Source organism: Ischnura elegans, chromosome 13 (assembly GCF_921293095.1).
Source record: "Ischnura elegans chromosome 13, ioIscEleg1.1, whole genome shotgun sequence".
NCBI lineage: Eukaryota > Metazoa > Arthropoda > Insecta > Odonata > Coenagrionidae > Ischnura > Ischnura elegans.
In genome coordinates, this window is record NC_060258.1 from 7760560 (window position 1) to 7904738 (window position 144179).

At 38.8% G+C, this 144179-nt stretch overlaps 3 protein-coding genes and 1 non-coding gene across 9 annotated transcripts in view; 3 read left to right on the forward strand and 1 right to left on the reverse strand.

The window, feature by feature from the left end:
* Positions 1-17316: 17316 nt before the first annotated feature.
* On the reverse strand, positions 17317-55583 carry LOC124170280 (zinc finger protein 391-like). 3 transcript variants are annotated; one of them, XM_046548992.1, is made up of 4 exons: positions 55473-55583; positions 54072-54236; positions 53831-53955; positions 17317-20557 (listed from the first exon to the last, which is right to left on the reverse strand). In XM_046548992.1, the coding sequence occupies exon 4, from the start codon at positions 20427-20429 to the stop codon at positions 18969-18971; it is 1461 nt and encodes a 486-aa protein (XP_046404948.1). In that variant the 5' UTR covers positions 20430-20557; positions 53831-53955; positions 54072-54236; positions 55473-55583; the 3' UTR covers positions 17317-18968. The 3 variants fall into 3 exon arrangements, with proteins under 3 accessions (XP_046404948.1, XP_046404947.1, XP_046404949.1); XM_046548991.1 differs by lacking the exon at positions 54072-54236; XM_046548993.1 differs by lacking the exons at positions 53831-53955; positions 54072-54236; positions 55473-55583 and adding exons at positions 46444-46480; positions 46660-46716.
* An 8084-nt stretch (positions 55584-63667) lies between these two features.
* LOC124170437 lies at positions 63668-86124 on the forward strand. 2 transcript variants are annotated; one of them, XM_046549158.1, is made up of 4 exons: positions 63668-64813; positions 68216-68295; positions 82291-83743; positions 85408-86124. In XM_046549158.1, the coding sequence occupies exons 3-4, from the start codon at positions 82415-82417 to the stop codon at positions 85411-85413; spliced, it is 1335 nt and encodes a 444-aa protein (XP_046405114.1). In that variant the 5' UTR covers positions 63668-64813; positions 68216-68295; positions 82291-82414; the 3' UTR covers positions 85414-86124. The 2 variants fall into 2 exon arrangements, 1 of the variants encoding a protein (XP_046405114.1); XR_006867452.1 differs by lacking the exons at positions 68216-68295; positions 82291-83743; positions 85408-86124 and adding an exon at positions 65874-66145.
* A 3857-nt stretch (positions 86125-89981) lies between these two features.
* Positions 89982-90053, forward strand: Trnad-guc. Its single transcript has one exon. It is a non-coding gene; the product is annotated as a tRNA-Asp (tRNA).
* A 52262-nt stretch (positions 90054-142315) lies between these two features.
* The window catches only part of LOC124170210 (zinc finger protein 551-like), a 23525-nt gene continuing 21661 nt past the window's right edge, over positions 142316-144179 (forward strand). For all 3 annotated transcript variants that reach the window (XM_046548908.1, XM_046548909.1, XM_046548910.1), the window contains exons 1-2: positions 142316-142750; positions 142877-143014. In XM_046548908.1, the coding sequence (XP_046404864.1) occupies positions 142562-142750; positions 142877-143014 (327 nt within the window). In that variant the 5' untranslated portion in view covers positions 142316-142561. The remainder of the gene's footprint in view (positions 142751-142876; positions 143015-144179) is intronic.

Here is a 144179-nt window from a genome sequence, read left to right on the forward strand (position 1 = left end):
AATACGGTCCGAAGTTTCTTGCTTTACTTTGTGGAACCTCGCTATTAGAAAATAAAATTCATTTTAATGACATTCGAACATATTTATTATTTTCATTGACTATAATCGCCTCAATTCGCTTTTAAAACCATTTCTTCGATTTCATAATCCCAGTTTCCCCGCTTTCGTTCATTTTCGCCATTTTGACTTCGCTTCTGAGCGGTCCGAAAAGAAATTCTCGTAGCGAACGTAGCGCCTATGGACCGGTGCTCCGGAACACTTCCGTCTGTAGCGTCTGGTAGCAAAAGTAGCATTCATTGGACCTCACCCCATACGAGTAGATAGGAGTTTTACGTCCACTGAGATTACGAAAGCATGCATGAGGAACAGAGCTCAGGGAACTATGTCACCTATATATGTTAATAATCACCTATTAAAACTGCCTAAGGTCGGAAAGTTTCCTTCGTTTGATAGGGTATTAATAATACTTATTTAAGCCGAGCGCTACCTGCTAGCAGCCTGCATCTCAGCAGCGCACATATTCTCACCCCAGGGTCACCTCACACGGCAACAGCGGGAACCAGAATGACGTCACGCGGAGTTTTCCCAGCATTCATAGTTAGCCGTCGCGTTTTCGCGCACTTTAACCCTAGAACGACGGACTGGGTCCATTGGACCCAGTTGGTAGTTTTGAAAGTTTATAATTATGTCAAAAATGCACGAAACTGATTTTGACGCCGTGACTTTTCCTAAATGCATGTCCTCTATAAAATAGCAAGAAATAACGAGAATGGGCTAATTACATTTTACGCTATACTACAAAGTTACATAGTGGACGGACTGGGTCCATTGGACCCAGTTGACTATTTTCAATGCCCTGGGTAATTCATTTCAACTTTTCAGCAATTTTCTTATTTACTTTGTATTTCTGGGAGATCCAATGCGATGTGGGCGATTTTTATGGATGGGCTGGAAGCCTTTCATATTCTCTTACAACGTCACATTTAGAGTGATACGGTCAGAAACATGTATCCACACCGTTTCGTAATGAGTAGTTTTTGCCACTTTCTCTGGTTTGACGCATACACAGTGTGAATTATCTACATTCAGTCCCATGATCTATTAGTTTGGTATGTGAGACCGTTCATCTAACGTCTGCAGTGCTTTCGTGGTGGTCAGTCAGAAGTTACGTTCGCAAACTGGAGTATTCTTGCTGCCTGCCGACATTTGTTTTTATTCCAACTATCTAACTGAAGACATTGAAGAATTTGACTTCCATCATTACATTTTGATACCGTACAAGGTAAGTACAAACCTTTATGGATTATATAAAAGACTCGCTGCGCTCCGCGCGCTCGTTAAGGGGCTCCGCCCCTTAAAAACCCCGGGTCCGGCTTCGCCGTCTACATTTGTGGTTCTTCGAAAAATTTTATTTCGAATAATCTCACCTCAGCTAGGGGCCGGCTTCGCCGGCCAGGGGGTAGGGAAGCGCCCCACTCATTCCTCGGAACGGCTACGCCGTTCCTCGTTGAGAGGCGGCTTCGCCGCCCAGGGTTTGAGTGTGCCCCCCCGGGGCTACCCCGCTTAATACTCGGAATGGCTTCGCCGTTCCTCGTCAGGGGTCGGCATAGCCGCCCAGAGGGCAAGGGCATTTTGGAACTATTTCACCGTTTTTCGTTTAAGGGGCGGCTTCGCCGCCCAGGGGCGTAGGGAGCCCACAGCGGCTACGCCGCTTTAACGTTGGGGCGGCTTCGCCGCCCAAGGGTTACTGAAGCTCCCCCTCGCCTACGCCAGTTACTCCTCGGAACGGCTTCACCGTTCCTCGTTGTGGGGCGGCTTCGCCGCCTTGGGGATGATGAGCCCCCCGCGGCTGCTCCGCTTAGTCCTCATAAATGTTCCTCTCCACCGAGAGGGGTGCCCAGGGGGATTAGGGGGTTTTCATGTGTTATACATGCGGTCATCAATCGTCCACATTTATCATGTGGCGATGATTTTAAAGGGTAGTGCAATACGGCGTAATAGTGGGGACAAGTACCCATAAAAGAAGACTTAATGGCAAGTTTTCATTTTTTGCGGGGGGTTCCAACGGAATACCGGGGGTTTTATACGTGTGAAAACCAGTGTTCACAAATCGTTCTCATAAATTCCGTGCCGATAAGTCCTAGGGGTCCCGAACAGTGGCGGAATTCTGATGATTCTTTTACCCGGTGAGGCGATTTATTACAAAACTTTTCTGGGAGGTTTCACGGGGATATCGGGGGTTTTTATAATTAGTAGAGGCACCGGCTAAATTGTGACGAAAACTACTCGGAAAAGCGACTTTAAACTTTTTTTATTTTTTTTTCGGCGAGGTTTCAGGAGTTGATCGGGGGTTTTCTGGTATACTTTCCCGTATGGTTTACGGTGGCCCGCCCTCCACAAATATTCCGGATCTAGAGCTCAGAGGGGACGGGTAGTGCGGCATAATGTTTGCGAGAAGTTCCCAAACAGGAGACTTAATGGCACATTTAACATTTGGGGGGGATTTCAGGGGGATACCGGGGGTTTATATGTGTGTACTGTTGGCGGTCACCATCCGTTCACTTAAATTCCGTAGGGATGAGTCGTTGGGGTAAGAACCAGCGGTGGAATAGTCACGAAAAGTACCGAAAAAGTAGACTTATTGGCAAAACTTTATTTTTTGGGGGGTGTATGTGGGTTTACCGGGGGTTTATAGGTTTTATGACTACCAAGGGTCATCAATTGTCCACATCAATTCCGTAGCGATGAGTGGTAAGGCTTGGAAAAGCGGCGGAATTGTGATGAAAAGTACCCGAAAAGGCTACTTACATGCAAATTTTAATTTTTAGGGGGTTTCAGGGGGTTTAAGGATGACCTTATCATATGGCCACATGCATTTACTATCATATCTAAGAGAAGTGTGCCCTATGACATCCATATTTCGATAGTAGTACAATAAAAAGTAAACTTCTCCCCGGAAAAAAATAGTAGTGTCCGCCATTTTTATTTTGTCGCTGTTATATCGACTGCAACATTTATTAAATTCTTACATTTTCGGAAACCATATGCATAGATGTATGTAATTGTGGAGTTTAAAAGACATCGGTCGGGAAAACATTGAAGAAATCTTGTGTCAATCTTTTGAAAATCGCAATTTTCGGTGATTTTGGGAACGTTTTTATTTTTTTCTGGAAAACCATGGACGACGAAAGAAAATTGTTACCTACATATCGTAGACGATGTTATAGGCATATATAATATTCATTTTCAGTATCCTACAACAGCTATTACGACGAGGGGAGAGGGAGTTATGAAATTTGTTTGGAAAAAAAAAAATTTCGGACGCCATTTGTGCGGCAATTTATATTAAAATTATATAAGACCATTACATATTTACGTGACTACATTAATCAGATTTGAAAACGTAGATAAACTATCCGCGTGGCACACACCGTTCACGCGCAGTAAAATAAAAACCGAAATACCGTCCCCGGGAAAGGCGCGATTTCGGCCATTTTGTCGTCCTAGCCACGACACGTGGCGGAAACTTCCGGTTTTCGAATTTTTCCTTCGGAGGTTTCCTGGTATATTTTCCCGTATGGTTTACGGTGGCCCGCCCTCATCAAATATTCCGGATCTAAATCTCAGAGGGTACGGGTAGTGCGGCGTATTGCTTGCGAGAAGTTACCAAATAGGAGACATAATGGTACATTTTACACTTAGGGGGGATTTCAGGGGGATACCGGGGGTTTATATGCGTGTACTTCTGGCGGTTACCAGCCGTTCACATAAATTCCGTGGGGATGAGTCGTTGGGGGCGGTTGTTTAGTCACGAAAAGTACCCAAAAAGTAGACTTTTATGAAATTTTTTATTTTTTTGGGGGGTGTATGTGGGTTTACCGGGGGTTTATAGGTTTGCACTACCAGGGGTCATCAATTGTCCACATCAATTCCGTAGCGATGAGTGTTAAGGCTTGGAAAAGCGGCGGAATTGCGACGTGAAGTACCCGAAAAAGCTACTTATGTGCAAATTTTTATTTTTTAGGGGGTTTCGGGGGGTTTAAAGATGACGAAATTATATGGTCACATTCATTTACTGTCATATCTAGCAGAAGTGTACCCTATGACATCCATATTTCGAGATTAATACAATACAAACCAAACCAGTCCCCGAAAAAAGTGAGTAGTGTCCGCCATTTTTATTTTTTCGCGGTGAAATCCATTGAATCATTTATTAAAAGTTCATGTTTTCTAAAAGACAATGCATAGCAGCATGTAACTACAAAGTTTGAAAGAAATCGGTCAGGTTAAAATTGGCAAAATCTTGTGTTAATCTTTTGGAAATCGTAATTTTCGGTGATTTTCGGAATATTTTAATTTTTTTCTGAGTAACCAAGGACGACAAAAGAAAATTGTTACCTATGTTATGTAGACAATATTATGAGCATATATAATAATCATTTTCGTTATTCAACACCTTAAATTAAGTCGAGGGGAGGGGAATGTATGAAATGTTTTTCGAAAAATCAATTTTTGGACGCCATTTTGGCAGCAATTTTCTTAAAAAGAAAACTAGAAAATTACGTTATTACGTGCCCACACTTATTAGCTTTCAAACAATGCATTAACAATCCGTGTGGCATAAACGGTTAGCCCGCAGTAAAATAAAAACCGAAAAAACTGTTCCCGGGAAATGCGCGATTTCGGCCATTTTGTCGACCTAGCGACCGACACGTGGCGGAAACTTCCGGTTTTCGGATTTTTCCTCGGATCATTTCGGGATCCCCGCATGCCTGCCAAATTTCAGCTCTCCAGCACTTCTAGAAGTGGTCGGGAATTTGTATCCATCAGTCAGTCACCACAAGGGCTGTATATAGATGGGATTATAGTCTTTCATTCTAATGTACTACTTCAGCATTTACTTCATATACCAAATCGTTTACTCCTCCGATGGATTAGTTAGATGAAGTGGTGTATTGATTTTCATCTATTATGATATACAGCAATTTTATTATTTCTAACTTTACAGGATGCTTAGTGGTACCAAATTTTTTGTTGTGAGGTATTGATGTGACTGAATTCATAAAGTGATTATTGATATACTGTATAGTTGAGGAACTAAGAAATCGGCGTCGCCCATTGGATATTACAGTCAAAATAACTATCAAGATATTTTTGAGGTAATAAAAAAAAGCATTGTTTGTAGTTCTGGTAAACATTGGTTGTTCTACTATGACTATTGAGCTCTTTGAATTGCTTGATGATATCAGAAACATAATATGAGACAGTGCTTTGCTAATTTTTACCTCAATTCACAACAAAGGGGTAGCACGAACAATGTTATCTTCCATTTATATCTAAGTAAAGTTTGGAATGAAAAATTGATAAATTTCATTGTCACTTTATTCACAGGCTTGCTAATAGTGACACATTAGAGTGCATTCATCTAAAGATTGCAGAAGGACGTGTTCAGCATCTAAACATACAGCGCTGACAGGAGGAGGGTAGTCGTGACTCCCAGTGGTGATGGAGCCTAAAGTGTTGAATAAGGATGGAGTATAACTAAACCTTGGGCGATTTTTCTTCATCTTGCTGAGAAAATGATAGAAATACGAAAATGGGGAATTCTTATCGAGAGAAAATTTTCATTTCACGAAATCTGAAAGAGTGTTAAACAAAACCTCATGCCACTAAAAGGGTAGAACGCAAAGGCGTAATATTTTGCGTCATATCATGTACGGCGTGCGGAATTTTTATTCTGTCTTCTGCTCTTTTGCTAATTTTGCGTCCTAAGATTTTTGATTTTGTTAGAAAATGGACCATTGCTTCAAGCTTAGTAGAATGAAGAAAATGACTGGAATAAATAAGGTTCTGGAATTGCTAGTATTTATAATTTTTACAAGTCAAATATGAAAATGTTTCACAACTTTGGAGTAAACTAGACGGGCGACCAATATTCAACATTATTATAGAGACAAAATAATACTGCATGTTATTCGCTTTGATAATGCCACAGAATGAGGAAAAGCAGAGGCGAAGATAAGTTGCAAACTATTAGAGAGATATTTGATGGGCGGAATGAATATTTGAAATATGCATTCGTGCCAGGACCCTGCATGACAGTTGACATCAGTTATTGATGTTCGTCGGCACTCTACCATTAGAGAGTTTGTTTCATCAAAACCAGGAAAGTATGGTATTATAACTTTGAATAAAATTGAAATTTTGGCTACAAGTGGGTAGTAGTGATTCATACAAATGGAATACCCAAATATACACAGGTAGAGATTACAATAAGTAGATGCCAAGAGGTCAATCACGGAAAAAGATTTGTTACAGATATGGTTGAGGGACTAATCAGCCAGAAACATAATATGTGAAAGTAGACCGCCGACTACTTACCAGAGGTTTAGCGATTTTAGAGATCATGAGTAAAATAAACGAGGGATTCCACCCGAGCTCACGTCTGTAAATTCCATACAGCCTACAGGGTTTCCTAACAAAGTGGTATCTCATGAATATCATGGAATCCAAGAGAAAATCAACTATCGGAAGAATTTACATCGTGAAAAAGAAAATTATGCCAAACTCCCTCCCCAACCTTAGCAGCCTAGGAAAATAAGTGTCGTAAGTAAAACTACAAAAAGGATAGAAAGACACAAACATCATCTTCACGATGTGCGCAAAATATATTCCAAGAGCATTCAGAAATGTTATGCAATCAGTGATTGCAGTAGCATAACGGTTTATAACATTTGTAAACTCGCTGCGCTCCGCGCGCTCGTTAAGGGGCTCCGCCCCTTAAAAACCCCGGGTCCGGCTTCGCCGTCTACATTTGTGGTTCTTCGAAAAATTTTATTTCGAATAATCTCACCTCAGCTAGGGGCCGGCTTCGCCGGCCAGGGGGTAGGGAAGCGCCCCACTCATTCCTCGGAACGGCTACGCCGTTCCTCGTTGAGAGGCGGCTTCGCCGCCCAGGGTTTGAGTGTGCCCCCCCGGGGCTACCCCGCTTAATACTCGGAATGGCTTCGCCGTTCCTCGTCAGGGGTCGGCATAGCCGCCCAGAGGGCAAGGGCATTTTGGAACTATTTCACCGTTTTTCGTTTAAGGGGCGGCTTCGCCGCCCAGGGGCGTAGGGAGCCCACAGCGGCTACGCCGCTTTAACGTTGGGGCGGCTTCGCCGCCCAAGGGTTACTGAAGCTCCCCCTCGCCTACGCCAGTTACTCCTCGGAACGGCTTCACCGTTCCTCGTTGTGGGGCGGCTTCGCCGCCTTGGGGATGATGAGCCCCCCGCGGCTGCTCCGCTTAGTCCTCATAAATGTTCCTCTCCACCGAGAGGGGTGCCCAGGGGGGATTAGGGGGTTTTCATGTGTTATACATGCGGTCATCAATCGTCCACAATTATCATGTGGCGATGATTTTAAAGGGTAGTGCCAATGCGGCGTAATAGTGGCGACAAGTACCCATAAAAGAAGACTTAATGGCAAGTTTTCATTTTTTTCGGGGGGTTCCAACGGAATACCGGGGGTTTATCGTGTGAAAACCAGTGTTCACAAATCGTTCTCATAAATTCCGTGCCGATAAGTCCTAGGGGTCCCGAACAGTGGCGGAATTCTGATGATTCTTTTACCCGGTGAGGCGATTTATTACAAAACTTTTCTGGGAGGTTTCACGGGGATATCGGGGGTTTTTATAATTAGTAGAGGCACCGGCTAAATTGTGACGAAAACTACTCGGAAAAGCGACTTTAAACTTTTTTTATTTTTTTTTCGGCGAGGTTTCAGGAGTTGATCGGGGGTTTTCTGGTATACTTTCCCGTATGGTTTACGGTGGCCCGCCCTCCACAAATATTCCGGATCTAGAGCTCAGAGGGGACGGGTAGTGCGGCATAATGTTTGCGAGAAGTTCCCAAACAGGAGACTTAATGGCACATTTAACATTTGGGGGGGATTTCAGGGGGATACCGGGGGTTTATATGTGTGTACTGTTGGCGGTCACCATCCGTTCACTTAAATTCCGTAGGGATGAGTCGTTGGGGTAAGAACCAGCGGTGGAATAGTCACGAAAAGTACCGAAAAAGTAGACTTATTGGCAAAACTTTATTTTTTGGGGGGTGTATGTGGGTTTACCGGGGGTTTATAGGTTTTATGACTACCAAGGGTCATCAATTGTCCACATCAATTCCGTAGCGATGAGTGGTAAGGCTTGGAAAAGCGGCGGAATTGTGATGAAAAGTACCCGAAAAGGCTACTTACATGCAAATTTTAATTTTTAGGGGGTTTCAGGGGGTTTAAGGATGACCTTATCATATGGCCACATGCATTTACTATCATATCTAAGAGAAGTGTGCCCTATGACATCCATATTTCGATAGTAGTACAATAAAAAGTAAACTTCTCCCCGGAAAAAAATAGTAGTGTCCGCCATTTTTATTTTGTCGCTGTTATATCGACTGCAACATTTATTAAATTCTTACATTTTCGGAAACCATATGCATAGATGTATGTAATTGTGGAGTTTAAAAGACATCGGTCGGGAAAACATTGAAGAAATCTTGTGTCAATCTTTTGAAAATCGCAATTTTCGGTGATTTTGGGAACGTTTTTATTTTTTTCTGGAAAACCATGGACGACGAAAGAAAATTGTTACCTACATATCGTAGACGATGTTATAGGCATATATAATATTCATTTTCAGTATCCTACAACAGCTATTACGACGAGGGGAGAGGGAGTTATGAAATTTGTTTGGAAAAAAAAAAATTTCGGACGCCATTTGTGCGGCAATTTATATTAAAATTATATAAGACCATTACATATTTACGTGACTACATTAATCAGATTTGAAAACGTAGATAAACTATCCGCGTGGCACACACCGTTCACGCGCAGTAAAATAAAAACCGAAATACCGTCCCCGGGAAAGGCGCGATTTCGGCCATTTTGTCGTCCTAGCCACGACACGTGGCGGAAACTTCCGGTTTTCGAATTTTTCCTTCGGAGGTTTCCTGGTATATTTTCCCGTATGGTTTACGGTGGCCCGCCCTCATCAAATATTCCGGATCTAAATCTCAGAGGGTACGGGTAGTGCGGCGTATTGCTTGCGAGAAGTTACCAAATAGGAGACATAATGGTACATTTTACACTTAGGGGGGATTTCAGGGGGATACCGGGGGTTTATATGCGTGTACTTCTGGCGGTTACCAGCCGTTCACATAAATTCCGTGGGGATGAGTCGTTGGGGGCGGTTGTTTAGTCACGAAAAGTACCCAAAAAGTAGACTTTTATGAAATTTTTTATTTTTTTGGGGGGTGTATGTGGGTTTACCGGGGGTTTATAGGTTTGCACTACCAGGGGTCATCAATTGTCCACATCAATTCCGTAGCGATGAGTGTTAAGGCTTGGAAAAGCGGCGGAATTGCGACGTGAAGTACCCGAAAAAGCTACTTATGTGCAAATTTTTATTTTTTAGGGGGTTTCGGGGGGTTTAAAGATGACGAAATTATATGGTCACATTCATTTACTGTCATATCTAGCAGAAGTGTACCCTATGACATCCATATTTCGAGATTAATACAATACAAACCAAACCAGTCCCCGAAAAAAGTGAGTAGTGTCCGCCATTTTTATTTTTTCGCGGTGAAATCCATTGAATCATTTATTAAAAGTTCATGTTTTCTAAAAGACAATGCATAGCAGCATGTAACTACAAAGTTTGAAAGAAATCGGTCAGGTTAAAATTGGCAAAATCTTGTGTTAATCTTTTGGAAATCGTAATTTTCGGTGATTTTCGGAATATTTTAATTTTTTTCTGAGTAACCAAGGACGACAAAAGAAAATTGTTACCTATGTTATGTAGACAATATTATGAGCATATATAATAATCATTTTCGTTATTCAACACCTTAAATTAAGTCGAGGGGAGGGGAATGTATGAAATGTTTTTCGAAAAATCAATTTTTGGACGCCATTTTGGCAGCAATTTTCTTAAAAAGAAAACTAGAAAATTACGTTATTACGTGCCCACACTTATTAGCTTTCAAACAATGCATTAACAATCCGTGTGGCATAAACGGTTAGCCCGCAGTAAAATAAAAACCGAAAAACTGTTCCCGGGAAATGCGCGATTTCGGCCATTTTGTCGACCTAGCGACGACACGTGGCGGAAACTTCCGGTTTTCGGATTTTTCCTCCGGATCATTTCGGGATCCCCGCATGCCTGCCAAATTTCAGCTCTCCAGCACTTCTAGAAGTGGTCGGGAATTTGTATCCATCAGTCAGTCACCACAAGGGCTGTATATAGATGGGATTATAGTCTTTCATTCTAATGTACTACTTCAGCATTTACTTCATATACCAAATCGTTTACTCCTCCGATGGATTAGTTAGATGAAGTGGTGTATTGATTTTCATCTATTATGATATACAGCAATTTTATTATTTCTAACTTTACAGGATGCTTAGTGGTACCAAATTTTTTGTTGTGAGGTATTGATGTGACTGAATTCATAAAGTGATTATTGATATACTGTATAGTTGAGGAACTAAGAAATCGGCGTCGCCCATTGGATATTACAGTCAAAATAACTATCAAGATATTTTTGAGGTAATAATAAAAAAGCATTGTTTGTAGTTCTGGTAAACATTGGTTGTTCTACTATGACTATTGAGCTCTTTGAATTGCTTGATGATATCAGAAACATAATATGAGACAGTGCTTTGCTAATTTTTACCTCAATTCACAACAAAGGGGTAGCACGAACAATGTTATCTTCCATTTATATCTAAGTAAAGTTTGGAATGAAAAATTGATAAATTTCATTGTCACTTTATTCACAGGCTTGCTAATAGTGACACATTTAGAGTGCATTCATCTAAAGATTGCAGAAGGACGTGTTCAGCATCTAAACATACAGCGCTGACAGGAGGAGGGTAGTCGTGACTCCAGTGGTGATGGAGCCTAAAGTGTTGAATAAGGATGGAGTATAACTAAACCTTGGGCGATTTTTTCTTCATCTTGCTGAGAAAATGATAGAAATACGAAAATGGGGAATTCTTATCGAGAGAAAATTTTCATTTCACGAAATCTGAAAGAGTGTTAAACAAAACCTCATGCCACTAAAAAGGGTAGAACGCAAAGGCGTAATATTTTGCGTCATATCATGTACGGCGTGCGGAATTTTTATTCTGTCTTCTGCTCTTTTGCTAATTTTGCGTCCTAAGATTTTTGATTTTGTTAGAAAATGGACCATTGCTTCAAGCTTAGTAGAATGAAGAAAATGACTGGAATAAATAAGGTTCTGGAATTGCTAGTATTTATAATTTTTACAAGTCAAATATGAAAATGTTTCACAACTTTGGAGTAAACTAGACGGGCGACCAATATTCAACATTATTATAGAGACAAAATAATACTGCATGTTATTCGCTTTGATAATGCCACAGAAATGAGGAAAAGCAGAGGCGAAGATAAGTTGCAAACTATTAGAGAGATATTTGATGGGCGGAATGAATATTTGAAATATGCATTCGTGCCAGGACCCTGCATGACAGTTGACATCAGTTATTGATGTTCCGTCGGCACTCTACCATTAGAGAGTTTGTTTCATCAAAACCAGGAAAGTATGGTATTATAACTTTGAATAAAATTGAAATTTTGGCTACAAGTGGTAGTAGTGATTCATACAAATGGAATACCCAAATATACACAGGTAGAGATTACAATATGTAGATGCCAAGAGGTCAATCAAGGAAAAAGATTTGTTACAGATATGGTTGAGGGACTAATCAGCCAGAAACATAATATGTGAAAGTAGACCGCCGACTACTTTCCAGAGGTTTAGCGATTTTAGAGATCATGAGGTAAAATAAACGAGGGATTCCACCCGAGCTCACGTCTGTAAATTCCATACAGCCTACAGGGTTTCCTAACAAAGTGGTATCTCATGAATATCATGGAATCCAAGAGAAAATCAACTATCGGAAGAATTTACATCGTGAAAAAGAAAATTATGCCAAACTCCTCCCCAACCTTAGCAGCCTAGGAAAATAAGTGTCGTAAGTAAAACTACAAAAAGGATAGAAAGACACAAACATCATCTTCACGATGTGCGCAAAATATATTCCAAGAGCATTCAGAAATGTTATGCAATCAGTGATTGCAGTAGCATAACGGTTTATAACATTTGTAAACTCGCTGCGCTCCGCGCGCTCGTTAAGGGGCTCCGCCCCTTAAAAACCCCGGGTCCGGCTTCGCCGTCTACATTTGTGGTTCTTCGAAAAATTTTATTTCGAATAATCTCACCTCAGCTAGGGGCCGGCTTCGCCGGCCAGGGGGTAGGGAAGCGCCCCACTCATTCCTCGGAACGGCTACGCCGTTCCTCGTTGAGAGGCGGCTTCGCCGCCCAGGGTTTGAGTGTGCCCCCCCGGGGCTACCCCGCTTAATACTCGGAATGGCTTCGCCGTTCCTCGTCAGGGGTCGGCATAGCCGCCCAGAGGGCAAGGGCATTTTGGAACTATTTCACCGTTTTTCGTTTAAGGGGCGGCTTCGCCGCCCAGGGGCGTAGGGAGCCCACAGCGGCTACGCCGCTTTAACGTTGGGGCGGCTTCGCCGCCCAAGGGTTACTGAAGCTCCCCCTCGCCTACGCCAGTTACTCCTCGGAACGGCTTCACCGTTCCTCGTTGTGGGGCGGCTTCGCCGCCTTGGGGATGATGAGCCCCCCGCGGCTGCTCCGCTTAGTCCTCATAAATGTTCCTCTCCACCGAGAGGGGTGCCCAGGGGGATTAGGGGGTTTTCATGTGTTATACATGCGGTCATCAATCGTCCACAATTATCATGTGGCGATGATTTTAAAGGGTAGTGCAATGCGGCGTAATAGTGGCGACAAGTACCCATAAAAGAAGACTTAATGGCAAGTTTTCATTTTTTGCGGGGGGTTCCAACGGAATACCGGGGGTTTTATACGTGTGAAAACCAGTGTTCACAAATCGTTCTCATAAATTCCGTGCCGATAAGTCCTAGGGGTCCCGAACAGTGGCGGAATTCTGATGATTCTTTTACCCGGTGAGGCGATTTATTACAAAACTTTTCTGGGAGGTTTCACGGGGATATCGGGGGTTTTTATAATTAGTAGAGGCACCGGCTAAATTGTGACGAAAACTACTCGGAAAAGCGACTTTAAACTTTTTTTATTTTTTTTCGGCGAGGTTTCAGGAGTTGATCGGGGGTTTTCTGGTATACTTTCCCGTATGGTTTACGGTGGCCCGCCCTCCACAAATATTCCGGATCTAGAGCTCAGAGGGGACGGGTAGTGCGGCATAATGTTTGCGAGAAGTTCCCAAACAGGAGACTTAATGGCACATTTAACATTTGGGGGGGATTTCAGGGGGATACCGGGGGTTTATATGTGTGTACTGTTGGCGGTCACCATCCGTTCACTTAAATTCCGTAGGGATGAGTCGTTGGGGTAAGAACCAGCGGTGGAATAGTCACGAAAAGTACCGAAAAAGTAGACTTATTGGCAAAACTTTATTTTTTGGGGGGTGTATGTGGGTTAACCGGGGGTTTATAGGTTTTATGGCTACCAAGGGTCATCAATTGTCCACATCAATTCCGTAGCGATGAGTGGTAAGGCTTGGAAAAGCGGCGGAATTGTGATGAAAAGTACCCGAAAAGGCTACTTACATGCAAATTTTAATTTTTAGGGGGTTTCAGGGGGTTTAAGGATGACCTTATCATATGGCCACATGCATTTACTATCATATCTAAGAGAAGTGTGCCCTATGACATCCATATTTCGATAGTAGTACAATAAAAAGTAAACTTCTCCCCGGAAAAAAATAGTAGTGTCCGCCATTTTTATTTTGTCGCTGTTATATCGACTGCAACATTTATTAAATTCTTACATTTTCGGAAACCATATGCATAGATGTATGTAATTGTGGAGTTTAAAAGACATCGGTCGGGAAAACATTGAAGAAATCTTGTGTCAATCTTTTGAAAATCGCAATTTTCGGTGATTTTGGGAACGTTTTTATTTTTTTCTGGAAAACCATGGACGACGAAAGAAAATTGTTACCTACATATCGTAGACGATGTTATAGGCATATATAATATTCATTTTCAGTATCCTACAACAGCTATTACGACGAGGGGAGAGGGAGTTATGAAATTTGTTTGGAAAAAAAAAAATTTCGGACGCCATTTGTGCGGCAATTTATATTAAAATTATATAAGACCATTACATATTTACGTGACTACATTAATCAGATTTGAAAACGTAGATAAACTATCCGCGTGGCACACACCGTTCACGCGCAGTAAAATAAAAACCGAAATACCGTCCCCGGGAAAGGCGCGATTTCGGCCATTTTGTCGTCCTAGCCACGACACGTGGCGGAAACTTCCGGTTTTCGAATTTTTCCTTCGGAGGTTTCCTGGTATATTTTCCCATATGGTTTACGGTGGCCCGCCCGCATCAAATATTCCGGATCTAAATCTCAGAGGGTACGGGTAGTGCGGCGTATTGTTTGCGAGAAGTTACCAAATAGGAGACATAATGGTACATTTTACACTTAGGGGGGATTTCAGGGGGATACCGGGGGTTTATATGCGTGTACTTCTGGCGGTTACCAGCCGTTCACATAAATTCCGTGGGGATGAGTCGTTGGGGGCGGTTGTTTAGTCACGAAAAGTACCCAAAAAGTAGACTTTTATGAAATTTTTTATTTTTTTGGGGGGTGTATGTGGGTTTACCGGGGGTTTATAGGTTTGCACTACCAGGGGTCATCAATTGTCCACATCAATTCCGTAGCGATGAGTGTTAAGGCTTGGAAAAGCGGCGGAATTGCGACGTGAAGTACCCGAAAAAGCTACTTATGTGCAAATTTTTATTTTTTAGGGGGTTTCGGGGGGTTTAAAGATGACGAAATTATATGGTCACATTCATTTACTGTCATATCTAGCAGAAGTGTACCCTATGACATCCATATTTCGAGATTAATACAATACAAACCAAACCAGTCCCCGAAAAAAGTGAGTAGTGTCCGCCATTTTTATTTTTTCGCGGTGAAATCCATTGAATCATTTATTAAAAGTTCATGTTTTCTAAAAGACAATGCATAGCAGCATGTAACTACAAAGTTTGAAAGAAATCGGTCAGGTTAAAATTGGCAAAATCTTGTGTTAATCTTTTGGAAATCGTAATTTTCGGTGATTTTCGGAATATTTTAATTTTTTTCTGAGTAACCAAGGACGACAAAAGAAAATTGTTACCTATGTTATGTAGACAATATTATGAGCATATATAATAATCATTTTCGTTATTCAACACCTTAAATTAAGTCGAGGGGAGGGGAATGTATGAAATGTTTTTCGAAAAATCAATTTTTGGACGCCATTTTGGCAGCAATTTTCTTAAAAAGAAAACTAGAAAATTACGTTATTACGTGCCCACACTTATTAGCTTTCAAACAATGCATTAACAATCCGTGTGGCATAAACGGTTAGCCCGCAGTAAAATAAAAACCGAAAAACTGTTCCCGGGAAATGCGCGATTTCGGCCATTTTGTCGACCTAGCGACGACACGTGGCGGAAACTTCCGGTTTTCGGATTTTTCCTCCGGATCATTTCGGGATCCCCGCATGCCTGCCAAATTTCAGCTCTCCAGCACTTCTAGAAGTGGTCGGGAATTTGTATCCATCAGTCAGTCACCACAAGGGCTGTATATAGATGGGATGCATCATAATTTTGTTTCATTAAATTTGTTACATATCTTATTTAACATGGACAAATAATCCATTTTGTGATTTGTGTTCATGTAATTGTGCTAATGAACACACATAAAAATGGGAAAGGTGGAGTGATATTTCTGGTAGAGAGAATAATATTATGCTTCGCTGCAGTAATAGCTTCCAACAAAATAATTTAATAATTATAATAAATACGAGAAGAAATATGTTAAGGAGGTAAATAAGATGGAAACCATCTCTTAACTCAGCCTAAATTTATCATAAAGTGGTTATATTGTGGAAAAAATGTTTCAGGGTCCATTGGACCCAGTCAGGCTACTACACGATAATTTTTTTTCAGTCTTCCTAGGGTTAAATTTTTCACCCTTCATTTAATGGCGAAAAATAGATATTGTCATTTAAAAAACTAAAAAATGTGTGAAATACGTACTCCAGGAGTCTTTCCATTTAGGCATTAAAAAATAAAAGAAAACCACCATATTGTTTGGTTACATTATCAAAGTTTCGATGTCTTTTTCAAGAAAATGGCTAAGCACATAAACAGTTTCTGTAAAATATAGAACTTTACAACTAATGCCATATTTTTCCGGGACAATGAGAGAAAAAAAACATAGGAAATATATAATAATGGATAACAATTTTTATTTTTACAGCTAAAATAAGGAAAAAGAGTATCATACAATTGAAATAGTGGTGTTTGGTCGAACGTGTTATCTTTCCTAGTTTTTCGTCCTGATTACCAATCAATGGTGTCTTTGATTTTTATTAATTCGATAAGTGTAAAAAGGTGAACATTTCATTATGAAAGAATAATTGGCAAATCAAAACTTTATCTCAATAGTTGACTTACTAGCATCCTTTACTTCAGCCATTTGTATTTGGGATTTTAAGGTCCTATGCCAACGATGACATAAAAATTGTAGTGAATATGCCAAAAGATGAGCTATGGTTCCATCTTAACCCACTGTAACCCGATGTTGCTTCACATTGGGATACAAATATAGAATTATAACTACAAAAATCACATCAAAAACACAAACATTTTCAGCTCAGTTCAGGAAAGATTTAAACTACCCTTAATGTTGTATTGTTAAGTTTAAGGGTGAAACAAATAGCTGCCATAGATTATGAATGATTAGAAAATTTTTTAAATGAAAAGTCTAAAATATAATTATTCCCTGAAGAAGCTCTGGGTTAAAAAGGGTGAAATTGGATATCCTAAAATTCTTTGTTTATTTCATATACTTACAGTGGTTATTAAAAGACTTCTAAAGTCCATTCCTAAATATCTGTAAAAACCCTATGTAGCAGCCATACCATCATGACTTATGGAAACTGGGCAATTTAATAATTTGCAATTGAGTGTTTATAGATGACATATTATATTGAAAGTATTATACTCAAGAAAATATCACCTCTGGAGATAGTCATAGCCATACATAAGCAAAAATATGCAGTAACGAGTTTTTAAATACCACAGGGACCAATGAGACATATATACAATGGAATTGTTGGTAATTCTAATGGAAATAAAATTCCCTACATTTCTGAGTGGATTCGCTTTTAAGTACTAATACTGGCCGGCAATGTTTTGTATACAGATGCAGTTTATTGTCATTTGTTTAACACATATAGGTGCATAATTACAGTAAGAAACAGGTTACCCTAAAACACAACAATCACAAGGCTATTGGGAAGCACATGGTAGCAGCAACCATAACACAGAGCCCTAAGTCAGATGCCTTAGGTTAGACACTTTCCATGGCCATCCTAGTTTACCATCTAGTTTATCTATAAACAGAAAATTATTCTTAAGATACAGTCCACAAAAAATCAAATAATAGACCAACAAAGGATTCATTACATTAAAATAACTACGATTTGCGAAAGGAAAAAATTTCAGTTAGAAAGAATAATGACAGTTGTATGACAACATTTTACAATATAAAAAGACTATTTTACCAATGAAAAATTATCATTATTACCATTCCCTAATGTGTATTTCCTCATCATTTTTTAACAATACTTGTGTAAACGACAATGAATTATGCGCCTATATATAGATAAGTTAACGGTAAAATGAGAACAATCATGATACAAGTGTAACAATATTTTTAGGCTATTGGCACAATTTGTACTATTTCAACCCAGAAAAAATCATTGATTTCATTATTAATTCACATTGAGTCATACAAAGGAATGAGAGGAACATAACAAAAGATATTAGACCTTGAGCAGACAAATTCGAGTGAAAGTTAGTGGCATTTTGTCTTAATGCAGAGTGAGCTAAGTGGGTGCCCTTGCACTTTTTTGCTACCCAGCTCCTTTAAAATACAAATAAAAAATCCATGACTTGTTCATGCATTCACTACTACGTCGCACTATCCCTATTGGGTGTTTGCTCATCATTTTTAAACACTACTTGTGTAAACGTAATGAATTACGTGTCTCCTGAACTTTTTGCTAAAGAAAAAATGTCAACAAATGCAATCTTAATGATGTATCATTCCAGTGAGTATGCATGCCAGGTGCATTTCAGTAACCATTGTGAGTAAGCCCTTCATACCGTCTACTAGAACAATAATGCCTCTTAGATGTGGGGACGGAAATGCCTCACGAAGTTGCTCTTCCCAGAGAAAGTTTTCCCACATTCCCTGCAAGAATAGGGTCTCCCTCCTATATGGGTGATGGTCGAGGGTGGACTAGTGAGCAAAAGCCTTGCTGCAGGCATTGCATGAACAAGGTCTAACTCCTGTGTGTGTGAGCTTATGTACGGTGCATGGAGATTCTAAGAGAGGATTTCAAGCAAATGCTACATGCATAAGGTTTGTCTCCTGTGTGCGTATGTTTGTGTGTGGTTAGCTGGCTACTGTGAACGACTTTCTGCAGACACTGCAGAAATAGTGTTTCTTCCGTGTGTGTGTGTGCGTGCATACGCATGTGCTTTGTAAGGTTATAATTATGACTGAATGATTTACAGAGTATTCTACATGAAAAAGTTTTTTCTCCTGTGTGCATAAACATATGGTTGTACAAGGTGCTTTCCTGAGTTAAGGATTTCCTGCAGACACTGTAGACACTCCTGGGTGTATATGCATATGCTCGGTAAGGTGATAACTGCGACTGAATGATTTACACCATTTTTACATGAATCAGGCCTCTCTCTTGTGTGTAGCCATATGCTTGTTGAGGTTGCCTTTCAGAGAGAAAGACTTATTGCAGACAATACAGGAATAATTCTAATCCCCCGTGTGTATACGCATATGCTTGGTAAGGACATCACTGCGACTGAATGATTTACAGCATATTTTACATGAATTAGACCTGTCTCTTGTGTGTGTAGCTATATGCTTGTTGAGGATACCACTCACAGAGAAAGACTTATTGCAGATGCTGCATATATAAGGCTTATCCCCAGTGTGTATACGCATGTGGTTGGTAAGGGAATCACTACGACTGAATGATTTACAACATATTTTACATGAATTACTCTTCTCCCCCGTGTGTATATGCATGTGTTTGGTGAGGTCAGAATTGTTACAAAAAGGCTTGGTGCAAATGCTGCATGTATAAGGTTTCTCCCCTGTGTGTGTACGCTTGTGTTTGCTGAGGTGGCTACTCTGAGAGAATGACTTATTGCATACACTACAGGAATAAGGTTTATCCCCAGTGTGTATACGCATGTGCTTGGTGAGGCCAGAACTCTGAGAGAAAGACCTACTGCATACACTACAGGTATAAGGCTTATCCCCAGTGTGAGTACGGATGTGCTTGTTAAGGACATCACTACGACTGAATGATTTACAGCATATGTCACATGAATAAGACCTCTCTCCTGTGTGGGTGCGGATATGGGTTTTGAGGTTGAAACTCAAAGAGAAAGACTCATTGCAGGTGCTGCATGCATAAGGTTTCTCTCCTGTGTGTGTACGCTCGTGTGTGCTGAGGTTGCCCCTCAGAGAGAATGACTTATTGCAGACACTACAGGAATAATTCTTCTCCCCTGTGTGTACACGCATGTGATTGTTGAGAGTAGAAGATTTAGCGAAACACTTATAGCACACACTACAGGAATAAGGCCTCCCTCTTACGCTTGAACACTTTCCCTTTTTGATGTCCCTAATGCAAGAGGAGGAATTTAAGGAATCACTTTCTACACAAGTGTCAGCTCCTACAGCAAACCTTCTCCCTTTTCTATCCTTTCCTTTCTCCAGAGTCCCTCTGGATACTCCCTTTAGAGGCCCATTTCCTTCATGCCTTAGCACTTGTTTTCCACTGTTTGTCCCTTTTATATCTAGCACCATGGAGGACTCATCATCCACAACTAAATTGCTGGCACCGAAATGAGTTTCAAGGTGTTTGATGAGCTCACTTTTGGTGCTGAATCCACCTGTGCAGTGGTAGCAATTATATGAAGTTTCGTTTGACATTTGTCCCTTAACAGCATTTTTTGCCTCACAATTACTGAACTCATCTTTGTACCCCATGACTGCCTCTGCGCAACTCCTCCTCTTTTCACTGATTCTGATCATCCTGAGGGCATCAGGGATTATTGGTGCATCACAACCACTTCCACCCCTCACCTCACCCATTGTGACTCTGCCTCCACTGATTTTGGATGCCTGCTTGTCCATCATATGGAGTTCAGCAAGATGTTGACTTATCAGCAAGAACAGCTCCACATTTTTCCATGACTTCATTGATCACATTCCTTCATTCCCCTGCATGAGATGCTCCATTCGCAGAATTAATGATAGTCAGTGAGGCTGAGGAAGGAATAGTCACCACTCAGATATTTCCCTAAACTTCCTTTCACCAGCTTGAAGCCCTAGAAAAGAATTTTCATATTTTAATCACAAAAGAAAGTTATACTGGTCTAATTTATAAAAGCCCTTTAGTTGATAACTAAAGCTATTTGATAGAAAGCAATATACCGGCTTCAAAGTATCAAGATGGGCCGCCCTTTTTATTATATGTTCATTTTTCATTTGATCTAACAAATAAGGTGTTGTGTCTTTCAACTACAATAAAAATGAAATTTGGAGCCAGTACTCAATAAAATCGATAGCACAAACAAAGAAGTACATGAATAATGGTCATAGTTGAGCTTCCTTTTGAATTATCTATGTGCATAGAAGGAATGTCAAGAAGAAGTAGTAAAATTGTGCAACAAAATATACAATAAAGGTGCACAGCCAAGGGAACCTGTAAAGACAATTACGATACCGATTCTAAATTTGGGAGACAATAGAAAGTGATAGGAACACCAAAACATCAGTCTGATTTCATGTATGGCTAAGGCATTGCTGAGAGTTCTGAATCAGAAAGCCAAACACAGGGCTGCATCATTATAATGCTATTGTTATCGCTTGATGGTTGAACTGGGAATTGAAAATTGCATGGGAATTGCTGATGATAAGTTGCAGAAGCATTTTATTTGCATCCCTTATCTCAAATTTGAAGATGCAATTAAGCAAAGCAATTTAAAAGAAGAAAACTCGGAGTAGTCCACAGCAGTGATGGCTGCTCTTGGGAAAAAGGAGACAGAGGACAATTGCTATCTGCCATCTTTACCATTGATTATGCTGAATCAATGAGGGTGCTTTTTAAAGTGGACAGAGTTTAGAGTAAATTCCAGGGTAATAATAATATGGAAAAGGTAATGAGTAAAAATGTGATGATATCTATCAAAGGATATTGTAATGCACAGAAATGTATCAATCAATGGCCTGTCAGGTCAAAATTTTCAGAATATTTTTTCTGTTGATAATGTTTTTATAGTAATTACCCTGTATGCACCAGTGTTTACCTTTGTAATCAATTTATTACAATTTATACTTTCTATGTAAATGAACTTGGAAAGAGCAATCTAATACTATTATATACGATTTTCTTCTAATCATTTTAGTACTTGCTGACATTATACAAAATGAATTATTTCAGTTGGTAAGTCAATTTTAAAAGTACTAAAAATAAATTAATATCAACAATTATTTTAAAGTTAAGACTTCTCATATTATAACATATTCAAAAAAATATTCGGCTTTTTCCTCAATTCATGTTTCTTAACCATATTTATGTATTAACTGTAAATATATTACTTTGTTTGTTTAAAAACTTCCTTCTATAAAACACAATGATAACATTGAGATACATAAGTTGTAAGTGAATTTCGAACACTTCAATATTCGTGACATATTCATTTGGATTATCGATTTAATTAGTCTCAGTCCTTTTATTTTCAAAAAAATGCCATTTTTAATTTGAGTTTTTTGCATTCAAACGCTCATTTTCAGAAATGGATACTACAATCCTAGGGTTAGGGCTAACAAATGAAAAATCAGCCACATTTCGCAAGTACATCTGTTATTAATTTCATATTTATCTACAATACAAGAATATTCGATTCAAAACGATCTCTCGCCCCTTATATCACTATGGTTACTAAGATAACAGACAACAAACTTCTGTCAATTATAACCAAGGGCTTAACTATGACTGAACAGGAGTATACACATGTGGAAAAAGAATTTTTAAGTGTGGAAAACTGCATTAACAAGTTTCTCAACATGATACATAGACATCCATTTGTAATATGTACCAGGGGCACAGCCAGGAAATAGGGCTAGGGGGGTTTCAGGCGCAACTATTACTGAGGTGCCTGCGTGTATGGCATACCTGACAGGGTTATCAGCAGGTGCGAGGGCCCTCTGCCAGAAAAAATAAGATAAATGGTAAAAATTGTGAGTTTTAAGGCCTCTGAGGGATATTTTATGAATCCTTGTACTATACTATAAATAATATTAATCCAAATAAACAAAATATATTAAAATTCCAAAATTGTCTGAGCTCGGGGGGGGGGGGTGATATCCCCCAAAACACCCCTCGCTGTGCCACTGGTATGTACTGACTACATACCAGGGTAGAATATAATGATTGGGGCTATTGATAAAATAATCTCAAGCAGGCTTCAAAGTTTGAGATTAAAATCAGAGAAATATAATGCGACAATAAAGTGCAAAGCAGGTGAATACTTGGTCATGGTCAAATTTGAAAATGTCAAATATTTTTGTCCAGCGTCAAAATTGGAGATAAGATTTAATGAAATGGCTCTAACCCGCAGCAGAATATAGTGATTAAGGCAATTGATCACTTGCAGGAGAATTGTCTTAATTTTATTTAATACGTCAAGATTTTTTTAACAATTCTTAAGATATATTTACATCTTATAACCATAGATAGATTACAGGGGTTTACATTAATTACAGCTGTGGAAAACGCCACAATCACGACAAAAAAGTGAAATATTTCGGGCCGATTAATCGGCCCCTGGCAGTTTTTGCGCAACAAGCAGGGGCCGGTACATCGGTCCGATTGCAGTAAAAGGGTTTAGGATGGAAAATGATTAAGTCTATATAAGCAATAAAAAAAAAACACATTTACAGCAGAAAATAATCACGCCAAACAAAGCATTTGCCATGAATACCCCACAAATAATGAACACTTAACGAAGCATTATGAACAGATAGAAACCGATATCTCTAGAAAGGAAATTAAAAAGGGAGTCTATCAGCTTTCAAGAAGCATAATGAAGAGAAAAAAATGATCAAGCAATTCAAAGCAGTTGGCATGATCATCACCCAAAAATCAGCACTAAAAGAAGCATTAAAAAACTTGGAAAGCGGATCATCGGAAGCACAAAGTAATCACGCAGCTTCAAGGCAAATGTCACGAGCATCGCACAAGCCTCAGTATTAAAAGAAGCAATATGAAAATTTTGAAATAGGTACATCATGTGAGCAATTAAAAAGAGCATCCTCAAAAACTTGGAAAGTAAATTCACCATTCATAATATTCAGGCCTCTTCAAAGGAAATATCATGAGCATTCCTAGCAACTCAGCACTAAAAGAACTTCTTAAGAACAATTGGAAAGAGGACACTTCAGAATGACAGTTGAAAAGAGCCCCTATGAGCACTAAAAAGGCACGTTCTATTACACAAAATATTATAGCAGCTAAAAAGCAAAGAGGAATGCACTGAGGGTGGCCAATTCCATCCCATAGAATTCCATTCTATTGCCACTCCGTCACATTTTAATCGACTTTCAAAAATGTCCGCTGCGATGATTGCATAGGAATCCAATTTTTCCCAATATTTTGCTCAATGGAAATAGCAAATGCAAGGAACAGTATTGAAGATATATGAATATGATAAATAACATCATCCTGAATGCAAATTTTGGTTTACACCCCTCATTACGCCTTATTTCCCCATGTCACTAGTATGAATTCGTTCGTCACCGACGTGAGTGGAGACTTGTATACCCGTTTAAATGCATGGTGGGTGAAAACTCGTTTAAATTAGGAGATCCTCCTTTGTAAAATTCGTTTATGAAGCCATTGTAATTGGAAACCTCATACGCTTTGTACTAAATAGAGCAATAAAAACGAATACAACATTGATATTATGATGGCAATAGGGTTGTTTCCATCATCAAAGAAAACGAAAGGCATTGATTACGATTCGTTACCCACCATTAATGTATTCATAATACATAAATTATTTGGTTTTTGAAATGCCGGTTTAGACGAATGGCAAAGGTCGAATTTTATCCTCATTTGAAAAAGGCCAGATTGGCACCCATGCGATTCCACTCCACATGACGTCACAGGAACCTAGTTTCTACACGAGAGGATAGGAGTTATACATCGTCTGAGGTTACCAATGCTTGCATGAGGCACAGAGCTCAGGGAAACATGCCTTAATAATCACATATTAAAACTGGCTAAGGTCGGAAAGTTTTCTTCGTTTGATATGGTATTAACAAACCTTTTTTAAGCCAAGCGCTACCATCCAGCAAGGTACTCAGCTACCCGCTAGCAGCCTGCGACGCATCAGCGCTAAGCATTGCCTTAAGGTCACCTCACCAGGAGGGAGGTGACCTATTACTCCCTAATAATTTGCCACAAGTAAACAGGCATCCTAATCCATGAAACTTTAAATCAAGTCAGCCATAAATTGTATTTAATAAACGAACTTATGCCCTCACCAATTACGTCATCTCTGTTCGCTTGTTATTTGATATCAAGTCAGCAGATTCTTTTAAACGGGATACGCTACGGAACCCCAATGGTCTCCATTAAAAGCATCTTGATGCATTAAACCGAATATATAAAGCTTATATTTTCATGAATGATACCCAAACTTAAGCACTAAGTCGTCCTAAAACATGTCACTCATAAATCTGTCGATGTTAAAGCCAAATTTCCGGAGAAACAGATATCAACGTTCAAAACAAACTCGAATTGTATTTTATATTCTTGGATGTCACATCCCAAAACAGATCCTACGTACTTACAAACCTCTATGTTATAAAAAAAAGAATCACATTTGAAACTTCTCATAGAGAACTACCCTCTAATCAATTATATTTGCTGTAGTTAGAGGTTTCCGGTTTTGAAATCTCATATTTTCGCTACTTTTCCCAAAGACCACACAAAGCCAATATATAAAAATGTAGTAAGCTTTTAAGGCTTAAATTGCGAGGGTTTAAATATTTCTGCGACGTTGACAGAGAAGAATGCGATACTTCAAATGCCGCGAGAGGATTTTAATACACACGGTATTCCTACCAATAATGGTATTTAAGGACACAAAAGTTGATAAGACAAAACAGTATGATAACATCATATAGTACATATACCTGCGAACATTTAGAACACATAATATCATTACGACAGGGCCAAACAACTCCGAAAAGCATAATACATCACCTAGTAGACGGAATACTTGCTATCACACCTAGAGAGTAATCCTGATTAATGAGAGACCACTTGCATGATTTTACTATGAGGTGGTGATATGTAATTATGCATTTTTAATGAGAACCATACACAACAAAACACACAAGAAAGTCACGCAGTATTCTCCACCATAAATACGGATATGATCAAGAAGCCTACTTATAGGGTTCTTGGATATGATACACGAATAAAAAGTCAGTGTCGCCGGCATGAAAACAGAAGATTATATACTAACTCGCACGCTCCGCGCGCTCGTTAAGGGGCTCCGCCCCTTAAAACCCCGGTTCCGGCTTCGCCGTCTACATTTGTGGTCGTTCGAAGACTTTTGAAGTTCGAATAATCTCAACACGGCTAGGGGCCGGCTTCGCCGGCCAGGGGGTAGGGAGGTGCCCCACTCATTCCTCGGAACGGCTTCGCCGTTCCTCGCTGAAGGGCGGCTTCGCCGCCTGGGGGTTTAGTGTGCCAGAGGGCGAGGGCATTTCGGAACTGTTTCACCGTCATTCGTTTAAGGGGCGGCTTCGCCGCCCAGAGGTGGGGGGAGTCCACAGCGGTTGCGCCGCTTGAACATCGGGGCGGCTACGCCGCCCGGGGGTTCTGAAGCTCCCCCTCGCCTACGCCAGTTCCTCGTTGTGGGGCGGCTTCGCCGCCTTGGGGTTGAGGAGCCCCCCCGCGACTGCTCCGCCTAGCCCTTATAAATGGTCTTCCCCACCGAGAGGGGTGCCCAGGGGGATTCGGGGATTTTAATGTGTTATGCATGCGGTGACCAAAAGTGCAAGGTGATCATGTAGCGATGATTGTAAAAGGTAGTGCAATGCGGATTAATAGTGGCGACAAGTACCCATAAAAGAAGACTTAATGGCAAGTTTTTCATTTTTTTTTTCTGGGGGTTCCTACGGAATACCGGGGGTTTTATACTTGTGTTAAACCAGTGGTCACTAAAAGTTCTCATAAATTCCGTGCCGATAAGTCCTAGGGGACCGGAAGAGTGGTCTTACGATTCTTTTCCCTGGAGAGGCTATTTATTAGAAATTTTTTGGGAAGTTTCACGGGGTTATCTGGGGTTTTAATAAGTGGTAGGGGCATCGGTTAAATTGTGTCGAAAACTATTCGGAAAGGCGAGTTTAAATTTGTTTTATTTTTTTTTCGGCGATGTTCCAGGAGGTAATCGGGGGTGTTCTGGTATTTTTTCCCGTATGGTTTACGGTGGCTCGCCCTCACCAAATATTCCGGATCTAGAGCTCAGAGGGGACGGGTAGTGCGGCGTAATGTTTGCGAGAAGTTCCCAAATAGGAGACTAAATGACACATTTTACATTTGGGGGGGATTTCACGGGGATACCGGGGGTTTAAATGTGTGTACTCCTGGCGGTCACCATCCATTCACATAAATTTCGGGGGGATGAGTCGTTGGGGGCGGTGGAATAGTCACGAAAAGTACCGAAAAAGTAGACTTATTTGAAAATTTTTTTTTGGGGGGGGGGGGTGTATGTGGGTTTACCGGGGGTTTATAGGTTTTTACTGCCAGCGGGCATCAATCGTCCACATCAATTCCGTAGCGATGAATGGTAAGGATTGGAAAAGCGGCGGAATTGTGACGAAAGGTACCCGACAAGGCTGCTTATATGCTAATTTTAATTTTTTAGGGGATTTTGGGGGGTTAAAAGATGACGGTACTATATGGTCACATTCATTTACTGTCATGTCTAAAAGAATTGTGCCCTATGACATCCATATTTCGAAAGTAATACAATAAAAAGCAAACCAGTCCCTGAAAAATGTTAGCAGTGCCCGCCATTTTTATTTTTTCGCGGTTAAATCCATTAAACTATTATTAAAATGTTTATGTTTTCTGAAAGACAATGCATAGCTGTATGTAACTACAAAGTTTGAAAGAAATCAATTGAGTTAAAATTGACAAAACCTTGTCTTAATCTTTTGAAAATCGTAATTTTCGGTGATTTTCGGAATATTTTAATTTTATTCTCAGTAACCAAGGACGATGAAAGAAAAACGTTACCTACATTTCGTAGACTATGTTATGAGCATATATAATAATCATTTTCAATATCCTACACCTGTAATTACGACTAGGGGAGCGGAAGTTATGAAATATTTTTCGAAAACCCAATTTTTGGACGCCATTTTGGCAGCAAATTTCTTAAAAAGAAACTTATAACATAACATAATTACGTTACTACATTTACCAGCTTTCAAAAAATGCATTAACGATCCGTGTGGCATGCACAGTTCGCGCGCAGTAAAATAAAAACCGGAAGACGGTCCCCGGAAAAAGCGCGATTTCGGCCATTTTGTCGTCCTAGCGACGACACGTGGCGGAAACTTCCGGTTTTCGGATTTTTCCTCCGAATCATTTCGGGTTCCCCGCACGCGTGCCAAATTTCAGCTCTCCAGCACTTCTAGAAGTGGTCGGGAATTTGTATCCATCAGTGAGTCAGTCACCACGAGGGCTGTATATAGATAGGACTCGCTGCGCTCCGCGCGCTCGTTAAGGGGCTCCGCCCCTTAAAAACCCCGGGTCCGGCTTCGCCGTCTACATTTGTGGTTCTTCGAAAAATTTTATTTCGAATAATCTCACCTCAGCTAGGGGCCGGCTTCGCCGGCCAGGGGGTAGGGAAGCGCCCCACTCATTCCTCGGAACGGCTACGCCGTTCCTCGTTGAGAGGCGGCTTCGCCGCCCAGGGTTTGAGTGTGCCCCCCCGGGGCTACCCCGCTTAATACTCGGAATGGCTTCGCCGTTCCTCGTCAGGGGTCGGCATAGCCGCCCAGAGGGCAAGGGCATTTTGGAACTATTTCACCGTTTTTCGTTTAAGGGGCGGCTTCGCCGCCCAGGGGCGTAGGGAGCCCACAGCGGCTACGCCGCTTTAACGTTGGGGCGGCTTCGCCGCCCAAGGGTTACTGAAGCTCCCCCTCGCCTACGCCAGTTACTCCTCGGAACGGCTTCACCGTTCCTCGTTGTGGGGCGGCTTCGCCGCCTTGGGGATGATGAGCCCCCCGCGGCTGCTCCGCTTAGTCCTCATAAATGTTCCTCTCCACCGAGAGGGGTGCCCAGGGGGATTAGGGGGTTTTCATGTGTTATACATGCGGTCATCAATCGTCCACAATTATCATGTGGCGATGATTTTAAAGGGTAGTGCAATGCGGCGTAATAGTGGCGACAAGTACCCATAAAAGAAGACTTAATGGCAAGTTTTCATTTTTTGCGGGGGGTTCCAACGGAATACCGGGGGTTTTATACGTGTGAAAACCAGTGTTCACAAATCGTTCTCATAAATTCCGTGCCGATAAGTCCTAGGGGTCCCGAACAGTGGCGGAATTCTGATGATTCTTTTACCCGGTGAGGCGATTTATTACAAAACTTTTCTGGGAGGTTTCACGGGGATATCGGGGGTTTTTATAATTAGTAGAGGCACCGGCTAAATTGTGACGAAAACTACTCGGAAAAGCGACTTTAAACTTTTTTTATTTTTTTTTCGGCGAGGTTTCAGGAGTTGATCGGGGGTTTTCTGGTATACTTTCCCGTATGGTTTACGGTGGCCCGCCCTCCACAAATATTCCGGATCTAGAGCTCAGAGGGGACGGGTAGTGCGGCATAATGTTTGCGAGAAGTTCCCAAACAGGAGACTTAATGGCACATTTAACCTTTGGGGGGGATTTCAGGGGGATACCGGGGGTTTATATGTGTGTACTGTTGGCGGTCACCATCCGTTCACTTAAATTCCGTAGGGATGAGTCGTTGGGGTAAGAACCAGCGGTGGAATAGTCACGAAAAGTACCGAAAAAGTAGACTTATTGGCAAAACTTTATTTTTTGGGGGGTGTATGTGGGTTTACCGGGGGTTTATAGGTTTTATGACTACCAAGGGTCATCAATTGTCCACATCAATTCCGTAGCGATGAGTGGTAAGGCTTGGAAAAGCGGCGGAATTGTGATGAAAAGTACCCGAAAAGGCTACTTACATGCAAATTTTAATTTTTAGGGGGTTTCAGGGGGTTTAAGGATGACCTTATCATATGGCCACATGCATTTACTATCATATCTAAGAGAAGTGTGCCCTATGACATCCATATTTCGATAGTAGTACAATAAAAAGTAAACTTCTCCCCGGAAAAAAATAGTAGTGTCCGCCATTTTTATTTTGTCGCTGTTATATCGACTGCAACATTTATTAAATTCTTACATTTTCGGAAACCATATGCATAGATGTATGTAATTGTGGAGTTTAAAAGACATCGGTCGGGAAAACATTGAAGAAATCTTGTGTCAATCTTTTGAAAATCGCAATTTTCGGTGATTTTGGGAACGTTTTTATTTTTTTCTGGAAAACCATGGACGACGAAAGAAAATTGTTACCTACCATATCGTAGACGATGTTATAGGCATATATAATATTCATTTTCAGTATCCTACAACAGCTATTACGACGAGGGGAGAGGGAGTTATGAAATTTGTTTGGAAAAAAAAAAATTTCGGACGCCATTTGTGCGGCAATTTATATTAAAATTATATAAGACCATTACATATTTACGTGACTACATTAATCAGATTTGAAAACGTAGATAAACTATCCGCGTGGCACACACCGTTCACGCGCAGTAAAATAAAAACCGAAATACCGTCCCCGGGAAAGGCGCGATTTCGGCCATTTTGTCGTCCTAGCCACGACACGTGGCGGAAACTTCCGGTTTTCGAATTTTTCCTTCGGAGGTTTCCTGGTATATTTTCCCGTATGGTTTACGGTGGCCCGCCCTCATCAAATATTCCGGATCTAAATCTCAGAGGGTACGGGTAGTGCGGCGTATTGCTTGCGAGAAGTTACCAAATAGGAGACATAATGGTACATTTTACACTTAGGGGGGATTTCAGGGGGATACCGGGGGTTTATATGCGTGTACTTCTGGCGGTTACCAGCCGTTCACATAAATTCCGTGGGGGATGCGTCGTTGGGGGCGGTTGTTTAGTCACGAAAAGTACCCAAAAAGTAGACTTTTATGAAATTTTTTATTTTTTTGGGGGGTGTATGTGGGTTTACCGGGGGTTTATAGGTTTGCACTACCAGGGGTCATCAATTGTCCACATCAATTCCGTAGCGATGAGTGTTAAGGCTTGGAAAAGCGGCGGAATTGCGACGTGAAGTACCCGAAAAAGCTACTTATGTGCAAATTTTTATTTTTTTAGGGGGTTTCGGGGGGTTTAAAGATGACGAAATTATATGGTCTCATTCATTTACTGTCATATCTAGCAGAAGTGTACCCTATGACATCCATATTTCGAGATTAATACAATACAAACCAAACCAGTCCCCGAAAAAAGTGAGTAGTGTCCGCCATTTTTATTTTTTCGCGGTGAAATCCATTGAATCATTTATTAAAAGTTCATGTTTTCTAAAAGACAATGCATAGCAGCATGTAACTACAAAGTTTGAAAGAAATCGGTCAGGTTAAAAATGGCAAAATCTTGTGTTAATCTTTTGGAAATCGTAATTTTCGGTGATTTTCGGAATATTTTAATTTTTTTCTGAGTAACCAAGGACGACAAAAGAAAATTGTTACCTATGTTATGTAGACAATATTATGAGCATATATAATAATCATTTTCGTTATTCAACACCTTAAATTAAGTCGAGGGGAGGGGAATGTATGAAATGTTTTTCGAAAAATCAATTTTTGGACGCCATTTTGGCAGCAATTTTCTTAAAAAGAAAACTAGAAAATTACGTTATTACGTGCCCACACTTATTAGCTTTCAAACAATGCATTAACAATCCGTGTGGCATAAACGGTTAGCCCGCAGTAAAATAAAAACCGAAAAACTGTTCCCGGGAAATGCGCGATTTCGGCCATTTTGTCGACCTAGCGACGACACGTGGCGGAAACTTCCGGTTTTCGGATTTTTCCTCCGGATCATTTCGGGATCCCCGCATGCCTGCCAAATTTCAGCTCTCCAGCACTTCTAGAAGTGGTCGGGAATTTGTATCCATCAGTCAGTCACCACAAGGGCTGTATATAGATGGGATTATAGTCTTTCATTCTAATGTACTACTTCAGCATTTACTTCATATACCAAATCGTTTACTCCTCCGATGGATTAGTTAGATGAAGTGGTGTATTGATTTTCATCTATTATGATATACAGCAATTTTATTATTTCTAACTTTACAGGATGCTTAGTGGTACCAAATTTTTTGTTGTGAGGTATTGATGTGACTGAATTCATAAAGTGATTATTGATATACTGTATAGTTGAGGAACTAAGAAATCGGCGTCGCCCATTGGATATTACAGTCAAAATAACTATCAAGATATTTTTGAGGTAATAATAAAAAAGCATTGTTTGTAGTTCTGGTAAACATTGGTTGTTCTACTATGACTATTGAGCTCTTTGAATTGCTTGATGATATCAGAAACATAATATGAGACAGTGCTTTGCTAATTTTTACCTCAATTCACAACAAAGGGGTAGCACGAACAATGTTATCTTCCATTTATATCTAAGTAAAGTTTGGAATGAAAAATTGATAAATTTCATTGTCACTTTATTCACAGGCTTGCTAATAGTGACACATTTAGAGTGCATTCATCTAAAGATTGCAGAAGGACGTGTTCAGCATCTAAACATACAGCGCTGACAGGAGGAGGGTAGTCGTGACTCCAGTGGTGATGGAGCCTAAAGTGTTGAATAAGGATGGAGTATAACTAAACCTTGGGCGATTTTTTCTTCATCTTGCTGAGAAAATGATAGAAATACGAAAATGGGGAATTCTTATCGAGAGAAAATTTTCATTTCACGAAATCTGAAAGAGTGTTAAACAAAACCTCATGCCACTAAAAAGGGTAGAACGCAAAGGCGTAATATTTTGCGTCATATCATGTACGGCGTGCGGAATTTTTATTCTGTCTTCTGCTCTTTTGCTAATTTTGCGTCCTAAGATTTTTGATTTTGTTAGAAAATGGACCATTGCTTCAAGCTTAGTAGAATGAAAAAAATGACTGGAATAAATAAGGTTCTGGAATTGCTAGTATTTATAATTTTTACAAGTCAAATATGAAAATGTTTCACAACTTTGGAGTAAACTAGACGGGCGACCAATATTCAACATTATTATAGAGACAAAATAATACTGCATGTTATTCGCTTTGATAATGCCACAGAAATGAGGAAAAGCAGAGGCGAAGATAAGTTGCAAACTATTAGAGAGATATTTGATGGGCGGAATGAATATTTGAAATATGCATTCGTGCCAGGACCCTGCATGACAGTTGACATCAGTTATTGATGTTCCGTCGGCACTCTACCATTAGAGAGTTTGTTTCATCAAAACCAGGAAAGTATGGTATTATAACTTTGAATAAAATTGAAATTTTGGCTACAAGTGGTAGTAGTGATTCATACAAATGGAATACCCAAATATACACAGGTAGAGATTACAATATGTAGATGCCAAGAGGTCAATCAAGGAAAAAGATTTGTTACAGATATGGTTGAGGGACTAATCAGCCAGAAACATAATATGTGAAAGTAGACCGCCGACTACTTTCCAGAGGTTTAGCGATTTTAGAGATCATGAGGTAAAATAAACGAGGGATTCCACCCGAGCTCACGTCTGTAAATTCCATACAGCCTACAGGGTTTCCTAACAAAGTGGTATCTCATGAATATCATGGAATCCAAGAGAAAATCAACTATCGGAAGAATTTACATCGTGAAAAAGAAAATTATGCCAAACTCCTCCCCAACCTTAGCAGCCTAGGAAAATAAGTGTCGTAAGTAAAACTACAAAAAGGATAGAAAGACACAAACATCATCTTCACGATGTGCGCAAAATATATTCCAAGAGCATTCAGAAATGTTATGCAATCAGTGATTGCAGTAGCATAACGGTTTATAACATTTGTAAACTCGCTGCGCTCCGCGCGCTCGTTAAGGGGCTCCGCCCCTTAAAAACCCCGGGTCCGGCTTCGCCGTCTACATTTGTGGTTCTTCGAAAAATTTTATTTCGAATAATCTCACCTCAGCTAGGGGCCGGCTTCGCCGGCCAGGGGGTAGGGAAGCGCCCCACTCATTCCTCGGAACGGCTACGCCGTTCCTCGTTGAGAGGCGGCTTCGCCGCCCAGGGTTTGAGTGTGCCCCCCCGGGGCTACCCCGCTTAATACTCGGAATGGCTTCGCCGTTCCTCGTCAGGGGTCGGCATAGCCGCCCAGAGGGCAAGGGCATTTTGGAACTATTTCACCGTTTTTCGTTTAAGGGGCGGCTTCGCCGCCCAGGGGCGTAGGGAGCCCACAGCGGCTACGCCGCTTTAACGTTGGGGCGGCTTCGCCGCCCAAGGGTTACTGAAGCTCCCCCTCGCCTACGCCAGTTACTCCTCGGAACGGCTTCACCGTTCCTCGTTGTGGGGCGGCTTCGCCGCCTTGGGGATGATGAGCCCCCCGCGGCTGCTCCGCTTAGTCCTCATAAATGTTCCTCTCCACCGAGAGGGGTGCCCAGGGGGATTAGGGGGTTTTCATGTGTTATACATGCGGTCATCAATCGTCCACAATTATCATGTGGCGATGATTTTAAAGGGTAGTGCAATGCGGCGTAATAGTGGCGACAAGTACCCATAAAAGAAGACTTAATGGCAAGTTTTCATTTTTTGCGGGGGGTTCCAACGGAATACCGGGGGTTTTATACGTGTGAAAACCAGTGTTCACAAATCGTTCTCATAAATTCCGTGCCGATAAGTCCTAGGGGTCCCGAACAGTGGCGGAATTCTGATGATTCTTTTACCCGGTGAGGCGATTTATTACAAAACTTTTCTGGGAGGTTTCACGGGGATATCGGGGGTTTTTATAATTAGTAGAGGCACCGGCTAAATTGTGACGAAAACTACTCGGAAAAGCGACTTTAAACTTTTTTTATTTTTTTTCGGCGAGGTTTCAGGAGTTGATCGGGGGTTTTCTGGTATACTTTCCCGTATGGTTTACGGTGGCCCGCCCTCCACAAATATTCCGGATCTAGAGCTCAGAGGGGACGGGTAGTGCGGCATAATGTTTGCGAGAAGTTCCCAAACAGGAGACTTAATGGCACATTTAACATTTGGGGGGGATTTCAGGGGGATACCGGGGGTTTATATGTGTGTACTGTTGGCGGTCACCATCCGTTCACTTAAATTCCGTAGGGATGAGTCGTTGGGGTAAGAACCAGCGGTGGAATAGTCACGAAAAGTACCGAAAAAGTAGACTTATTGGCAAAACTTTATTTTTTGGGGGGTGTATGTGGGTTTACCGGGGGTTTATAGGTTTTATGACTACCAAGGGTCATCAATTGTCCACATCAATTCCGTAGCGATGAGTGGTAAGGCTTGGAAAAGCGGCGGAATTGTGATGAAAAGTACCCGAAAAGGCTACTTACATGCAAATTTTAATTTTTAGGGGGTTTCAGGGGGTTTAAGGATGACCTTATCATATGGCCACATGCATTTACTATCATATCTAAGAGAAGTGTGCCCTATGACATCCATATTTCGATAGTAGTACAATAAAAAGTAAACTTCTCCCCGGAAAAAAATAGTAGTGTCCGCCATTTTTATTTTGTCGCTGTTATATCGACTGCAACATTTATTAAATTCTTACATTTTCGGAAACCATATGCATAGATGTATGTAATTGTGGAGTTTAAAAGACATCGGTCGGGAAAACATTGAAGAAATCTTGTGTCAATCTTTTGAAAATCGCAATTTTCGGTGATTTTGGGAACGTTTTTATTTTTTTCTGGAAAACCATGGACGACGAAAGAAAATTGTTACCTACATATCGTAGACGATGTTATAGGCATATATAATATTCATTTTCAGTATCCTACAACAGCTATTACGACGAGGGGAGAGGGAGTTATGAAATTTGTTTGGAAAAAAAAAAATTTCGGACGCCATTTGTGCGGCAATTTATATTAAAATTATATAAGACCATTACATATTTACGTGACTACATTAATCAGATTTGAAAACGTAGATAAACTATCCGCGTGGCACACACCGTTCACGCGCAGTAAAATAAAAACCGAAATACCGTCCCCGGGAAAGGCGCGATTTCGGCCATTTTGTCGTCCTAGCCACGACACGTGGCGGAAACTTCCGGTTTTCGAATTTTTCCTTCGGAGGTTTCCTGGTATATTTTCCCGTATGGTTTACGGTGGCCCGCCCTCATCAAATATTCCGGATCTAAATCTCAGAGGGTACGGGTAGTGCGGCGTATTGCTTGCGAGAAGTTACCAAATAGGAGACATAATGGTACATTTTACACTTAGGGGGGATTTCAGGGGGATACCGGGGGTTTATATGCGTGTACTTCTGGCGGTTACCAGCCGTTCACATAAATTCCGTGGGGATGAGTCGTTGGGGGCGGTTGTTTAGTCACGAAAAGTACCCAAAAAGTAGACTTTTATGAAATTTTTTATTTTTTTGGGGGGTGTATGTGGGTTTACCGGGGGTTTATAGGTTTGCACTACCAGGGGTCATCAATTGTCCACATCAATTCCGTAGCGATGAGTGTTAAGGCTTGGAAAAGCGGCGGAATTGCGACGTGAAGTACCCGAAAAAGCTACTTATGTGCAAATTTTTATTTTTTAGGGGGTTTCGGGGGGTTTAAAGATGACGAAATTATATGGTCACATTCATTTACTGTCATATCTAGCAGAAGTGTACCCTATGACATCCATATTTCGAGATTAATACAATACAAACCAAACCAGTCCCCGAAAAAAGTGAGTAGTGTCCGCCATTTTTATTTTTTCGCGGTGAAATCCATTGAATCATTTATTAAAAGTTCATGTTTTCTAAAAGACAATGCATAGCAGCATGTAACTACAAAGTTTGAAAGAAATCGGTCAGGTTAAAATTGGCAAAATCTTGTGTTAATCTTTTGGAAATCGTAATTTTCGGTGATTTTCGGAATATTTTAATTTTTTTCTGAGTAACCAAGGACGACAAAAGAAAATTGTTACCTATGTTATGTAGACAATATTATGAGCATATATAATAATCATTTTCGTTATTCAACACCTTAAATTAAGTCGAGGGGAGGGGAATGTATGAAATGTTTTTCGAAAAATCAATTTTTGGACGCCATTTTGGCAGCAATTTTCTTAAAAAGAAAACTAGAAAATTACGTTATTACGTGCCCACACTTATTAGCTTTCAAACAATGCATTAACAATCCGTGTGGCATAAACGGTTAGCCCGCAGTAAAATAAAAACCGAAAAACTGTTCCCGGGAAATGCGCGATTTCGGCCATTTTGTCGACCTAGCGACGACACGTGGCGGAAACTTCCGGTTTTCGGATTTTTCCTCCGGATCATTTCGGGATCCCCGCATGCCTGCCAAATTTCAGCTCTCCAGCACTTCTAGAAGTGGTCGGGAATTTGTATCCATCAGTCAGTCACCACAAGGGCTGTATATAGATGGGATTATAGTCTTTCATTCTAATGTACTACTTCAGCATTTACTTCATATACCAAATCGTTTACTCCTCCGATGGATTAGTTAGATGAAGTGGTGTATTGATTTTCATCTATTATGATATACAGCAATTTTATTATTTCTAACTTTACAGGATGCTTAGTGGTACCAAATTTTTTGTTGTGAGGTATTGATGTGACTGAATTCATAAAGTGATTATTGATATACTGTATAGTTGAGGAACTAAGAAATCGGCGTCGCCCATTGGATATTACAGTCAAAATAACTATCAAGATATTTTTGAGGTAATAATAAAAAAGCATTGTTTGTAGTTCTGGTAAACATTGGTTGTTCTACTATGACTATTGAGCTCTTTGAATTGCTTGATGATATCAGAAACATAATATGAGACAGTGCTTTGCTAATTTTTACCTCAATTCACAACAAAGGGGTAGCACGAACAATGTTATCTTCCATTTATATCTAAGTAAAGTTTGGAATGAAAAATTGATAAATTTCATTGTCACTTTATTCACAGGCTTGCTAATAGTGACACATTTAGAGTGCATTCATCTAAAGATTGCAGAAGGACGTGTTCAGCATCTAAACATACAGCGCTGACAGGAGGAGGGTAGTCGTGACTCCAGTGGTGATGGAGCCTAAAGTGTTGAATAAGGATGGAGTATAACTAAACCTTGGGCGATTTTTTCTTCATCTTGCTGAGAAAATGATAGAAATACGAAAATGGGGAATTCTTATCGAGAGAAAATTTTCATTTCACGAAATCTGAAAGAGTGTTAAACAAAACCTCATGCCACTAAAAAGGGTAGAACGCAAAGGCGTAATATTTTGCGTCATATCATGTACGGCGTGCGGAATTTTTATTCTGTCTTCTGCTCTTTTGCTAATTTTGCGTCCTAAGATTTTTGATTTTGTTAGAAAATGGACCATTGCTTCAAGCTTAGTAGAATGAAGAAAATGACTGGAATAAATAAGGTTCTGGAATTGCTAGTATTTATAATTTTTACAAGTCAAATATGAAAATGTTTCACAACTTTGGAGTAAACTAGACGGGCGACCAATATTCAACATTATTATAGAGACAAAATAATACTGCATGTTATTCGCTTTGATAATGCCACAGAAATGAGGAAAAGCAGAGGCGAAGATAAGTTGCAAACTATTAGAGAGATATTTGATGGGCGGAATGAATATTTGAAATATGCATTCGTGCCAGGACCCTGCATGACAGTTGACATCAGTTATTGATGTTCCGTCGGCACTCTACCATTAGAGAGTTTGTTTCATCAAAACCAGGAAAGTATGGTATTATAACTTTGAATAAAATTGAAATTTTGGCTACAAGTGGTAGTAGTGATTCATACAAATGGAATACCCAAATATACACAGGTAGAGATTACAATATGTAGATGCCAAGAGGTCAATCAAGGAAAAAGATTTGTTACAGATATGGTTGAGGGACTAATCAGCCAGAAACATAATATGTGAAAGTAGACCGCCGACTACTTTCCAGAGGTTTAGCGATTTTAGAGATCATGAGGTAAAATAAACGAGGGATTCCACCCGAGCTCACGTCTGTAAATTCCATACAGCCTACAGGGTTTCCTAACAAAGTGGTATCTCATGAATATCATGGAATCCAAGAGAAAATCAACTATCGGAAGAATTTACATCGTGAAAAAGAAAATTATGCCAAACTCCTCCCCAACCTTAGCAGCCTAGGAAAATAAGTGTCGTAAGTAAAACTACAAAAAGGATAGAAAGACACAAACATCATCTTCACGATGTGCGCAAAATATATTCCAAGAGCATTCAGAAATGTTATGCAATCAGTGATTGCAGTAGCATAACGGTTTATAACATTTGTAAACTCGCTGCGCTCCGCGCGCTCGTTAAGGGGCTCCGCCCCTTAAAAACCCCGGGTCCGGCTTCGCCGTCTACATTTGTGGTTCTTCGAAAAATTTTATTTCGAATAATCTCACCTCAGCTAGGGGCCGGCTTCGCCGGCCAGGGGGTAGGGAAGCGCCCCACTCATTCCTCGGAACGGCTACGCCGTTCCTCGTTGAGAGGCGGCTTCGCCGCCCAGGGTTTGAGTGTGCCCCCCCGGGGCTACCCCGCTTAATACTCGGAATGGCTTCGCCGTTCCTCGTCAGGGGTCGGCATAGCCGCCCAGAGGGCAAGGGCATTTTGGAACTATTTCACCGTTTTTCGTTTAAGGGGCGGCTTCGCCGCCCAGGGGCGTAGGGAGCCCACAGCGGCTACGCCGCTTTAACGTTGGGGCGGCTTCGCCGCCCAAGGGTTACTGAAGCTCCCCCTCGCCTACGCCAGTTACTCCTCGGAACGGCTTCACCGTTCCTCGTTGTGGGGCGGCTTCGCCGCCTTGGGGATGATGAGCCCCCCGCGGCTGCTCCGCTTAGTCCTCATAAATGTTCCTCTCCACCGAGAGGGGTGCCCAGGGGGATTAGGGGGTTTTCATGTGTTATACATGCGGTCATCAATCGTCCACAATTATCATGTGGCGATGATTTTAAAGGGTAGTGCAATGCGGCGTAATAGTGGCGACAAGTACCCATAAAAGAAGACTTAATGGCAAGTTTTCATTTTTTGCGGGGGGTTCCAACGGAATACCGGGGGTTTTATACGTGTGAAAACCAGTGTTCACAAATCGTTCTCATAAATTCCGTGCCGATAAGTCCTAGGGGTCCCGAACAGTGGCGGAATTCTGATGATTCTTTTACCCGGTGAGGCGATTTATTACAAAACTTTTCTGGGAGGTTTCACGGGGATATCGGGGGTTTTTATAATTAGTAGAGGCACCGGCTAAATTGTGACGAAAACTACTCGGAAAAGCGACTTTAAACTTTTTTTATTTTTTTTCGGCGAGGTTTCAGGAGTTGATCGGGGGTTTTCTGGTATACTTTCCCGTATGGTTTACGGTGGCCCGCCCTCCACAAATATTCCGGATCTAGAGCTCAGAGGGGACGGGTAGTGCGGCATAATGTTTGCGAGAAGTTCCCAAACAGGAGACTTAATGGCACATTTAACATTTGGGGGGGATTTCAGGGGGATACCGGGGGTTTATATGTGTGTACTGTTGGCGGTCACCATCCGTTCACTTAAATTCCGTAGGGATGAGTCGTTGGGGTAAGAACCAGCGGTGGAATAGTCACGAAAAGTACCGAAAAAGTAGACTTATTGGCAAAACTTTATTTTTTGGGGGGTGTATGTGGGTTTACCGGGGGTTTATAGGTTTTATGACTACCAAGGGTCATCAATTGTCCACATCAATTCCGTAGCGATGAGTGGTAAGGCTTGGAAAAGCGGCGGAATTGTGATGAAAAGTACCCGAAAAGGCTACTTACATGCAAATTTTAATTTTTAGGGGGTTTCAGGGGGTTTAAGGATGACCTTATCATATGGCCACATGCATTTACTATCATATCTAAGAGAAGTGTGCCCTATGACATCCATATTTCGATAGTAGTACAATAAAAAGTAAACTTCTCCCCGGAAAAAAATAGTAGTGTCCGCCATTTTTATTTTGTCGCTGTTATATCGACTGCAACATTTATTAAATTCTTACATTTTCGGAAACCATATGCATAGATGTATGTAATTGTGGAGTTTAAAAGACATCGGTCGGGAAAACATTGAAGAAATCTTGTGTCAATCTTTTGAAAATCGCAATTTTCGGTGATTTTGGGAACGTTTTTATTTTTTTCTGGAAAACCATGGACGACGAAAGAAAATTGTTACCTACATATCGTAGACGATGTTATAGGCATATATAATATTCATTTTCAGTATCCTACAACAGCTATTACGACGAGGGGAGAGGGAGTTATGAAATTTGTTTGGAAAAAAAAAAATTTCGGACGCCATTTGTGCGGCAATTTATATTAAAATTATATAAGACCATTACATATTTACGTGACTACATTAATCAGATTTGAAAACGTAGATAAACTATCCGCGTGGCACACACCGTTCACGCGCAGTAAAATAAAAACCGAAATACCGTCCCCGGGAAAGGCGCGATTTCGGCCATTTTGTCGTCCTAGCCACGACACGTGGCGGAAACTTCCGGTTTTCGAATTTTTCCTTCGGAGGTTTCCTGGTATATTTTCCCGTATGGTTTACGGTGGCCCGCCCTCATCAAATATTCCGGATCTAAATCTCAGAGGGTACGGGTAGTGCGGCGTATTGCTTGCGAGAAGTTACCAAATAGGAGACATAATGGTACATTTTACACTTAGGGGGGATTTCAGGGGGATACCGGGGGTTTATATGCGTGTACTTCTGGCGGTTACCAGCCGTTCACATAAATTCCGTGGGGATGAGTCGTTGGGGGCGGTTGTTTAGTCACGAAAAGTACCCAAAAAGTAGACTTTTATGAAATTTTTTATTTTTTTGGGGGGTGTATGTGGGTTTACCGGGGGTTTATAGGTTTGCACTACCAGGGGTCATCAATTGTCCACATCAATTCCGTAGCGATGAGTGTTAAGGCTTGGAAAAGCGGCGGAATTGCGACGTGAAGTACCCGAAAAAGCTACTTATGTGCAAATTTTTATTTTTTAGGGGGTTTCGGGGGGTTTAAAGATGACGAAATTATATGGTCACATTCATTTACTGTCATATCTAGCAGAAGTGTACCCTATGACATCCATATTTCGAGATTAATACAATACAAACCAAACCAGTCCCCGAAAAAAGTGAGTAGTGTCCGCCATTTTTATTTTTTCGCGGTGAAATCCATTGAATCATTTATTAAAAGTTCATGTTTTCTAAAAGACAATGCATAGCAGCATGTAACTACAAAGTTTGAAAGAAATCGGTCAGGTTAAAATTGGCAAAATCTTGTGTTAATCTTTTGGAAATCGTAATTTTCGGTGATTTTCGGAATATTTTAATTTTTTTCTGAGTAACCAAGGACGACAAAAGAAAATTGTTACCTATGTTATGTAGACAATATTATGAGCATATATAATAATCATTTTCGTTATTCAACACCTTAAATTAAGTCGAGGGGAGGGGAATGTATGAAATGTTTTTCGAAAAATCAATTTTTGGACGCCATTTTGGCAGCAATTTTCTTAAAAAGAAAACTAGAAAATTACGTTATTACGTGCCCACACTTATTAGCTTTCAAACAATGCATTAACAATCCGTGTGGCATAAACGGTTAGCCCGCAGTAAAATAAAAACCGAAAAACTGTTCCCGGGAAATGCGCGATTTCGGCCATTTTGTCGACCTAGCGACGACACGTGGCGGAAACTTCCGGTTTTCGGATTTTTCCTCCGGATCATTTCGGGATCCCCGCATGCCTGCCAAATTTCAGCTCTCCAGCACTTCTAGAAGTGGTCGGGAATTTGTATCCATCAGTCAGTCACCACAAGGGCTGTATATAGATGGGACTCGCTGCGCTCCGCGCGCTCGTTAAGGGGCTCCGCCCCTTAAAAACCCCGGGTCCGGCTTCGCCGTCTACATTTGTGGTTCTTCGAAAAATTTTATTTCGAATAATCTCACCTCAGCTAGGGGCCGGCTTCGCCGGCCAGGGGGTAGGGAAGCGCCCCACTCATTCCTCGGAACGGCTACGCCGTTCCTCGTTGAGAGGCGGCTTCGCCGCCCAGGGTTTGAGTGTGCCCCCCCGGGGCTACCCCGCTTAATACTCGGAATGGCTTCGCCGTTCCTCGTCAGGGGTCGGCATAGCCGCCCAGAGGGCAAGGGCATTTTGGAACTATTTCACCGTTTTTCGTTTAAGGGGCGGCTTCGCCGCCCAGGGGCGTAGGGAGCCCACAGCGGCTACGCCGCTTTAACGTTGGGGCGGCTTCGCCGCCCAAGGGTTACTGAAGCTCCCCCTCGCCTACGCCAGTTACTCCTCGGAACGGCTTCACCGTTCCTCGTTGTGGGGCGGCTTCGCCGCCTTGGGGATGATGAGCCCCCCGCGGCTGCTCCGCTTAGTCCTCATAAATGTTCCTCTCCACCGAGAGGGGTGCCCAGGGGGATTAGGGGGTTTTCATGTGTTATACATGCGGTCATCAATCGTCCACAATTATCATGTGGCGATGATTTTAAAGGGTAGTGCAATGCGGCGTAATAGTGGCGACAAGTACCCATAAAAGAAGACTTAATGGCAAGTTTTCATTTTTTGCGGGGGGTTCCAACGGAATACCGGGGGTTTTATACGTGTGAAAACCAGTGTTCACAAATCGTTCTCATAAATTCCGTGCCGATAAGTCCTAGGGGTCCCGAACAGTGGCGGAATTCTGATGATTCTTTTACCCGGTGAGGCGATTTATTACAAAACTTTTCTGGGAGGTTTCACGGGGATATCGGGGGTTTTTATAATTAGTAGAGGCACCGGCTAAATTGTGACGAAAACTTCTCGGAAAAGCGACTTTAAACTTTTTTTATTTTTTTTTCGGCGAGGTTTCAGGAGTTGATCGGGGGTTTTCTGGTATACTTTCCCGTATGGTTTACGGTGGCCCGCCCTCCACAAATATTCCGGATCTAGAGCTCAGAGGGGACGGGTAGTGCGGCATAATGTTTGCGAGAAGTTCCCAAACAGGAGACTTAATGGCACATTTAACATTTGGGGGGGATTTCAGGGGGATACCGGGGGTTTATATGTGTGTACTGTTGGCGGTCACCATCCGTTCACTTAAATTCCGTAGGGATGAGTCGTTGGGGTAAGAACCAGCGGTGGAATAGTCACGAAAAGTACCGAAAAAGTAGACTTATTGGCAAAACTTTATTTTTTGGGGGGTGTATGTGGGTTTACCGGGGGTTTATAGGTTTTATGACTGCCAAGGGTCATCAATTGTCCACATCAATTCCGTAGCGATGAGTGGTAAGGCTTGGAAAAGCGGCGGAATTGTGATGAAAAGTACCCGAAAAGGCTACTTACATGCAAATTTTAATTTTTAGGGGGTTTCAGGGGGTTTAAGGATGACCTTATCATATGGCCACATGCATTTACTATCATATCTAAGAGAAGTGTGCCCTATGACATCCATATTTCGATAGTAGTACAATAAAAAGTAAACTTCTCCCCGGAAAAAAATAGTAGTGTCCGCCATTTTTATTTTGTCGCTGTTATATCGACTGCAACATTTATTAAATTCTTACATTTTCGGAAACCATATGCATAGATGTATGTAATTGTGGAGTTTAAAAGACATCGGTCGGGAAAACATTGAAGAAATCTTGTGTCAATCTTTTGAAAATCGCAATTTTCGGTGATTTTGGGAACGTTTTTATTTTTTTCTGGAAAACCATGGACGACGAAAGAAAATTGTTACCTACATATCGTAGACGATGTTATAGGCATATATAATATTCATTTTCAGTATCCTACAACAGCTATTACGACGAGGGGAGAGGGAGTTATGAAATTTGTTTGGAAAAAAAAAAATTTCGGACGCCATTTGTGCGGCAATTTATATTAAAATTATATAAGACCATTACATATTTACGTGACTACATTAATCAGATTTGAAAACGTAGATAAACTATCCGCGTGGCACACACCGTTCACGCGCAGTAAAATAAAAACCGAAATACCGTCCCCGGGAAAGGCGCGATTTCGGCCATTTTGTCGTCCTAGCCACGACACGTGGCGGAAACTTCCGGTTTTCGAATTTTTCCTTCGGAGGTTTCCTGGTATATTTTCCCGTATGGTTTACGGTGGCCCGCCCTCATCAAATATTCCGGATCTAAATCTCAGAGGGTACGGGTAGTGCGGCGTATTGCTTGCGAGAAGTTACCAAATAGGAGACATAATGGTACATTTTACACTTAGGGGGGATTTCAGGGGGATACCGGGGGTTTATATGCGTGTACTTCTGGCGGTTACCAGCCGTTCACATAAATTCCGTGGGGATGAGTCGTTGGGGGCGGTTGTTTAGTCACGAAAAGTACCCAAAAAGTAGACTTTTATGAAATTTTTTATTTTTTTGGGGGGTGTATGTGGGTTTACCGGGGGTTTATAGGTTTGCACTACCAGGGGTCATCAATTGTCCACATCAATTCCGTAGCGATGAGTGTTAAGGCTTGGAAAAGCGGCGGAATTGCGACGTGAAGTACCCGAAAAAGCTACTTATGTGCAAATTTTTATTTTTTAGGGGGTTTCGGGGGGTTTAAAGATGACGAAATTATATGGTCACATTCATTTACTGTCATATCTAGCAGAAGTGTACCCTATGACATCCATATTTCGAGATTAATACAATACAAACCAAACCAGTCCCCGAAAAAAGTGAGTAGTGTCCGCCATTTTTATTTTTTCGCGGTGAAATCCATTGAATCATTTATTAAAAGTTCATGTTTTCTAAAAGACAATGCATAGCAGCATGTAACTACAAAGTTTGAAAGAAATCGGTCAGGTTAAAAATGGCAAAATCTTGTGTTAATCTTTTGGAAATCGTAATTTTCGGTGATTTTCGGAATATTTTAATTTTTTTCTGAGTAACCAAGGACGACAAAAGAAAATTGTTACCTATGTTATGTAGACAATATTATGAGCATATATAATAATCATTTTCGTTATTCAACACCTTAAATTAAGTCGAGGGGAGGGGAATGTATGAAATGTTTTTCGAAAAATCAATTTTTGGACGCCATTTTGGCAGCAATTTTCTTAAAAAGAAAACTAGAAAATTACGTTATTACGTGCCCACACTTATTAGCTTTCAAACAATGCATTAACAATCCGTGTGGCATAAACGGTTAGCCCGCAGTAAAATAAAAACCGAAAAACTGTTCCCGGGAAATGCGCGATTTCGGCCATTTTGTCGACCTAGCGACGACACGTGGCGGAAACTTCCGGTTTTCGGATTTTTCCTCCGGATCATTTCGGGATCCCCGCATGCCTGCCAAATTTCAGCTCTCCAGCACTTCTAGAAGTGGTCGGGAATTTGTATCCATCAGTCAGTCACCACAAGGGCTGTATATAGATGGGATATCTCCATATAAAAACAAAAAAAGATGGATTCGGCACCACCTCAATATTTATTTTGCTAATAAGTCGGATATATTGAGTCCTCTTGTTTAAAGACAAAATTAACACATGCATATAATTACGTTAACATGTTTACCCACGAAAACTACTTAAATCGACTTGAAGGAAGTCCTGCACAAACAGGAATGTCTAATTATGAGAACACTATCTTCTATAACGCACACAAAAAACAGATTTTGCTCTTCTCCAACTAATTAACAATTAATTAATTAATAATACACGAAGCTACTTCAAACTCCCTTTCATTAATTAATCGAACCGTCGCTTCACATCATACCCATACATATAGGCTATATAGACTAGCTAATCACACCACGAAAATAATCTTTAAATCCAAAAATATGGATATTATACACGAATACGAATTCAGGGCGAGGGCCTAACAGTAAAAAATATCTAATAATTTTCTCAACTTACTTGACAGGAAACAAAGGATCCAGCAGCAACTTTAAACCTATTTTGCAAATAAGCAGGATAACGTTTTAGTTTAAAGTCAACAACAACACATTCATGTAGGTACTTATATAGCTTAACCACTACCATCTTTACAAGCAAAGAACTAATAACCTAGACTAAAAAGATTCCCAGCATTAAAATAAATCCAAAAGGGATGTTTAATAACAAGAGTACTACCTCTTAAAGCAAACAAAATAGGGAGTTTATTAATTTCCGTCATAAACTCAATTTCCCGACATGCTCCCTCTCACAAACTAATCGATCGGCCACTCGACACGACGCTATCGACTCAAAAGTCGAATCGAAAACGCATCGACACAACGATATTAGAATTCCCGTGGCGGTCATTTCAAAATGGATAGGAGTTTTACATCGTCTGAGGTTACCAATGCATGCATGAGGCACAGAGCTCAGGGAAACATGTCTCAATAATCTCCTATTAAAACTGGCTAAGGTCGGAAAGTTTTCTTTGTTTGATAAGGTATTAATAAACCTTTTTTAAGCCAAGCGCTACCAGCCAGCAAGGTAATCAGCTACCCGCTAGCATCCTGCGTCCTATCAGCGTTCAGAGCCTCGATCAAGGTCACCTCACAAGGCCGGAAGGGGAACCAGAAATACGTCGTACGGACTTTATCCCATCATTCCTACTTACGCGTTGCGTTTTCGCGCTTGAAATGTTACACTTTTCATTTAATCGCGAAAAATAGATATCGTCATTTAAAAATCTAAAAGCGTGAAATACGTACTCCAGGAGTAATAATCTTTCGATTTAGGCAATAAAAAATAATAGGAAACCACCCTATTTCCAGTAAGCCCTTATATCCATTTTATTTATTATTTATCATGTCTTTATAAATAATCTAGAAAAAGTGTGTCTAATTTTTCTCCATTACCCCATTTTTACTGTTCTACAGTCACACTCTTATGTTAATTGTTTTTATCAGAAATGGATGGATGCATTTGTTTTTGAAAAACCCATAGCATAAAGAAACTTCATGCCTTCATTCAAATTTACCAAGTGTTTAATGTTCTGCCAATAGGGGACCTAACCAATCTTAAGTAATGATACATCATTTGCCATGCAATTCACAGTTTTTACATTTTATACACTTCTTCAAGCCATAAAATAATGATATTAGGCAACGAATGAAAACATTTGTATTAAAAATGATTGTATAACTATAGGTATCTACTAAATAGAGTTTTATACTCGTACTTTATTTATAATAGGTGTTCAATTTTCCATCTGGAGCTTGTTGGAGAATAAATATTCTTAACTCTCTTGATGCATATGATTGGCACATGTTTCAACGGAAGTGGTTGCCAGCTTCCCCTGTTCTACTATTAGTTATAACGGTCCTTCTCTCTGAGATTGAGAATGAGATATGGATGGTAGATAAGAGTATTTTCAGTACTATTAGCAAAGAGACAACATAAAAGGGCCCAATTCCATTGCATACAAGCTTGACTGATGTTGTCATTTGAGGAGCATTGTAAACGGTTCACAGAAATGTGTGCAGCATGGAAATGAGAGCAGATAGTTCCATTCACTCATGATATTTGAAACAGAATAAACTCCAAATTACCTGTGCACAAATTTTGAGTTGTTGATGGACAGAATTTCAATAAATCTAACGAGATATTGTCATCTGCAGTGAAGCTTAATGCAACTTTAACATTTAATTAACCTAATGCTTTTTTTTCCTTCCTATAAGCAAAACAGGACATGCTCACGAAAACATTTGCATCATCAAGTTTTAGTTCCTATTACAAATGAAATACACATGAATTTCAATGAGAAGAAATTCCCTTGGACTGCTGCAAATTAAACCATTGCTGGCTGACAGTGCAGATCACAATGCAGATTGTCATGGCAATTTTTCCAAAGCTCATGGTACTAGGTGTTACGCCTCCATTGTTTATCAAGAATGACAACACACGGGAGAAAAGGCATTGATGAACCCGCAACCAGTTGAGAGCCTCATGAAATCCTTTTCTTCTTAAAAACGAAATCAATGTCACCCATAAATAAATCTTTCAATCTAATATTCGTGACTGTAACAGATATTCCCCCTGAACACTGCAGATATTGTCCCAAAAAGTGCCATGGTAAGTGAGATATGCAATATTTCAGACATTATAATTTAAATTCTGTGCACCATAGGATGAATTTACTGTGGCTATTACACAGCCATGCACATAAAATAACCTTTATCATTCTCGCAGTTCCAAAGAGGACCACCTAATGGTTTCGTTTATGACCCCCCAGTCCAGGGTCGGATCCAGGATTTCTTTCTGGGGGGCACAAGCAAGGCCGTATCCAGGATTTTCTTTCCTTCCTTATCCTAATTTATACATAGATATCTTCCATTAAAAAAAACTTGATGCTATTTTTATCATTAATTATTCAGCTTCTAAACATAAGCTATTTGTAACATGCTTGTAAATTAATGTATGCAATTCGAATACTGTCACCATCATTAGTAAAACCAATTTCACTAAAACTCCTTTGCGTAACATCTAATTAACCAGAATATGGAAAAAAACCACTTCCAATACCTTGGGGAAGTTATTGGAAGTCGTTGGGTTTATAGTCAAAATAAATGATATTAGACTGCAATTCTAAAGTTGTTTATATATACTAAGACCTAAAAGATTATTACTATTAATTGAGGCTTTGAAGGCTACTTGTTTACTTAACATAAGATCTTAATATAAATTAATTACCACAATTAGAGGAATTCCTGCTATTGAAATCAATTCTGAAATGAACATAATTGATTTATTGTTGTTCTGATTTACTCAAATTGTAGATATATTTTTATAGTACATGCAGTATAAGTTATTTCTAGATAAAAATATAATATAATTATGGTAGTTATGATAATTACTATAATCAATAAAGTCCTTTCAAGTAATAGACAAAAACTTCAATACATTGGATGAGGTATTGGAAGTGGTAATTGAATTTTTCAAGAACGGTTGAACATAAGTTGGTACCTTCAAAAGCAATGTATGGCTGAATATCTGGGCAAATCGCACTTAGCCCATGTGCCATGTAATGTGGAAATATATTGCACATCGGCCATGGAACTCACTTACCCCAAGCACGGGGAAAGTGTGATCCCTTAAGGAGGCTTTAAGAAATAAATTATAAAATTACCACTTTACAGAGAGAGGAATGTAAATCCAAAACTCTTTTTCGGTTATTAATGCATACATTTTACAATGAATCTGAGAATTTTAACAAGCCTGGAAAAATTTCCTGGAGTAGTTTAAAGTTGATGTATGCTATCTAGGGTCAGTCAACAGCCTACCTTAGCCAGTTTTAATAGGTGATTAATAAGACATGTTTCCCTGAGCTCTGTGCCTCATGCATGCATTTGTAACCTCAGCACTTACAACACCTTAATAGGGTGGTTTCCTATTATTTTTTTATTGCCTAAATCGAAAGATTATTACTGCTGGAGTACGTATTTCACGCTTTTACATTTTTAAATGACCATACCAATTTTTCGCGATTCAATGAAAAGTGAAAATTTTCAAGCGCGCGTAAACGCGATGGGTAAGGAAATCTCTCTGTGTGACGTATTCCTGGTTCCCCCTCCCGCCTTGTGAGGTGACTTTGATCGAGGGTCTGACCGCTGATAGGACGCAGGTTGCTAGAGGGTAGCTGAGTATCTTGCTGCCTGGTAGCGCTTGGCTTAAAAAAGGTTTATTAATACCTTATCAAACGAAGAAAACTTTTCGACCTCAGCCAGTATTAATAGGTGATTATTAAGACATGTTTCCCTGAGCTCTGCACCTCATGCATGCATTGGTAATCTCAGAAAATGTATAACTCCTATCTTCTCCTATAGAAACTAGGTCCCTGTGACTTCACATGGAGTGGCATTGCATGGGCGCCAATCTGGCCCTTTTCAAATGAGGATAAAAATGGACCATTACCATTCGTCTAAACCGGTATTTGTAAAACAAAATAATTTGTATATTATGAATACAGTAATTGTGGGTAACAAATCGCAATCAATGCCTTTCGGTATCTTTGATGAAGGAAACTACACTATTGAGGATAAAATTTGACCCCTGCCATTCGTCTAAACCAGTATTTCAAAAACCAAATAATTTATTTTGTAGGTGGTTTTCGGGTATTGCTGTGTACAAAACATTTTAACTCGACGTTTCACTCCTCCTACTGGGAGCGTTATCAAGAGAATGGAAGGAATTTATTCTCGTCCCGAGATTATTTATGTTTATGTTTTTTTCGCTACCTATTGTTGTGCCGGATTTGAATTTTTAGCCGCTAGCCGTTGGTCATTATGTTGTGCTAGGAACCCTCTCCATATACGGCTGAGGTTATACCCATCCTCCCTATTAAAGTTATTAGGTCTTTTCGCTATCTCGATGGACTCACGTATAAGACGCGGATGGTATTCTTCCGTCTTCGCTAATACCCGTGTAGCGTCAAACATTATTCTATGCCCAGGGCTGGAGGCAAAATGTTCAGCAACAGCTGATGCGTCCCACTGATGTAATTTTAACGCCCTTTCGTGCTCCTTAAGCCTTTGGGAGATTGAACGCTTACTCTGTCCCACGTAGCTTCTGCCGCAGCAGCAGGGAACCTCATACACTCCCATAGATTGAAGGGGAGGATGGCTATCCTTCGGTGAAGGTAGGATATTCTGAATCTTCTTCACGGTGCAGAAGCGAGTCTTAATGTTGCCTTTATGGAGGATTCTGGCGATTCTATCGGTGACCCCGGAGATGTATGGAATTTCCTTTCATCACCTGTAAGAGTTCTTAAAATTTCAGTGGAAATTTTAAGAACTCTTACAGGTGATGGACTACCAGAAGACTATCCAAACTTGGTAGATTTCTGCCTTAGAAACAATTACTTCCTTTACAACGGGCAAATATATGAACAAAAAAGTGGTGCGGCAATGGGTTCCCCACTTTCACCTGTGATTGCCAATTTATATATGGAGTTTTTCGAGAAGAAGGCACTTGAGACGAGCGAGAAGAAACCATCATGCTGGTTGAGATATGTGGATGATACCTTTGTGATCTGGCCACACGGAAAAGAAAAACTTGAGGAATTCCACGTACATCTAAATACAGTACATCCAGACATAAAATTCACAAAAGAACTCGAAGAAGGAGGTTGTCTCCCCTTCTTAGATGTACTGGTTAAAAGAAAAATAGATGGAAGCCTAGGCCATTCAGTGTACAGAAAGAAGACCCACACAGACAGGTATCTGAATTCAACATCGCATCACCACCCACAACAAAAGGCCTGCGTCATTAAAACGCTAACCCACCGAGCCAAAATCGTGTGTGATGCTGAGCATATCAGTGATGAAATGCAACACCTTATGTGGGCACTGAAAGGCAATGGTTATAGTGTCTCTTTCATTAAAAGAGCAATGAAAGAAAAACACCCTCCTCAAGATGACAGCCACAAGGGGAAGAAGCCACTTACATACGCTAAAATTCCATACATCTCCGGGGTCACCGATAGAATCGCCAGAATCCTCCATAAAGGCAACATTAAGACTCGCTTCTGCACCGTGAAGAAGATTCAGAATATCCTACCTTCACCGAAGGATAGCCATCCTCCCCTTCAATCTATGGGAGTGTATGAGGTTCCCTGCTGCTGCGGCAGAAGCTACGTGGGACAGAGTAAGCGTTCAATCTCCCAAAGGCTTAAGGAGCACGAAAGGGCGTTAAAATTACATCAGTGGGACGCATCAGCTGTTGCTGAACATTTTGCCTCCAGCCCTGGGCATAGAATAATGTTTGACGCTACACGGGTATTAGCGAAGACGGAAGAATACCATCCGCGTCTTATACGTGAGTCCATCGAGATAGCGAAAAGACCTAATAACTTTAATAGGGAGGATGGGTATAACCTCAGCCGTATATGGAGAGGGTTCCTAGCACAACATAATGACCAACGGCTAGCGGCTAAAAATTCAAATCCGGCACAACAATAGGTAGCGAAAAAAACATAAACATAAATAATCTCGGGACGAGAATAAATTCCTTCCATTCTCTTGATAACGCTCCCAGTAGGAGGAGTGAAACGTCGAGTTAAAATGTTTTGTACACAGCAATACCCGAAAACCACCTACAAAATAGATAAAAGAAGCTGTGAAAGTCTTCAGACGAAAACCAAATAATTTGTGTATTATGAATACAATTATGGTGGGTAATGAATCACAATCAATGCCTTTCGTTTTCTTTGATGAAGGAAACTACCCTATTATGTAAAAAAAATATTATTTACCATAAAATAATTTGAATAAAGGTTTTTGTAATCAAGCACATAAAAAATTTATAAACCACTGACATAGATACTTTTAGAAAATAATATTGTTATTAAATCACTTAAATATCATACAAATTAAAAAAAACCAAATATATAATATTTTAACATAACAACGGGCAAGTACACTAAATAGCCATTGTGTGTTAAATCATTTTTCTTAATATGCTTTAGAAATTTTAATCTTTTTGTTGAAATATTTTATTGGATACTTTTTGAGTAGCTAATTTACCTTTTAGTACTTGTATACTTATGCATTTCTCTCATCTCTTAATAATTAATATGACTTTAAACTGGCAAATGAACTTTGGAAACGTCCGCAAATATGATTCTATAAATGACCTAAACTTCAAAAGCTCAAATTTAAATCCAAACAGGAGGTTTAAAGTAAGAGAAAGATACCGAAAAACACATCCCAAAAAATTATTTGTATCTATTGTTATCCTTAATTCGTAGGTCATAGTGGAATTCCAATTACCCACTAATTTTTTGCTAGGATTGGATTTTAAACACATAGTTGTACGAAAAGATAAAACGTCTGCAGTCCTCACCACTGAATAACCAAAATCGGAAACACTACATGGGAAACTGGACTTATTTCACTATTCCGTCGATCATTGGCGAGGTCCTTTAATATCATTCAATATTGCTAATGAACTAATTTAATGCCCCATTAACTTTTGTATCCTAAACAAAACTCCTGATAGTAAATTTTGTATCCTATGCTTCTTAATAAATTTTGCATGTACTTATATGATTCAGACATATATCTTAATACCTTGCCCCTCAAGGCTTCGTCAAATACACGATTAAGTTACATTTTCATGTTATTATCTTAACCTGTTGAACCCACAAATACAAACATCTTACTAAAGTTTTCAATCTCATCGATATGAACGCGAAACTATTAAGGCTTGCCGACACGGTAAACTAACACGAACAAGTTAATATCTACTTACTTGAATGATTTCACATTATTTGTAAGTTACACTAGAATTCCAATGAAAAATAAGATGCACTCACCCTTAAGTAATTTATACACCAAAAATTTCTCAGTTCTGCATCCGATTTATGACAAATATTTCTGAAATCGTTGAATGCGATGAGCTTGATGGCAGGCAGGCAGGCAGGTCATCTCCCACAGCAACCTATGAAAGGAATGAAAACATTTGCAATAGACTTGGGACCTATCGTGGAAAATAAGTTCATAGAACGAAATGAAAAAAGAACTAAGGACATCAATAAAATGTAACCCGTCACTTACTTTTAATTCGACTATATCATATAAGGCATCCTCGACAGTTATCTCGCTTGAAACAATTGAGGTAAATACGTGGTAATAATAATCATATTTCTTCATGCAGAGTCTGCATGGGGTACTCTCGGAATGATTTCCTGAAGACTCCGAGAAATCATACTCGTGCTTTCACTGAAACAACTCATTCAATCACTAAACCAGTTCACTCCAACAAATCATCCACGTATCACTCAGTGATTTCAAAATTCCTAATACATTAATATCATTTCCATGACGTACACCAATGCAAAAGCATTAGACTTATCAAAGAAAAGGGTGTAATAAGCCCACACTTAAATAGGACCCCAAAAAGAAATAACATAGCAGCAGTATAAACAGCAAATATTTTACAAGAATTTCAAGCTTATTGACAAGAACCCTACATAAGGACGATTGTCTTCGTGCGCTCCGATCGTCATTTGCCCAAAATTCGTGTATTGCCGATATTTTTTGCAGCTGAATTATTCTGTTGTAAAATCAAAGAGTAGGTAAGAAGCAAAAGAAAAACATCGAGAACATATTCCTCAAAATTCTTCACGTTCATTTATATGTGTTATGAGTTGGTCATTGGTAAATTCAAAATATTCACTTTAATGACTTTTTATGATTGTAAACATTTAGTTATGCCAATATAAAAAGCGACTTCGGTCGTCACCATTGAGGTAGCAACTGCGAGTTAATTAATGCCTCATCAGGATTCGGAAACACTATGCGGGAAATTGGACTTTCACTTTTCACTGCTCCGTCGGTCATTGGCGAGGTCCTTTCATTACATTCAATATTTTTAACTAACAAATTTAATGCTACATTAAGTTTTGGTCTTTAATAAGAAGTGCTTTTCAGTTATTTTTTCATGTATCACCTTGATGCAGTCACTAAGCATTAAGGCCTGTTTACACGATGCATTAACAGGTATGAGTTAATGCACGTTTCCGTGAATGAATTTTGTGGACCAGAACGGTACATGTACGAATGCATGAACCAAATTGGAACAAGTTCTCTTTTCTGTGCATGCATTCGCACAAGTTGTGTGGTTACACGGTGTATTTTGGCGTTCATTGTCGCGTTCATAAATTTAGACATCGACTCGTACGTGTTAATGTACCGTGCAAACAAATACATTGCCCGTCGTATACTTCATAATCGTATACACAATTAATAACATTTTCAAGTTATCGCTATAATCTGTTGAAACCACAAGTACAAACATTTATCAAAAATTTCTTTCCAGTCTATATGAACTTTAAACTATTAAGGCCGGGCTACACGGTAAGTTAACACGAACAAGTCAATATCTGGTTACATGAATGATTTCACATTACTTGAAACTTACACGAGGCTTCCAATGAAAAAAAAAGATGCACTCACCCTGAGGTAATTTCTACACGAAAATTTTGTCAGTTCTGTGTCCGATTCATGACAAATATTTCTGAAATCATTGACTTCGATGAGCTTTTTCAAGCACAGTGGGCATATATATACAGCAACCTACAAAAGGAATGAAAACATATGTGCAAGAGATTACAGACTCGCCGTGGAAAACATGCCCATATAACGGAATAAAACAATAACTAAGGAGATCAATAAAATATAAACCCTCACTTACTTGTAAGTCAACAAAATCGCCTAAGGCATCCTCTCCAGTTATCTAGCTTCCTACAATTGAAAAGAATATGTTGTAACAATAATCATTTTTCTTCATGCAAAGTCTGCACGGAGTACCCTCAGAATTCCTTTCTGAAGACTTAGATAAATTCTCAGAGGTAATACTCATATTTTTACAGCAATAACTCATTCTATCTGTAAAACATGTTCACTCCTCAAACAAACCATCCACACAGCACTCAGTTATTTACAAATTTCTAAAACATTACGTTCATTTCTATGACTTGCGCCAACGCAAAAACTTCAGAATAATCAACGAAAAGTGCACATAAAAAGCTCACATTTACATTGGACCTAAAAAATAAATCGCATTACGACAGAAAAGACAGCCAAAATTTCACACGAACCTCATAACGCCCTAACTCTAGACTGACCAGGGGCCTAAGTCTGTAACTTCGTTTTCTCCCGAGTTGGGAGAAAAGAGACTCGTGAAGCTCCAGTTTCATCCAACTGAAGTCTGTAACGGTAACGGAGAAAACTTTCTCCCAGTAACGGAGACTCTGACTCTCCTGGAGAGTATCTTTCTCCCGACTGAAGTCCGTAACGCGATTTGGAGACTCTGACGCGCCCTGGACGGGAGCTTGGGAGTCACCCGCCCGGGACCCGGCGATTCATTTTCTCCATAGGAGAAACGAGGAAAATACCAATGGCGGACCGTTGTGGGCGATCGTACTGCAGTTCTAATTGTATTCTAATATGGTTTTTTACGTATTTGTGACAAAATAGAACACGAAAATGCATTCTTCAAGTTAGGCAGGCAACTTATGTAGTGTAATTTGTGACAAGAATAGAAATTTTTGTATGGCTGCATTTGCAAGGAAACTACGTGCAGTGAACTTTCATTGTGCCTCTAGTATAAGTGAACAAAATTTGTGTCCTTAGTGTACCCCTTAGTGAATTGATTGCACATAGACGATGAAGTAAAGAGTGAAGTGTGTTGTGAATGTAACATCTTCGACGAAATTATTTCGCACGTATATAATTTAGGCTACGAATCAACTGTATACATTACGATGAAAGGTATCTAACTATGTATTGCGAAGGGGATATGTTTCATATTTGAACTAGTCTTACTTTAGGGATACATCGAACGCCTGTTAATTTTCATTCGTTTGTTCGCTTCTAAGTTCTGTTTGATTTTATTACGTATTGCATCTATTTCCAATTCCCGTTGTGAGATGTGAGGTTTTGTCAATGTTTACATTTCACGCATTACGTTGTGTTGTTGTTTGTTTTTGTTTTGGACATGTTACGGTGAGAGTGATAGTGAAATTCGAAGTTTGTTGGTGTTACAATAACTGGTTTAGCAATTTGTTTCAACCTATTCATTTAATTGTCTTCGCAATGTTAATGTGAAATAACGTAATCTGATTCTAAGTCGTTAGTGATGACTAGGAAGTGAGGTGTAAAGAATCCTTTCGAACTTCAAGGAGTGCAAATTCTTTTAGTGTGTGCAAAGTGATTGGAAAACCGATTATCATGTTTTATTAGTGTTACATAATGGTGTTTTATATTTATTGTGAGCCAAGATATTTATTGAAACAGTTGATTCCGAATATAATGATTATAAGTATTAAAAAGATAGAAATGTGTGCGTTGTAGTGCTGTATGTGATATGATGAGCAATAAATATGTACAAGTAAGGGTAATTTTGCTTTGTTTTCTCTATATATACCTCTAGTAAACCATTTTCCCCATGTTTTCGCTATTCTACGCTGTCAGTCTTTGAAATTTTTAAAAGTAGCGAGGCAGGTTGTTGTGTTTCCTAAACTATAACATTTTGGGAGATTGTAACATATGTTACTAATTGCTGGCACGTAGGTATTTGCAAGAATAAATATGTACCATTCACACATTTATCTTAACGTTATTTTCTTTACGATTCTTTTCTGCATAGTAAAGTTTTTCAATTTTCTTTCTCCACTCCCACATTGTGTATTTCAGCTTTTCCAGGATAAATGCATGTAATACTGACGTTGATAGTTATGTTTTTCCATACTCATCATGCATTCACCAATGAAAGTAAGCATCCGAAGTGCAAAAAAATATGCCATATATATCATCAATGAATACAGCGGCCGTTTGTATACAAGATTACCTACATCTAAAACATAAAAATGCTTTGGTGTTACGCATTAGTCTCTCCTTTTTCAATGGTATAATATACTCTTTTGTGTGTACTAATGAACAAATATATCTGCGATGGATTTAAATCGATTTATCCACTATCAATTATAATTTCGATGCATCAATTTCTTTTATTTGAAAGTTTAACTTTAATGATGAACGAGTAGCCCTTATTACAGGTGAGAATCGTTTGATTTCCCTCTCGTTTTTTTATTTGAAACAAAGCTTTTCTATTGGTTCTTCACGGTATCGCCGGCTTCGGATTCAATATTTTTCATACCTACCTGCCGTTCCTGTCCGATACCGAGAATTAGAGTTTTCTCCGGTAGCGGCCAGGAACTGATGTTCTCTCCGCCAAGTTACGGACTACAGTCGGGAGAAAACTACGGGAGAGTACAGAGTCTCCGGAGAAAGGAGAATTCAAGTTACGGACTTAGGCCCCTGGAATTTCATTGGTGACAACACATTTATCCCGGTACCAAATCGATATTTAACATATTACATTTACACAATAATACTGACACAACACCGGCAGATATCGATAGAAATGGTAGAAATTCGTAGACACAATGATAACACGACAATACAGCAGCAATGGCAAAAGTTTAAATATGCCTAAGGCGTTCACAGTATACTTTTATCGAATACTAATTTTCGACAGATCTTCACCATGTAATGGATTCAAAACTTATGTCGCATTCTGAACAATATTACGGGCGGGAGAAAGCGCAGCGACTGCAATTGAATTAACACAATACACGCTACTTATTTTCATGTGGGAATGGCTCATAATTTAAAGTAAACTGCTACCCATATTATTACCAATAATAAAAAACCCAAATTTATCCGTTTAACTCTCAAGCACATCCTAAAAATCTGAAGATTATAAATGATGGACAAAGGACAATCAACCGTGTGGTATAAAATCCAATTAGTAGAATACAACAAAGTTACGTTGAGACAACGAATATCGACTCGCCAACACGTAGTATACGTGACCTAAATCCAGAATGTATTCGAGGGCCGCATTGCAATCATAATATAACCTGTAGTGAGGCAAGCTTTAACAACGTAGTCACATATAAATGAAACACAAACTGCAAACAATAGCAAATAAGTAGGTTATGTAACAGTAAACACGTTAGAAATGAGTAGTACCAAGTCTGACAACACAAGTCACCACGCCTTGTTACATGGCATTGATAATTAAAACTCACGAATGTGGGATCCAGATTACAAACACCTAGGATTAAGGGACGCTAAATGAACTCAAAAGCGACATAGAATGCAGAGCATCCTAAAAACAACGTACCAGACCACTTTTACTTTCTCGTTGCTGTTCTCTCTGGTTCTCTCAGCAGGAAACGAGCTATCATTCAGGGGGAGTGATCGCTCCCTGATCAGTGAGCGACCTGTGACGTCAGCGCTCACTGAGCGATCACATCCCTCCCTGGATGGTGAATGCTCAGTGAGCGCTTTGGTGGGGAACTTGAAATGCAAAACATTCAATATGGCGCCCAGCGCTTGTGTTTACTTTCGTGTAGCGGCTGCGAAATATCCTTTAATTCCTGTGATAAGTTCATACCTTGTGACTCTGTCCCGAATACATATCACTCTTAATGTACGGGCCTTAAGGATTTATCGCTAACAGTTCTTTACGAGTCCCGTGATATTTATTGAAAATGCCTTTTGTGTCAATCTTCCAAATATTTCGTTGGGAATCTGGCGCCTGACATTGAAGTCTTGAAAAAAGAGGTCTTTGCACTAAAATGGACGTCTTTCCCATGTTTAGAAAGCAATAGTTTCACATTTGCTAATTCCGTGAAATCCGCTTCGTCTTATAGTTTCTTGAATGAGATTTAATAATTGATCAAGGACAGCAGTAGACGTTATTATCACAACAAACTGTTTGTGAACATCGGGTGACTAATGATGAAGTTATATCTCAGCATTACGGGACGTAGTGTGGCGGATGTTTTGAGGAAGTGCTGGTAAACAGGTCAAATTAAAAAAATGCTGGTGTTATCGTACTAACCAAATCTGACATTACTTTTGAAGTGAGCTATGTGCCACATGAGCTTCTAATTGAGGAATGGACTTTGAATGTGCTCGAGTTAATGTTCATGTTCCTGCTGATGACAAACAAATTTTTGTTATATCTTCTTGTCGTTCGCCAGCGAGTAGTTTTAAGGGTTTTTAAAATCGCTGAACAACTTGCTTGATGCCAACTTTTTATTGACATAATAGATTTAGCCTCTAACCTTCAACATTTCTAGTTCTGTCTACTTTATGTATGCCACTCACTTTGTCAAAGGTCACATGAAAGGTTGTACTCTTAACCCTGATATCACTGCAATATATGTTTCTCTACCAGAAGACCAATATTTATAAGCCTGAAGGCAATGTTGAAGCAATTACTTAGTTAACCCGGGAGAAAAATTACTCACGCCTTATTTTTTGACGAAGCGGACAAGTAATACCCCGCGATTTACGTATATAGATATATTTCAATTTATCTGAAGCCTATAAAATATTAATAAAGAATTAAATACACATTTCAACTCGAAAATCCATTTTTCAGCGAAGGCTACATCTGAACTTTACCTGGCTTACGACAAAATTCCACCGCAGAATAATATTTTGGCTACCTAATTTAGTAAATAAATACGTAACAAAAGGCCTTCTGCCAATCGCATTTAATATGCCTACATTCCGTATAAGTCATCCAGCGTTCGATACGTTACAATGTATAATTAATACGGCTGCTCGACTCGACAGTTCTTCGGCACCATTTTGAACTCGCGCCGCCGCTCACTGGTCGGTGAGCGAGGTGATCATACCCAGAGTACGCTCACAAATATGGCGGTCGCTCACTAGTGATCGGGTGGTGAGCGGTCGCATCCAGGGGGAGAGCGGTGGTTCGCTCACCTTCCGCTCAGTGAGCGGAGCTCCCCCTGGATGCACGCACTCGAGTCTTAGAGAATGGAGAAAGAGTCAACCTCAAAGTATACCCGACGGCAGCGCCACGTACGGCTAATATTGGTACTGCTTCCACTTTCTAATTACCGTTTTTGCAATAAATAAGACGTTTTTGATGAAATTTTGTAGTCTACCAAAAAGGTTGACTCTTTCTGTGGATTAGTTGTGATTACATAAGAAGTAATGGATTAAATCTAGTAGTCTACCAAAGAGGTTGACTCTTTCTGTGGATTTGTTTTGATTAATACTGAGGAATAGATGAAATCGAGTGGTCTACCAAAAAAGTTGACTCTTTCTGTGAATTTGTTTTGATTAAATGCTGAGGAATTGATGAAAGGTAGTAGTCTACCAAAATGGTTAACTCTTTCTGTGGATTTGTTATTATTACATTCTGTGGAATTGATGAAAGCAAATAGTCTACCAAAAAGGTTGACTCTTTCTGTGGCATAAATGATTACATAAGAAGTAATGGATTAAATCTAGTAGTCTACCAAAAAGGTTGACTCTTTCTGTGGATTTGTTATTATTACATTCTGTGGAATTGATGAAAGCTAATAGTCTACCAAAAAGGTTGACTCTTTCTGTGGCATAAATGATTACATAAGAAGTAATGGATTAAATCTAGTAGTCTACCAAAAAGGTTGACTCTTTCTGTGGCATTGTAATGATTACAATTTGACGTAATGGATTAAATCTAGTAGTCTACCAAAATGGTTGACTCTTTCTGTGGATTTGTTTTGATTGCATGCTGTGGAATTGATGAAAGGTAGTAGTCTACAAAAAAGGTTAACTCTTTCTGTCGTATTGTTTTTATCACACATAAGAAGTAATTGATGAAATCTAATAGTCTACCAAAAAGGTTTACTCTTTCTGTGGCATTGTTTTGATTGCATACTGAGGAATTGATGAAATCTATTAGTCTACCAAAAAAGTTGACTCTTTCTGTCGTATTGTTTTATCATATATAAGGAGCAATTGCTGAAATCTAGTAGTCTACGAAAAAGGTTGACCCTTTCTGTGGATTTGTTTTGATTACACACTTAGGAATTGATAAAATATAGTAGTCTACGAAAAAGGTTGATTCTCTCTGTTGATTTGTTTTTATCAAATTCTGAGGAATTGATAAAATCTATGAGTCTACCGAATATGTGGACTCCGTCGATTCGTCTTCATTGAATTAATGAGGAATTACGTATTCGTTTATAGTGGAGTGAATCTAAAAATTTAACTCTTTCATTCAGATAGTAATAGAAATGTACTTTATGTCCCTACATAAAAATTCTTCATTAACATGTTTCATACTATGAAATCTTTTCTTATTCCTCTATAACCTTTCGTCCATTCCCCGCCGTTGCTTTATTATTGTTTGTGTGGTTTCCCTGCATATTTTCACGTAGTTCTTCTATCATCTGTTTTGGCGCTGTCGTCGGGTATACCGGACGGTTGACTCTTTCTCCATTCGGAACGACTCCACGCACTCGTGGCAAAATACCCACAATACCACGCAAGTCAAGACTCAAAGCATAGAGACGGCATTACCAAGATGAATGGAAACAATCGCAGTTAGCGCGGCAGTTTGTTTCTAAGCTGGCATTTATGCGGCTATTGCGACGACAACATATGATATATCACGTTTTTAAAATACATTTTAAATTAAGTTTGCTGTTAGATTAATAAGAAATATATTTCATATTTCGATAAATTTATAGCCAACCTTAAAGTAAGCCTATAAGTTTCACTGAATACGATAACACCAATGAAATTAATTTCGTAAAATAAAACATTGCAGTATTTAGCTAACATGGTGATAGACACTGAAATATTTTTTCGAAGGCAATAGACTCTTCAGTTTCGGGAAAAGTATTAAAATAATTTTTAAAAGATACCACGCAAGTCAAGACTCAAAACATAGAGACGGCATTACCATGATGATTGGAAACAATCGCAGTTAGCGCGGCAGTTTGTTTCTAAGCTGGCATGTATGCGGCTATTGCGACGACAACATATGATATATCACGTTTTTAAAATACATTTTAAATTAATTTTGCTGTTAAATTAAAAAGAAATATATTTTATATTTCGAGAAATTTATAGCCAACCTTAAAGTAAGCCTATAAGTTCCACTGAATACAATAACACCAATAAAATTAATTTCGTAAAATAAAACATTGCAGTATTTAGCTAACATGGTGATATACACTGAAATATTTTTTCGAAGGCAATAGACTCTTCAGTTTCGGGAATAGTATTAAAATAATTTTTAAAAGCTACAATTTGTTATTAAAAAGGATGTCGTTTAATAGGAGACCAAAATATATTTTACGTCACCTTTATTTTCCCTTGCGCCAGGAAATAAGCACAGGATGTAAGAAATAAGAAATAATACTGGATTTCAAGAGCCATATTTCATTTTATAATGACGTCAATAAATGTTTTACAACCTTCTTCCATGGTGTTACCATGGAAGTCATTCCTCCTTCTTCAAATAGTGTTACCTTCGGTTTGAAAACAATAGTAATTTTATTCACCTTTAGCTAAAACCAAGAGGCAAGATGCTAAAGTCATAGTATCTTAGAAGCCATTTCAGTAATTATGTATGAGTTTGCTGATCGGGAAATTGATTAGTTTTTTTACAGGGATTAAAACTTGGGAAAACACCTGGATTCCCAAAAGTGACGTCACAAGCCGAGTGATCATGCCCTATCGTCACGGAAGTCGGCCAGATCTATGTATGGTCACTAAAGATCGGTGCTTCGTGACAAGTTTATGGTCAAGGTCAAGCATTATGCCTTGTTTCCACTACGCCCTTCTTACGCGGGTTAGCGCTGACCCGGGTTACATATCGTTGTGGAAACGGCAGTTAGCGCCAACCCCGGTCAGAATTGTAACCCGGGTTGGCTGACGCGGGTTAGCAGTTAACGCGGGTTAGAAATCGTAGTGGGAACGCTAGTTTCCGGATCTAGTGAGCAATTGACGAACGTATTTCGTATAACAACCACGAGACCAGACAATTATCGAAGGCAGGAAAAACGTTGCGAGTACATATTTTTTTAAATAAGAGCGGGGATGGCCAATCCTGAGAGAAAGAATTTTTTAGACGACGAGACGGAGAACCTGCTCTCGATTTATGAAGAGGAAAATATGCAACGGAGGTTTCGGGGTACATTTAAAGGCCACAAACAGGTGTTGGCAGACTTAGCTGCTCGGGTATAAAAGGGGCCTATGTTGACATCGCAGAATACCTCCATCACTGCAAGATCTGACCCAAACTTGAGGTAGTACATTGCAATCGCTATCCTTAAGAGACGAGAATAGCTTCTCGCGTGCGCGTACTTATTTTAGCGATGCTAGTCATTATTCCATTGCACAGCATTTGAAATTATCCCGCTGGATACGATATGTTTTTTGAATGCATCGGGTCATTTGGGAACATCTCCATCCCAAAACCCCTGACTGCTAACAAACCGTCAACTTCTTCTTATGTAATGCCGGGGTTTTCTTCGTAACCTATTTATAATATAGGCCCTCAGGTTCTTCCTCCGTCGCATTTCTTCTTCCATTTGTTCCGGAGGCGGATCCAATTTCGCCACAGCATTAAATAAATGTTGATCAAAGGCAACAATCTAGCTACTTGAACCTACATTTTCATCACACGCTATTTCGTTACTCAACTATTTACCTCCCCCAAACTTCTGTTCCCGGCAGGGTATTCGAACAAACTTCCCGTTGGAACGCTGGTCAGGTTACCCATCATTCCCTAACCGCTGTAGACCCTTCGTAGTGGAAACAAGGCATTAGTCAATTTCTCAAACAGTTTATTTCATTGACTACGCAGGCTTTGATTCCACAAATGTGATGACCCCGTCGAAATTTTTTTTGTGAGAGAAAGGCATTAATATTTGCTTGGACAAATGATTTCGGTCTTGGTTCGAATTGAGGTACGTGGTTTCTTATGTTATTGTTTAATTCTGGTGTATTAAAGGTGTCAGAGTTGTTATTGGAACAAAGAAATTCCTCGAGTCTTCGAAAGAAGGGTAAATCGGATCCAATAGAAACAATTTTTGTGTGGAATTTGAAAGAGATGTAAATATAGTTGAGACTGAACATTTTTCATTAACTTGGTGAGAAGAATGGTCACTCTTTAATGCATCGTAGGTTACCTGAATTTGAGAATACTAATTTGATAAACTTCATTGATTTATCATTGTGGAATCGATGTTTGTGACGTATCCACATGATGACGGAGGATTGAGTGCTAATTGCTACTTCCCTTGAGTTTTGAAGGAACTCATTTTCATCACAGCTACTCGAACTGAACCATCCAAACAGTTTTTCAACTATTTCGATTCTCACTCTTTGCAGTTCAAACATTGTATCCAATCCACTGTATTCTTGGAACTTGAATACCACTCATTGAAAAGTTTGCAAGCCTACTCGTCTCCTTCATCACAACCATCCCTATCTGTAAAGGCCTGTTTACACGATGCATTAATACTTACAAGTTAATGTCTGTTTTCGTGAATGATTTTTGAGGACCGGAACGGAACATGTATGAATGCGTGAACCAAATTAGAACAGGTTCTATTTTCTGTGAATGCATTCGCACAAGTTGGGTGGAAATGGTGCATTTTGGCGTTCATTCTCACGTTCACACATTTAGATAATAACCAGTGCGTACTAATGCATTGCGTAAACCGGCCTTAAGATTATTCAACCTCTTTCGGTCCTGCCCCACTCTCCCGTGATGGTTTTGCCCCTCGACACACAGCACAAAAAATGTGCCAATAAAAGTAATCCATAATATCGTGTATCCATTATCAATTATTCGTCTACACGGGCTTAAAACACAACTCAAAACACTAAGTTATCATATTAACTTACTGTTGGTAAATCAAATCAGCATATAAGCTGCCAGATCCTAAACAAACTTAAATCGTTCAGAAATAATAACAAATAAAAATCCTTAATAAAACTGTCTAATATTTGAAATATTCACAGAAACTAAACGGCGGCCTCTACAAAAAGGAAAAAGAGCTCGATCTGCTGGTAATGGCAGCCACTTCAACTACTTTATATGTAATATTGCTGCTTGAAAGCAACAACTACCAGGTGATTTAAAGGGCCGGTTTGATCCGCCCTGTCAGTTTTGCTCCATTCTAACCTGCATCATTCTTCTTACGTCAATTCATGCTGATCTTTGCTTATACTTTGGCATTGTGTGAATGAATGAGGTATGACAATGTGACAAGTGTTAAAAACCTGCTGTAGCATTGATGAAAGATAACTTTGAATGATAACTGCTTCAATCATTGATTTCGTCTTGAAACAATTTTCCTAGCAAAATATTTTCAAACCCAGTCACACATACCTATATATGCTATTCTTTCAATCAGCAAAGTAGCCTTGAATTTTAAGAAATCTTTTAGCACAACTAAATTAGTGTATTCGTTCATTACGGTGACTGTTGAGATGCCATGTAGGTGAAGCCTGTCATGAGTTATTTCAATCAATGCAATTTAAATTAAAATTTTACCTCAGGGCCATTCATCTAAAATGCATGTAGGACCCTGTGAAAACTGGCATCAGCACCTTGGCTTTTATTTCAAAACTTTTTTGTGCAGTATAGCATTTAAATTATTTATAAATAGGTTGATTTTACTTTTCAAAGAACTTTTTTATCAAGTCATAAACATCTTAGAAACATCAGAAATGGCCATTGTGGAAATGGAGGGGAAGCATCGATTTTATTTTGTCTATAATGTGGTAATATTAATATTTAATTGGGAATGTTGACCATGCCTTTCTTTCTGTTGACAGTGTCAATTTTTTAATCAAGTTATAGACGTCCTAGAAACATCAAAAATGGCCATATTATGCTACCACTTAATGACCGAGTGTCATCTATAGATGACGGCAGGCTTCGCTTGACAAAATTTTCGGATCTGGGCAAAGTTAAAATTTAATTTTGGGCTAAATGTGTTAAGGGGAAACATCAATTTTATGATGTCCATAATGTGGTCATATTAATGATGAAACTGGAATGTTAAAAATTTCTTTTTGCTACATTGGTTTCTGATTTTTTTCTCTAAATTGCAAGACATTGTATATAATTGATTGGGAAGTGCATTTTAAATTTCATAATTGTTTGAAAATCCTGAAAATGTGTCAATTTTGACTAGTTTTTTCTTTCCAACTGTGATAATTGCTAAAAGTACAAATGATAAGTATTTTTTACTTTTTCGAATGGCAAAGTTACTTTAATAAACACAAATATTGTTGACTTTGATTATAAATTACTATTGAATGTGAAAGTGTTGCACATTCTAGAGGGGAAACATCTCAGTAAAGCCATTTACAAAAATCAACAGTATTTGCTTAAATATAATGTAATATCTTATCCAGGAGTCCTAAGTGGTGTTGGGCGATATGCTGGGTGCCAGTGTGGGTAAATACCGCCCAAACTCCCAATGGCAGGGGTGCTAGGTTGAGGGTAGGAATAATTAGTAGTAGTGTTTCTTTTAGAGGGTGCGTCGGCAGCTAAGGCCATTTTGCACCACTCACTGACTGGAATTGATAAAGGGGAATAGGCCCGTTCTTAAATTAACATGTCAATAATTTACAAGAGGTGTCATTTATATTTTTTATATTTTATTGAAAAGTCGATTTGAGTGTAAGAATGCTATCAGTCGGGAAATGTTTTCAGGAGTGTCTCCTAGTGCCTCTGCCAGGTTATCTCCGAGCTTGTGATTCACCCATGCAGTACGATATCTTGCACAGTCCGTCAGGATATGTCACACTGTATGTGGAAAATGGCAATTTAAGCATTGGGGCTGTATTCTCTCTTCGGTGAAGAGGTATGAATGGGTTAATAAGCAGTGGCCAATTCTTAAGCTTGCTAAAACCACTTCCTCCCTGCGGACATTTCTTATAGAGGAATAATTGAATTTTAGTTTAGTATTAAGTCTCTCAGAGTACGTGGGGACGGACAACTTACTACTTGCTGGCTCGTAAACCTGTTCATCTGCGAGTTTCAGAGGAGGATATGCAGAAAGACAGGGTGATGAATGAAAAAAAATGTAGGAAGTAGAACCAACTGATAATACTCACGCTCTCACCAACTGTGAAGATGGCAAAGCCAAATGATGAAGTCTGGCTCCCAAAAATCCCGACACTGCGTGACTACCTATCGCCTCTGGTCGGTCTACCTACTTCAGGGGCTGGAGGGGTTGCCTTCCTCCCCTCTCCTCCTGCAGAGGCCTCCACTGCAGTCTACTGAAGTAGGTAACTAAAGGAAAGAAACAGTGGGAGCACAAACAGAAGTTATTTATTTTATGTTTCAGGATTGCCTCTTATGTACTGGAGATAGGAACGTCAAGGAAGGAACAATTGCCCATCCCAACCAGATTTCGTAAACTATTTGGTAAGTAAGTATTTGCGAATGCATTTAATCTATGCTTTTCCTTGAATTATTCAGTATTGTGTGACTGCCTTGCTTGAAAAATGCATGCCTGCCAAGAACAACATTTTATCTAACAAAATTGACCAACAGAGTTTGAGGGTTGTGTATGTTAACCCGCTAACGCCTAGCGGTACCATATGGTACCAGCCGGTAGCGCAATGCTAAACGTAACTTTTTTGTCACTTATTGTAATTTATTTGGGTTTTTGAGAGCTCAAACATAATAAGAATGTTTGTATTTACATTTTCCCGAAAAATTTGCTTTTTTAAAGCTGAAATTAACGTATTTAGAGCCGTTTAAAAATTGATAATTTTCAGCTATGCGAAAAAAACGGAATTTTTAGTGCAAGCATTTCGATTTTCTTTACTTGCGTCTTATGTACTCTTAATACGAAGATGTTTTTATGTAATTATGATTGTTATAGCATGTACATTTTATATGAAGCATGGTTTTTGTATGTGAGCCTAATATTTGGGATGTTATGATGCAAAACATTTTGGTGGTACCATATGGTACCGCTAGACGCTTGCACTACCATGTTTTGGCGGAAAGCGTAAATACGAATATTTCTGTTGTTTTCGTTTTCTAACAGTTATTTATTTTACAATTATTTATTTTTCATCCTTAATACTATAAATTTTGCGTTATTTATATGTTATAACGCATATTAAATGTGTACATTAATTAATTTTTTGTTATAAGGACGTCATCCAAGTGCAAAAGGCCCTAAATTGTCCGCATTTTTTCAGAATCTCGTACCCTTACGAGGGCTCAAGGAGTGGGAGGTATACTTGCATACCTGAATACTATTTAGAAAAACATGAATAGGAAGAGTATCCGTGTACTCAATTAGGAAGGGGGTATGATGGGGAATAAGGGGGCTTGCTAAGGGGAAAATTCAATGACGGCTGGCGGCGAGAGACGACCACGCGACAGGCATCCCTTCGACAAGAGCAGCGTAATCCTAATTTTTGTCTAACGTATCTCAATCACACTCTGATACTTTTCACACTTTCATGTGCTAGTAAAACCGAAATAACTTACACATACTGCTTATAATACAGCATGTGCTGCTACAAAGAGAGGATGAATACCTTCCTTCTGAGTGAGGAAAATGGAATAACGAGTGGACGCCAATTTTGCTCGAACTTGAAGTTGTTGTTCGAAAAGGTGGACAGTCAGCTGAGTTTATCTCAAGAAATGTCTGAAAATTTTCAAAAGTGTAGTGAAACTGAACAGAGCCGTATAGCACCCAAAAGGTATAAAAATAGGGAGGAAGGACGTGTTTTTGATGATGAAGAGATCGTAAAGCACGAAAGGATTTCTCGTAATCCTGATTACCAACTCACTGTTTCAGGAGGCATCCCCAACTGGAATATTTGAACTGTTCTTTGACGAAATTGTCCTTACACACTAAGTGTTAGAGTCGAATAGGTGTGTACAATTCTGCAACTGTTATGACCCAAATATAACACATGAGGTACTGAAAATATTTGTTGCAATTCTTTTTATAAGTTGGCATAAAACGACTCCCAGTAAAAGGCACTATCGTGAGGCAGCACTAAACGCCAGAAATAATCTTGTTTATTACACAATGAGACGTAACAGATTCCTACAACTTCGTAGGTTTATTGACTGTGGTGATTACACCGCTATGGATAAATCATATAAGATATGGAAAATGCGCCCTTTTATGGGCATGGAAAAAGAAATATTCGGCGGATATTTCAGAGAAAAGCAGTCCTTGAGTTTCAAAGAGTCAATAATGTTCTCTTTTGGGAGACATGGCTGTTAGCAATTCATGCGGGGGAGGCTAATTAGGTTTGGCTAGAAAGTGTGGTGCACCAATAGCTCAGATAGCTACTTCGTAAAACTCAGGAATGTGAAAGCCTACGAAAAAGGAATTGGGAAAGATAGTGTGGGGGTCGACAAAATGTTCGTGGCCCATTTTTACTTGGATTCTGGATGCAATGACGCCTAACGCATGGATGCTGATACGGAACTCGTGAAGTTTGAGTTCCGATTGCCAGTAGTATAATCTCAGCTGGATACAAGGATCCCCTAAAATATCAAGGACGTGCTCAATTTACCAGAAGTGCGACTGGAATGGGGTACTTGGCTAAAGAAATACATTTGTAAATGATTCATGTTTCAAATATTGCATTCAACTGACAGCGGCCTATCTTCTTTCCAATGCCCCTGATAGGTTCGACGGGCAAAAACAACAAATAAACTCCAAGCCCAAGCGGGGACGGTGTGCCATTGAAAACTGAACCAGTAGAATAAGAACAGAATGCTTGAAATGCAATGCAGTGACTGCTTTGTTAATTTCCATGTGCGGCAACACGAAAATCATGTTATTCTTGATTTCTACGTCAATTATACATACCTTCTATTTTATATACAATAATATTTAATAATTAATTGAATATTATCGATATTTGAGCGTAATTTTGGATGAAAATGAATGTATTTTCTGGAAAATAATAAATATTTAACGTTTTTGGCTTAAAAATTTGATTTCCGAAAAGTTTTTCAAATTTCGATTTTTTGTCCCCTTAAACGCCTAGCGGTACCATATGGTACCAGGCTGTATCTCGGTAACTATTAGAGATAAAAGAATAAAATTTGCACTGAATGACTCAGAATTTAATTCGTATTAAAACATATGATTACCACAAAAATCGCAGAAACTTTTTAATTCAGGCGTTACCGGGTTAAGAATGGATGGCAAATATTTCCTGTTTGACATGCACAAAATGTTATTTGCCATGGTACACTTCGTACTTGTACCAAAGTTTACAGACCTAATATGCTATTCGGAAACTGTAGTTTAAATGGAATCTTCATTTTTCTTTTCATGGAAAAATTTTCATATCGCCATGTTAGTGTATACAAAATGGCTTTTGGGTGCTCCAGACTGTCTCAATCAGAGGCTGATAATAGTAAGTTCTTTTGAGTTGTTTTTTTTTTGCTTTTGTTTCCGATGGGTTGTTAACACAGTGGTGTGTAGTCCGTGAGACTGCTGCATTTTTTAAATTATGAATGCTGCCAAAATTACTGATATATATGTCAATAATTCCTGTTATCTTCATATTTTACCCATTGTTCTTTTCCATGAATTATTCATTATTGTGTGACTGCCTTGCTTTAACCCTCAAATGGATTTGCTGTGCCTAGGCGGTGCTCTTGGTTTTTAAAGTGGTGTAAAAGTTTTCCATTCCAATGGTTCATTTTGAAATTTTCAGTAGTTTATTTTTTCTTCTTTCTTCATATTCAAATACAATTTTGCGTAAGATCCACAGAGAAAAAATCATTCGCCTTGACCGGGATTTGAACCAGGATCCCCCGATTTCCGATCGAGTGCTTTAGCCAGTTATGCTACCAAGGTGTCATTCTTCCCTGTGGATATTTTCGGACACTACCGGACAAGGTGTTCCCGGTCCCGGTATACTTTAAACAAATACAATTTTGTTTGCATATTGTTGATAGTTTACATTTCTTTGGCCTTCAATGCAAAAAATTACATCATTGGATTTACGGTGCCGAGAATTTCCTGGTCGCTATGTCGGGTACTGCACTCTCAATGTTAATGTCAAGGCAATTATGTTCCATATGAGCTGCTTTGATGTATTTATTATCGTATTATTTGATTTTTTCACTTTATAAACAAAATGAAATTATTTAACAATATGAAACTATTCCTATACCAATTTTCCTTTCCCTTTTAGCTAAGAATCATAATGTATGCGTCATCTTAACTTTTGTTGACAAAACTTCATATTTTGACCAGAATCATTTGTGGAAACTCATGGCTAGCCAAGGTTGTTTTTCCAGGGCCTCCGACTTAGTTTTGCTTGGGCCGAGAATTTCCTCATCACTACTTCAGGGACTCCACTCTCAAAGCTAATTTCAAAGGAATTATGTTTCATTTGAAATGCTTTAATCTACTTATAATCAAATTATTTAAATTTTTAAACCTTATAAACAATATGAAATTGTTTAATAAAAAGAAAATATTACAATATCAATTTTGCTCTCCCTTATAGCTAAGAATCATTATGTTTGTCTCGTTATAATGTTCGTTGACAGAACTTGATCTTTTTGCAAGAATTATTCATAGAAACTTTTGGCTAGCCAAGGTTTTTTTTCCATTGCTTCTGACTTAGTTTTGCTTGGGTACCTTCTCTTCTCTGCATCCACATACCTGCCATGGTGATGGTCACTTTTGGGCAAATCCCAGGTTTGCTGTGTTTAGATTTACACCCAGCGGCAATTCTAAGTAAATTTTGACACAATGTGTTATCTGAATTCGTAGAATAATGCTTCCTCACTGTCGTGTGAATATTTCTCGTTGAATGAGTAACTAAAACTTGCCAGGAGATTCAGAGGTTTCACCGAATACCGTGAAGAACATATCGCACGGTTATTGTTATATGTCTTGTACTTCTTATTTGAAATATTCCTTTGTGGCTGCGATAGTCTACACAAATTGCTTATGTTTATATAATTACCAATGGCGTTACAGTTTACCATTGGGATGAAATCAAGATAACAGCCTAATTGCATGATAGAAAATAATTTTGTTCTGTTAAGTTAAAATTTGGAAATATATATGTCGTTTCTTTGTGTATTCAAATGCACAGAGATTACATTCATCAGGGTTTTTACTAAAATGATGGGGGTGAGTGAGGAGGAGAAAGGAGAAGGAATGCCAGGTAGGTTGTATACACTGCAAAGATATGAGATGGACGGAGTGAAGCCAAAATATATCATGTGGGCGTAAACAAATCTTATTCTGTCCTCAGTTTTAGTATTAAGACACATAAAAATATAGACAATTAAAGCATTAAAAAGCGGAGTTTGTCCAGAACTGCATATCAGAAAAAATATTGAAAAGAACCATTAGATGCGAAGTTAAAACTTTCATTTAAAAATAACAGACAAAAGGAACGGAAATAGAGAGTATTGCGGCAACAAATGGAGAAGAATGCAGCGTTCAAGTTTTATTAGTTATAACTTTGACAATAATGGGTTAAATGTCGCAAAGCGCGATGAGAAATAAAGATAATGGATGTCTTTACCACTATCAGTTAGATAACTTGTAAATAAAGGCTAACTTTGAAAGATAATAACAAAATTATAATGCAGCACCGCTATGGCTCCAAAAATACAACCACTTGAGTAAATTAGTTAATCCATATGAGGGTTAAAGAAGCATGCTTGTCAAGAATGTTATTTTATCTAATAAAATTGACAAACTGAGTTTGAACATAATTTATGGTAAGATTGAATAGCAAATATTTCTTGTGTTATATCCATAAAAAGTTGTGTGTCAATAATTCCTCTTACCTTTATATTTCTGTACGCTACAGATATCACAGCCTTGAAAGCTAACTTATTCTTTATTTATTGAATATCGGTCTACATGTGATAAATGGTCTTTCAGGCCACATGCCAACCTGACGAATGCATCAAGAAAAGGAGTAAATGAAATGAGTCAATTGTTTCCAATCAATTAGCCGTTTTAATTAAATACATATGGCCATACAGTATACTCTCGTTATTACGAACAACGTTATTACAAAGTTCTCGTTTTTACGAAGAAAATCGTTGGTCCCGACGGAAACGCCTATACAAGCTATAGGAAAAGAAACGTTATTACGAAAATTTCGTTTTTACAAAATTACGCACCTCCGTACCGGTCCCGGCGGTTACAAAATGAACTTGATTACGAAGTTCCACGCATAAGCTGTGGATTTTTTACGTATGGATTACACATTTAGATGGATATTCACTACGCTAAGTTTCAATAAGCACGCCACGTTTAAGTTCTCTTCGTGTACTGCGACAAAGAGCGTCATTTATGGTTCTTTCTTCACCATACGCACAAAGTCATATTATAAGCTTCATTCCTGGGGAATCATGGTGACAGACTCATCACAGCTAGTAAATTTGATGCACAGTTAGTTCTCTTCCTACGCACATTCGATTTACGAACTTTCAGAGATGCCAGCATTCAAAAATTTCAAATTTCGAATTGACCTCTTTTGATTCGGCCGTTGCTACGCACTACGGCGTAGAGGAAATCGTACTCTGGGCATTATCTGATTAAAGTATCATTGAATCCAGTGTGAAGTTAGGAACTGTTGAGCGTTTCGCCCGTTGTTCCTATCGCGGAGAGCGATTTTTTTCGGTTCCGGCTGCGTTGCTCGCCCAGCTATATCAGTTCACCACAGTCGTGAGTTCGTGCACAGTTATGAAGTGTTGCATTCCCGAGGATAACCGTACTCCTCGATGCCTTGCATACAGTCCGGCCAGCGAGAGTTGTCCGATGACGGCACAATAGGAGGTGCGGATAACCCTGCGCCAGCACGGTTTGCAGCCAATCACTGTCCCCCAAACGCACCTCACCCCATCGCCCAGCCATACTACGTCGTCAAGTGCATAAAGAGCAGCGAAATAAGCCTAATCCACTAAAACATGCCCTCTCTTCGAACCCCCTAAACAAGTGATTCTTCTTCTGGGTCCTTCTCGCTCGTCGTCCTCTCCGTCTCCTTTCTTCACGGAGCCCTTTGTAGGCGTTTCACTTTCTTACCTGGCAACGCTGCCCCGACCTTGACCACTCCGCCTGTCATTGGCGGCCGGACCGTAGGTTTGTCAACTTAGAAACGAGGTCTTGGAACGCATCTATTTCGTAAATCGGACTTACTGTACTCAGGAAGATATCGACCCTCAATTACGTCTACCCTCATGCCGAAACTGAAACGAATTTTCCTGTTAATGAATATTTCCGCGTAATTTAATCGCGTATATCATATACCGTTTTTTCAGAGGATTCCTGAAAGAAACGTTCATACGATCTTCGTTATTACGAACCTCTGGTGTTTCGGTCTCGTTAACTTCGTAATAACGAGTCTACTGTATAAGAAAAAAATAGTGAAACATTTATTGCTGAAAATGTCATTCCATGTACGTAATCACAGCTGCATTAATGGTCTCTTGTTGTCTCGGTACATTTTGCAGAGGTAGCTAGGCTGTCTCGGGGGTATGCCCTTGGCATGATAAGTGTAGGTTTTACGATATAAAGAGGTTCACTACAAAGAGGTTTGCCTATAAATTTACATGTAAATCAGACGGGACCGTAGGGGTGGTGTGATGTATGGAGGTTTAGGATGTAAAGAGGTTCACTACATAGAGGTTTTACTGTATTTGCATCACTTTATTCGGCATAAAATTACAAACATTTTGCATACCCAAACTCACAATATTATCGAAAATAATTTTCCCATCTTTCCATTTTTTTAGTTTATATGGTATGGGTACTGTTACTTTTGATAAGTGAATTAGGTTACAGGAGGGAAGTGGCAATATTACAAGGATCTTCACAGTTTAATTGCCTCTTTTAATGTTAATGTCAATATAAATCTGCAAACAAACGCAAAAGTGAAAACCAAAGAGCAAGAAATACAATTGGGTAGTTCAAGGTGGAAAAGTTGTTAAGAGAACCCTGTCGTCTACGCAACTGAGAAATACAGTGTGTCCCAAAAAGAATGACCCGATTTTAAATAAGATTATTTATAGGAAGAAGGGCTTAAAATCAAAATATTGTATACTAAGTTACTCACAAAAGACAGAAGTTTATAAAAAACCATCATAAATGTTCAATATGTCCTCCATTTTGCTGCGCGGATAGCTGATAGCTGACTTCATCCCAAACTGAGTGTTAGGTGTCTTCTGTCACTGAAGCTACAGCAGCTGATATTCATGTTTTTTGTTCATCAATGTCACGAGGTAAGAAAGGAAAGTAAACACGCTGTTTAAAATTTCCCAAAAGGAAAAAAAATCACATGGTGTTAGGTCAGGGGTCCTAGGAGGCTAAGAGTGTAAAGCCTGGTCTCGCGGTCCTGTACGTCATCTTCAGCGAGACTGGCTGCACGTTATTGTTAGACCAATGGTCTAAGGGTTGCACGCTCCACATCAGTTCTCGTAGTGACATTAAGCGGATTTTTCTAAAACTCCAAACAATGCCGATCACATCTGGCATTGTTTCGCTTGCCTAGAGACATTTATTTCAATATTGTTACAAGTTAAAATGGGGTCATTCTTTTTGGGACACACTGTAAATTAATGAAAAGATGTAGAATATGGCCTGTACTCACATTCAATATAGTCCGTTAGCCATCCCATGGCTTCCTTCTAAACTCAGTATGCGTTGTAGGGGGACTCACCCTATAGAACAAGATATTACTGAAAAAACAACAAAATGAGGTCACAGCTCTGAGAATATGGCTGCCTGATGTTTCAGCGCTTCATTAATTTTGCAAATGTTAACAATTGATATCTCACTCAAAAAGAACCTCACTATAGGGTAGTTTCCTTCATCAAAGAAAACGATCCCCTGTCGATTTCTGTAACAATAAAGTCTATTCATTGTCTGTCAGTTGGCTGTTCGTTCCCTGTTCCCTAACCAAGAGAGAACAGGCAGGCGACTGTTCGTAGAATGTAAATTGGAACGCCTTGTCTGTTCCTTGTCTGTGAGAAAAGGGTTACTTGTCTGTTCCCTCCCTGTTAAGAAAGCGGCATTCTCTGTTCCTTACCTGTTGGACCACAGACAATGAACAGGCAGGGGACTGTGCGCTGTCAGTTCATTGCCTGTTTTCTTCGTCTGTTAGTTCCCTGTTCCTGGTCCGAGTGACAACAGTCAGGCGACTGTTCGTAGAATGTAAATTGGAACGCCTTGTCTGTTTCACGTCTGTGAGAATGTGAGAAGACGGTTATTTGTTTGTTCTCTCCCTATGCGCATACTTTGTTCCTTAACTGTTCGCTGTTGCTAAGTTGGACATAATAGACAAGAGATAATTTATGTTAAAATAGAATTAAAAGTTGAAATTCATTTGAATGATTGTAAGAAAAACTTTTATTGTGCTTTTCCACATATTCCATTAATTATAAAAATCTTGAATAGTTGTAGAAAAGCAAGCTTTTTCATCATTAACAGCCCAGATAGCACAAAGTAAGTGAGTTAACCGTTTCTTATGGTTTTCTTACGGAAAAAATTGATAAGCAGCTTATCGTAAGCTAAGGGACTTATATAAGGCAAGGGTAAGACGTTAGGGGCGTTTAGGTAAGGAATGCCGTCAAATATCCTCAGGCAATGTAAGTCACTTCTGTTGGAGCGCCAAAGGCGGCTGAACAGCGTACTACACATGCTACGCGGCTCATCTTGACATGAATTTAAAGGCTATTGGGGAAATTTAGCGAGTTTTTAGAAGGGCTGAACAACTGATAACAGATTTTCCCGTAATTAGAAAAAAATTAATAACTGCAAGCAACCGGCTAGTGAAGATATAAAGCATAGTACAAGTACTCTATCCATGCGGCGGTAAGAAAAAAAATAACGTCAGGATGGATCCGAACGTGCGACCCTCGGAACCGAAGTATGACTTGCTAACCACTACACCACGGCAGTTGTTGAGAGTAGGTGGCGTAGTTACTAATTAAATATCCAATTATGTAAAAAAACTTGTTTGGCATGTGCATGAAAAACTGAATTTATTCAAGGTCCATACATTTTAACATTTATGAATTTTAAATTATGGTTTGATAACCCGACGACTACAATACGTATTTTAGATGTTCCTTCCGGCATTTTTATATTATTCTACGTTGGTATTCTTGTGAAATTGTGTTTTTCTTACGACCTTCGTTAAGCTATCAGTTCATAAATGTGAATGATTTTCAAATTATGGCGGTATGATGTTATTTCTCCTCATAATATAGAAGCGCCAATAATAAAAACATTGTTTTAATGCATAAAGGCCTTAATTAACACTCTGTAACGATGGGATAATAACAGCATCTACGGAAGTGCTGAAAGTTTGGCATCCATTTTGCCATTACTCTGGATGTTTGTCGCCCTGGCCGTAAGAAACCCATAACAAGCTTACTTGAGAAGCGACTTCCTTATTTCTTCCTTTCACCTTATCTCAATGACTTATAATGTGCTAGCTGGGAGAACAACCACTACACCAAAAAATATTTCACATGCCTTCATCAAAGAAATATGTACTTCCTTAAATTAATACAACTCGGATTCTGCACTATGCCAATATAATACGTGTGATTTTAAAAGAGAAACACGCCTATAAAGAATGTTTATGAACACGATGATTTCACTTCTCACAAACAAACCTACAAGAAAGACAGTCCTCTGACAATGTTTGTCGGTTCTTATTAGCGACGTAACGCACATACGCGTAATACAAATACAATACAAATCTCAGTACTTGCTCAAAAACTTAAGAGACACAATAAATTATTAAATAAACACACTCAAGAACAAATATCACTTCACGACGTTCACTATCACTGAATGTAGGCACGAATTACTTAATTCGTCACTGCGGGCATTTTGCACAGGTTAAATAATACTCAAATAAATAACTGTTTTCTCCGCAACCAACAATTTCACCACAACACAGTCGACCATGTGCTCGTAAACCATCGTAAACTGTCCGGATAACGGTATCGGTTATTGGCGTCATTGTTTGCTATCTTCTATAGGTAGGTAGCAGCACCATGCTATCTTTCCGTCCTTGTTGAGAACCTGTTCACTATCTGTTCACTGTTTTCTGTTCGTACCCTGTACCGTGAAACGGACTATGAACCGGCCCTTGCCTGTTGAGTGTCCGTTCACTGTTGTCTGTTCGTTCCCAGTCCGCTGAAACCACAGAGTGCATACTCTTTGGCTGAAACATAACGGCCCCTGCCTGTAATTGGCGAAGTAAAGTATTTAACGTGCGTAAGCCGTGCAGATAGCTGATATAATTTGCGTGCTCACTTCAATAACCGTCATCCGTGGTTGATGGTAATCGTGATAATGAATTCAAGCGTATATACCTAATTACTGTTTAAGTAGATTATAATTTCTTTGGATTCAATTAAACTTCCTTGCACTCAATTAAATTTGGATTAATCCAAATTGTTGTCCAAATTCCGAAACTTAAAACAATTGTTCGTACGTTGTTCATAATCTGTTCTCAAAATCTCCAAAAGGCTCCAAACTGACAGCGAACAGGCATTTTTTTACGTAAATCGATAGGATGTTTAGTGTTTGTTCACTGTTGTCTGTTCATTCCCTGTTCGGTGAAACATACTACCAACCGGCCCCTGCCTGTTAAAAGCTTGTTCACTATTGTTCCCGAAATGCTTGTTGCCTGCCTATTAAGGAACAAGCTTCAAACAGAGAACAAACTGTTGGAAGGCTGTTCGTAAGTTGTTCCTACTTGTGTGTGACCCGAGATTGTTCATTGGCTGTTTATACTCTGTTCACTAATCTCCAACAGGCTATCAACAGACTTCAAACGGACAGCGAACAGGCATTGTTGTTTCAGAAATCGACAGGGCGAAAGGCACTGATTGCGATTCGTTGCCCACCATTAGTGTATTCATAATACACAAATTATTTGGTTTTTGATATACCAGTTTAGACGAATGGCAAGGGCCAAATTTTATCCTCATTTGAAAAAGGTCAGATTGGCGCCCACGCGATGCCACTCCACGTGACGTACAGGGACCTAGTTTCTACACGAGAGGATAGGAGTTATACATCGTCTGAGGTTACCAATGCATGCATGAGGCACAGAGCTCAGGGAAACATGTCTTAATAATCACCCATTAAAACTGGCTAAGGTCAGAAAGTTTTCTTCATTTGATAAGGTATTAATAAACCTTTTTTAGCCAAGCGCTATCTGCCAGCAAGGTACTCACCTACCCACTAGCATCCTGCGGCCTATCAGCACTCAGAGCCTCGATCAAGGTCACCTCACAAGGCGGGAGGGGGAACCAAAAATGCATCGCACGGACTTTTTCCCATCATTCCTACTTGCGCGTCGCGTTTTCGCGTACTTGAAAATTTTCACTTTTCATTTAATCGCGAAAAATAGATATGGTCATTTAAAAATCTAAAAGTGTGAAATACGTACTCCAGTAGTAATAATCTTTCGATTTAGGCAATAAAAAAATAAAAGGAAACCACCCTATTCTGAGACTAGGAATGTAGCCTAATTGAGTTTTAAATTTTTTAAAGATCACTTCCGAAAAACGTGCCAATACTCTATTGACCACGCCTCCTTTCAAACGCCGCTTTTTGTGTCATTGGACTTTAGACAACTTTAAGAATTTTTATCTGGGGAACAAAGCGTTACCTAACCCACAGGTTCTTTGCATTGTGCAAGTTTCATCTTCCTCCATCTCCTGTATTTTTTTCAAAAATTTTGCATGTTCTCCATTTCTATATATGTAGTCATTTTACACCATGTTCTTAATGGAGTGGATAATCAAAACGCAGTATTTTGCAACAGTAAAAAGAACTATAGTTCAGGTAATCCAAGTCTTCTTTTATAAGGCACTCATAAGCATTTCACAATAGGTGCAGGTGATGCGATGTGATAGGTCCTTTGGGATTGCTGACCTGGCCAGAATGCCTTCGAAGATAAGAGAAGAATATGAGGGTGATTAGTTGAGCAGTAATTAAGAACTACTGGGCGGCTTGTTGTTCTGCCTTCGTTCAGCTCTGCAGAACTTCCAACGATTTTTCCCTTGAAATGAGGGAGGAGTAGTAGGCTGTGACACATTGCACATACATCTTATGTTAGGGGCCTTGAAGCTGGATTGGACGAATCGGAAATGGTAGTCAAAATTCACTCCACAGTCAACTGCCCAAATGGTTATGCAATATGGTGGTTGAATTTCAACAAATAAATGAGCGCGTAAGAATTCAATAGCCTTGCAACATCCTATGGACCTATTGATAGGTATTGCGAAGTTTTAAGATCAGAAAAATGTTTACAGTGTGTGTGTGTGTGTGTGTGTGTGCAGTATCAAGTCATATGTTACTGTGACTTTTCCGTGGAACCTCTGATTCGAAGCATGACACTTTACCCACTACACCACCGGAACTATTGGGTTCTGAGGCAGTCTCAATGCCGAATATGTCGGCTGTGTCCACTTATGTCCCGATGAGAGTAGATTCCATTGAAGGTGAGTCGAGGGCGAAGCATACTTCGGAGAATATGGCGAAGAATTCGTAGCTGGATCTTTTGCGCCTTGTCATAATGCGACGGGCATGATTATTTCCCCGGTATATAAGGGATATATTGCTTTTAAAACTCCCGGTTGTATGAGAGCATTACGTGAGCAAAATTTTGCAAGACAAGTAGTTCCTGAACTGGCCGCTCTCAGACGCCAACGAGCTTTGCGTTAATTTTTTCCGCCACTGTACTATAGTTGTTGGTGTGGATGGGAAGACAACCTTGAACAAAGGTAACGTGCATTTCTAAGGGGAGAGAAGGAATTGAGGAGGAAAACCTGGCGTAAGCATGGTTTCAATGCATGCCACCTAAGGGACCAAGACTGCTTTTCATTCGACGGATGGATTCCTACGCTCGAAGTGCCCTCCAGAAAGTGAGGAAGCAAAGATTGAGAATTTAATGATGTATTTCCTACGCTGCTGGCATCTACTATTAAGCAGTTACTCAAAAACATGAATTATTCTTCTAATTTCATTTTTTTTCTTTTTTCCTCTTTTTTCGCGGCCCATTTTCCCATCCTACCATGTCTGAGCATAGAATCTTTTATAATAATGTTAAATAATAACCTCTGTGCCGCACTATACCAGGTTTTCCCTCTTGTTTTCATGTTTAATACTTTCCCGAGATCTTTTTGCCTAGCCAACTATATTTTGTCAGAATTGTAAATTCCTCGTAGAAACGATTGTTTTGAGTGTTTGCATGTCATAAATGCAAACACTCAAAACACTTTAGAACTATTTTTTTATTTTGGGTTGCGTAGTGAGCGAATTTTTTTTGGCCAAGTCACGCTAATGTTAGTTTTTGTTCCCACAATTGACAACTTTTAAGGTAATAATTTGATATTCATTCTGTTTCTTTGCAGTCAATATTTCATCCTTAGGTGCCTTCACTGAGATTGCGTGTTAGTCCTCGCTGGACATCGCCACCTCGCCTGGTTTCTATTGGCATATCCCTCTCTGCCAAGTCCAACTCATTGGTTCGTAATAATGGCGAGCAACATTTCTGCTGGCGGCTCAGAGCGATATGTTGAGGAGAGGGTTCTTGCTGGATTGGTGACTGGTTCATTGCTCCAGCACAAAGAGCTGCTGGACAGGTTGGAAGATGTAGATGTTCGTTATCTACGGCAAAGAACACTCTTGCATGCTGGAGTGGGACTTGGAAAGGCTGATTGGGTTGAGGAGTTGCTGGCGAGAGGGGCCGACACAGGCATTACAGATGACAGTCAACAGAATACATTGTCTTCGGCTGAAGAGATGGTTCGACAGTTCCCTGAAGATGTGGACCGCTCCGAAGTTCTGAGGTTGGTGACGTTGGTGCACCCGAGAGACCAGGTGATTATGCACCGCCTGGAGTCATCATCGTCCAGTAAGAGTGCCGACCACAAAACATCAGTGGATAGGTCTAATCAGGATATTGCATCTCTCAAGTCCTCCGTGGACTCATTGAGGCGAGAGATGAAATCTCTTGTGCGACAGCTGAGCTCATCCTTCGAGGAACTCAAATCACAGGTGTGTGGACGTGACACGCTGTTGCGTTGTCTGGAAGAGGCCGTGACGTCAACAGCGGAGGATGTGACGTCAATGAAGTGTGGACCTGGAGGGGGGGCTGCATTGAGTACAGCCACATCTGATCCAGTCAGAGCTAAGCAGGAGTGTGTGGACGCCATGATGCGTAGGACACGGATAGTGTATGGAAGTGGAGTTGACGAAATGCGTAGATTCTATGAGAGACTGTACGATGAAGATGATCTCACTGCGTGTGTTATCAAATATTTGAGTGGAGATGATCGGGTGAAGGTGATGGTGGAAATGGAATCCGAGTACATTGGACGGATGAGGAAGAAGGCAGTGTTTTTGGATGGGACTCGTAGGAATGGGAGTGAATTGTGTTCATTTTGTGATTTTGAGAGCGAGACTGTGTATTTGGGTGCATTGGTGAATTCTGGTAATAGTGAGGGATACGTATGTGCTGAGTTAGCTTGTGCCCTCTCACAGTTATCCCTGAAATTGGTTTTTGGTAATGAGGGGAGACCTTACAGCAAGAGAGATGCCGAACAGGAGCGCGAGTGGAAGAGGGCTCTGGATGAGGTGAAGGAAGAGAGGAGGAAGAGGGGAGAGGGAATACATGTATGTATCAATTACGCATTGAATTCTAGGTCACAGTTGGGGAGGGTTTGTTACCTCGCATCTGCTGTCCCTGAGATTATCGCCTATAATAGATCCACAGAAGGAAGATCTCTTCTGCAGCAGCAAGCCCCCCTCCTCCTCTCTCTATATTCTAACAATGTGATGGGAACACTTCTGGCCAAGGCAAAGGTGGGTGTTTTATCTATTTCTCACACTTTTTCATTACATCCTGATCATGACCTTTTCAGTACTGTACACGTATATATACGTGTGGACGTTTCCTGATCCGGGAGACGACGGGCGTATATATATATATATATAGGTGTGAGATTTTCCCGGCCAGGAGATGGAAAGCCGTATATATACGTTTTCTAGCCCCCCTTTTAGGACGGTCGTGGGTTTACGACGTCTTTGTCTCAGGACCCAACGCTTTGGGGTTTAGGATTAACCCTCAGAATCCGGGAGAAGGTACCCGGACCCTTCGTCTTTTATAACCCCTCTCAGCGGTACAGGACAGCGGTCATTCAATTGTTTATGCAGTCAATTCCCGAAATAAATATTGGTTCATTTCTCGTAAAAAATAAACTAAGAATTGAATTCTTTGCCTTTTGAGCAGCGTTGACAAATTTTAAACGAAATTCTAAGATAAATATTAAACTATATCTCGAGTTATATATAAACATCAACATGGAAATTGTTGCTGCATTAAATGTGTTAATAATGGCCTTAGAACTTCGTTTAAAATTTTGCAATGCTCAGATAAAAATGAGGAAAATTCAAAGTCTGTAATTTACATGCAAGCAACAATTATCCATTTGCTAAATACATATAAGCAATAATTAAGTTGACCGCAAACCAATGCCGCTGGTATGGTCGTAAACCCGGAAAGGAGGGAGCACAACTACTCTCGGAGTCTGAGATAATGCAAAGTCCCTACGTGGAGGGGTTGAAAAAGGTTCAGCGAGATCCTTCTTAACGAATGCCCTCCAAAAATGCTCCGTACCACGAGAAAGAAGAGTCTCTTGGGGCTCAGTACAGAAGTCATGCTAAGACAAAAACTCCGCCGTCTCGAAAGGGTTAATTAAAACATTCAAACAACATTATTTGAGCTTTTAAGCAAATAAATCGTTAATTTGTGAATTTAAATGCAAACACAGTTTTGAATAACTGAACAGTTTGTTCGTAATTTTATTTTCCAAGATTTCCCAAAAGTGGGCCATTCTTTGTAAATGTGTTTGGCATCTAGAGGTGAAATGAAATTTCTGTTGCATAAGATCCTCCATTCTTAGATGTTCCTCTTATGTGTTCTGTGAGTTATTTGAATTAATGGTTGAGAGGTGTTGTAATTTTAACATTTTTAATAGCAATTAAGTTTAGTTGAACATAATACTTGCCCATGTTCTGAGTTGCAGATTTCTTTTCAAAAGGTAAAGTGTGTTGTAGCTCTAATTTGCTCGTAGATTTCGCAAGTTTAAGATGGTGACTTCATAAGAACTCTAATCTAGTGGATATACATACATTGAATTGTATATTATTATAATATAAAGAAGTTGAAGATTGTCTATATAGTCAAATCCATGATAGATTACTCAAGTGATGCATTTGTAAATTTCAAACAGTATTGAAAGTTTAACAACATATTTCACTCATAAAATAAATAATTCTTTTTAGAACATTGGTTTGTTTGAAGATATTTAATAATTGTTGGAAATAATTATTGCCAATGCATTTTTGTAAGTGGGGGTAATATCTTATATTACTATGAATATTGACCTAATGATAACATTGCATTTTGTTTGTTATTCCATTATTTTTTCGTGGAGGCATCCATTAATTTGTATTTTTTGTTTCAGAGATAAATTTGGCCTAATATACTTTGAAGATTGTGATGGAGCTGGTCCTGCAAAAAAATTCTGTTTACATTCATGTATTTTCATAAAGCCTCATAAGTTTTTGTTGGGATAACTTGATCACTATTATTTTGTGCAATGCTCCAGGTAGCTAGAGATTACACTCAGTCATTTTTGTTAATTTCATGTTTGCTACATGGCACTTTTTCATTGGGTCGGTAATCACATTTTGAGATGCATGTTGTTATAATATTGTGGACATATTATTTAATCAGTCTTTTCTTTGTTATGCTGCAAGGGTAATTGTACTTTTTGATAATATTTCATTTAACATCTCATGTACGCTAGAAGTTTTTGAAAGGAAGGTACAATTTTGGCTGAGCAATGTAATCCTGCAGCCAGTTTTTAGCAGAAAGCCTTCATGCACATAAATCTATTTGCAACGTATGCTGCACTCATTTTATTGTTAGAATTATATGTATTTTGCCGGATTTACTCATGTTTGTGTAGCCCTTAAGTGTAAATTGATTTGTTTTGGTTCATTGCTTTGGCCTGCTTGACCCATGCACTTGAGAGATATTTCCCTGTAATCAACAACGATAATGATGTGGGCTTAAAACTATGTAGTGCACTATATTCATCAAAGATTATTTCTTTCAAAGGTATGCTGAATAATTTAAATCTGTGATTTAGAATTTAATTTTGCATTCTTAAGTCATAATCAAGCAAAGATTTAGATTGGATTTTTTTTCAATTTTTTACATGTTGGAAGACATTTAAGGAATGTCGTAATTTAGTAATTAAGTTCTTAAATTCATTTTCCTATATATTTTTGACCGTAGTCCATTTTCATTCTATTTGGTCATTCTCAAATTTTCTATGGTGTTAGAGAAGATCATTGCCTTCATTCATGCATTTATATATTTTCTACATTCACATATCCTTTGAAAAATATTAAGTTGACTGGAAATAGTAGGAATTTGCTTAAGTGCCTAAGTAGTGTTGCAACAGTAAATCTCTAGTCTCATAATCCTCAAGAATGCTGAAATGTTTTTCAAGGAGAAAAGTGAAACTGATGGTTTAACATTTTACCTGTTGTCTTTATATGAAATGTAGCTTTTCTGTTCCATGCCTATGGGATTCAGTGTAATGGTAGGGCCTATTGTTTGTCATCATCTTGTGGTGTTCTGCCCATCAGCAGGTCCCCCGTGCCTATGCTGCATTCATTTTCTCCTGTCTCCGGCCATCTCCTCAAAGTCTCCATATCTTCCAAATTTTAACATTGTCGATAAACTTCCGCCTTCTACTTCCCCTTCTTCTGATCCCTCCAAAGCTACTTTCAAAATTCCATTCTCTCTCATCAAATGTCCCAGCCAGTCACCCTTCCTTTGAATTATTTTGTCCATCTCAACGTCCTTTTCTCATCCATCCTATTAAACATGTATTCATTCCCAACTCTATCCGTCCACCGTATTCCCTCCATCTTCCTCCAAACCCACGCCTCAAACACCCCAATCCTGTCCCTTTTTCTCTTCCCCATCGTCTAAGTCTCTCATCCATGCATATAAACACACTCCACACATCTTTCTGTACCACTTAAGTTTAAGGAATTCTCCTAATTTATAAGTGATGGACAGTGAATCGTGTATCGAAAATATAATTTCAATAAGGGTTTCAAAACTCTTTGTGACCGTCACGCAAGCAAGAAAGGGTCTTGCTGCGCATTCGTAGTGGCGTTGTTCTTTGGAGTGGGGCTTCAGGACGGCTGATTGACAGTCAGGGGGGGGGGGTCCGGACTCACGCCCCGAAATATAGAAGCAAAATTATTTCCCTTAATGAGAGAAAACAAATTATTGAAAAATCATGACTGTACAAATTATTTTCTTTGACAAATGAAGTTTTTTCGATTGTGAAAGTTGTTAAAATTAGTTTAAAACCCATTTCTTAGTACCTTATTTTTTTTTAATTTTTCCCCCTGGTTTTGGACCCACCCGAACGAAATTCCTGGCTACGCCAATGACCCTTCCTTTGATTTATTCTGTCCATCAACGTTCTTTTCTCATTATCCTATTTAACACGTATTCTTTCCCAACTCGATCCGTCCACCGTATTCCCTCCATCTTCCTTCAAACCCACACCTCAAACGCCCCAATCCCGTCCCTGTATCTCTTCCCCATCCTCCAAGTCTCACATCCATACATAAACACGCTCCACACATAGCATTTCACCGATCTCTTCCTCAATTTTAATCCCAGTGCCTTGCTACACAAGGCTCCCTTCTTCTTCTTGAAAACTTCTTTCACCATTCCTATCCTTCTTTTTAATTCTCCTATACTTTTCCAGTCTTTAGTTATCAAAGTCCCCAGGTAGCTGTAGGTTCTCACATTCTATATTTCGCATTGTTTTGTCTTCACCATCATACCATCTACATTTCTCACTTTTATCAATTTAGTCTTGTTAACATTCATTTTCATTCCATATGTTTCCATTCATTCTTCCAACCCTGTTACCAATATCTGCAGTGACTCTGTGTCCTCGGCTAAAATCACCGCATCATCAGCAAATCTAATGCATCTTAATTCACAGTGTCCGGCGATATCTGGTGGAAATGTTTTATATCCATGGGAATAAAATAAAATGGTAAACTTCCACACAATTGTTAATTTTGTTGTTCTATAAATCAATTGTTAATTGTGTGGAATTTAACATCTTATTTCATTCTCATAGACTAATGCATCTTATTTTAACTCAACCAATACTTATTCCCTCTTCTCTTTCATCCCATGTTACACGTATCATTTCTTCAACATACTTACAGTGAACCCTCGTTAAAGCGAGTACGGGCCATTGCGAGACCCCCGCTATTACGAGAGAGAGCGAGGCACCGTCATGTGACCCTATAATAAGCATGTTACTGAAATTCGTTTTTACGAGGCCCTTTTGTTGGTGGCACTCGCCATGGCGAGTGTTTCGCCAGAAAACCTTCACCGAGAGTCCCTTATCTCTGTAATTTCTTGCGATCTGTTAGAAATGAACTTAACATGGAGTGCTCAGCCTCAAATTCATGTAGTAAACTGTCTTTCGATATAAATAAGTAGTTCATTTGGGTGAAAATATTGCTACATATGATAGAAAAAGTCTTCCAAGGCAGGAACTTTATACAACCTTCCACCGTTTTCGACTGCAGAAACAAATGCAATACGTGATTTCAATTGACTGCTGTTTGATGTACAGGAGCAATAAATATACACCAATGAAACATTTGAAGCATTAAATAATGGCGATACAGTTTTGTGTTATTTTTTGAATTTTCAGTGGAAAATACCAAAATAATAGAATGATTACATAAAAACACCAATTAAGTGCATAGAAAAATGGCTTCGTTGGTTGTGCATTGGCGTAATGATTAACAAAGCAACGCTGTGCATGATTTTTATTCAGTGCGGCGCTCATAAATTGTTTGAATACTTAGTCGTTGTTTGAGTAAGGAAATTTAGTGATGCAAAAAAACATCGCCTTTCGTCTGGATTTATGCTTACGTTTATCGGATAGAATTTTATCTGTCGCCGCACCACTCCTGTTCCTGCGTATTCGTTCGCAACAGGTATATTGGCTATTAATGGCTCCACCTCCGGTAAAGCGACAATTCCCTATAGCGAAAGGTTATTTGAGCAGTGGGGTCTCATGTTATCGAGGTTGCACTGTATTGAACAACAACAAACTGCTGGTGACAAACAACATCCTTGCCTGACCGCTCTACCTAGTTCCACCCATTCAGTCATGTTTTCTTTCACTTTCACCGCTGCCTTTTTTCTCAAATACTATTCACTTATCAATCTTCTTTCCTTCAAATCTACTTTATTCATCTTCATAATTTCCATCTTCCAATTTACCCTATCGAAAGCCTTATCCAAGTCTATTAAACACAGATTCATTCCTTTTCCTCTTTCCACATATATCTCTCCTATCAACCTCAGTAGTCCTATGGCATCTCTCCTTCCTCTTCCTTGCCTGAAACCAAACTGCTACTCACCAGCAATTTCTTCCATTATACTTTTTAACCTTCGATTTAGCACTCTTTAACAGGATTTTAGTAGCAGCATGTGAAAGTAAGCTGATAGTTCTACATATATACTCAGTACATTTATTTGTTCCATCCTTTTTTGGAATGGGTATCATAACAATCTTTTAAGAAATCTTCCGGCCATTTTTCTCAGTACATATTATATATTTTGTTGCACAAGTCCACCATCTCATTAACTCCCTCTTCTGTTAAACATTTGAAAAATTCTGTTGGAAGCTCATCCACTCCAGTAGCCTTCCTATGTTTCATTTCCTTTATTGCCTCCCACACTTCACACTTCAGTATTTATACCCATTACCTTCACCCTTGGTACCCATCCTCTGCCTCCCATTCACTTTCTATATCCAATGCTGCAGGTTTTTGAAGTGAAAACTTCTTTAGTTAAGCACTTTTTTGGGATGGGGAAAAAGCATAAATTCGCGTGAGCATCACCAACCCAACACCGCGATCGCTATATACATTTCCGTCTTAAAATTCGTCTCTCAGTATCACATCCTCGGTAGTATAGTGGTGAGTATCCCGGCCTGTCATGCGTGAGACCGGGGTTCGATTCCCCGCCGGGGAGGATATTTTTCTCAATTTCATACATTTAAAAAAATTTTACAATGGATATTTCAACTACGCAGGCTGACTAGGTATAGTAAATAAACTTTGTTAATATGTATATTGTTAATATATAGACTGTTAAAGTCTTTTTGTTTTAAAAATATGAAAATTGAAAATAAAAATCTATAATGTATATTGTATAAATTCATTAAATATGAAGATCTCGTGCATGAACGTGCAGAAGAGTGTACAGGCTTTAAAAATACTGGTCAGTACAATTTAAGGAAGTTTCTTTTATGTGCATAGTGAACAATATAGGTTTAAAGCATATTAAATAAAAGAAATAAAAACATTATATTTAATACATAAATGATGTCTATTCATACACATCTTATTTCAATAGTAAAACAATATATATATATATATATATATATAATATTTAATAGTAAACAGTTTGCTGAAAAAATTATTTTAATTTTTGTTGAAAAACAAGTATTACTGGAAAAATTAGTTCTTAAATAATATTTAATCTATATAAAAAATAAATGGATAATAATTATTTCAGTTTTCACTTCTGTCGGCCAGTCCCACGACAGCCCCGTTTTTTTCATTTGTTGGGCGATTCCATGAAAATGTCAACTTTTTCTGTCGAATTAAAATTTAGGCTGGAAATATTTTTATCTTGATTAATCTACAGCTAAATGATTGAGTTTTATGAAATCAGTATTTGAAACATTATTCAGAGCGTTATGAAAAGTTTCAAATTATACTTCGATTCACAGACCTTTGAAGATGTTTGAAAACATTACGCTTAGGAGGTTGACCTGGAAGTAATTCCGTCACATGTTAGTTTTGGGCATATTTAGAAGGTATTTCGATAGTTAATTTTGTTTCTGTATACAAGCACCACCTTCATAAATATTTTTTGATCATGTACAGTTAGAAGTTTTGCAATTGTTATGTATTATAAAATTTTATCGAAATATCATATTGTATAGTTTTCTCCGAAGGTAATTCCGTCACTAATGGAATTGTCCTGTTGCGTATACATATTCTACTCCGCTACATATTTTTTCCATCTTTCACTTACTTCCACTTGTTCTCATATCATTTTACCTTCCGTATCTTCAACCTCTCCGATTCCTGCTTTTCCTCTCTTTGCCTCCCATGTAATATCCTTTACCTTGTTATACATCAACTCATATTGGCTTTTTTCTCTCTAATTCTTCCAAAACTTCACATTTGCTTGTTAACCATTTCTCCTTCGCCTTCTGTGTTTCCCTTTTCAGCTCATTGTTTAATTTCCTGAATTGTTTGTTATGGTTATTTATTTGTCAAATCTTTCATTGGATTAAATGGATTCAGGGGCGGATCCAGAATTTCTTTCTAGGAAGGGGCACAAGCAAGGCCGAATCCAGGATTTTGTTATGGGGGTGGGGGGGACAAGGATATCTCGTAATATAAAACAAACGCTATGATAATGGGACCGTGTTTAAAATCTTGCATATTTTTGAGGGTCTGGGGGGGGGGGGGGCACGTGCCCCTGTGCCCCCCCCCCTTCCCCCTGGATCCGCCTATGAATGGATTTGGGTTTTTTTGTATTATTTTTTGTGTTTCACAATTTTAATGCATTTTTCCATTTTCTTCATTATTATTTTTTACTCATTCATCTCTGCGATTTTAAGTTTTGTTAAACAAAATCCACCTTCTATGTGCAACCTGGAAGTAACAGAAATGTGGTTCTAATGATGTATGGTTTTTTTCCAAAAAAATATATTTTGGTTGGAAATATCATGCTTAGGAAATATTTACTTCGTGCTCTTAATAATTGATTTTTATAAGGTATTTCTGGATTGATAATATTTCTACCTGTGCTACACCATACAAGTTGCTATAGCCAGATTTATCATCCAGATTTTGTATATTTGTTCCATTAGATATGAATAGAATACAATTATTTCATTATCTCTTCTGAAATAGTGTTATTTTATCTGGATTCTGAAAAAATATTATAAACTCTGGAGGTACATATTTTGCATGTCAATTGATTTATGATTTTCACTTGTAATTAATAATCTAGGATATAGAATGCATATCTATGAGAAAAGAGATGCATCTCTGAATTATTCCCTTTCGTAACTGTTGGATTATCTCTGTAGATGAATGGCGAGATATTCTCACTTAATGTATTTCCTGTTCTCATTTTTTGCATTATTTTTTTTACATACATATTTCTTTTTTCACATGTCTGCAAATGATACTATAAGAAAGCTATATATTTATTTTTTGCAATAATCAGTTCAATTTTCATGCAGTTGTAAATGCCTATTTTTTCTATAATTCATTTTCTTTCTTGAGTAGTACATACAGTATCATACTATATTCTGTTACAATGCCGTTCAAGGCACATTTGGAGAAATAGCATTTTATTGAATGTGACATGACTAAACTAGGAATTTTTTAATTTGTGCTGCAAACTCTTGTGATGCTTTATATAAAATTGCATATCATGCTCCATTCAGATAAAATAAAATTAGTCTGGCATAAAGTTTCAGTGGTTTCAGTATTTTCATTATTTGTAATCTAATTGCAAATCAAAGCTAGTACTATATTTTTCAATTTTGTATGCATAAGATATAAATCAATTTCAAGGGTCAAAATGAAAATAATCGAGCTCAATATATGATTAATATTGTAATTATAAGGCATTTCCTTCTAATCCAAGGATGATCGCCGGCCTCGGTGGCGGCGGGGTAAAGTCCTCGCCAGCCAAACCGAAGGTCGAGGGTTCGAGTTCCGCCTGGGTAAGTTACCCCTATCCAGGGCATGGATGTTTGTGATTGTTAAATGTTATCAACCCCGATGTAAAGGCCGAACAGTGCTGTTTTCGGTGGTGTGTGAAATAAATAAATAGATGTAACTCTTTTTTAATGGCTGCTTGTAAATCACATGATACAAGACCTTGATGGTATATATTACATTGTTGTGATAGTGCATGTAAGTCTAATATGCGGAGATCACTGGCCTTATGTATTTATTTTTAATTATATAAGGCCAGTTTATTATACATACGTACTCTGATGAAATACGAGCCAAAAGTAAAGGACCATCGTCTTATCAAATTTTTACAGATAATTAAGTTGAGGTACAACTCCCACTCACAATCTGCCGCTACTCATTGTTTGTAAGAAAGTAGTATCTATACATACAGTGGACCTCGTTAAAGCGAGTACGGGCTATTGCGAGACTCCCACCATTACGAGAGATAGCCGAGGCACCGTCACGTGACCCTACAATAAGCATGTTACTGAAATTCGAGTTTACGAGGCCCTTTTGTTGTTGGCACTCGCCATAGCGAGAGTTTCGCCCGAAAACCTTCACTTAGAGTACCTTCCGTAATTTCTTGCGATCACTGAGAATCACTGTAATTTCTTGCGATCTGTTAGAAATGAACTAAACATGCAGTGCTCAGTCTCAGATTCATGTAGTTAACTGTTGTTCGATATAAATAAGTTGTTCATTTTGGCGAAAATATCGTGGCATTAACATTCGCAAATGCTTAATCTTCTTTTGTTCCTCGGGCGGCAGAAAGCAGACGTCAGCATACCCGCACGTCCGTGAGTTGCGTGAATATAAAGCATTTGATGGCAGAGACCATGGCCAAAAAACACCAAACACGTCCAAGCAAGAAAATAAAAATACAAGAGTAATATGGGAATGGCGTAATTAATTTATCCTCCTATTCGCTCTTCACAATAAAAAAACAAAAGCGCCCAAGGAATGCAGACCATGAAGAGTTAGAAGGAGCTTTGTTCGGATGGTTTTGCCGACTTCAATCTGCGGGAACTTCAGAGAAAGGGGCTATGCCTAAGCCAATAGCGGAGTAATTCAGTGATAGAGTGTGAATCGAGAATTTCAAGATTTCGGAAGGTTGGTTATATTAATTCAAAGCACCATAGCGTTACCTCCCGTCATAATTGCTGGCGACGCCTGCGGTGTAAACCTGAAGTCGTGGAAGAAAGGACTCTGATCCTAAGTATCTTAAGAAGTATTCCCCGCGTGATATAACATAAAACGAAACGGAACTCTTTTACAGCCTACTCTCCGACAAAACCCTCTTGCAGCACGAGGTTTTTCTTACAATGATGCTTCTAGAGGTAGGTGGTGCGCGTAAGCGATCCTGTAGGATGTACGATACAATGATACTCAGAGTGAATTGCCCGGATGGACATATTTATTCTCTGTTGCGGTTACACGTAATAGTCACGATAACAATGTACTATTCGCGTCAATGGTCGGAATCGTACTGGCGCTCTCTTCCGACACCCGAGCGGCCGAGCGTGGTGGCCGCTGGAAGAACTTACAGAACAACTGACTATCGTTCGGCGCCAAGTCGTATGCATTTGGCGCCGCCACAGATGGCATATGCGAAGAGCTGATACTGCGCACTTTCAGTTTATTTAATTTAAAAAATTCTGCATTCCTTTTTCATGTTCCTCAGTTATTACCGTGAATTTTAAATCAATAAATTCATACTCGAAAGTTTTTTGGCCTTAGGGTCCATCAGATAAGTATGCCTTTCCGTTTCTTTGCCGTTAAATATTACCCATGTGACTTATATTCGTCGCAGTTTCTAGCATCTTCGTTTTGTTTAACTTTAGTGACATCATCGTTATATCTGCGTGATATTTTTTCGTGAAATGATATCACGTTAATATTTTTTCTTATTTTTCTTATATCACAAATTTTAATTCAAATCGTTTTTGTTGCAGTGGCGTGGTAAACTCACCAATGGAAGTATTGGAGGCATTAAATAACCGCAATACTGTTTACTCAGTTATTTCTTGAATTTTCAGTGGAGAATGCCACAATAATAGAATGATCACGTAAACGCACTAATTAAGTACAGTCACTTTCAAACGTTTTAGGACAAAGTTTGTGGCGCCACTTCTGCTTCTCAAGAAAATTTAGTTTCCCTTACTCCATTTGTTTTCCTTGCTCACGCACTGCAAATATTTCGCTTCCATGTGAAGATATATGAACAAAGAGGGAGAAATTACTTGCTAAATTTATCGCTTTGTTTCGATCTTTGATGGATTTAATGATTAATTTCGTGTGCATACTCTGTGTCCTTGCTCCGGTTCTCACTGCTGGTATGATATTATGTATTACAAAAGCCTCAACGTCAGAAGACGTGTGGCGTAGTGGAGTAAATGCGACGTCGTCATAGTAGAGGTTGTTGGATCGATTCCCCTGCTCGGAATTAAAGTTTCAACATTTTTTTTCCTTGGTAACTCCTTTTGTATTTAATAATGGCTTTCAAATAATTTAAATTCGCTGTAACCGTTATATACTTTTTTTAAGGGTAAATGGTAATATACAAGTTAAGAATTGGGCAAGGGTTGATGTATCATTTTTATGGATTGCTAGTACACATTTTGAATGTTAGGGATTTGCAAACGGGGTAACCGTAACCCGACGGTAATGGGCGAATTCAAACCCAGTGTTGTTATTAACTTAGTGTTTTTAGATTGGCGATGAAGGGTCATACATAGCAGTTGATTATTGCATTAATTAGTTTAGAAAGCTGTTGGTTATTATGAATTTCTGCAATGAGCTCCATACTTTTTCACCCGTCCCTTGAGACGGGTGATATGTGTGTCATTATATGACGTCCAACTTGACTTACATACAGCAAATAGCCTTTATAATCATCACATACTACTTAATTTGGGTTTTGCGTTGAATAAGTTTTCTAGTTTTCAATCAATGCAAAGATCCAACTAATTCGTCAGAACGGATTCATCCAAGTAATCGGCGAGCTGATAATGGAAACCTGTTGATATTATACCCTATTGCGAATGCACAATCGAGAGTTTTATCCAATGAATTAGAAGAAGGCCTAAACAGCCCTAAGAAATAAAAAATATCTTAAGAGACCTCTACCCCATCATCAGCGCAAACCAAAGTACTTCCAATCTCCTCCCTTCCCACCCTTCTATCACCTACAGAAAGGCACCCAACGTGCGCAAATATTCCGATCCACCCGCCCCTCTCTCCCCCGCACTGCCCCCCTATCTTCTCCCTCCTCAACATGCAACCGCCCAAGATGCAAGTGCTGCTTCTTGTTTCGCTCCACCTCCCCACCAGTCATCAACAAATCTTCCTCTTCTCCTTTTTCCTTTAAATACTTCCTTTAATTCCATCTACCGACTATCCTACAACTTCTGCCCTGCCTACTACATTAGAAAATGCATTACGGCAGTATCCATTCGAATGAACAACCATCGCCTCTCCACCAAGTCCCCCCCCATTCATTGAACCAGTGCTCCAAAACAAAATAGTTCCTTCGAGCAGCGCTTTTCCCTTTCCTTAAATCGAAACACTACCAGAAATTCACCCAGCACACCTGGGTGGAAACAGCGTTCGAACCGCCAGGGCTGAACGTCGCTCAGTAGCCACCAGCCAATCCCTCCTCATTTCCCCCTCACCCCCACCTACCCCATCAACCCCCCCCCCCTAAACTCCATAGAAGACATCAGCAATCCTGTCTCACTCATTGAGAATGGTGGGTCACCCCATAGAAACGTCTGAAAAACATTTTGTGAGTGTCCCTTTTTCAGTGTTTCTATGTTATTTATTTATTTAATCTAAGTATATTTATATTCATAAAAAAGTCGTAAATCGTGTTAGTTACACTATTTATAACTCGAGAACGGCTACATATATTTGAACGATTTTCTAGATGAATAGAAGTTTTTGGATTCGTATCAACCTCAAATAGCAGAATTAACATAAAAAATAATATCAGTTCATGGAAGAAATTAATATTGATGCTAGGGGACATTTTTAGGAGTTGGCAACACTTCAACAGCTCAAGTTCAAGTCGGTCATTCTACTTAATAAATGATATGTTTTGTTTTTACCCATTTAATGACTGAGCCTCATAAAAATTTTTGACTATCGGTAAAGGCCGTGTTCTTGTCGACGAATCAAGCGGATTTATTTCTTATCCTCGGCATTTTTGCAATTTTGTTTCATCGAAAGATGAACTCCTCAACAAAGTGCTCTCAAACATGACTGATGAGCACAATAATCACAAATTTTAGAGCGAGCGAGCAATTTTGGTGGCTCAGAACGAAGATGTGGATTACTTCTTCGAAACTTCGAAATGTGCAAATAATTGGTAATCTGCATTTACTCAAATCTATTGACTGTGTTACAAAAATAGGTGAAGTCACCAACTATCCATCTGCATTTTTTAACTTCTTAGATGTGACTACTGGCTTACCACCGCACAATATACAGCTGAAGGTTGACTCGGTGGTCATGAACCTTTGAAACCTAAAATATGCATTGGAACATGTTAGGTGATAAAAAAACCGATAATAATGTGATTCACGCGGTTATATTCAAAGGAAAATTCAAAGATGAGGATATTCTCATTCCAAGGATTCCCATGATCCCATCTGATATGCCCTATGAGTTCAAATAAATTCAAATTACGGCTTCGTGTTTCATTCGCGATGATGATTAGCTAATTACTATGTCAACCGTTGAGTGTTTGTAGTCTGAATTTAGGAAATCCATATTTTTCTCATGAACAATTATACGTGTCATGTTCAGTGTTGGTAAACTATCCGCTTCATTTGTTCGTGCGTCTAATAACAAAGCAAAAACTGTTGTATATCAGAAGGTGCTAGTGCAGAATAAACCCAAATGTGTGGTGTACACTCGGGTTCGTTTACATACGGGGCACTTTTACATACATACGTTTACGGAGTGCACTTTTACCAAACCGAGTTATAAATGGCTCGCCACAATTTGGACTTTATTAACTGCTTCATAAAACCACAATGTCTAAATTTTGATAAGTTAAAACATAAAAATTAGAAAATTCACAGAAAGAAATTCTGCGTAACATGCCCTGGTCAACCCTATGTAGATAGAGAAAATGCCTTTCTGACAAGCAATTGTAATACTAATTGTTGTAGTTTTATTGAATTTTTTCCTTTCGGTATTATAATAAGTCAAAAATGATTCAAATCGGTTCCGCCGCTCATTATTTATAAATGCTGTAACCAAAATGTTCATTGTGAAATATGATTTTATACTTTCCCGGCGAACAATGTGGGTAAACTCTTCTCTGGATTCCCACCGGGTTAATGTTTGTATTACGGCCAACGTTTCAAGTACCGTCTCTGAACTCATCATCAGGGCTGAATGTTGATTCATTTCAAATAAATGTTCATTGATTACTAGGCTGTGCGAAGTTCGCCGGGTCAGCTTGCATAAAAAACAAATTAAGCCCTTTATAAATTATGAGTATCTACTGAATAATAATTATGACAGTAAATACGCTGAAATTAAAAATTTTAAAAGAAAAAAATATTAGCTTCGGTGGGGATGCAAACCTAAGACTCCAGATCAGCAAAATAACGCTCTAACCACTTATCCATGCCGCGAATTACTAATGAGTGGGAATGAAAGATATCCATGGTTTTGAAGTGGTAATCATGGGAACAGGACCTGAGAACCGTGAACCATGGAACAGCGAACTAAAGAAAAGCACGTGGTTCAGAAACAACTTCATCGATAACTCAGAACCAGTCTTGAACTTCTGGGCTATGGAAGAGCAGAGGAGCACGCGGTTGAGTCCAGCCTTACGCGGACAGATAATTGGCATGGTGGAGGTCGGTAAAACAGTTGCCCAAGTAGCTGGCCAGCTCAATTTTTCCCGGAATACCGTGTATAACTGGGTACGGCGTTTTAGGGAAGGCGACGAATCCCTGAAGGACGGGTGAAGAAGCGGCAGACCTCGGGCCACCAACGATTTGGAGGACAACAGGATTCGCCATTTGATTGAGGATGAACCTCTCAGTGTTGGCGGAGTAGCTGCGATTTCCAGGGAGGCGCAATTTGGTTGCAGCTACGCAACAATTAGAAGGCGGGTGATTGCGCATGGCATACAGCACCACAAACCTGCCGTAAAGCCTTTCTTAACTGAGCAGCAGAAGCATTCGAGGTTGCTTTTTGGCAGAAATAATTTAGTAAACGACCAGGTTTTTTGGGACTTAACAATTTTCGCGGACGAAAAAAAATTTTCGCAGCAGTCAGGAAGGAAGAATAGAACTGTGGAGGGTAAGGAATACACGGTATGAAAGCATTTCTTTCATTTCTTAAATTGCTAATATTTATTTCTATTGATTTATCAATCATGATGGAATTGATTAATACAACATGAACATATTACGTTCATAGATACGATCAGCGGCACATCCTTACAAGGAATAACTCAGGACGCCTCAGCAAAAGTTATTGGGGTGCAATGACGGCTGCAGGGCCTGGGCCTATAGTTTCCACGTCTCCAAGACTGAATGCAGAGGAGTACGTGGGTATCCTGACGAACCATCTTCTGCCGTATATTGAAACGGTCGTTCCGCCTGGCGAGGAAGTGACTTTCGTCCAGGACAATTGCCCAATCCATGGGGCAAATATCGTTTCTAATTTTTTTGAAGAGCATCCACGGATTCTTGTTTTGCCATGTCCATCTAATTCCCCAGACTTGAATCCCATAGAAAACCTTTGGAGTGTAGTGGTGAGAGAATGGGAATGAGTGCAATCTGGATGCGCTAGATGGTCATGTGCGCCAAATATGGCAATCGATTGGACGCCGTCCTCAGGTGAGCAGGAATTTAGTTCGTTCTATGAGATCCAGACTGGAGGCGGTCATAGAAAATAATGGCGGTAATACTCGCTATTAATTAGATAAAACCAATGCTTACGCTTCCGAAGAATAATTTGCAAGCTTTGCCATTTTTGTATCATGTTTTGATTTTTTTACTTTTATTTTTACGTCGATACTTATATTACGTTTATACTTATATTTTTACGTCGATAAAAGATTTTACAAAAATTTACAATTATTTTGTATGCGTATGTACTGAAAAAAACACGGCAATCAAATTAACAATTTTAAAGTTCTCCATAAGTTTTGGGTTCGCAAGTAATTATTTTTGATTATTTATTTAATTATTATTTTCACTTTAAGTCATTTTTATTTGATCATTCGGGGAGAGATGATTGATTTCCACAAATTTAACTTACCTGGGATTCATTTTATAATTTGTCATGGGAATAGAATTTACTTCATTCCTTTAGTTTTCATTTTTCAATATTTAAAGGTTTATCTGTTAAACGATTCTCAGTTAAGTTAGAAAAACTTCAAATTATTTAAGAGTTGTAGTGGGTTATTGAGCTCTACTACCCTCTAGCGCTATATGCCTGCTACGGTAAGTGTATAGCATGAGTGGGTAATTTCACGGAGACAGATTTTCGTTTTGACACTGCATAGGTAATTCTCTCCGAGGACTTTTTTCAAAAATCTGGTGGTGGTGGACATTTTTCTGTTGAATGTCGTTCCCATCCTGTGTGGTGTGTGGGTAACACTGCAAGTACAAAATATCTATCCGTCGCATGTGACGTTCAGACCCTTGGCGCCTTTCGTTTAGAACAAGAGAAAGCCGATGCCAGCTTTCTCTACTCCCTATCTTTTTTAACGTGCTCTGAACGCGCTAGTGAAGTAATTTGTCGTTCGCCTTAACGCAGTACTTGAAAGAGGATTCAAATATTGGCGAATTCCTTATTTCCGCCATCTTTAATAATGATATATATGCAGGGGTGCCGACTCATAAAAAAATATTGGGGAAGCCCATACCGGGGGTCTTGCCCAGGGATTTTTATAAATAGTGCGTTTAAAAGTTTAATTTCGAAGCTCTATTTGGAATCCCTAGACTGAGGTTTGTGGTGATGAACACTGTGCTTTATCACCCGTCTCAAGAGACGTGTGATGAAGCATGGTGCTCATTGCAGAAATTCATAATAATCAACAGCTTTCTAAACTAATTTATGCAATAATCAACTGCTATGTATGACCCTTCATCGCCAATCTAAAATCACTAAGTTAATACCAACGCTGGGTTTGAATTCGCCCATTACCGTCGGGTTACGGTTACCCCTTTTGCAAATCCCTAACGTTCAAAATGTGTACTAGCAATCCATAAAAATGATACATCAACCCTTGCCCAATTCTTAACTTGTATATTACCATTTACCCTTAAAAAAAGTATATAACGGTTACAGCGAATTTAAATTATTTGAAACCCATTATGAAATACAAAAGGAGTTACCAAGGGAAAAAAATGTTGAGATCTTAATTCCGAGCAGGGGAATCGATCCAACAACCTTTACTATGACGACGTCGCATTTACTCCACTACGCCACACGTCTTCTGACGTTGAGGCTTTTGTAATACATAATATCATACCAGCAGTGAGAACCGGAGCAAGGACACAGAGTATGCACACGAAATTAATCATTAAATCCATCAAAGATCGAAACAAAGCGATAAATTTAGCAAGTAATTTCTCCCTCTTTGTTCATATATCTTCACATGGAAGCGAAATATTTGCAGTGCGTGAGCAAGGAAAACAAATGGAGTAAGGGAAACTAAATTTTCTTGAGAAGCAGAAGTGGCGCCACAAACTTTGTCCTAAAACTTTTGAAAGTGACTGTACATAGAAAAATGGTTTTGTTGGTTGTGCATTGGCATAATGATTGACGAAGCAATGCTTTACATGATTTTTATTCAGTGCGGCGCTTATAAATTGTTCGAATAGTTAGTCGTTGTTTGAGTAAGAAAATTTATTGATGCAAAAAACATCGTCTAGATTTATGCTTACGTTTATTGGATATAAATTTCTCTGGCGCCGCACCACTCTTGTTCCTGTATTACAGTTCACAATAAGTATATTGGCTATTAATTGCTCCACCTCCGGTAAAGCGACAATTCGCTATAGCGAGTGTTCATTTGAGACCTGTGGGGCCTCGTTATATCGAGGTCGCAATGTATTTCACTGTTTCTCTAAGCTTAATATTTGCATCTGCTTATGATAAGGTCATAAAAACATTTGTGAAAATTTTGAACATTTCCAAGCCTAGAGATAGATGAACACGACATTTCATAGCGATGCGCAATGGCTGTATAAAGCTATGTAGATTCACGATATTGGGTGTAGGATGGAAGTTCAAGTGGGACAGAGTCAGCGTGTGCACGGGCCCGCCAGCTACCCGAGTCAGCCCAGGAGAACTGGGGCGAGGAAAGGACCAACCATAAAAACTGTGGTACCGAATCATGTAGCCGGCAGGCCCGTCCCACATAGCAACGAACCCCTCAGAGACGTCTCACTTTGGTCTCGAATGACTCGAATATCACAGATGTCTCAGAGATGTAATCGTGAGACGTTCAGGAATTAAAAAAAAACATATTTAAACTCCATCAATGCCTTCCATATATATTTTTTGGTGCAAATCTGCAGTTTTGATTATTAAAATCACGACATTTAATATGGGTCTCTTATTTTCAAAAGGTGATCCATCACAAAATTTGTTTTTTAAAAAATAACACGAAGATGGCAATATTCCACAAGTTTATTGTCCGTACAACGCGTTTCGACCGTTAGGTCATTATCAAGTACAAAGATAATGAAGTACAATAATCAAGTACAAAGATAATGACCTAACGGTCGAAACGCGTTGTACGGACAATAAACTTGTGGAATATAGCCATCTTCGTGTTATTTTTTAAAAAACTTAGAATGTCATTCCACTACATAACGCCTGCCTCTGTTACTTTTATACAAAATTTGTCGCTAAAAATGATCGAGAAAAGTAGGCCATAACTGTATGATTTAAATTTAATTATTTTTTTGCCTAAACTTAAAGCATACCATGGTACAAAATGTAATGAGACATCTCAGAGACTTATGTGAGATGTCTCATGAGATGTCGCATAGACCATTTTTTTGGGCATAGTGACATCTCAGAGAAGCCTCTGAAGCTCTCAAAATGTCTCTGAGACGTAACATGTGATATTCGAGACGTCTCAGAGACGTATCCGAGACGTATTTCTGCTATGTGGGGTGCGCCACCCAGAAGACTATATAGTCCGTATACCGTACGACTCATTCACCGTTTCCAGCCAGTAGCAGTGGGTGTTTAAACAGATTGGATGCCATGGAAGTAAACAAGATTGAACTTGCTTTCAGTCAACAGATGTAACCAATCATTCAGATATGAACTTCTCACCGTTATAAATGCTAAGTAGAATTAAAACTTCAATTTCTCCCTTGAAGGTATGCAATATTGGTGTAAAAGAGTCGAAAACATGCCTAACTTTGACTTGTCTTAAAACAAAAAGTATAAAAATACTACCTTTTTTATTTTTTTAATTGAAAGCAGAACATTCAAACTATCCACTGAGAAATTTTAAAGAAAATTAAAGGTGGCCTTTTTTTAGCAATAAATTGTTAAAAAATGACTAATTTTTATTGTTTAAACAAGTCCTATTTGTTTATTACTGCTTCAAGTGACGTTCAAGTTATGTCAAATGTGCATAAATGAATTCTCTTTTAAATGAAACAATAAGCACTGCTTTACGGGCCGTGGTTCTTTAGTAATCAACATTTATATTATTTTTCATTTTTTACTCTTGAGGCCTGACTCTGCAATGTACAAAGGATGGCAACTTCATAACGGTTCACTTCTGAGCTGAAATAAAGTCACCATTATTCATCATAAGGATACTGCTTTCACATATGTATGTAAATTTCAGAGAAATCGGTGAAGGTCACCTGACACCCCTCTGCCTGATTTGAGATTAAATCCCCCTATAATATTATTTTCATGGATGATATGGAAGCTCAAGTAATGTCATGATCAGTATGCAGCATTCCCCAGATGGGGGAGAGTGGTATTTCTACCCATTAATGGAGGCAATCAGCTTCAATAATGGAATTATAGGTGAGAAACTTAAAGATGAATGAAGTTTGTGTTTAATTGATGTCTTAATTGAATGGAAGGCTAAGTATGGAAACTAGAGCATTGAACGAATACCATCAGTAAAATTGTGGAATTTCACGCATGTGGACATAGTGTCAGTCTATGATAATAGCACATTATCACGACATCTTTATGATTTTGTCCTTAAAAATCCTGAGTATGGAATAAAATATCGAAAAAGCTAGATACCTAATAACATTTATAATTGTAGTTCTGAATTCCTGGAGTAATGAATGTGTATTCCCATTTGTAATTTTTAAATATATTTTTATAGATAACTAGCCATATTACTATTACTTTTGAACATTATATCAACCTCTGCAAAAAAAGAGTTAAGTATGGATATGAAGAATACAAAGATTAGTGTCCACGGCAATTTCTGCTATTTAAATCTATAGAAATTATAGGATATTTAAATTGCTGTTTTTTGAAATGTCTGACATTTTGGCTGTAAATTATTTTTGATATCACTCCAAAAAACTGCACTTACACCATGTGGATACTATGCATTCCTGATCTTTCAAGACCATAGATTTCATTTCCTTGGTATATATAAATACTTGCCGTGCTGCGCGCGCTCGATAGGGGGCTGCACCCCCTAGAACCACGGCCCCCGCTCTGAATATGCGTGTCCCCGCCCTGAAGGTGTCCGCTCTGGACACCTTCAGGACACGTTTAGGTTAGGACTGAATTTTGTTCGATACTAATAAATAATAGGTCCAGACAAGAATTTGAATAAATAAGGCATCAATTTCATACACAATATATTTATTTGGCTTCTTAAAATATTAAAACACAAGAAACTACACATGAATTATTTCATTTTCTTCTTCCCCTGCAACCGCTCCTTGGCGTGCCTTAGCCAGTTTCTAATGGCAACCTCCACATCTTTCTCTGGGGCTGCCATACTCTCCTGCACTGCTCCTGTAATAATGAAGTATATAAACATTTCACTGTAGCAAGAAATCGTCTCTTGCAGGTAACAAGCAGATTACATCAGACAGGAAGCTACAGTCTTAAGTCTCGTGTTTAACATTCTTAAGGTTCCATAATTAGGAAACCTATCCATTATAGGCTGTATACGTTTTACAAACTTTTCTTTGACTTTTTCTTCTTCTTAAAAAAGAAAAGATTTTGAGTAAAAATATTAATATGTTAGTAATTTATATATGTATTATAATTAAGAACATTTTTCATAAAGCAATTGTTGCAATAGATTTTAATCCCAAATATGAGAAGACTGTTTGCCTGTTAGACCCTGGTGCACCATCTAGAAAAATATCTTTGATCCATCCTTGCCAGACAGCTAAGTAGTGGTCTCGAAAAAAGAGATTGAAAAAAGCATTCAAATGGAGGATAATATTTCTGAACAATTGGTCTCCGCTTGAACATTATGACTGCACTAGAGTGAATCGTGGAGGTAAAGAAAAGTGTTATGTAAGCTGGGTATAATGGAAGACTAATGCAGAAGAGCTGAATATGGTATAGGAGGAAAAGAAACTAGAAAATTTAAAGGAGGAAGTTTAAGTGGATGGAGAGCAAACTGTAATTATCTGAAGATAGTCCCCACTTTTTTTCCAAAAATGCCCGTGGTAGTATTAAAGGGGAGAGTATATTCAAGCATATTTTTAAACTTTTTTCTTGAAACTGAGGCCTCAAAATTTAGGGGGGGACTATATTAGGAGAAATACAGCACTATGAAGTGAAGTGGGATTGAAGGGGGGTTTTTAGGGGCAGTATGTTGCATAAGGCAAATATAGAAATAGAATAAGAATTTCACATGGAAATGAAGTAGGTTGTCAATGTAGGGAGTAAAAGGCTCAATGCAGAGAAATTACTGAGAGGGAAAGACATTAGATCATTGTGGAGACTAGAATGAAGAAGTATAACTTGGTGCATTGTATAATTTTGCCACTTTGAGTAGAAATACTTAAAATGATGATGACGACAAAGTATACGTCATACACTCAACTCTTTTCTGATTGAATTGACAAAAAGGTCATTCATCAGTAAAGAAATTACACTGACATATAAGATTATGCACTTGTGTCAACCTACAGCTTGAATCAGTAATGGGTAAAGTTTACTGATTCAAGCTATAGCTATTTATAAATGAATGACTAAAATTTACTGATGGCCTTTTATGTTCTCTTTGCAAATCTTTGAGATAAAATGATCAGGAAAATGTGAATAAAAGAATGAAAAGTTATGACTCAGCATTCTACTTTCTAATTTTACTTTTTCTATCCAATTTTTATACAGGGCCCTTGCCTCGTTGTCCATTCTATACATATAATGAGCATTTAGAAACCATGGATGAGAGGATACTTTTTTCCATGCAGAAGTTAGACAAGGAATATAAAGTCAATGGCACTGTGCTTACGGATAACAATTCTTCCCAATCTAAGGGCCATGAATGATCTCTTACTGCCGGCACCATATAAGCTGAATTCTGAAGCCATATCATCATCAAATATCCTTCTCATCGTTCGCCTGGTGGCATCTGAGGCAGAATTTCCACCTATTTTTCTCAGGTAGACCACCTGTTAAAGAAGAGTGGTAACTTAATATGTGCATTGTTCATACAGCCAACACATCATGGACACATTAATTATGAATGTTAAATATTTTGGAGTTACCTACCATCTTATCTGCAAAAGATTCATTTTTCAATTCCTCCTCCACTGCCCTCAACTCATCCTCTGTGGATATTTTTAGGAAGTTTTCCACAGAAGGGGAAGATACAGTTACTTCAGAGCAACCTCTGTTCTGCTGTGCCTTAATATCAGGCAATTGCTTTACAACAGACTCCAACAACTCTCTGTTGAGGGCTACCATGCTTCTCAGCATTGAAAGCTGCTGCGTTACATGCTTTTTAAAATCTGTCAAAATAATGTATATTAATTACTTCTCACATGCTTATATAATTCACAAAAGAAAAGTCTTAACCCCTAACCAGTGACGTGCGGTCTGAGAGACCGTTGCGTTTTTGCAACTGAATTTTCGTAGCAGAACACCTCACGTCACTAAATTGGAAAAACCAATAAACGTAATGCTGGAGGAAATAATTCAAAACGTTGTTAAAATCAATTCCTAGTGTTTCTTCAAAAATAATAATGATTAATAATTTGTAAGAAAGCATTTTTAGTTGCATAATGTGGATAATTAAGTACCTACTTTAAAAAAAGTACGACAATAATAACAACTCGAGTGCTTTTGATATCATTTTTTTGATCCCGTTTCATGCAACAATTTTTAATCAAAAGTAGGTTCGTATTTGGAATGCATAATATTAAATATAAGTTTAATAACAACTGAGAACTCAAAGAAACATTAAACTAAGCAATAAAAATGACTTTGCAACGTTTTATGAATTTCTGTTATATTGCATTCTCCCAGACCGCACGTCACTGGTAGTGTAACAAGAATTTCACGTCACTGGTTAAGGGTTAATTAAAAGTTGTGCAAGAGAGTGACATTTATTGGAAAGCTGAAAAATTACCACCCAAGTACGCCATCTGGCGTGAAACGGTATTTACCTTCATCTGAATCGCTCAGATCATAGACTTTAGGTTTTTCTTCCATAGGCAAGGTACCATGGGATTGCATGTCATCTTCCAATAGCATTGGGGTTGACGTCCTTGAGGTTTTTCGGCACATTGCATTGGCAGGAGGTGGAGGGAATTTGGGTAGGTTTTCCCTCATATCTTCCTGAGCATCGTCAGGATATATATCTGGCTCTGAGGAACTTGAAAATTTTCTTACTCTCCTTCGCTTCCTCTTTCCTGAGCAGGCTTTGGAATTGATGTCAGATGTTTTTTCTGCCTGCCTTAATTTCCCTCTTGCATCTGCATAGGTATGTTCAAGGAAGAATACAGGAAATAATCAACAAAAACTTGCCACATCTTATGAGGAATCATCTGTTAAAGCCGTTTACACGGGGCACGGAATTACGCAGGTTAGAGCTGCATTCATTTCTAAAATGGCGTGGAATTGTGCGAATGCATGAACGAAATTAGAACAGGGGCTATTTTGACGTCTCGCATCCACGCATGTGTTCTAGCAATTCACCGCTTTATACGACGCAATTTTGATTGTGCCTTCGCACGTAGGTACGTCAGATTGCGCAATTCCGTGTACCGTGTAAAACAGGCTTTACTGATGCACATCATGACCGATGATTTTGTAAATGGTAAAAACTTCATGCATGCCTTGAGAAATATAATAGGAAGGTAATGAGTAAGAATTTTTATCATCATGAAGATTATATTTTAACCATATGTAAACACCTCTATGCAAATAGCCTTCAGAAAATTAGAAAAAAGAGTGGATTATCAAGACATCCAGAATGTTTGTGCTAATTAACTGTTTTTACGAAATTATATACCTTATTCGATGATCGTATAGGAAGTACTACGTAAAATCTATGCAGTTCCTGAAGCCCACCGAATGAAATTAAAGAATAACGTAAACTGCACTGATCACAGAAACTCTAATTTTCACCAACTTAACCACAAAGATCCCTGAAATGTGGTGAGACGTAATGACTAACAACATGTTCCCAAACAACAGCAGGCCGGCACCGCAGCCTTCACTTGAGATCCTTCCGCAGGCCTTCTTTCTAGGTGGCTATGGCACCACCTGAGAAAGAAAATAGTCCCACACCGGATACGAATCTTAATATGCAAATACGAACTGGATACTACTGTGTCATATGTTAATTCACGAGTTTAGGAAATTTGGGCGTATATGATACAGTTTTATCGCTGCATATGAATTTGCCTGCGTACTGTTCAAAACCTTCGTACTAATGGGACACTAGCTGGACGTCCGCTGCACATCCGAGATAGGACAGTGTGCGGACGGATGGCTAGGACAGCAGGCGGTCGTCCTCTGGCTGTCCTGAAAATCCGCAGACACTGAGATGATGCGCAGAGGACGTCCTTTGGCAACGATGTGCTGTGTGGGTTTACTGCGTGTGCCTACTTCGTAGTCACCTTTACATAAAAAAGGCGTCCACATTCAGCGTCCAACAACAGCAACGTGAGTAAACTCTATTGCCTCAGTGAATTTCCGCCAGAAAATAACTCGCTCCTCCACAGACCCTATAAGCACAGAGTATACAGAGAGGACAGAGGGCGCCCTATGCTGTAATCGAAAAATGCGCTTCTGGCCATGTTCTAAGCGCGTTAATGATCCCAAGCATCGAGTCTTTTAGCGCGGTTTGAAGGCGTGAAATCCAGGATCTTATTCCTGTTTCAAAGTGCGAATCGCATACAAATTTCATTATTTGGTGAGCACTAAATGCGATGGCGGATAATGAAAGGCGAGGAGGATACACTTGGTGTTCTGCAATTAATTGCAAGAATAATTCAGGAATGCCCAAAAGCGACCTACGTTTTTTCCGTTTCCCGAAAGATCTCGCAAGGTAAGTTTGAAATTATTTATGATATTAATATTATTTATGTTCCCATAATTGTTTTTATATGCATCATATAGGTATGGTATTGATTAAGAGAAGTGTTCTACTTCATACTATGACCACGTTTTTTCACAGGAGTAATAGGTGGGTTATCCGGTCACGGCGGAAAGATTTGGAGGATAGAAGTCCATCTTATTTATATAAGAATTGCAAATTATGTAGTGTGCATTTTGAACATCGTATGTTCTTGAAATTGTTCTTGAATATACTCAATGCTATAAGCTTTCACGGGAGCGTCTGGACCGAGGTGGGAAACGGGTGTATGACGTTTGCCGTGACGTCACACCTTAACCTGTAGCGCTCCGTAGGGAATAACGGACCAGTTGGGAGCTCGTCTGTGGCACTCCGAAGCATTGGTAGCGTTCAACGGACCGCACCCAAAGTACTCTGTCGTCTTCAACCTTGAAAACAACTGACTGTAGTCCAAAATATCAGCAGAATTGATCCTAACTATTGACAGCTATACCACTGTGCATTGCATCCGCTCCACAAATTTTCCAAGTTCTCTCACAGTATAAACAAAGACATTTCAATTAATGTATGTGTTTCATTCAATGATCATTCATTATGTAAAACAGTCGTACTTAAAGTGAATCAGGAAGTGATGTCAAAGTAAGGGAAATAGATGTGAGAACGGAGAGGTTCATAAATTTAGTCTACCTTATTTAGGCAACAGGATAAAATCGAAAAATTAGAGACATTGGTCGTTCTTGCACCACTCAGTGGCGCCGACTCCATGGGACTCAAGGGGGCTCGACCCCCCTCAAAAATTCGTTACGGGTGGAAGGAAAAAATGTGCCAGGCTTGTCGATTTTCCCTGGAGTGTCTAAATATCGAGATTCGAGTTATCAGGGTTTTAATGTTGATTATATGACTCTTCTAAAATGCTTAAAAAACTTAAAACTCACTACTTATAAAATTCCCGGGGCGAGATTCCCGGTTTGAGCCCCCCAATATTTTTTGTAAGTCGGCATCCCTGGCACCACTCAAATCTTGCCCAATTGAAAGAGAGGCTATTTCAGCGGTAAAAATTCTTTTATAAGCATCAGCATATAATACAGCACTATATACATAGTACAGCAATACAACACTAGCCTTACCTTAATTAGAAAAATTTAAAAAGATTTTCCACTCATTAAACAACAGGCAACAACTTAGGCATTCAAGATTACCTGATTAGTATAACCAAGTTCAGTGCCAATTGAAGAATTACGCCAAAATGAAAACAATCGTTGGTAGCCAAAAACAGAAATTTAACCTGAAACCTTGTGGTACATATGTACAGGACACATATGTGAAATATTAACTTTGATGGAAAAAACTACAGAAAAAATGAAGCGTTTACAACATTTCTGAAGGTCCCCTACCCTAAAAGAAAGTGAGGGAAACTCGAAGACTCGAGAATGAAATGATGGTTAACTAATCAAACTCATTTAGAATAACTTTTCTTGAGAGACGGATTGATCACTCGCTTAACTTCAGCCAGTGACCTTTGCGTCCTTGAATGGCAGCAGCTTGCACCATAAGGTTAAGGAGTAGGGAAAGGATTGTATTGTAACATGCACAGCTACTCCATTGGTTAAAATTGATAGGAAACATGATTTGAGAATTTGAATTGAGAATCTCATATTGTGTTTTCACGGCAAATTATACACTATCACATCTTAGGCACCTCCTAGTTTATGAACTTTTATGGCAGCTTTTTCAAGAAAATTAACTTTTTTTGAAAGAAACCAAGATTGAAGCACTAGATGCTTCAATCTTGGTTTCAATGAGGGTCTCTGAGACTGAGAAAGCACTGCAGTCATCAATCAATCAATGCTTTCGTGTCTTTCGGCCAGCTCATATGAAGTTGACGCTGTTTGCAGACGCACTCTCTCAGGAGCTGGTAGCCCTAGAGAAAAATTTTGCATTGTCACGAATAAATAAAAGGGATATGGTAGCAACCCAAAGTCATTTTTTCCACGGGCATGTTGAGGCTTCAAATCACATTAATTAAGTAGCTATGCAAGTAAAGCTTTTTTGTTCGGTGCAATACTTTCTCAATGCATTTCTTAATTTGGCTTTCTAAAGCAAATTTTTTAAGACCCACTTTTTATCTACATATTATGCTGCCCACAGTAGATAACTACAGACCCGCTGGTGAGAGTTGACCGATGGCAGTGCAAAATGAGGGATGGAGGACCTTACGCCAGCATGGTTTGCAGCCAATCGCTGTCCCCCAAATGCACCTCTCACCCTCGCCTAGTCATGCAACATTGTCACATGCATAGGAAGCTCTAAAACCAGCCTGAGCCACTAAAACAAGCCCTTTCTTTGAAATACCAAAACAAGGGATTCTCCCTTTGAACCCTCCAAGCTCATAGTCTCTTCTGGCTCCTTTCTTCATGGAAGCCTTTTGTTTACATGTGGAGTGGGCGTTTCCCTTTCTTGCCTGGCAACCTCGACCCCTGCCCTGAACAAGACCCTTGTAACTGTCATTGGACTACTACTATTGTCATAATTCTTTAACCAAACTACTTTCAGTTTATACATTACATAGGTCTACGCGGAAGATGCTATATTTTGACTCAACACACTTTCTGATATGACTGAGGTACCTATTAAGTAAATTATTATAATATAAATATCATTTTGATCTTACAATACCTTCAAATGATCTTCAAAACAATATCATCGATAAGTAAGAGGCAGGAGCAGCCTTGAACCTTTTATTCCGTATGGCTTGTGCTTAAGGCACGGGAATGAATATCTCCTCCCGGCTTTTGTTTCGACGTCGAGATGAAATTTGGAGCAAAAAATCATTATAATTCTTTTTTGAATTCATGTTTTCCGTACTAGCCGACATTTTTAGGAAGCAAACTCCACCGATTCCCGGAAACTCTCGCCGTGCTAAAGAAGGCAACGGAATACAGCGATACTCCACTGGTGACTACTGCCTTGTGACGTCACATCTCAATCAAGATGGAGGCACTATGTTTCAGCGCAACATGAAATTTTCCGACTTTCAAAACGTTTTAAAGGGCATACCCCAGATGCAGGAAATAAAAGTGACTATACTAATGTTTCTTTTTTAGGCTAAACTTTCAAATTCGGCAATAAAAAAATTATTGCACTTCCCTACTGTCATTGGACTACTCTCTACAGCTGGACTGCATATAGGAGTACCAAACGATTTGATCGTTGGATCATTCTTCCTCATAGAATGATTCTCCAAAGTCGTTAGAACATTAATAGCTTTGCTTGGTTTCGCTGTCAGTAGGGCCCTCTTCACTTCTATAGCGCTGAGGTGTTTTCCCCGTCCCGTTCCTTCTGCTCCTATCCTTTGCTAAAGGCGTCATCGGGCTCCCATCGCAGCAGCGCCTCTTTCCTTTTCCCTTCCCCTCCAGCCCCTCCCCGGGTGATCGGGCGTATAAGCCACGGGCTTCGTTCCCGGCCCCGGTGCGTTGCATCCTCGAAGGGTTCGCCTTGAACCCTCATACTCTTTGCATATAGGAGTAAGTAATGATAAGTCTAAAGCCCTTTCTATCTGGCATATAAGGTAAGGACAGTACAGATGCGAGGCTATTTCATCCTTTACCATAAATGAATACCAGTCATATTTGTAGAGAGTTATTTGCATACCCTTGAGAACACTCACCCAATGCCTCAACCATTGTTTCATCGACCATTTCCCAATTCTCCACCGGTTCTTCCCTCTCCGCAGAAGTAGACTGAAAATAAGAATCAACATATAAATCAAAATTGAACATGGGAACTAGAACTATTTTAGCTAATGATCAACCAAAACTGATTTTTAAATGATATTACATTCAAATTTGTCTTTTTCTTCCAAACTTTAAAAAAAATCCACACACAGAACATCAATCATATGCAAAACAGCAATGTGTGCCATTTCCATGCAAAACTCCAATCTGCTGGTGCCATTAGATGGTGGCATAGTCTAGCTGCACTAACCAGAGCTCAAGCTGCATGATTGGTATAGGTTATAACGTTCAAGTATAACTTCCGTACCTTCACGTATCCAGTTAAAACAAATAGCAAACACTTTTTATTAGTTCTTCCAGTGAAAACATATAGAGCGACAACGTGTACACCCGAACACCACTATTTTCATTACAATACTCTCATATTCTTTGTTCCAAGTAGTCCACAAAAATTGACGTCCATTAATTGCTCGACTCCATATTTTTACTCCCATCAGCTGCAGAAAATGTTTGCCTCTTGGAGTGTTCGCAAGCAAGCTACTGTGTAAACTGTGTACAGTGCAGTGATATAATGAAGAGAATTAACACTGCGCATGTAATTAGGTATAATTTCCTTCCTAAGGCATTGATACCTTGTTACTTTGCGTCTCCAAATTAAAATTTTACTTGAGATTGAATGAATGCTACGCTTTGCATGAAAATGATGGACACCACTGTCCTGTTTATGACTGCTTATTGTACCAAGTACAGATTCGTGCAGTTCCGAGTGTTGGAGGTCATACACGAGTCCCTTGTGAGGCTGAGGTCTGTATACCCTTTGGATTCATCTAATTTAAAATTTTGAATGTACAGCTGAGGACCTCAAATCTGGAATCCAGAAAGTAGGAAAACCAGAAATCCGGAACGTTTGAAGTTTCCTCTGAGTAGGTAGTTAGCACACGCCATGAACAAACACTAACAACCTAGGCAATGACACGTAGGGATCTCAAATATCAAGCTCAAGAGCCTAAATGCATTTATAAATTAATGAATTGACAAAATATGGAAGCATTTGCACAGATATACTGTCCTCCTAAGGTAGGTATCAGTTGATATCGCAATCTCTGCTAGCCAATGCCATTAATGAAAGCTATTGAGCACGAAGGAAAAGATGAATTTATTGCTTGCTCTCATCCAGTATTAAGCATCTATGGTTTATGCTGCAGATGCTACAGACGTGATTTGGCGACTTAGTATTCGGCAAGTTTTTTGCCTCATTCAATGTAGAGTTCCTTGAATCCATGGATGCATCTAAGGTGAAAAATATTCTTCTAGGAGTTGTTCAACAGGCCATCCTCAACTGCATCTCATAATATTCTGAGATCATCAAAATGTGCACTTTAATTCTTCATAAATATTACATATATAGCAAGGCTCAAGGGATAACACTAATTCCAAAATCCTAATATCATTCTAAATGTGACAATAGGGTGGTTTTCTGGTATTTTTTATTGCCTTAATTGAAAAATTATTACTCCTGGAGTACGTATTTCATGCTTTTAGATTTTTAAATGACGATGTCTATTTTTCGCGATTAAATGAAAAGTGAAAATTTTCAAGCGCGCGAAAATGCAACGGGTAAGTATGAATGCCGGGAAAACTCCTGTGTTACGTCGTTCTGGTTCCCGCTGCCGCAAATGAGGTGATCTTGGGGTGAGGCTCTGAGCGCTGATACGATGCAGGATGCTAGCAGGTAGCAGAGTACCATGCTAGCTGGTAGCGCTTGGCTTAAATAAGGATTATTAATACCTTATCACACGAGGAAAACATTCCGACCTTAGCCAGTTTTTATATTTGATTATTAAGAGAAGCTTCCCAGAGCTCTGTGCCTCATGCATGCATTGGTAATCTCAGACGATGTAAAACTCATATCTACTCATATAGAAACTAGGTCCCTGTGACGTCACGAGGAGTGGAATCACATGGGCGCCAATCTGGCCTTTTTCAAATGAGGTTAAAATTGACCATTGCCATTCGTCTAAACTGGTATTTCTAAAACCAAATAGTTTGTATATTATGAATAAACTAATGGTGGGTAACGAATCGCAATCAATGCCTTTCGTTTTCTTTGATGAAGGAAACTATGCCATTAATTTTGAGGTATTTTGAGTTGAATATTTAAGTGACAATTGATGGGAGAAATACACTTAAGCATGCGACAATGGACAGCAAAACTATAACGGATCAATTGTTGTTGACAGCGCGGGACAGAGAATGGGGAATATGGTATTGAAAAGAGAGGCATGCGTGTGTGCTCCTGATGCATTCGCCTTAGCATTTATAAATTGTACTGGAAATATGTGTGTAAACTGTGTTCGTGAACGATACGAAATGAAAGCTTGTTTGTGGTGATGGGTACAGTTATACCACTACCAAAAAGTAATCCTCAGCACACTCGATACCACCCGAGTAATTTCCTCGAAACATTTTGCCCCATGCCGACCTATTTTTAGAAAACTAAATATTCTCCCTATTCCCTGTATCTATATTCTATCTGCTGTTATCTACATCCGTAGAAACCTGTCACCTTTTTCTAAAAATCGAGACTTTCACCGTCATTTCACAAGAAGCCATAATGACTTGCATGTAGATTATGCCAGGACCACAAAATGTTTACATGGATTGAGAATGATGGGAATTCAACTACACGATCATCTACCATTATCTTTTAAATCGCTGAATGACAAATCTTTTAAAAGACAAGAGAAAGATCTTCTGCTTGATAAGCTGTATTATAATGTCAACGAGTTGTTAGCTGATCCCTTGTAATTTTTACTTTTGATTAATGTTAATTACTGTTGGGAATGCTGCTTGCTTTGTGAATAGTTTCCAATATCATTATCCTTGACATGCCTTATACTGAGTAAATACCTTGCAACTCATAAAGACAGTTGAAAGATTCTGTTTGTTTAATAAGCTGAATTATAATAGCAATGAAGTTTTTAGCTGATCCCTTTTTATGTGTATTTTTGATCAATGCTAATTTTTGCTTTGTTGGAATGCTGTCTGCTTTGTAAATAGTTTCCTCTGTTATTATTCTTGACACGCCTTATATTGTGTACAAACCTTGTAACTCAATCGCTGGGCTAATAAATATATTATTTTTATTTTGGAAAGTCACAAATTAAAATCAACAGAATAGGCTGCAATTAGGACGTAAAGAAAGGAAATCAATGAGCAGTTCACCACAAGCAATGCCACAAAGAGCAAGAGCAGAGAACTCTGGCTTGAAGGTGAAGAAAAATGTAAGGCATCAGCATTCAAGAGAGAGCAAGCTGTGTAAAACCAATCCTAAAATTGATAACTTATTCTGGTGTTAAATTTCACATACATTTTAAGTTCAATAGTTGATAAATAGTTCACAGAAGGCCTTACCTGATTAGCAGATGCTTGCGGCATCAGTTTGCTAGAGGCATCCTCAGTGTAATCAATGTGACCATGACCTTCTTCACCATCAATTATCTGCCCTTCTATTACAGAAGAGGACCTGCACGTTCCGGTGCCAATCTAATTGAAAAAAGAATTTATATTTTAATTTACAAAGGTTTCCAGCCATTGGTACGAGAGGCAAAAGTGATCGTGGCCAAAACATGCATTACAGGGTGTCTGTATGAATTAAAGATTCCCTGGTTATGCATTCTGGCCTCTTGGCAGAAGGCCAAACAACCAATTCGGCTAGATACGGCATGTAAAGTTATTCTGCCTTGCGCAAAAAATCCACAGAGAAAAATTAATTCACCACGACCACCTTGTCCACAAATATCCACAGGGAGGAATGAGGCCACAGTAGCTCAACTGGCTAAAGCACTCGACTGGAAATCTGGGTTCAAATCCTGATCAAGGAGAATAAATTTTCCTGCATGGATTTTTGGCACAATTTGTGCATTGCGTGTGACTCCCATAAAGTTATCACCACGGCTAATAGCGGTATACTTATAATTAAAAATTACTCCGCCTTCGCATTAAGATGGATGAAAACCTTAGAAAGCAGGAGGAAAACTTACTAAGCCACATCTTGAGACATAATGGCCTATGAAGGTGATTGTGGAGGGACAGGAGTCATTGTCAGCATAGGTGGATGGAGCAAGAAAATGTTGACTCTCGAAATCAGCACATTTTATAGCACTCTAAGCAAATTTTTCACCAAAATAGGTTTAAGGCAAAGAACATTGACACCTTTTGTCAACAAATCTGCATCTCCATCATCCAACACCCCTTTCAAGAGTGGAAAATGAGGACATACCCTGTTTCCTCCAATAATTTCTACTCGTGGTTATCACAAAATCCACATGTGTTACATTCTGAATCTGGTGAATGTAAATCTGTCATAAGGAATGAGCAAGTCCCATTTAACGTGGATGCAGACAGTCCACGCAGTCGTCGTACTGCTTAGTGTAATTAGAGCAATTCCTGTGCACTGGTGGGTTAGAAAAATGGCCATCAAAGGAGGGTTCAGGTGCATCCTTATTGTGACACAAATAAAATCACAAGTCACTTCAACCACAAAAGATCCAGGCCCTTGTATTTATCGTGCAAGACACCCCACTGTGCCGGTTACCAAGACTGCACATAAATATATAATTGACAACATTTAAAATATCAAATTTTATACATGGAATTAGAAAAAATACGACCTTATATTAGTTAATGAAAAGATTTAATGATACATTTCAATACCTTATCACTCTCAATTGTACGACCTTCAGTTTTTCTATAAGTTAAAACTTAACACACAATTTTCCGCAAACACACCGCATTGAATATATTTCATACGATCGTCGGACAATAACGTCACCTTGCAGAACTACAAAATCTAATGAAACTTATCGTTTGAATAAAATTGCTTAAGGAATATTGCTAGTAAGTTTCAACAAGCAATATGTCAGAATCAGATAATCGGATAAAGCCAGATCAACTCTCTAAAACGTCTGTTGCGCGACATTCCCGGTTTCACGGTAAATACTGCTTAATAACACAAGTCCAATTTGAAAGGCAATCAATACACTGTAAAGCATACATGTACATAGATTTGAAAGATTCTGAAATTCTAGGCTAAATCAAAAATTCATGAATAATTCCCAGAATCTCCCGACTTTCACGGTCACCGGACACCCTGTTTATAAATTAAATGTATTCAAGGGGGGGAGCAATTGCGCTTACTGGCAGGACAAAGGTTTCTGGAGCGGGGAATTTCAGGGTTTCTACTCTAACTACATTATAAAATTCACGTTTTTCTCCAGGTGTTCACAGTCTACATGTCGTCAAATTCACGGTCTGTAGCAAGGGCACAGCTAGGAATTGAGGCTAGGAGGGGGGGGTGTTTTAGGCACAACTAATACTAGGGAGATAGGGGTGCGGAATACCTACAAGGGGAAGTGGGAAGTGTGGGAGGGGGGGCAAGAAAAATTTAAAATAAATGGTTCAAAATGGTAAGTTTTATGGCCTTCTGAGGGATATTTTTATTGTCCTTGCATTATTCTATAAGTAATATTAGTCCAATTAAGTAAAATGGATTAAACTTTTAAAATTCTCTGAGCCCTAGGGGGAGTTTTATCCCCCAAATGCCCCCCTCGCTGGCCACTGGTCTGTAGATAAGGCATTTCAGGCAGAAATGTTGACCACACTACACGCACGTTAACTAAATATGTAACAAAGGCAACAATGAAAGTGCTTTCTCTCATGATATCACCCATCGATATCAAAATTCAGGTCCGGCTGAAGGTCGTGAGTGTGATGATGGAAGTAGTAGGGTGCCAGGGAAATAGAGAGGTGCCTGATTTTTTGCCAGGGTTAATGAACACTTCACCTGTTACCAGTTTTCCAATTACAGGCTTAAGGTGAATGTGTGGTCATAGCACTCGGACCACTACTTGCACTTCGAATATACCTGTGCAGATAAATGCATGGACAATGTATACGTGGCTGACCTGATCGAAAGATCGATTTATCTTTTGATGAGTTAACCGTAGTTTTAAAATCTAGTTTGAGAGATTTTCTTAAGGTTTCCTGGCAAAATTCACAGCTATTTCCAAGCTTTCTCATGGTAGATGAAATACACGGTTTTAAGGTTTTCACAGTTGAGCAGGGAACCCTTTTTTAATGATTCAAATCAAAATGGTCGAAGTCAGAGAGCCTGTTCCCAAAGTCCCTGACTATAAAATGCCCTGGCAACAAAATCCCAAGAAAAAGGAAGCGTGAGTGCGTGTAAAATTGGTTATTAAGGAGTGTGCAAAAAATATGAAGGCGATGAAAAATTATTACTCTTGCAAGGTGTTACTGCAAATGTCAAGTTTTGAAAGAAGTTTAAAAATAAGTTGAAGAAAATGGAAAACATTCTTTTCACTTAAATTTAAGTTATGCATTATCTGGGTTTTCACTCTAACTAAATTATAAAATTCATGGTTTTTTCCACGTTTTCACGGTCAAAATTTCATCAAAGTCATGGTTTGTAGATAAGGTATTTTAGGTATAAATATTGATCACATAACAATCACCGGCCACACGTTAACTAAAAATGTAACAAACGCAACAGACACCATGAATGCAAATGCAGTAATGAAAGTGACGTCTCATGACGTCAGCCATCATTAGCAAAATTCAGGACCAACTTAAGCTCGTGAGTGGGAAAATGGATAGAGCAGGGTGGCACCAAAGTGAAGTAGTGTCTGGTTTTTTTCCAGGGTTAATGCCTTCCAATCACTGGCTTTAAGGTCAATGTGTTGTCATGGCACACAGACCAATACATAATTGCCCTTCGAATACTTAGATAAATGCATGGACAGTGTCTGCAGGTGATTCGGCCTAGGAAACATGATCGAAGAATCTATTTTTATTTTGATCCGTCAAACGTAGAACTACAATCAAGTATGAGAGGTTTTTAAGGTCTTATGATGAAATTCTGGGTTATTTCCAGGTTTTTTCAAGGTAGACAAAATTCACGACTCATTCGCTGTTTTAACCCTTTTAGTGCAGTGCACCGATATGTCGGCTTTTACCGCTCGGCTGAAAAGAGCGGCGCACCGATATATCGGCTTTTATGCTATTTTTTTTTAATTTGAAGACATTGAAATTTTAAAAAAACTCAAATATCAGTAAACGTATAAAAATGTTGTGATTATTGTCCAATTTAATCTCATTAATTAAAAAAAACCGCTTAAAGATATCTTAAAAATTAACGATATAATATAATCAATTGTAAGTATCGCGAAGATGGGACGTGACCTCTTTCCTAGCTTCCCCCTTTTTCCACCTCTCGCCACCCACGCGCCGCTGCATTGGCGGTTTGCTTCTCGCCTTATCACCCTTCCTGTCACGCACCCCACCCCACCTCGCCTTAGATCCGTGCAGCGTCAACAGAGAGCAGCCTCCTGGGTGGCCGGGTGGGGAAATAGAGATACGCGGAGAGATATTCTCATCGCACGCGGAGAGGCGTGCGATGAGAACGGCGTTGGCAGTTGCGTCAACGAAGAGCACCAGTGTGTGTGTTTGGCGACTGTAGAGTGCTAATGTGCCTAACAAACCTGCTTTGAGTAATGTAAAGTTTCCTTTTAACTAATCCTGCCTTTCCCTGATGCTAACGATGTACTGAACCTTACACAATATAAGAAATAAGCGTCCATTAGTCACCATCTCAGCCACTCCGAAATTATTTTAACCTTTTCCCTACTATACACGTATATATACATGTGGACGTTTCCTGACCCGGGAGACGACGGGCGTATATTTACGCGTGAGATTTTGCTAGCCAGAAGAACGAAAGCCGTATACAAACGTTTTCTAGCTCTCCCCCTTTTAGGATGGTCGCGGGTTTACGACGTCTTTGTTTCGGGACCCAACCGTGCGGGGTTTAGGATTTACCCTCGGAATCCGGGAGCAGGTACCCGGACCCCTCGTCCTTTATAACCCCTCTTAGCTGTAAGGGACAGTGGTCATTCAATTGTTTATCCAGTCAGGTTTCGAAATAAATATTTGTTCATTTCTCAAGAAAAACAAACTAAGAATTGAATGATTTGTCTTTTGAGCAGCGTTTACAATTTTTAAACGAAATTCTACGATAAATATAAACTTTTATCTCGAGTTATGTATAAACATCAACATGGAATTCAATTCAAAGTCTGTAATTTACGTGCAAGCAACAATTATTCATTTGCTAAAAGTATATAAGCAATGCATAAGTCGACCCCGAAAGAATGCCGCAGGTATGGTCGTAATCCCTGAAAGGAGGGAGCACAACTACTCTCGGAGTCCGAGATAATGCGAAATCCCTGCGTGGAAGGGTCGAAAAAGGTTCAGCGAGACCCTTCTTGACGAATGCCCTCCAAAAATGCTCCGTACCACGAGAAAGAAGAGTCTCTTGGGGCTCAGTACAGCAGTCATGCTAAGACGAAAACTCCGCTGTCTCGAAAGGGTTAATCACTAGTTGTACATAAAATGTCCCCACCATTTTGAAATATTATTACTCCAGAGCAATGTGGCTTTCAATCAAGACGCTGCACCATCAAACACCTACTAGTGTGTAATTACCATATATTAAATGCATTAAAAACTAATATTCGCTTAACCTCAGGATATAAAGATTTGACAGAAGCAATTAATTAAGTCAGTCATTATCTCTTAACAATCTTAACTAAATTCAATTGAAAAAGTTGAATTATAATTGAATTTTGATGGAAAAAACGAAATAAACCTGTACCCCAGGAAGGAGGGTAGCACCAAAAGGGCGTTTTCACAGCTGAGCAGGAGCCGTGAATGTTCCTCAGAGGAATGAATTTGTGTCATAAGTAAAAGTTTAAATAAAGAAAGGACTTGAAGTGTACCCACCAAATCATCACTTGCCAGGGGGTCCAAGGCATCACTCGCAGATGGATCTGTTGAGCAGAGCGCGGGATGATGCCCCTCGTCAAGTTGGTCTCCTTTCTCCTCTTTCACAGAAAACTAGAAGAGAAAGCTTGGTGTCACCCATTAAGGTCAAAATGGATTTTTTAAATACTCTTTTAACACTTTGAGTGCCGGCTGCTAAATTTAAAGCCCAACTGAAAAATCCAGCCATTTTTACTATATACATAAAATGTTTTAAAACATTAGCATCAAAAATATATTTGTATCGATGTTCATTTCAATAAAAATGGACTTTGCTCTTCTTTATGAATGAGTTGAATAACATTTACATATTGCTAATTTTCAAATATATAATTTAACAATGAAAACCTACTGTTTTTGAAAAATAAAAAAGTTGCAACATATGATGTACCACCATAACATGCATAATAATTTTTTTAATACGCTCAATTTGAACTATTTAAAGCATGGAAATCATAAAAAAGCATTGTTCCAAGCAAAGCATTATAAATCCTGCACCTCGATTATGTAAATGTGACAGCGACGACGGCGAGAGATGACCATCATGTTCTCCTATCACGTTCCGCTGTATCACGCGATCATGTAAGCCACCGTCATCGCGCGTATCATACAGGTACGAGCGAGTGACGTTAGTATCATTGAGAAATCTGAAGAGCCAATGAAATCCTTCGACACATCTCTGTCCGAGAATACGTCGTCTGCGGAGAGTTTGAAATAACAATAACAAACAACTAAAACATAAAATGGAGGCAGTTGAAAGCTAAGTACTTCGCTTCGCCAATAGATAATATTATAATTAAGTACTCGTATTATGGTAAAGTTATGGGGAAAGTGTAGTATTACTTTTAGATGTGTGATAACGTAATCTATTATGCTAATGCTCGCCCAGAGATGCTGCAAATTATTTGCTACATCGTAGAGAATGGTCGAAAAGTCGTGACCTTGGATTGAAACTAATTAATGTTGAAATGATAATGGAAGTGTAATTGCGCTAGCGATTTGAATAGTTAGTTAATAGTTGATTTATGATGATTAAAAATTGAAAAAGAGTTTAACGATGTCGATATGTTGGAGAACATACTTGGCAAATGTTGATAATTTAACTTCGATATAAAGTAATTGACGTTTGAATCATGGATGTACTTCAATTAGCAGTACTTTCCAATTTGCTGTGTGGAAATAAAGTAGCTCAAATCGAATTCACTACCGTGCGCATATAACAATTGAACAACGTGGACAACTAATTAGTCAAGAGAGCACTACAGTAGAAATAATTAAGAATTATATAGGTTTTTAATCGATTATAGGGCATTTTTAAATTAAATAAACAATAATTTTTTGCTAATATATGCATTTAGTGCTCGTTTTTATGTCAGCATATGCTTGTCACCATGGGTTTCGAACGTGATAGGCTGATGACACTCGCAGCGTGATAAAGGGAGCGATCACGGTTTCATAATCGCTGCTATCACCTTCCGTCGTGGGAATCGCGCTGCCCCTGGCAACGACATCGCTCTCACCCTTCTCACAGTTACATAATCAGGGCGCTGGATGACAAAAAGGGTCAATGCACCCTCAACGAACGGTCCATTGGCCCAAAGAATTTTCACACTAAGTGGCCAAAGATGAGAATGCTGGTAGCTACAGAGGGCTTTTGTCCTCAAGACATTAAGTGAACTCTTTTTCCATCGAGCAACTGATTTTTGAAAACACAGAACCACTAAGCAGTAAACTGGAAAATTACCATGGGTGAAATATTACGGCTTCTCGCATACAAAGCCAACTTAATAGAAAGACGTAATATTACATCCATGGCAATCCTCAGAAGGATTAGCAGGACGTAATGTTACGTCCATGGCACGCAATATGTTAAAGCAAAAACTTTAGTTGAATGACCTTCCATATTTCTCCGTTGTGCAAAGAAAGTGGGTTTCATCATCCCTCCCTCAATAGGGTAGTTTCCTTCATCAAAGAAAATGAAAAACATTGATTGTGATTCGTTACCCACCATAAGTGTATTCATAATATGCAAATTATTTGGTTTTAGAAATCACATTTTAGACCAATGGCAATGGTCAATTTTAACCTCATTTGAAAAAGGCCAGAATGGTGCCCATGCGATGCCACTCCATGTGATGTCAAAGGAACCTAGATGCTATACGTGTAGTCAGGAGTTTTATATTATCTGAGATTAACAATGCATGCATGAGGCACAGAGCTCAGGAAAACATCCCTTAATAATCACCTATTACAATTGCATATGGCAAGAAAGTAGCCAGGGGGGATCAAGGGGGATTGATCCCCCCCCCCCCGAAATGAAAAAAATTAAATAGACACTTTATGCTCCCTTGGTGCTCACACGACAATATTATATAGCGGCGCAGGGACATCTAGTAGTCCAATGCGACTTAAGTCAATAATTATCTAAGCGAATTTGTAGGTGCAGTGTGTGAAATAATAGTGCTGTGAATTAGTAGAGAGGTGAGTGGCTTAGGGGAGTCTCCTGAGGGACCGCAGAATTGACATCGACACCGAGGAGTTTCATTTGTTCGATTCATTTGATTGATTGAGAATTCATTTGTTCGCTGCAAAGAAAGCTAGAAGGCTAACTTCAAATTTTATAACAATATTTTTATACTTTCCTTTAAGGGTTTATAATAAATATGTATACTTAACCGTACACGTTATTTTATTTATCTTATAAAAGTAATTTTATGTTTGTCTACTATTCCATAACCCCCCCCCTCTTCCCCCCCAAAAATATTTTCTGGCTACGGCCATGGGCAGGTGTGGTAGTAAGATTAAGCATCCTGACAGAATTCTTCGTGAATTACGACCTACACCTGTTCTGTTTTCGTCTTTTAAGTCTTTCGTGTTTGCCATATAATCGGGGAAATGTCCTGATAAGCCCTTAGTATTGGATGAGGCAGGCTAGGATGACCTTCTATTCAAAGGAGTTTAAGGTATAGAAATTGTCATAAGAGATTCTACTATGTTAATTTGAGAGTCGAGAGAAATTTTCCAAAATTTTCTGTGAATAAATAAAACGGTTCAGTAACAGTAAGTTCAACAGGTTGATTCCCAATTTTTTATACCATTTGATGAATTTCCTTTCATTGGAAAAGTAAGAAATCATTTATTCCCAATAATCGATGCCAATAATGCAATTGTTGTATCCAACCTCCGCCTGTGGCTTTCTTGGCGTGCACCCTCAAAAGTTACCCATAAAAGTAATTATGTTTGTCTACTATTCCATAACCCTCCCGAAAATATTTTCTGGCTACGGCCTTGAGTACAACTGAGAGTTTTGACCAACTGAAGGTCATTCAATTCATGTTTCACTGCAGATGAGAATAAAACTTACCACCATATTGGCTCTGGGTGATTGGCAGTCAGGCACAGGAATGTATATTTCAGTTTTTTGGACCTGGCATTCAAGCTGTGAGGAGCCTTCAGTCGCATTTCGAAAGCAGTCCTCACTCTCGTCAGAAGACTCCAATTCCTCATCAGCTGACCTCTCCCCTCGGATACGCTGTGGAAAAAGTAAAAATGATAAAAAAAACTCACCCCAACCAAAATCAACAAATAAGTGATGCTCTTAATCTTGATGAAATGTGATTTTTTAAATCATCTCACTATCACAGTAGATTCCGGTTAATTGGGACATATCGGGACTTGTGCACTTTGCCCCAGTTGGGCAAACTATCCCGTATATGGGCATAAACAAATGTTGAAATGATAGAAAGAAGACTAAAGAATGTTTTTAATGGAATATAAGTTTATTAAACTATTAATTTGTTAATTTATTAAATTTTAACTAAAATTAATAATAATTAATTAATTAATTTTAGTTAAAAATACTTTTCACAGCCTGGGGCGACTATGAATGAATGTCTTTTACCAAGTCCTATCCTCTTGCGGATACTATAACAACAAGATCTTTCAAAATAGGACAAGAATAGGAAAATTTTTGAAAAATAAGAGAAGATCAAATGGCGAAAATATAAAAAGTAGTATTCTGAAAACAAAAACTTTAATTTTGTCACGAGTATATAGTCTTATGTCGCCGACTCATGGCCCAATAAAGTGGCATGCAGTCCCAATTAAGCAGAGAATACTCTGGGATATTCCTCAATTGGGTTCTGTTCTTCAAGATCTGCCCCAATCAAGCGGCTGCCCCAAGTAACCGGTGGACCCATTAAACGGAATCTACTGTATAATATAAAATACCTCTCGTATCTCTCTGTCTGCCATTCAATCACCCAAAAACTATAGAAACGCCGGAAATAAAATCTGACGGGGAAATCTTAAAATCACAAGCCATACAAAGAATATGACTTAAAGTGAAAAATTGGGTCCATTTCAACACAACCATTACATTCTCAGCTAAGGACTTGGGACTCCTCATCAGCTGCCCTCTCCTATTGGGTATTCCGTGGAAAAAGAAACAATGGTAAACAACTCAACTCCTTCAAAAGTAAAAAAATTAGTTTAATTAAAAATTAGGGCCGATAAACTTGGCCCAAGAAGAGAATATGACGGTTAATATTTATACAAAATAAAAAAACCAAACCCAGATCATTTCCCATGCTCCAGCTATTTCATAAAAATAGTTTTTTTTATTTACTGTGATATTTCCTTCCATCACAGAACCACGGTATGACATCTGAATAATTTTCTCGTGTAAAACTCACTCCCAAAGCTGCCTGAGTTTTTAGTTTATTATCACAGCATTAAGTTGATTTTGAAGGAAAGATACAGTTAATCTTTCACAATAAGTGCACCACTTGTCAAAAAGACTTGAATCCTGAGAAAAAAGCCACTTACTGCCACTGCTAGTTCCCTGTACACTTTACGAGTTCTGAATTGTCCCCTCACAACCTGTCCCTTCTCAACTCTGACAAGACTCAGGATTGCTTTGTTTGTTCGCACTGTTCTTCAAACCAAAACAAGTTGCAAGAGGTGAGGAAAATTAGAGAGGATTTTAAGAAAAAAAAGAAAGGACTGAAGTCAACTGGTGGTGACACCATTATTTCACCTGTTGCAACAACAGCACAAACTCTTATGGAGTTATAATAATAATAATAATAATAATAATAATAATAATTTATTATTCCCAGTAGACAATATACAGAGTAGGTTATAAAATAGCCTACCATTAGTAATATATAGGGTACGTCAAAAATTTTGGCATACAAAAACAATGTCACACAGTAATTATAACAAAGAGAAAAAAAAACATAGGATACCATTGAAGGAAAAAGGCACAGGAATGCCAATTAAAGGAAAAAAACATATCTCAGTTTCAGGTTACGATAAACAAACAAAATTCATTTAGGCAACTTGTCTGTCAGAAATTCACTTAGTGTGTAAAAATATTTCATTAACAAATATTTTTTCACCTTGCTTTTAAAACTAATAATACATCCAGTAGAATTGATGCTCTCTGGGAGTGAGTTGTACATTTTTGTCCCCATTGCAAATACACTGTTGCTAGATATCTTTGAATTGTGGTGTTTTGCATGGATTGCATTTTTGTTTCTAGTACCATATGCATGTATGCTGTTATTGAACTTAAGGAGATGAAGATTATTTTTTACAACTACAACAGTACAGAAAATATACGAACTTGGGACAGTTAAGATGTTTAATTTTACAAATAGAGGTCTGCCGGGAGCGGTGTGGTGGACTCCCATCATGCATCTCATCATCTTTTTCTGAATTAAGAAAACTTTATTTAGTAGGCCCACAAATGCTCCCCAAAATATTATACCATAAGACACTTTGGAGTGAAAATTGGAGTAGTAAATAGATTTTAGGGCACCCATGGAGAGAGTCATGCAGAAATTTTGCTTGGTAAATGACAGAATTCAGCTTAGTAATTAAATCACTGAGGCGTGTCGCTATGATAGACAACAACTCGGAGTGGGCTGTAATAGAAAAAAGCTGGCCACAAATAACTCTAGTCATAAGTATTGACAAATAAATTAAACTTTATTGCGATTAGTATATTGCAAAGATGCAATGAAACTTATTTAGGATGAGGCAGTCCACCATTTGTTCAAATGGCCAATAATAATTAAAAATGAGGAAAAGTTATGCGGGATACGTAAATGCCAGGGCCAAAAACAAATTTTGCTATGGGAACATCTGGGGAAAGATAGAATTTCTTTCATTATAAGTAATGCTAAAGCTATCAATTAGCTGTGCATGATGTAAATGATGACTAAATATTGGAATTAGGTCTTTAAAATTTAAATTCTAGTCACTGGAACATGATAATTTAAAAAATGCCATTATTCATACACTTTTATAGCCAACTGTTCAAAAACTGAGGTGTGCTGCTTTAATTTCTATTCTGAACAGTGGCGCCGACTCCATGGGGCCTGAGGGGGCCCGAGCCCCCAGAAAAATTCGTTACAGATGTGAGGAAAAAATGTGTCAGGCTTGTCGATGTTCCCTGGAGTGTCCAGATATCGAGATTCAAGTGATCAAAGTTTTGATGTTGATCATATGACTCTTCTAAAATGCTTAAAAAACTTAAAATTCACTACTTATAAAATTTACCGGGGCAAGGTCCCCAGTTGGGGCCCCCCATTTTTTTTCGTAAGTCGGCACCCCTGATTCTGAGTCAGAAGATGAAGGCATCTGACATTCCAAAATATTTTCTTCCCACAGAAGATTTTTCACCTCCTCTGGATTTTTTTACGGTAATGGTAACTCGCCAGGGAACAAGGAATAAAAGGATCAGATGTAAGCAGAAGCCTATTGAAAAGGTCAAGCTGTAGGAGCACCAATATATCTGATGAGGGGCACAAGACCAGACCTGGCTTATAGTGTCGGATCACTTTCAAGGACGCACGAAAATCCAACTCCAAGAGATTTGGCACGCGTCAAGAGAGTTTTCAGATACATGGCAGAGAAGTTTGATGTGTGAAGAGTCTATCGAAGCAATGCGGATGAGGGTTTTCTGGACGTCTAAAGTGATGCAGATATTTGCAAGGATGCACAGGTTGATGGGTCGTTCAACTTCTACAGTCACTGTTAGGTATTCAAGAGGGGCAATTTCATGGATGAGGCAATGACAAGCTGCCAAAGCATCTTCGAAAAACTGAAATTCGAGGTTCGTGGTTATCAAACTGACCTGACAACACATAGCATTTATAAACCAGTTGCCAACGTCAAATTTTGATTATCTTTTTTTCATCAATCTTAGAAAAGGATGTTCAGGGTTCCCACTCCACAAGTAAGTTATGAAATTCACGGTTTTTTCCAGGTTTTCACAGTCCAAATGTCATCAAATTCACTGATTGTTCAGAAGCCATTTTAGGCAGAAATATTGAACATGTAACAACCATTGGCCGCACATTAACTAAAAATGTAACAAACACAACAGATGCCTTGAATGCAAACGCAGCAATGAAAGTGCTAAGGTGAGGTGGGGTAAGTGCGACTGCGGGGTAAGTGCGACCCCCCTTCAGGAATATCGTATTTCCGTTCTCGAAGCAGGTGGCGGTCGTGCAACATATTCCACACATTGTAATGAAACCAGAGCCAACGACTTTGTAATACTTGTCCCTTAATTTCTCGTTCCACATGCTTAGGAAATATACCCATCCGTTCATCTCGTAGTCTTAGTTGGTTGTGAGGAGAGGCTATACCGCAGTTTCCTCTGAATCAACGCATCGGAGGTGTTAGGTAAGAACTAAATCTTGTTTTCTCTTCTTCATGGATTGGTTTTACTTGCTTTACTTTAAATTTAGGAACTCGGGTCGTTATATTTAGTTAAGATGGGGGGTCGCACTTTCCCCATCGTAACCATTCATTCCTACCTTCCGGGGCAAGTGCTTTTTTAGTTTCTGTTTAACGGTTCTTGTGTTAAACTTTTAGTTTCTGTCTGGTAGTTCTTGCGTTAAACTTTCTTAAATAAATGTTGCAAAACACCGAAGTTTATAAAACTAGGTCCTTTAATTAGAGTCCTCTCATCAACTTCTATTTTGAAGGTTTATCTGATAAAGATAGCTTACTTCAGTTTGTTGATTGCTTATGATAGGGCATTGAATATCATGTCTTCTGACTAAGAGGATGTGGACGACATGGTATTAATGCCTGAAACAAGATAGCATGAGTCAAAAAAGCTTAACAAATTCGGTGACTAACATTCAAAGTGGATATTGAACTCTGGCTAGATTCAGCAGCAAAAAGTTTGTGCCCCCCCCTCCAATATTTTTGTAAGTCGGCACCCCTGAGTCTCACTATGTAGGGAAAATTCTGGAGATTAATGAATAAGTTGATGCCGTGGTTTGCTTTTTGAGGACATTTTTTGGAACTGAAATAAGTTTCAACTGTCCACGGAATGAGGATTCCAGCGAAATACCCAGGGAAGATGTTGTAAAAATATTACCGAAGCCCTCTGTTGGCTGTCGAGGAAAGTTAACGTTTTGCCTATCTTTCTCAGGGTAAAACTTCAAATAAACAAATAAATATTCAATGTTCAATTGGTTGAAGACCATGAGTTTTTCTTCATTTTGCTTTTTTATATAAATAACTTAAATTACATTAGAGAAGACATTCTTTGTTCATTACAATCTAGTTTGTATTCAGATTTGTTGTCATATTCAAGATTTATAATTTTTTTATTATTTTTTATTTATTCAGCTTTTATGCACACTAGATATTTTAAATACACATTTTTTAAATTAATGTGTAAAAGTTGAATACCTACTGTTACTATCATTAAAAAAACACATTTAACAACAATTCCATACTGTGCCATAATTAACCAAAAAAACGCGAAAAAATCTACTTACATTACCTAAGATAAAAGTTGATTCCTCAAGAATGGTTAAACAGAATTTGGTTCTTTAAAAAGCAATGTACATCTGAATTTCTGAGCAAATCGCACTTATCCCATGTGCCGCGTAATGTATAAATATATTGCACATCAGCCATGGGACGCACTTGCCCCATGTACGGGGTAAGTGCGATCCCTTTACAACATTGTAACTAAAAATTTATAAAAATTACCACTTAACAGAGAGAGGATTATTAATCTAATTATCATTTTCAGTGATTCATATATGTATTATACCTTGGATCTCCTGTTTTTAGCTAGCCTATAAAATTTTCCTAAGCTAGTTAAAGTTGATGTATGCTATTAAGGGGTCGCACTTACCCCACCTTACCTTATCTCTAATTACTTCACATATTGTTTGCAAAATTCAGCTCCGGCTAAAGGTCGTGGGTGGGAAGATGGAGAGAGCAGAATGGCAGGGAAGTTGAGAAGAGTCTGAATTATCGCAACCGTTAATGAACACTTACAAGTCTTCTGGCTTTGTTACAGGCTTAAGGTCAATGTGTCGTCATGGTACATGGACCAATAATTGCGCCTCCAATATAAGTGTGCAGTGTCTGCGTGGAAATATGATTGACGTATCCATTTTTCTTTTGATCCGTCAATCGTAGTTATAAAATCAATTTTGAGAGATTCCTAAGGTTTTATGACGAAATTCACGGCTTAAAAACCAGTGATATGAATGGACGCATAACTGAGTAATGTTAAATATTATACACTCATACCGTCAGACGAGTTTTAAGCTAAATGTTGGCAGCACTGCAAATGTTGGGGGGAAAAAAGTGTGGGCCAATGTAACACATCTTAAATCTATAGCTAGAATTCTTATTGATTTTAAACTTAGGTAATATAACACAAAAGATTAAATTTTTTGATAAACAATGAAACATGAAGGAATTCCTTTTAATCACAAAAATTGCTCAATGGGCATTGGATCAATTTTTACAAAACATGCCACTGGTGTTAATAAGTAAGATCGTCATGTTTAATTGAGAGATAATATCAAAGAATGCATCAAACGTAGAATGTATTACGTATTTTATCAATAAAAACAATCCTAGCTCCGGACGAAGGCACGATTCGATAAAATTATAGTGCCACGAATTTTTTAATCAAAGGGCTTTTTTTCGTTAATGTAGGATTTACAGCTGTTATGCAACCATGCAACATATTTTGCCCCATGTGACGTCAAGTGATTGGCCGATTACAGTATTCAGTTCCTCGTTTCAAAATTCTGTTATAACCAGTCCACAAATAAATAAATCTTCCTCGATTTCACCCCTCAAAATAGTCACGACATTGACACTCTACATTCTCCTGAACTTATTATGCATCAAGATACAAATGGGAATAAATGAGTAGCCCTCACCTTGTAGTAATTTATCGACGAAAGTATTCTCAGTTTAGCATCCGATTCAAAACAAATCTTTCTGAAATCACAGAAATCCATGAGCTTCTCAAAACATTGTGGACATATGGTGGCGGGCAGGCCATCTCCTACAGCAACCTATAATAGCAATCAAGAAATCGTCCAAGCAAATCTATTGAAAACACAGAAAATAATAAGAATTACGACAAGGAATATAATCTAAATGCTACTCGCCACTTACCCTTAAACCGACGAAATCCTGTAAGGCATCCTCCACAGTTATTTCGCAGACCACATGTGAAGTGAAAATGTTGAAATTACTGTGATTATTATTCTGCATACAAAGTCTGCACAGGGTAGCTCTGGAATTCCTTTCAGACAAATCCGAGAAAATCCCCGTAGTAAGACTCATTTTTTCATAGAAATCGTTTATTCAATCTTCAAATCAATTCACTCGTCCACGAAATCGTCAACAGAGCACCGAGAGGAATCTCAAAATCCCACGAAGAAACTTCAACGATGAATGGAAACACAATAAATTTGAATGCTCACGGTGGAATCAATTGATCGCAATCAACAATCACTTAAAATAAAACAAAAACATGAACATACAGATGTATATTCATGAACAAAACTTACATCTCAGAAGAACTTCGGATATTCCTCGGATTTCAATCTCTTTATTAGTATGAGAACATGAAAGCAGAGTTTCGGTTAGATTCCAGGATTGCTAGTTACGATTTTCACCGCCAGAGACACCCGTATAGAGGCCTACTATACGAGTTAATATATGAAAGATTTCCATTCGATAAAAGTATAAGGACATTCATTGAAGCAATTTATATCATTTTTGCGTTGACTGTTATCAGAAATTTTTTTTGACAAACTTTGTTTAACTTTGCACTCAGAAACGGAATTAAAGCGCGCTTCTGGTTGCCGCACGAGGGCGAAGAATTTACGGCCTTGCAGAGACTAAATGGAAACCGAACTTTCTTTGATGAAGCGTATTAACTAAATTTTTCAAAATAGCCATAAAGTTTGATGCATAACTCCTTAATATTATACGCATCGTAGCGAATGAAAAAAATCGGCACGCAACGCAACGCGGAATTTTCTTATATACTCTTGATCGAAGCTCCCAGGCAATGAGCTGTCTTCTCCGGGTTTCTGCGGCGATGGTGGTTTCTATACTTTACTGGTGAATTTTCTTTGAAGTTTCAGTCTGGGCAATTGCAGGGGTTACTAGGGTAGGGGAATATGGGAAGGGATGAGGGCACATTTAGGAGTTCTGTGGGTAGAGGAGTCAGGAATAGCATAGTCCCAAAGATTACACAATAATTTATTATTAGTTTTTGTAAAAGTACGTTGAAATTTGTTAACAGTGGATTTTAAGAGCATTAAGATTGGTTCTAATTTAAGGTCATTTCGAATTTGTTTTTTTCCTACGAACCATGGCGCGCCTATAATCTTGCGAACTATTTCCCAGTGAGAAATGGGTGGTGGAATCCACGTTGAGTGGTGGATATTTGGTGGTGGTGGATATTGAGTGGTTGGACCCACGTGGAATCCACGTTCATTTCAAGTGGATTTGTGGTGATTAGCATAAAATGTTAAACAGAATTTCTAATTTGTGGAACTTAACTCTCTGGTGACGTTGCGTCATTTATCATCCTGAAACCACGCTAGTTATGTGAAAATGTATCGCACATTCTATTTTTATATAATTCGTGGAAAGGCAGCCATGAGAGCACATGAAAAATCGTAGACACATATATAGAAGGTTTCGATATAGAGTGGTTGAGGTTTTAATGGTTTTAGGACAGCACCTACTGCTGTTTTAATTTTTCCACCAAATTTCCACGTGGATTCCACGTTGATTCTACGACCAAAAACACGTGGTATCAACGTTACATCTCCACGTGGGTTCCACGTGGATTCCACCACCCATTTCTCACTGGGTTTGTTTTCACAAGTCTGAATCTTTTTTAGATTTGTTGCACTTGCATGGAGCCACACAGGTTAGGCATATGTGAGCAGCGGTTTAATGGTCGAGTTGTAGAGCATTATTTTAGTTTTCAGTGGTAAAGGGGAATTTGATTTTAGCAGCGGAAATAACGCAGCGTGAATGCCGGTTGATTAATCTATTTGCGCCTTGATGTGGCTAGTCCACCGCAGCCGATTGTCCAAAAGGACGCCTAAATACTTGGCCGTTGGAGTTTTCGGTATCCGTGCGTTTCCGTAGTAGAGTTGGTGACCTTCACCAGCTTTGGGGCGTCTTGAAAAGACGATGTGGTTGCATTTGTTGGCGTTGACACTCAGTTTCCAGTCATCCGCCCAGTCTTCGTAGGCATCGAGATGATCTTGCATGATGTCGGCGGTTCGGTGCGGGTCTGAACCTTGAGCCAAAAGGGTGGTATCAGAAAAAAATCGGCAATTTTCCGTCCTCGTACCTGACGAAACAGACGCTGGGAAACAGGTTGCTATAGAGTCCATCCTTTATCATCATCATTGGCAAAAACTGGGTAAACTGCATCATCAATAAGTGGTATTTTATTGCGTACCTCTACACTACATGCTGTTTCTTTTTTCTGATTGTTCAATTTTGGTTACATTAAAAATTTACAAAAACTCTCATTGTACTCTTATTTTGGGTAATTTAGCATGCAAGCATAACATATGAAACACACGTCTCTTCGCTAGTAAAATAAAAACAGGACAAAATATTCATTTGAAAAAAACTCAAAATTCTGTATTAAAATCCCAGACGGCACAGAACCCTCCGTATCTAATTCGTATGTACACCCGATATAATATGTATGTATGTATTTCACCCGAAACTTTAGCGCTCAATCATGAAAAATAGTTTAATAATTGTAATTTAAACAAAATATAGACGCAATCGAGGAGAATCACGACGTTTTTATTCATTAAATATCCGAAATGTTATTTCCGAATTACCCACTTTAGACAGTTGATGTTTGTGAATTTATGTTCTCTCAAAGTACATATTAATTATTTGAGCTATTCCATGGATTGCTATGCTTCTAAAGTTTTTATATATGATATTAAAATTCCGAGGTGAAATGTTTTGCAAAGAACTTCTAGATTTGGCCACTAAGAGTCGACAAGACTGAGTTCTGATTGGAGATTGGCCTCGAGAAAATAGAACCCGTTCTAAAATCTAGATTGGCCAAGAAATTGTGCCCAATATTGTGAAACCGAGATTGGGCTAGAAATTGGTGTGTGTCAGTGGGTCCACAATCCAATATCCAATGGATTGGCCAATAAATTGGGAAGTGTCATACGGGCTTAAGAAGCAATATTCGATCCCATAAACTTTGCAGCTTATTCCTAGTTTCTCCTTTTAACCACACGTTCACCGAATGAATTAATACAAAAAAGACAACTAATACCCAGACGGCACAGAACCCTCCGTATCTAATTCGTATGTACATAGTACCCATTGACTAAGGGGATACTATGCCGCTTCGTCGCTTTTCGTCAATGGATAATTTCCGTTCGCGGCCTGTCGACGAAGCGCGTACGCAGCATGTGAATGTCCGCTACTAAGCACGTACGATTGGATACGAAGCGCGCAGGAACACGGCACTCAGGCTAATCTCAATCGATTAGGTCGACATTAGATATATCGTAACTCGCACGATCGAAAAATGTATCGAACGCAACACAATCGATAGCTACCGACCGTAGCGAGAACCTTGATACGAATCATTATGAATTGTAAGTTCTCAATAGGTAAATAACACCATATCATGAATTCTAATTACCATGAAAGACTCACGACCGACAAAGTTTTGTCGGTTGTGAGTTTTTCATGGTAATTAGAATTCATGATATGGTATTATTTACCCATTGAGAAGTTACAAAACTTACTCGACCACTTAAATAACTCTGCGAAAAATGAGATTCTCATGGCTAATTCACGCACCCCCAGCATCCAGCATTGTTAAGTGGCTCGTACTTACTTGGAAACCTTGAGATGTTAATGAGAGTAAATTCTTATTAATTTTGACACTAAATAAGACATCACATAGCCCACGAGCATTAAAAAGCTTACCCTAAAGCCTGACGAAATAAATTTTTTAAATAAAAATTGCCGATGAAACAGGATTGCTGACACATCTGCTATTAGTATGATCGAATTCATCAAAATGCAAGCAAAAATTAACGTATAGTTCAGTTTCAGCTACTAAAACTTACCCATATCAGGCGCTAAAGTATTTGAAAAATTATTTGGGATGAGTAAAAGTCCCTAGGTCACTGCAGTAAATGTATCACCCTATTAAAAATATGAAAGTCCTGCCAAATCACCAGCATAAACACTTGTAAAATAAAACATGTTATCTCTTAGATCACACCTCCGATTTTATACTTACTCTGCATGAAGTCACCACCGCAAGAAATTTTAAAGAGGCAGGAAAGAAAAAACCCACAGAAATACAATACATATATTATGTATTTTCTATTGTCAACCACAATAATATTTCCAATTTTCTCTTCTATCCCACATCTAATTTAGCGAAACAATTACTCTTATTCTCTTTCGAATAGAAAATTATTTAAAAGAGGACTGGTCGATACATACAAACTATCGTCAATACTTTATCCGATGAACGTCCACTATCACTGCACCAACTTGCACAAATCAAATCCACATCCACAAATATGTCACTTCTGCCACAATGTCTGTCTTCTTGGCGACAGGTAACAGCTGTGAAGCAATGGTACCTTCCTCCAATCTGGGCACCTCCAATTCAGCAAGAATTTTCTCCTCGTCTTCTCGTCCAAGGCCACAGATTATTTTCTGATATCACAAGGTGCGATGTGAAGCTCAGACACCTAAAATTAATAAATAATAAAATACCATGTAACTTATTAGGTCAAATCATTTCCAATTTTTGGTATTTCTGCATGAGAAATCAAATTACTAGGCTCGTAAATATAGTAAATATTTTTATGCCTGATATTTTTATTGTTTTAAACTATAGCATAAGATAATTTGAAATGATGAAAGCCGACGTGTAATACACCATAGGGCAAGCTAAGAAGCAATATTCGAACCTATAAACTTGGCAGCTTATTCCTAGTTTCTCCTTTAACCACACGTTTACCGAATGAATTAATACAAAAAAGACAACTAAAATGCAAGAATTTTCAAAAGAATTGCTGCTACAATATTTTGAATCACCATTTTTAGTACTGAATAGTACTATAGTACTGAATAGTTCGGGATGTTGATGCATCAACATCCCGAAGCCACTTCTAACTTAAAATTACATCCAAATAATTACAGCGAGAAAGAGTACATACCTCACAGCTTTTCGTAGGGGTGAAATGTTTTCTTCTTATCGCCCAAATGCACTTCTTCTTCAACTCAGGATCTTTTGGAAAGCTAAAACCTTGAACCATGTCCCGGAGTTTCCATTACGTCATCCCGACAATACACACACGAAAGGCATTTTTAACAAAAATATCTCACAAACACGTTTCTGAAGCCCAGTGAATGAAATTAAAGAATAAGGGAAACTTCACTATAACCAGACACTCTATTTTTCACTAACTTAACCACAAAAATCCCTGAAATGTGGTAAGACGTTACGTAAACGACGCGATTTCCAACGGCTTGTGCTAGCTTGTGAAGACATGTGATCTTTCTAGGAGGATATGGCACGATGGCACCAGATGGCACCACCCGCGAAAGAAAATAGTCCCAGACCGAATACAGTTTTATCGATGAGATACAATTTTATCGATGCATATGAATTTGCCAGTCCTGTTGCATCTTTTTTCGTCATTATAGGAAATAAAGAAACAAAACCTTTTTAGTAACTTCCTAAGCGCGATTTTTGTATCTTAATGGTCCACCCTCGTATTCAGGTACGAAAACTTCCTGTGCCGTCTGGGATGGTGCCGTGTCCCAATGATTATGATGATGGCATGATATTAATTTTTATTCATTAAACGGGGAAACCCTTGAACCAAGGGCCGTAGGTGGTCCATCGCGTTTGGACTCCTCCAAAGTGTCTTTTTCTCGAGAATACCCCAGCGACCAACCTCATGATCGAAGTCGTGTCCCCTTAAACATGATATATGTCGTGTACCAATGATTATTTGTGAATACATGGCCACCTTTAATACTGTTATTATTAAAGGACGCCATGATGAATACCAAATTCGTATCAACCGCTGTGCAATTGGGTAAAGTTATATTCTAAACATTAGCTGTTTAACCATTTTTATACATAAGACATCATGCCCTAATAGGCACATATTTCTAATCTCGACACCTCCACCCAGAATCGGCGTTCCTAGGAGTTTAAATACCTCGGTACGCAACCTGTTGGATTGATATTACTAATAGAATAGTTTAAGGATGAATACAATATCCCTCAGAGAGCCGTAAAACTCACCATTTTGAACAATTGAGCAATTTATCTTTAAAATTCCGCAATTCCGAATATTGGTTGAAAATTAGGCGTTTTATTCCAAAATACATTTTAGGGGTCAAATGACCCCTAGCCGTCCTTCTAGGTAGCGCGAAACTCCCGTCCTCCTAGTGTTAAAATGTATTTCGCGCAGGCCGGCCTCATTGAGGTAAATTCTTCCACGGTACGAGTCCCTTGAAAATATTTATCCCTCCCCTGTAGGAAGCTCTCTTGCATGGACGAAAGGCAGAAGTTCGCAGACGTCCCAAGGCAAGGACCCGACTCAGAGGGACTCCAATCCCTTTCCTCGGCCGCTGAACGAGAACATGAAAGAAGGATTAAAAGACTTAATGAAAATGGAAAAGCAGGAGCAATTTCCACAATTTTACATTTATTAATACTAACGGTTTCGCTTTTCAGCATCATCAGGTCACCTGATGATGCTGAAAAGCGAAACCGGTAGTATTAATAAATGTAAAATTGTGGAAATTGCTCCTGCTTTTTCATTTTCATTATGTCATGTTTCCACTCCATCTCGCCTGAAACCTCAGACTATATTAAAAGACTTCTTCACGGCGCGAGTCCATGATCAACTGACTGATACAGCCATGTTTTATATGAACACATATTTGTTATTACCCTACATTTTTAAATATATATAATGAATATGTAAGATTTCACTTTTTCCCGGCGTATGATGGCGGTGAATTATTCTCGGGTTTCCATCCGGGTGAGCTCCATCTCCATCGCTGCCATATATAATTAATTCCTGTGTTTTTCTGAGTGTGGATAAATTTTAAACGAAGTTCATATTAGAAGTTCATTCATATTTACCGAAGTAGCATATTTATATATTCCATATCGACCGATTTAAAACTGAACGGTTATCAGTTGATATTAACGCGAGAACTCCGTTTGAAATATCAATCTTATGAGCTAAAAACGAAGAATTCAGATTTAAATTTAGATATATATAAGAAAAGCAATAAATGTAAAAGAAAACAATGAAAAAAGCATTGGATGACCGCACGGAGGGGATGGGATAGGGTAAAACCTAAGCGGACGCAGAAAGGCCCTTGGTCCCATTGGCTAAGCTGCGTCTAAAGGTCAATCTAGTAGGTATAGGTGTATTAGGGTGATTGGCAGGGGGTGATCAATCACCAGCATGCAGAATGCAATTGGATTCCCACATGCACACCACACGGTCCACAAAACATTACGCTTAATTACAAATTATATAACCACATGTTATTGGAAATAATAATAAAATTCAGAAACGTGCAGTAAGGTATTCATAAGTTAGCAGTTTGTGTGATAAACCCCCCCCCCAATCAGAGCTCTTATAATTGTTTAAGTTTAATCCATTTTACTTAATTGGATTGATATTACTAATAGAATAGTTTAAGGATGAATATAATATCCCTCAGAAAGCCATAAAACTGACCATTTTGAACCGTTTATCTTAAAATTCCGCAATTAATTAATCTAGCACCTATACTGCTTATCCTGGAGGGTATTCCATACCACCACACACCCCTAAGTATTAGTTGCACCTAAACACCCCCCCCCCCCCCCATGCCTCAATTCCTAGCTGCGTCCCTTGTTACCTGGGCTGATTGATTCCATTGAAGCTCTTGGACGTACCCTAAAAAAACAGCCTATTAAAATATCCTATGGTCGGAAAGTTTCCTTCGTTTGATAAGGTATTAATAATCCTTATTTAAGCCTAGCGCTACCCGCTAGCAGCCTGCATCGTAGAGGTGATCACATCCTCGCCCCAAGGTCACCTCACACGGCGGCAGCGGGAACCAAAATGACGTCACTCGGGTTTTTCCCAGCATCCATACTTAGCCGTCGCGTTTTCGCGCGCTTGAAATTTTTCACTTTTCATTTTATCGCGAAAAATTGATATCGTCATTTGAAAATCTAAAAGCGTGAGATATGTACTCCAGGAGTAATAATCTTTCAATTTAGGCAATAAAAAAATAATAGGAAACCACCCTATTGAACGGTTCAGTCGAATATTTTCCAATTAAAACATTATCAACAAATGTTTTCAATTGAAAATTTTTACAAATACAAAAATTCATCCAATTGGTAAATTTATAAGGTAGGATATAGGTACCTTTTATAAGGTAGGGTATAGGTACCTAAGGCCGCTATGCATGGCGGATGATCATGCGAATGAAATCACGAATCATGAAATCATGAATCGTGTAAAACGAATAAATTCGCGAATGAGCCGTCATGCCTATAATCATTCATTTGAAAATTATAACATGTTCTATTTTTCTCGCATTATAGCGCGATCATATGGCATGAACAATCACCGTGTAAGCAGCCTTAAAAATCTAAATTTCACGAATACTAAAATCTAAATAAATAAAACATGTAAACAGATATTAGTTTATCCTTCTTTGTTGAAGTAGTGTCATAAAAACTTTAACTGTGCTTTTCCACATCTTCCGTCATTTCTCACAATCTTCATAGTTGTAGAAAAGCCATACAGTTTTGCAATCATTATCAGAACAACAACTACACCAGAGTCACATCTTTAATCAGTTCCAACAATCTTGAATAGCCATAGCGGGGACTCCGCATTATCTAGGACTCCGAGGGTAGTTGGGCTTCCTCCTTTGGGGGTTTATACTCCTACCGGGGGGGGGTTATGCCCCCGGTCCCCTCCTCTAGATCCGCCTATGGTTAGGAACATACTTATCTTTTTGATTATGTTATTTCAATTTACTAAATGTTGCTGAAAATTCAACATTTTAATAGGTTGATCCTTTCTGTCTTTTAAAATATCAGTAAAATCGGTTTGACTATTTAATGAATAAATAAATACAGTCGTCCTTACATTCCTATTACACTCCCTATTTTCTTGGGTTTTTATAAAGAAAATTTTTGTGGCTGTATTTTCACCTGGGTAGGTGGGGTTGTTTTACATGCTATTCACTTATCTTTGTCGGTTAGCTTGTGTGGCTTTAAAAGTAAGTGGGGAGAGGGAAGGGAAATTTGGCGACACGTGACTTTCTCGAGGCCAATCAGCAGACAGCAGGCGTGGCCTAGAGCTTTGGAAATTCATTCGCTCTCAGGCCTACGCCAGACATCGAGTAAACATTTTGCATCTGCTGAATAAAAATATTTTTGTACTCAGGAAAACCTCCTCTTGCTTAGAAACCTGATTTTTTTCATATTTATTGCTACGATTTTAGGCACAATTTTTACATTCTCAGCTATGGTAAATATATTGTTGAGTTTAGCTACGGTTTATTATACTGTATATTTTAAAACATTTATTTTTATCATACCAATCATACATTTTAGTATCCATGACTGTGCTGCTGCAGACCAAAAAGGGACAAGCAAAAATACGCTTTAATTCCGATTCTGGTCGCAAGATTAAATTATTAAAGATAAAAAAAGTTTTTCCGCCATTATTCAATAAGAAAATGATTTAGCTTTAGTGAAATGTCCATTTTCTTTTGTCGAATCTTCGAAGTGTTCCAACTGGGATAAAAGGCCTGTTATATAAGAGTGCCCCTTGCGGTAGAAACTGCAACTAGGCTACTTCGAATCTACCCTATCTTTGCTTGCATGGTCTTATATTAACAATGGCCAAAAAACTGACGGTATTATTTCGCTGTCCATTCTGTTGCGCTGTAATTTATCCAAGAACCTTGTATGGTTCTTTAATTTATTATTGAGGTGATTTGTTATTGTGTGCTGAGTCGCATTGTACCGTGAGCATTCCGAACTTATTTCATTTCAATACATCATCGACGTGAATGTAGTTTCCATCTTGAATTACGAGATCTTTGTCACTGCTGTGCCGATGTTTTTGTTGACGATTGAACTTATTTGAAGACTGAATGATTGATTGCGTGGAAACCATGAGTCTTATTACGGGAATTTTCTCGGATTCGTCAGAAAGGAATTCCGTGGATACCCTGTGCAGACTTTGCATGAAGAATAATGATAATTATTACGATATATTCTCATCAAACCTAGCAAGCAAAATGACTGTGAAGGATGCCCTAAATGATTTAGTTGGTTTACAAGTGAGTGGCTAGTTACATTTTTATCGATTTTCTATATCATTGTTCTTATTTTATTTCTTGTTGCGAACATATTTTTAAAGGTAATTAGGAAATCTCGTAACGTTGCGTGTCAATTGCCATTTAAAGGTTGCTGTGGAAGATGGCCTGCCCGCCAACATGTGTCCATTGTGTTTGAAAAAGCTCAAGGAATTCAGTGATTTTAAAAGAATTTGTTTGGAATCGGACGAAGAACTAAGAAAGTGTTCGTCCAGAAATTACTTCAGGGTGAGTGCTATTCATTTATTTCCCCATTGGAAGCCCTGGTGCATGATTAGGAGTGTATAAAGTGACAGTCTCAGGTTTTAAAATTCAGGTTGTAATTAGTCGATAGGAGTGAAAATCTTGGAGCAATTATAAATTTGCGGACTCAACGGGTTGATGCAAAAATTTGAAATAAATTAATTAGTTAGATAAAGTAATTGATTAATCGCTTAATGTCACAGGTGACAGAATGTTATGTTTTGTGACCGCAAAAATGCTAGTATAAATCCATAATAACTAAAACATTATCTATTAAAGACATCTTTTGTAGTACTAATGATTATAATTTTGGTTGTGCATCAAGCCAACATAAAACGTGTTTCACATCAGAAACATGTCAATCATGTTTATACAAGAACACAGGGATTTCACATCATGCAAAGTAACCTGTATTGTACACACTATTTCGACAATGCTTGTAGTTTCTTGTAGGCGATATAAGGCACGTGTGCATAATAAAGATAAATAAAAATGTTCACATGTTAAATACTAATATTAGAATAATCATTCAAAAAACTGAAGTCCAAAGATAAATTACTAAATGAATAAACTAAAACACAACAATCACGTCAAGGCTTTCATTGTATTACTGAAGGGACACACATTTCACACTCAACACTGCAGGGATTAAGCACAGGTTAAATAATACCAATATTGATACTTTTTTCTCCACAAGGAAAGACTTAACCACAACTTCTCAATCATCTTATAACCCACGCCAACACAATCCAGCAATGATTGATTTTCTATGTTAAAATGTTGCGTATGGATGGCGAGAATTCTCGTCATTTTTTTCCCGAAGGTTCCGGACGGATGACGAAGATTCTCGTCATTTAGGCGCATCAACCTAAACAATTTTAAAGCGTACAATACGTATTTGTTAGTATGTTTTCAGCTGTTGTTCGTTATTCATAATGAATTGATGCATCATAACGTTTGATTTGGTAAAGTTATATTCTAAACATAAGCTTTTTAACCATGTTAAAACCTAAGGCATTACGCCCTAATCTTCTATATTATTTCTACTCTATAGATACCTTTTTCTCTACTTATACGCAACCAAACTACAATTGCGGTACCAAAATGCACAGAATTTATCAAAGAACATACGACAACATATCTTACTTCC

Coding starts and splice junctions, on each gene's coding strand:
- LOC124170437 (XM_046549158.1), top strand. CDS start 82,415: ATGGCGAGCAACATTTCTGCTGGCGGCTCAGAGCGATATGTTGAGGAG.
- LOC124170280 (XM_046548991.1), bottom strand. CDS start 20,429: ATGAAGTCATGGAAAAATGTGGAGCTGTTCTTGCTGATAAGTCAACAT.